Source organism: Amblyomma mixtum, chromosome 9, assembly GCF_055824585.1.
Source record: "Amblyomma mixtum isolate Tamu chromosome 9, ASM5582458v1, whole genome shotgun sequence".
In the NCBI taxonomy this organism is placed as follows: Eukaryota; Metazoa; Arthropoda; class Arachnida; order Ixodida; family Ixodidae; genus Amblyomma; species Amblyomma mixtum.
Window position 1 is genome coordinate 85,966,499 of NC_143020.1, and position 111,541 is coordinate 86,078,039.

A 111,541-nucleotide genomic window follows, 5' to 3' on the forward strand; every position below is an offset into this window, starting at 1 on the left:
TGTGGTCCGTGAACCGGACCCCGCACTGTGAGCAGGCGTAGGGTCTCTGCCCCGTGTGTGTGTCAGCAGGTGAGTGTAGAGGCTGCCCCTCTGGGTGAACCCCTTTCCACAGTGGGGACACAGGTGCGATTTAGCCCCGCCATCCACAAAGTGCTGCTCCTTGCGGTGACGCGACAGAGTGTACTTTCGGTTGAAGCGCTGTCCGCAGTCCGTGCACTCGTGGGGCCTCTCCCCAGAGTGGACCAGCAGGTGTTGGGTGAGACTCCACCGCACTGTGAAGCCCTTCCCGCACTCCGGGCACACGAAGGGCCGCTCACCAGTGTGGATACGCACGTGGGTGGTGACGTTGCATCTGGGTGAGTAACAACGGAAGATAATTCCAGTGATGCACTTAAGTCTGCTTAGGTGCAGCAGTGGGAAAGCATTTCTCTTACTGCTGGCGATTATATTGCTGCGCAGCAGTTTCTTTATGCCTTTGCCGTTTCTAAGTCTTGTTTTTACTCTGACTGCGGTTTAACCACATCCGAAGGTGTGGGTGCCGTTGCTAGAGAATCTAGTAAACGCACAGAAGTACTAATTAAATAATTATATCAGCAATTAAGCAATTCACAAATTCGATTGAATTACTGACAAATGTGCAAATTTCCTTATTGGATTAATGAATTAATCCGGTTGATTGTCATCAAATTAATTGATCAGTATTGTGACTTGATATAATTTAATTGTTTATTTTGTCAATTCAGTAAATAAATAATTCATCAATTCGGTTAATTACTAATTACTTGCGGAATAATTCAATAGACGAACTAACTAATTCGGCCAGATAATTAGTCATTAACTTAATCATTTGGTGACTTCATTCATGCTAATTACATAATTATTCAATAAACTATTCTGTTAATTACCCCTATAATGGATGATTGACAGTTCGCGCAGACACGCTCTGCCGAGACGCTCTGAGAACAAGCCCTGTACACGCCACTGATGAAACAAGAAATGTTTTCGGATTAAAAGAGAGAAGCCGACACAGTAAGCATGCAAGCCTCACTGACGCCGCAGATGATAAAAACTAAGATGCCCACAGCATGAGTATAGCGTGAGTGTTACCATCCGTGGCCGCGGATCCAGTTCTGCCTTTTCCACACGGTTGTTCCGCGCATGCGCACCTCTTCTCCACCAGCTACACTGTTCAAAAACCAGCCACAAGCTTTTACAGCATATGCTCAGTTCATGGTAGTCACGGTCGCTTGCGATAGATGACGACAGTTCTCAAGCATACTCTTGCCACTTAGCAGGCTCTGTTGGCGCCTCTGAGCTGGATTCACCCTTTTTCATCGCTTGTGTTCAACCAGTAGCAGTGAAATTTTTGCCACTCCCCAGAGGGCGCCAACACATGTATTAAAGGTTGAGGAGGATGCAGTATGTTTTTTTTTTTCCTTCAATGGCACTGCATCCTGTTGTAACTCTTGTCAAACCATGCTTTTGCCCCCACCCCTTCCCGCCGTGCTTTAATCTAAGTAATGGAGAACACTCTTTTGTTGCAAAGCCGTGGGTGTATGTATACATATTAGCAGCACCCAAACGTGGTGAGGAGTCAAATTTCATCTCACTTGTGATCACTGGAGTAGTTGCAGTGGGGACATTGGTGCCTTCCCTGTGGCCTCTGCGGGCGCTTGCGCCGCCTGTGTTTCTCCAAGTGGTCTTGCGCGGAAAACAAGTCACCGCATGTGTCACAGGAGAAGGCCGATTGTGTTTTGGGTTCGGGGTTTCCATCTTCTGAGGGCAGAAAGAACAATTTACACAGAGCTCGTGAGCGACCAAATGCATGAGGTTCCAGCATCAATCTCACCTATGCACGTGTACAGCCGTACACAGAAGAGTTACTATCGCTTTGCTTTCATTGCCTTGTGCAATTGCTTGTGCGGAGTACCATAAACGCACCTCTGTACTGGCAAGGACAACTGCATGAATGCCGGTCGTTCTTATCAGCTACTACCATATCTGGTGCTTGCTTCAATTAAGGTTCGATTTTTCCGAAGGTGACAAAGGAGTGGAGGAAATAAGCGTTTATGCCAGTGCCGGCGCTGAAAAGAGGCGAGGGTTGGCGGCGACCACACCGTAAACCTGGTGGGCCATATTAAATGTTTGCAGAGCGCTGCTGAGAGACCCTGAAGAGGAGGACGTTATTAGATAATGTAGGCCTTGCTAGGCGCTGTCCTTGCCAGGCGATATATACCAAGTGTTTCAGGAAAGCACGGCACTAATTTTTAAAAAATAGGCTTTCGAAGTAACAGTATGGCTTCTGCGGCATAGTAATACCATGTGTTAATGGACACCGGAAAACTGGTGAATTGCTTTAACTAGAAAGCTGATGAACTATATTGTAATAGTTAATTTTCTATTCCCATGGTCTTCTCTGCCACGCCTCGCTTGGCTCTGCGAAAGCAGCAAGCAGCGGTGAGCGCCGCTAATGCTCGAGCGTACTCTAAAGAAGGGACATGACGGAAGCCAACAGTGGCTGAGCTGGAGCCAGTAGGCAGGCCCGTGCAATTTCCTTTTCATCCTTCTCTCAGTCACAACAACAACAACAGATACCAAATACAAGGAGCATAACGAATTTTTTTTTATTTGTCTTCTTTATAATGGAATATCAGTTGAGTAATTATTTTAAAGATAATTCATCTACAAACAAGAAGAAAGACTGTCACCAATGGAATCCCAACCCACGGCCTCCGAATTTCGCGTCCGGTGCTCTGCCAACTTAGTTATCTGGGATCAAAAACTACCGCTGGAACAGGCCGCCGCGGTGGTTCAATGGTTATGGTGCTAGGCTGCTGACCGTAAAGATGAGGGTTCGATACCAGCCGCGGCGGTCGCATTTCATCATCATCAGCAGCAGCCTGACTATATGCGTTGCAGAAGAACTTGCTTTCGGGCTAGTTGGTTCATGATTGTAGTTCAGAATGGCGCAAAAGACACACACACAGGAAAAAAGGGGGTGACACAAAAGCGCCTACTACGAACTGAATTTATTTCAGAAACACCCTCTTTTATAAGGCAAGACATATCAACCACGAACCGGAAGCAATTGTTTCGAAATATGAATTCAAACCATGAATATGTGTTTTTTCTGCTTCCGGTTCGTGGTTGATATGTCTTGCCTTATAACAGAGGGTGTTTCTGAAATAAATTCAGTTGGTAGTAGGCGCTCTTTGTGTCATCCCCTTTTTTCCTGTGTGTGTGTCTTTTGCGCCATTCTGAACTACAGCCTGACTATGCCCACTGCAGGGCAAAGGCCTCTCCCATGTCTCTCGAATTAACCCTGTCCTTTGCCCGTATCCCCGCAAACTTCTTAATCTCATCCACCCACCTGACTACCTGCTGCCCCCTGGCACACTTGCCTTCTCTTGGAATCCACTCCATTAACCTTAAGGACCAGTAGTTATCTTGCCTTCGCATAACATGACTAAGACTATTTCCTCCTCTTGATTTCGACTAGGATGTCATTAACCCGCGTTTGTTCCCTCACCCACTCTTCCCGCTTCCGGTCTCTCAACGTTATACCTATCATTTCTCTTTCCATAGCTCGCTGCATTGTTCTCAACTTAAGCTAAACCCTTTTCGTTAGTCTCTACGTTTCTGCCCCGTAGGTGAGTACCAGTAGATGAGTACTGGTCGCATTTCGATGGAGGCGAAATGATAGAGGCTCGTGTACTATGTGATGTCAGTGCACATTAAAGGACCCCTGGTGGTCGAAATTATCCCTAGCGCCCCACTACTGTGTTCGTCATAGCCTCAGTCACTTTATGACGTTAAAGCCCGTAAACTAAACCTAAAATTTGAAACGGTGGTCAAAATTTAAATCTCAGCATCTTCGCGCCTTTCCCTCTTCTCTCGTCACTTTTTGCACTTTAAAAGGCCGGCGCTCCCCGCGCGGGAATTCCGCAGGGTGCAGAGCTTCCTGTCTGCCGAATGGCCGTGGCCACGGTAGCTGCCTGACGTCTGAAAGAATCTGGCCAAACGCCGCCTCTGAACAGAATTAGGCAGACGCATATGCAACGGAGGAGGGCGGGAGCATGGAAAGGTAGCCGGAAAGGACTCGTCAACTTTTGCGCGCTATTGTGGGTTCTCTGCCACCACCCACGTGCCACCTAATTACGGTGGCATGTTTTCTTCTTTACAATGATGCGGAAGACATTACCACGCATGAATCACCGTGCAATACTCACGTACGAGTAATATTCTTACTTGATCAACACCACAGAAAAAAAATAAATAAATTTAAAAAATCCCCTGTGCTCCTTGGTTTCTGTGGCTGTTGGCTTCTCTCATATTTATAACGAGCCCCTCATTCCCCTTTCCTTGTCTGCTTAATTGCTTAGCGAGGGACTCGGTTCGGCAGCCTTGACGCCATAGGAAGCATAAGAGGGTTCTCACGCAGCTTCCACCCTCGCCGTTCGATGGCGTTCTACGTCACACCAGCGTTAACTCAGGACGTTCCACGTCCGCCGCTTACGAACGTGGGTGGCGCTGATGAACACTCTCAAGGTTAGGTTATTTGTAAACATAAATACCCCCGAAAGCAGAAGGTTTGACAGCCGTCGCCGTAGCTCAGAGGTAGAGCACCGGACGCGTAATTCGGAGGTCGTGGGTTCGGATCCCACCGGCGGCATATGGTTGTTTTTTCTTCTGCTTTTCTAATCAATTAGCTTTAAGCGACAACATATTCAGTAATATTCTTACTTGATCAACACCACAGAAAAAATCAATTAATTTAAAAAATCCCCTGTGCCCCTTGGTTTCTGTCGCTGTTGGCTTCTCTCATATTTATAACGAGCCCCTCATTCCCCTTCCCTTGTTTGCTTAACTACGACCGCTAAATAATTTGTAATCGTAATTTTTTGCCATAGCTGTTTCGGTTTCAGCTGCCGAACGATGGCTGTGACGTCAAAGAGGGGATTTATGTCACGTGAGGCATGGCAAAACATCAATATACTCGCTGTTTCGTTGTTTTTATTCATCACAGTGCGGAAGGCAGTTTTTTGCAAGAGCCAGAATGACAACGAATGGGGAAAGAGAGATTATATTACAGTTTCTTGATGCCTCACGTGACATAAAACCTCTCTTGGACGTCATAGTCCTCATTCGGCTATTGAAACTGAAACAGCACAAGAAAGAAATTCGATCATGAATTATTATTTTGTCGTCGTAGGAGAATACCATGAGGTAATACGTGTAATAATGCCTTGCGCATCACTGCAAACAAGAAAACACGCACCCAAAAGTCAGGTGTCTGTACTACTTTAAGACATGTTAGGTGTTTATGGTAGTTTATGTACTCTCCCCAGAAAGTGTTTCAGAGCTTCTTTAATTATCAATTTCGCCACTAATTTAGGCATTGCGTAATTGAGACAGGCACATGCCGAAAATATAATCATACCGAGAATTTCCGAATTCCAAGTGTAGCGACTTGTACTGTCTCAAATGGGACCGTATCGCTTGAATATCCACACAACTTTTGTAAAACAGTGTGCGCAAGAGTAGTCAACTCGTACAAAGGTGAACATTCAGTCAAGAGACCATTGAAAGACGGCATGGCTTTCCCCTGTCCAGTGGGCATGTACTATCAGCGTCAAATGAAATGCGAACAAAACACCTGAAACGCGCGCACAAAAAATCAAGCATATTAGAGGCTGGAGGTGAAATACAGGCGTGGGCTATTAACATTTCAGAAGAGCGGTCTTTTTGGTTTCGATGGGAAAATCAACTGCTCATGTATTTTGCCTCCCTAGTATAATATCTGCGAGTTGTGCTGTTCGCGTTTCAATTGGCTTGTTCGCGTTTCAATTGACGCTGATAGTACATGTATTTGTTTGTGTGTGTACGTGTGGTCTACGGGTGTGTGCCAATTACTGATGCGATTTTAGACAGTAGTCTTGCGCAAACCGCTGGGTTTCTCCGTAACGAAATTTCCTGAATGGTCGAAAGGGTCGTCCTGGCGTCTTCAGGAGCACCAAATGTGAAAATCTAAGGAATGTTTAGTTAGTACCTTCCGCTGGATTAACACATAGGGTTGTACTAACTAGACCCATTCTTCCAACTTAATTCACTCACTAATCCCCACTAATCTGCAATAATCTACCCACGAATCCACCTTAATTCATTTTATGCCTACATGAAAAATTTTGGAGCTCTTAATATATTGAGGTGGGCCAACTTTCAAATGCTATCACCTTTTCTTTTTTAAAAAAAAATGGGGGTAAGAAAGCTCGAAGTTTACTTTAGACTATCATTATAGCTCGCGGTGGCTGAATTTCGATGGAGGCGGAATTCTAGAGGCCCGTGTACTGTGCGATGTCAGTGCATGTTAAAGAACCCCAGGTGGTCGAAATTTCCGGAGCCCTCCACTTCGGCGTCTCTCATAGCCTTAGTCGCTTTGGGACGTTAAACCCCATAAACCAAACCATTATAGCTGACGTGTCGCTATAATGCTAGGTGCCTATATAGTTAGGTAGGTAGTCTAAATTAATCCAGAGCCCTCCACTACAGCGTCCCCCATAGCCCACATATGTAGCATTGAAATGTTAAACCTAACATGACGTACACACCATAATGTATTTATTGTCACTTGCATACGGAAAGAAGCAGCTCGCACTCACATCGAGTCTCGACCGTCCGGTCTGAAAAGCTGTTTCCTCAATTACAACAAAATATTGGTTCGACATATTTTCCAACGTCTCACAGAGACGCGCACTTTCTCTTCAGCATATGAAGCAAGAAAGCGGCGTTAAAAAAAATGAGCGAATTATCAGAGCACTTCACAGTATATGCAGTTCTTTGCATACTCATGGGAGTTGGACTTTGTTGGAGGTTTAGCTAGAGTCGGTTTCGGTTTCATAAACTGAGGAAGCGATGGTTTTAGTTCTGCAAAATTACACGTAAGAGTCGTGTGTGTTTTCGGCATTTATTTTTTTTCTATCACCTAGATTTTATGCTAGCAATCAGCGATGTCTAATTTCGTGCACCACTGGATGTGCCGTTGATCCTGGCCCAAAAAAAAACTTTCATTCAAACTTTCGAACTGCAAATTGAGGACCCTCCTTTTAAGCACAATTGTGTTTGAAAACTGCGTCATTCTGGTAGTCATGAAATGCATTAATCGCGGAAAACTGCTGAAGCAAGACGTATTTCAAACAAGCAGCTCACAAGGAAGGCAGTGAAAAGAAGTTCACTCACCGAGCTTCAACTGGTAGTTCTCTTTGATGTTCGCGTACCACGTTTTCGTGTATTCCGAAAGGCGCTTCCTTTCCCCGTCCGTGAAGTGGTGACGAATTTCCGCAAAGCCTTCTTCGCTCGCCATCTCAATCAATGCACCAGACTCCATCAAATGACGCTCAAAAAGGCTTCCGTCTGCTCGAGCGCTTAGCTCTTTATGCAAGAATACAGTTTGGACACGCAGAATCAGTTTAGATTTGCTATCACAAAACTAGTAATTTCTTTCTAAAGGTTTTGTGATAAATAGAGCGTACACTCGTCCTGTATTATGAACACGAGATTGCAAATGATCACAAAGTTATAGTGCAGGTCCGAATACTCATCTGATCGTACATTGTGAGACAATAACTGCGTAATTTTCTTTCATCGAATACAATTTTCATTTTGTTGCGGAAGCAACCCCGAACCCCCAGAGCTCCCCACTGCACATGCGCGAGAAGCGAGTGTCAGACAGTTACTGCTTACTTTCCTTTCCTCAAATACAATTTTCATTTTCTTCATTACGCCCCTTTCTTCTTTCACTCCCACTTCCTCCCTTCCTCTAAAACGGATGAGGGGTGTCCACCAAAATATGTGAGACAGTACTTTCCTTTCCTCAAATATAATTATCATTTTCTCTACAAACTGATGTCGGGTGTCCACCAAAATATGTGAGACAGTTACTGCCTTATCCTCAAATACAATTTTCATCTTCTTCATTACGCCTTCTTTCGCTCCCACTTCCTCCCTCTGTGTACTTTCCTTTCCTCAAATATAATTTTCATTTTCTTCATTAAGCCCCTCTTCCTTCTTTCACTCCCACTTCCTCCCTTCCTCTACAAATGGATGCCGGGTGTCCACCAAAATATGTGAGAGTTACTGAGTTACTGCGTACTTTCCTTTCCTCAAATACAATTTTCATTTTCTTCACTACGCCCATCTTTCTCTCTTCTCTTTCACTGCCACTTCGTGTTTTAGTGCTGCCAGGGAGTCCACAGAACGCCATCACCCGCTCAACGCGATATATTGCCCTTTGAACGCAACCCTATTTGAGGAAAGGAAATTGCGCAGTATTTCTCTGTCATCTGGGCGGACACCTGAACCGCACTGTACCAGAAGGGTGCACTTGTTTCATTACAGGTTTGCATGCTTTTATAAGCGAACAATATCCAAAGATGACACCTACTTTTCTAATCTTCTTACACTTACACCTCGCCAATCTTTTAATGACATTAGAAGCTGTGGCTTGTATACAACCCCACAAATCACAACAAACTATGGTTTCATGATGCTCGGGTCTATCTAGACCCGAAGACTAGGATTTAATGAAGTGCTACCACTGTGGAAGTCGAGGTGGTGACAAGGTCGGCAGCCTTCGGGCTACGGCGGGCCGTGTATCTGTTTTTTTCAGCCAGCGTCCGCTCTGGCGGACCCGGTTGTTGCGACGCGCGTCTGTACTCTCTCTTTTTCTCTTTCCTCTTATCTTTCAACTCTCTTCTATCTGCACGTGGCAGCAGTGGTGGCTCGGCGTGAGCCAGTCGGCAGGCCCGTGTACTTTCCTTTTGATTCTTCTCTCAGTCGCAACCAACCAACCCGAGACTGGCACCGCACTGGTGCAAAAAGTCAATACCTAGGATTATGACGTGCATAGAACGATAGAGCACCATGAATTCAGTTCGGAACATGTGGCCAGCGGTCACAGCTACGAAACAGACGCCAGTCGGAACCCTCCCCCTACTCCACGGAATATCCAAGCACTATCCCAAGCGAACATTATTTTATGAGCGAGACAGTTCTTGAAAACTAAACTCATCACCGACACTGTGGCACCAGTGTCCACTAAGGCCACGATGCAAACATCGTCCCCTAACACTTCCAATGCGGTTCTTTAGCATAACAATTGGCAGAGGAATCGACATCGGTCGCACACGCTAGTGAAGGAACCACGTTGGGGAGAAGGTGTGAGTGGAATCAGGCTTCGGTCAGAGGCAGGGGAGTCGTTACGCGTAACGGTGCGTAACTGGATGGGTGCTAAGATGTCAAGAAAAGGTCACGAACAGGCGCATTGGAGCTCGGGCGGGGTTCGACCACTGGCGCTGGTAGCGGGAAATCTGTCCCCGGCGACGGCAAAATTTGGAGATGTGACCGACCAGACAGCATTGGTAAAAAACTGGTGGGTCGCGAGGGCACTCTGAATACTCCTCGTAGCCAATGTTCGATCGATGAGGCCATCGAACTCTTGCTGCTGCTGGTGGCGATGAGGACGAGCTGGCGCACTGGGATACAAACGCGTGATCCGGGTACTGTCATCGTGATCGATGCGAGTTTCACAGGGAGAGGAGTGACTGGACGAACCCAAAGAGAAGGAGCGATGGGCTGCAGCAGCCTGCAGAGAACAGCTCTAGTGCGGAACTTCACCGGCGCCCAAGATCTTGATGCCGGGAGAGTTCGTCACGGACAATTTGATGAATGACTTCAGGAATATTCACAAATTCACAAGATCATAGAAATTCATGCTAGCAACGGTGGTGACGTCAGGCAGGCGACCGAACTTCGGAGTAATTCGACGTTTTAAGAGTTTCAACGTTGCGGCATGCTTGATGATGCCTGTGGGAGAGTCTAAGGTTTCTTTACTAATCAGAAAACTGTAGAAGTCCTCCGCAATGCACTTTCGGAGATGGCCCATGCGATCTTTTTTAAATATACATGGATTAACCACTTTGCAGAGCTTCAATACTTCGTCTGTTTCTATGCATGTCGTGCAAGTTTAACCACGGATTTGAACTCTCCGAAGCAAAGACTGCTCAGCACATTTCCTCTTGGGAGCGGTATCCCTGAAGCAGTTGCGGATCTTTTCCATGAAGCGGTCCCAACTCATTAAGGATGCTTCATATGGTTTTCAAACCATGTTAACACGATACTATACAGAAAGAAAACAGCATTGGCCAGCTTAACGGTGGTATCCCAGCAGTTGTACTTGCTCACCCTCTGGTAACTGGTGAACCATTCCACTTTTTCGCCAGCATTTCCGGAAAATTTCCGCGGCTGTCGGCAGTGCTGGAAAGCGGGAGCTGCTGCTCTCGACTGATGGGTGCTGGCTTCCTGGGTCATTGGCATGGGCAACGGGGCAGTCCGACAAGTATGCGGCTCCAGTGCTGTCAAGGCGCATCCGTGGTGACCGACCCAGCACCTCCACCGCACTGTTACAAGTTCTATTTACAAAGGCAGGTCGACCCGAGCCTCATGCATCAGTGAGAAGATACCGAACTTCTTTTGCATGCGCACTTCGTCGTTGTTTCAGAGTCCATAGCTAGCGCGTGACAATATGGGAGCTTCAGTATGGTTTTATGGAAAAGTGGTGACTAGTATAATTGCTAACAAACCTTTTCTCTTCATTTTTGTGACCCTAACTACATCTACAGCACCACAAAGGTCTTTCCTGCTCACCTTGAACTCGCTCAGTGCTTTGTCAGCCACAGCCACCTCATCCCTACAAGGTTCCGCAAATATCTGCTAACCCGACCCATTGCCATCCACTGCTATGTTTGGATTCTTTCGTAATGACCCTTTTGTACTATCACCCAGTACCTTGTAGAAACTTCTGGAAAAAACACTACTTGTTTCTGTAATAATCTTTTGGGCTGTCATCCATAAGTTTTTAAAATTTAACAAGCTTTCAGTTTTGGCTCCCTTATGAAGGTTTATGGGGTTTAACGTTCCAAAGTGACTAAGGCTATGAGAGACGCCGTAGTGGAGGGCTCCGGAAATTTCGACCACCTGGGGTTCTCTAATGTGCACTGACATCGCACAGTACACAGGCCTCTAGAATTTCTCCTCCAAAGAAATTCAACCGCCGCAGCCGGGATCGAACCCGCGTCTTTCGGGTCAGCAGCCGAGCGCCATAACCACTGAGCCACCACGGCGGCCCTTACGAAGAGTCATCAGGTCATCAAATGCAAAACAATTTGGGACATGCAAATATTGAAAATTTAGGATACAAATTGAACACAAGTGCAAAGAAAAAATGCCTTTGAATATCACACCGAATATCACATATCTGTTCACTCTAAAAAAAATATTTCAGATCAGTGGGCAACCTTTATTATTTTCAGAACAGTGTATGGACTTTGGAACGCAAGTAAAAAAAAGTTATAAAGACACAGCACCAAGCAAAAAAACATGATGTGCACAGAAGTGTGTACTTGTTGATTGGGCAGGATAAACAGTATGCAACCTGAAATGTGGTCATGCAAAATGATGATGATGATGAATTTTTATGGCACAAGGGCATCTGTGGCCAAAGAGCCCCATGGCACAAAGTTCCCTCTTCTGCTCAAGGTGGGCTCAAAGATGCATTTAATCACCACTTAACCCTACAGAAGCTGAGCGCCAGGCAGAGGAAAGCTGGTACCCGTTTTATCCCGAGTGGGTACTTGGCAGCACTGAAGATCGCACGCTGCACCTGCCGCATGCGAGGCGGATGCTCAAACGACTAGGCCACCGCTGCGGTTGGTGATGCAAAACGAGTGACAAACTGAATTCCATGAACTGACACATAACTGGCCACTAATTAGTAGCATGACGGGTAGTAAAATCTTCATAACTCTAAATTCAAGTGGCCAGAAGAAATGGCCAATTCATCTGAAAACCGACACATGAAATGCCATCCCACCCTCAAAGAAATAAAAATAAAAACTACCAAAAATGCAGCGACAGCTTACGAGGAGACTCCCCTGCCGAAGCAACAAACAGCCCAACAAGCACAAGACCACCCCATGTGCGCCTAGAAAGGATGGAATGTCCCAGTCCCAGTACGACGTTTCTCAAACGTTTCCAGACCATAGAGGCAAGACATAGAAACACAAGCAAAAAGGCAGTGCTCGCACTAAAGGTCTAGAAACGTTTTTTCTGCAGTTTTAAGCAGCAACAAAAGCGAGTTAATGGATTTTGGTCCCAGAAAGGTAACTGGTCATAACGTTTTGGGACCAATGATTTTCAACAAGAAACAAAAATCGACTGCTCGCGTTCTTTTCTCTCTCCCTCGCGCCACAAGCTGCGGCGAGAGGAGGTTTTGCTCTTGCACGCGTCGTTTTGAGAGATGAAACGGCAGTTTCATTCGAACAGCCGAAGGAAGCAGTTAGCCCCGCGTCTCTCTCGGCGCATGCGTTTCTTGCACGTGGGCCGTCGGCTCCATGCTGCAGGCAGGTGGCGGCGGTCTCCATTTTCATCGCGCCGCCGTAAGCGGCGGTCACCAACTTTCCCGTCTTCTAGCGTTTCCCCTGCTGCCGTCCAACTGCAACATTGTGTGGTGGCCCCTCCAGGCATCTCCGGCTATCGGCGCCTGCGCCGCTGTCTAGCAGAAGTGCAGTAATGGCCGGCCTCCCGTCGCTCGCCCGGCTTCCTCGCTGGACGGAAGCCATTTTGCGCGCTGTTTTTCGCGCTGCCTCAGCCGTTCGAGCACAAGCCCCAGCGAGGGGCTGTTCTTGCTCTTATCACTACGGCAACTGGGCTGTCGTGGACTTCGTAGCTACGGATTCACGGCAGTTTTCCCGCGCATCTCGGCGTGCCCATACCATTCCTTTTGGAACTGATGCAGCGGCGGCGCATCGCAAGTCCTTTGCGCAGCTTCACGGCCCTACTGATGCCGCTGTTCGAGGCGGCGGAGTTCGTGTCAATAGGCGACTCCTCATACGCACCTGCATTCCTCAGCGCCTCCGACGACTGCAGCGCGTTGGTGGTGGAAGCGTGGCTCTCAACTACGGTCATAGGCGGGAAGGACCTTCGGAGACCCACCACTCTCTCTCTGCGAGTGCCCATGGATTAGCCTGCTCTACCTACTTTGCCACCGCCCAGCCATCCTGTCGCAGCGGTGTAGTTTGTGCAGTGTTCGCGTGGCTATACTGACTCTCCCGCACCGGATTAATCGTGCCTTGATCTCGACTCTCACGCCGGACTGTGCCGCATGCGCGGTCTACCGCACCATGGATGCAGCGCGCCACTGCACCAGCCTCGAGACGTCCCCCCTCCCGCCTAGCTTCAAGCAGTCTTATCCCCACACTTAGTCACAAGAAAATAAAACTCCCAGGATCGTTACGAGGGTGTAACGCGTATGTTTGAGCGTTCGCTGTGCTATGAGAAGGCGCAGGACAGAAGGCTGCGTTTAATTCATGGTTTCAGCTGTTGCAGCCTCCTATTTCATCCCTGGGTTTCCGTAGGCAAAGTTGTCAAGGTATGTTGGTTTATTTTATTTATTTATTTAAACATACTGCAGGGCCTTTTCGCACTTTTTTTATTTTCGTCTGGTAGAACTATTTTTTTTCTGTTTTGATAACATGTCGCTGAAGCTTGTTCCGAGAGAGGGGGGTTTCAACTTGAAGAAAATCCTTGACCTGAAACTGCGTGTCTGCAGCGTACGCTCATCTCGCCTTTTGTTTTGTCATCCAAGTTGCTCTTTACGTACGTTTGCTTTTGCGTGTGCATATCTGCTTTTGTAGCCCTTAGAATACTTGTTTAAGGTGCATCAACTTCCAGCCCATGTTCTGTTTTACTTTCTTCAGTTTGCAGATTTCTCAGAGCTAGAGAAAAAGTGGCCATCATAGCACTACGGCATGGCGCCGTAGTGCTATGTACAAATTGTGTATTAAAAGGTGCCTACGTTTGCGTCTGCTGTTTGTATTCATTCAAATTTGCGCCGTTGACCGGAAGTTTTGTTCAGCACGGACTTTCAATTCGTCTGTATTGTTTTTCTTTGACTTGCATTTTGATTGTGGTGGTGTATAGTGCTTTCGCCGGTATGGACAATTGGCTACAAGTCCGTGCTAAGAGTACGGCTAGTAAACTGAAATGACTTCTGTGTAGTGCTGCTATTTGTTCTTATATATGGGCAAGATGGGGTGACTTTTTGAATTCATATTTCCTTTGTGTGTAAAATGCTAGGACATTTCACAGTGCGAAACGGCCGAGCCAGCACGCATTCACACAAGTAGACAGGTGAATTACATCACCTGTAAAGTAAGTATGCACCTGAAATTTGGCAGATATGTGCGCTTGGATGCCTGCAGGCTGCATGAAAAAGGAGGAATAATTTTATTGAACCAGAGCCGAGAAATCGAGCATTAACCTTTTGGGGCTTTCCATGGGACGCACAACTTTTTGGACATCGCTAGTTGTGGGGACGTTTTTTGGATGTGTTCGGGAAAAATGAGCACCTCCTGGGGAGATTCCAAATGTCCCGATGGGTTATTTTTGGGAGATTTTGAGGAGGTTTTGTGTTTGTTGGGAGGATGTGACGAGCAGGTTCGGCGTGTCCGAAGAAATAAGTGGACGTAAACGAGGGGAACACAAGTTTGCATCGAAAATGGAGAGACTGCTTACACGCACACACAGATATATATATATATATATGCCAGCTGACGTCGCCACAGGTTAGCAGTTAAGCTCAGAAACTGAATCTACATGTCTAGTCTATTTCTTAGCCTAGCAACAAGGACCCTCCTTGCATCGTCGGCACTACTTCTGCTATAAGCATACCAGAGGTGCACTGACTACACTGTATTATGCAATAGGCGGGATTTCTGCACTATCACATGCACTGCCGGTGACACCCCGACACACCCTCCCGCCACACCCCCACCCCTTTCTTTTCGTCGGGAACCCCCTGCAAAAGTCAACAAGTAGGCTTTCCCGCATACCTTAGCTCAGCAAGAGATAGCGGAGCTCACGTTAGAAGAGGTGCAATGGCGATGAGAAGAATGCTGTGGCTGTGGGCATTAAGCATCTATCACAATATGGATAAAACAAAAACTGTGATTGGGATTCGCGCTGTGATTGTTTGAAACAGGTGGCCAGCCATCTTATTCTCATCAGGTGTAATATGTGAAAAGGTACAGCAACAGAACTGCACAGAAGGTCCAAGCCTTGCAGCCTCCAAATATGACCAGCCTCATCATCATCATCATCAGCCTAACTACGCCCACTGCAGGACAAAGGCCTCTTCCATGTCTCTCCAAATGACCCTGTCCTTCGCCAGCCACGGCCGCCATATTCTCGCAAATTTCTTAATCTCATCTGCCCACTTAATTTTCTGCCGCCCCCTGCTACGTTTGCCTTCTCTTGGAATCTACTCCGTTACCCTTAAGGACCAGCGGTTATCTTGCCTTCGCATTACATGCCCTGCCCAAGCCCACTTCTTTCTCTTGATTTCAACTAGGATGTCATTAACACGCGTTTGTTCTCTCACCCACTCCACCCGCTTCTGATCTCTTAACGTTACACCTATCATCATGCGAAGGCAATGACTTTGTACTGTTTTCCTAACATTTATTGCTTGTCTAATTTTTTGATTGATTGCACCTGCTCAGATATCGTGCTTTTTCCACACCTGTAATAAAATAACAAAACAACTATCCTTCCTGTGACTGTCAGTATTGCCACGATCAATCAACAAAAAGCCTTCCAGTCCATATGAGCAGTTCCATGATTCACTATAACAATGCAGCTCTGAACTGCACAGGAGTGCACTAGACAGAGCAATGCCACCTTCTGCACGTGCAACCGAGCAACAAACTCTGACGCACGACTGTACCTCGTCACACTGCCGTCACGTTAACATACAACAATGCACATCCACTCCAAAACTGTGCCCGCACTCATGGTCTTATCCGCTTGTTAACTTCACACCAATGGTCAAACCTGTCCCACAACATAGTGTTGCACACCTGCTGGCGAAACTAGGGTGCCAGCACAGTGTGCTATTACACCGCAGTATATTTCACATGCAACTACCATGGTGGTTCAAGGCTGAAAGGAAGATCCCTCTCCTGTGGTTCAGCTGAGTAAAGGATGCGGTGGTATACATGTGAGCACTCACTTAACGTCAGCTATCGTGATCAAGCATCTCAAAGTTGTGATGTGTAGGCTGAAAAAAGTCCCTCGTGCATTCTGCAGAGTCATGTGCATGTATATTTAAAACAAATGGGATCCCTGTAAGCGAGAACCATGACCTAACGACACTGCTTAGCAGCCCTTTTTCTTATCATAAATCCTGAGGCAGAACTCAAAAGCATCTCATTTGCTTTTTACGCATTCAATGAGAGGGCATTGTGTGTAGAGAGTTGGCTTTGAAACTATCTTGGTGTAGTTTATGGGGGTGTAAAGTCCCAAAGGGACTCGGGCTATGAGGGATGGCGTAGTGGCTCCAAAATTTTGATCACCGGGGGTTCTTCAACGTGCACTCACAATGACACTGATCAAGCACGGGCGGGATCAAATTGTTGTGCAGCCTTTCACTCTACAAAATGTATTCAACATTTTTTGATGGAAACTTTAATAAGATACTAACGGCCACCAAGAAAATTCACACAATGAACCCAAATTACGAGCTTTACAATACAATGTTTATCATAGGCACTAATCACAGTATTTTTTGTTTCAGCAGCCATGACCCTTGCAGCGTGTTATGAACACCTCATGTAAATTGACGCTTTTTTCAAGAAACCCCAAAGCAACATAGAAATTAGTAGAATGTGAAATGGTCACAAACAGTTTCTATTTTGACAGACAAAATAGACTAAAGATGGTGTGGAAATAATGCTCTACAAATATTACGCTATTTACATTCAGCAGAGACAGTGCTCTGAGAAATGGTGATGCAGATGTTAGTGAATTCTTTTGTTGGCTTTCATTCCAAGGAACAAAGAACTCTTAAAACCTGCAAAATAACACGACACATCATTTTGATGTTGGGCCTCTATTTGTCACTATTCATTCCTACCACTAACACTGCTGGAATAAACACGAAGATTTACACAAGAACAAGTTTTCCTTTATTGGCATACAAACTTTACAGGTTCAGTGATATTAATAAGTGAATTTATAATTAGGGTCAAAAATTAACCCACTCAGACTGCACGAATGAAATGAGTTGTGCAACCTTTCACACCCCCAAATCTTTTTATTGAGGCAGGGTGACAACTAGTGCCAGTGAATAATACTGGGTACAATGTTTTTAAAAATCTCACTCTAACGAGATGTGATGCCACTCATGTGTGACCGTGATTTTATTTCCGTTCATGTGAGTTTCCCAGCATAGCATGCTCCCTCTCCGTCTTCAGGTATGACTCAGAGCACGTGTGTGTGTCTAGCCTAAAGGCACAAAAACTGTCATTTCCTGACAAGTTTGTCAAAATGAACAAAGCATACAAATGTAATGATGCAGGCTAGCTACCAGCACCATTCATAGGGTGGTCAGCTGGAATCTTGTTACCTTGTACACAAATTGGTAGTTAGCAAAACACTTATACCAAGGACATCAAGGACCACTGCTATTTTTTGTGAATAGCCTTCTTGTGGTAGCTCAAATTCCTCCTATCACTGAATTTCTTTTGACACAAGTCACATTGGAAGGGCTTTATGCCCTTATGGGATCTAATATGCCTTGCAAGATCTTTACGAGCCGCAAAAGTCATGGGGCACAGCTGGCACTCAAACGGCTTTTCACCCGTGTGGGTACGGATGTGTCCCACCAGGTGACCCGTCTGTGCAAAGCTCCTGCCACAGTGGTCACAACGGAAGGGACGTTCGCCTGTGTGAGTGCGCTGGTGTCTCTGCAGATTCGCCCTATGTGCAAAGCTGCTACCACAATGGTCACAGTGATATGGGCGGTCACCTGTGTGAGTGCGCTCGTGTACCTTTAGGCTGGAAATCATTGCAAAGTTCTTTCCACAGTCGTTACAATGGTATGGGCGTTCGCCTGTATGGACTCTGAGATGTTGCACCAGATTGTATCTCTTTTTGAATCTCTTGCTGCAGTGGGTGCATTTGTAAACCTTATTTCCTGTGGGATTACCCCGGCGGTTCCCCATGCCAGGAGTAGATTCCATGCTGTGGCTCACAGGGTTCCTTTCACTGGTTGACTCTTGCACAGGAGGTGCGCCATGGTCGCTCTGTGCGACAACTGAACCTGTGTTGCACAAGCAGAGTACTTTATAAAAAAATGCAAGAACCAACAATTCACAGTTCACTTGGAGTTACGAAGAAACGTTGAACGTAGCGGACACACTCATCAAAAGCTGTTGATGTCTACCAAAAGTTTAATTCAACTGATCAGCCTTAGAGTTAACTCAGGGCTGAAACAAGATGTCTCTACAGTCAATTCTGCACACAGGCAAACAGAAAACATTTAGGCTGCAGGAAATGTTATCACTACTAAAAAAAAATACGGCAGCCATTGTAATCCATCCAAAGTTGCTGCATTTGACCCTTGCGCTTACATAAACTGGCATCGTGACCGACACTGCCCGAAGCCCACCCAAGTGGGTCTAACCCTTTCCAGTCATTTGCGGCACAGCGCCCGACAGTGGAAAATTGCACGTCCGGTCAGTTCAGGGCATGGCTTGACACACAGCTTTGCCAGCTATTTCCGTACGAAAAGTTTCGCACCACTTGGTTGGAATTATTGTAGCCCACAAATTAACTATTTGGCTTTTCTTCCATGGATAGCTCCCCACACTGATGCAAAATTATTTCATTGATGACATGGTTTTAAACGCAATAAATGGCACCAAAAAATAACGACATGACTTCCATTCCAGCAGGCGAATGTTATTGACAGTTGTCAAATGAGTTTGTAGAAAAGAAGGTGGCTTTAGTGACAAAGAAAACTATGTGCACCCTGCTTCAAGGATTGTGAGCTGCATGCAGTGAGAGAATGGCAAAAGGAGGCAGATGGGAGATGGTGCTTTTTTTTAAGATTGGCGAGGGGAAGCCTGGCCTCCACCTGCGAGGTACCACACTCTAAACAAGTACGGGTGAGACCCGACCAAAGCTGAACAAAAATGCTTTAAATATGTGTCTATAACCAAATCTAGGTGAGGCAGTCACTTTCTTTGCAGTGGGCTAGAAGGACCAAAAGAATGCTGACCAGTGTAGTAGTCACTGGAAAAAATACACTAGGCCGGAAAGGGTCAATAGCTAAACAAGTAACTGTCAGCTAAGCTTAGCCCAATGGCATTTTTTTTCTTTTATTTGGTCTGTGTAGGTAGGCCAAGGCTAGAGGCCAAAAGCCTAAGGAAGCCTTGGTCCCCTGTGCAATTTTTTGCATCAATGAACAGAACTCACAGCAGTGACAGTTCAGTGATTACAGTTAACATATCACAGAAAAATACTTTCCACAAAATCGAAGGCCAATATCACCATCATTCACCACAGTTACGCAAACTGAACCTTCCATATCCTACAAACTGCTCTTTGAGAAACAACCTTCAGGAGAGCATATATGAAGAAAAAGTGCAGATTCTAACCTGGTGAGTCATGTCCAGAAGGTACAGCATGTTTGTGGTCCCTGGAGCGCAATCCTGCATGTGAAAACCAGATAACATCCATTAAGACACTAAGCTCATGTGGTGTTATGTGCATGACACGGTGAATATGGAACACAATGGCACAGAAAAACTTTTCCAGGTTGTGTAGGTCGAGCTGGAAAAGAAGTGTGTTGAAAAGCAAACATTTGTTTTAGTTCTGCATGAAGATAACTACTATACTTATGCTCACGAAAAACTGACAATTGCCAACAAATTTATAGGCCTACTGGAAATGGGCCAACAACCATTGCATTGAAGAATGAACTTGCACCATTTCTGGCTTCATGGGAAGGACAGTAAAAGTCTCCCTACGCAGGCTTAAGAATTAACGAGTGTCATTCATGCTTAATGACAAAACCATTGATACAGCCATCATTTTTTTCATTAAACCTTTATGGAAGTTCTACTGTGCACAGTAAAAAAACTTTTGATGGATGACTACTAGTAAAAACGCCCTGGCTACAGCTGCCCACAAATGCTGCGAATATGTCCAACATGATGGTCCGCCTCCAGCGTCTCCAAGAGTGCAATTAACCGAGTAGAAGCACATCTTAAATTGTACACTACTCTGTCTTATGTGCAGTTAGAGCCATACCATATTTACATGTTTGGCAACCGAACCTCCAATTTTGGGACAAGAAACCAGGGCGTTTTGAAAAAAAGGAAGAAACTATCGTGACTGAGTTTCACAATGCGCTGCTCTGAAAAAGGTTTAAGGTGACCAGCTTTTCTAACACCATGGATGGCACTGAAAAAGTCCATCCCTGGGAACATGGTGATGAGGTGAGCTCACTGGACAGCAACGAGAGTGAGAGCTGATGACGACAGTGATGAATTTGTATGACGCAAGGGCAGCTTTGGTCAAAGAGCATTGTGGTATAAGGCACTTTCATCAATGCAAGGGGGTGGGTCTAATGCCCATTTCCAGGCATTCGACCCAGCAGAAGCCAGAAGGAAAGCTTGCGTATCGTATCACAGGTCGGTACCCAGTGGCACAGGGAATCCAACCCAGCACACCCCACATGCGAGATGCATGCTCCAATGACTAGGCCGCCATTGCAGGGAGAGTGAATGTGGCAAGAAATAGAGAATAAAAGTGCAGCCTGTCATCAGTTGTTGCATTATTCTGAGCAGAAATCACAGCTAGCACTACACTCATTTTATGGACATTGTGTGATGCAAGGGAACCAGTCAGGGAAAACTAAGAAACGAACACTGCGGATCAGTAAATCTGGTAAAACTGGGATTGCGTTGTGGAAAAGCGTATAGCATCACAAGAGCACAAAGCATAATGAAAACAGGTCAATTTTTTTAAATGGCTCCGCATTAAAATAAAACAACTTCCAGCTCAATAACAAATCAAAGCTCATACCACCATCATGGAATGAAATCCGTACATGATGAATTCCAGATGTGCAGATATACATTCAGTATTGTTAGAAAACTAAAACAAACATTGTCACAGTACACTCCATACAGCTAAACATAACTAGCTCTTGAAGAGGCCTCAAAATGAAATGGACAGTCTCAGAATTCAGGCTAAATGAACGCAGTAATGAATATAGTTTGGAAAGTCACTAATGCTAAGAGTACACAAAATCATAGTGCATTCTTCAGCAAAGCCAAAATGATGCCCATAAACCAGTAAACAGCGGCAAATACAATAGCATGTAAAAATCATCACAGAATACAGCACAAGTTTTGCACAGCTACAGTCTTCACACAGCCCCAACCAGGAGTGCAAAGCGGGAGTGAAAAGTGGTGGTGTTAACATTGAATTACGTAAGCAAGCATTCGTAGATTGGAGGTCACTCAGCACAAAAATCAGGATAAAGATTGATGCATCAGACACAGAGGCATGAAAGGCTAACAGTTCCAATACATGCAGTTTTCATCATTGATGTTTCTGCTTTGACTGAATGAAAAGCAGAAGAATATTGTATAAATGCAAAAATTAATTAATCCACATAACATAACGATTACACAAGTACTGGCATAATGTATTTCGTGCTTTCACACAATATCACACATGAAGTTTTTTACAATGACCATAGTCATTGCTTTAATCTCTGAATAAAAGGACCGGGTAGGATTCACCCCATTTTCCACCAAAAATAAAGGCATCACTTTCTGCCATTTGTATTTTTCATTGAGGATAATATTTTGGAACCAATGGGCCTCTTTTATTAAAGGTGCATAGCAGATGCTTTTTGTTTTAAATTCTCCGTGTCACAAAGTTGCTAAGTGCCATGCAATGTCCTACTGACACCAGTACACACTCTTACAAAAATATGCAACATCTCTTCATTATTATAACTGGCCTAACCCATATTCCAATCTAATTCATTGTCCTCTAGAATGCCCCAAGGCCATTCAACCTCTGAGTGACCAAATAATGTGATTCTACTACTGCTACTAATTGCCCATCACGAGAGTACACACGCTGCAGGCTTCACCTCATTGCTGTATTTGGTCAGGTGTTCTGTTAGTACCATGGCTGAAATGGGAATCCTATTGAGAGCTTAATTTATACTGTTCAACCACTGCACGTCAGTGAGTTCTGCTACATGACCTTTGAGCTAAGAAGAAGAAAGAACTTGGTGCCTATTTTCATTCCTGTTATTCTCTCCCTGTCTCTCCATCCAAGCCTAATGTCATTCCTGGGGAAAGAATTATATTATTTTCAAAATGAGTTCACTAAAAAAATTTGTTTTCGGGATGGTCCCCATTTTCATAATTATTTAAATCACTAATTCGAGCAAAATCATCAAAAACACTTCCACCTCGCTTTGTACATAGACACAGTGCACTGAGATCATTTCACATGCAATGAGCATCATGCAATGGAGCCACGAAAGGTTGACAGTCATGGTATTGAAGGTTTCTTCCTCTGGAATCTTGTACACATTTGCTTATCGATAATGGCCTGCAAAGTAACGGAGAACAAATGAGCGTCACTACAAAACAAACACAAATGCCGCAAGCAGTGGGGCCAGTCTGCTTTTGTGCAAATGGCAAAGCACAAAGAAGTAACAATGCACAAAATCCACATCTGACTAAATATTCTGTCGTTTTTCTTCTTCTGCAAGCAAAAAATGAGAAAGGATATGGATAGGGAAAAAGAAGTGCAATGGCAATGTACTGTAAACTGCAAGTACACATTTTTAAAACTGATATTTTCTACCAGCTAAAATGCAATTCCATTTGTGATATTTTTAGCACAGCTGGTCTGGATAGTTTCCTTAGCACAGCCAGATGGATTCTCATGCACCTAACTTTGCACATGCGAATAAGTGAAGGTAAGGTTCGGCATATGTTCGTAGCAGTAGGTTGCATTCAAAGGTTCTTCCTCGAGCATGTACTCTGTGTCCTCTTAATACTCCCCTTCACGCCTGCAATTTGAAACAGAGCATAGTAGCATAAGGAGAAGTCTCCACGGCCACAACAGCATTGTTTATATGCTTTGTGTATTGAATACGTATAATGCACTCCTAGATCAGCAGACTGACTTATAAGGAGACTCACTAAAGCTCATATTCAGATAATTATTTTATCTGAGTAGTGAACAAGTTGGATCTAGACTGAAATTTAGATCGTAACCAAAGTCGTGAGCAAATCCGACCTCAGGCTCATATTATGTGCTCTGTTTTTGCAACAACGTTCCAAGCTTAAGGTCTTCTTGTCTTTTTTGTTACCAACAGCGGAGAAGAGGAATTATTCACTGCCGCTATTAAGGATGTTTGAGGGTGAGGCAGACTGGCAATGTGTGTGGGCGACCGAAGAAGAGGATTTCACGGAAGCAAGGAAGATGGTATTTTGTCCCATCTCCATTGCTAATTTACATGGGTGCAGTAATGAGCCAATAGCTTTGTTCCAGTCCCACCATGCTGCTGAGAGTGCATACTACTACAATGATTTGCAATCAGCACAACATTTGTGACATGTAGATAAGCTGTCTACTTTTGGCATAAACTTTACCCTAAAAGCGTCAGACCAAGAACATGCATTCGTGAGCTTTAATTCAGACCTCTATATGCAAACATATGCGCGGCCGAAAAGTTTGACCGGATTACCAAGCAGGCAGCCGATAAGAAGCTCCAAAACTGGTCATGCTTTCTGGCCACATATGAAGCTGCAGGGACGTGAGAGGATAATGCACTGCATCCAACATTGAGGTTTTTTTACAAGGCATTAACCAACTGCCAGCTTACAATGCGGTCCTATGCCTTGCCACAGAAAAATTTTGACTTCTGACACTACACAACTACATTTGTGGCTGTTGAATAATTGTGGCTGTCGTGACAAGTGGCAACACAGTACATAGGTCAGGAAGAGATCTCCTCCACTGGCCCTTTGAAAGTATGATTAAACATAGAGATATGACTACACTGATGCATTACAGCCACCCAGTACAAGTTCATTAAAGTATTTCCAATTCAGCAGATGAGAAATCCGTGCACAACCAACCAAAGATTTGCTCAACTAAAAAAGAATGTTTCACTTGCAATTTCAAACTGAATAGCCATCTGCAATGCACAAGTGACTCCTGGCTTACTTGCACTTTGCAATTTCAATCTGCACTTTTTTCACCCAACACTTCCTAGCAAAAATATTATGCCAAATAACAGACAAAAAAGCAGATACAAAATAAATAAAACAATGAGTAGAAGTAGAAGCATTACGACAACTAAGAAACGCAGAACATTGTGTGAACGTGGAGGAGCTAGTGCGTAACTTGCAAGGAACTCTTACAAAAGCACAGAATGGCTAATGTGCCATCAGACTCCAAAAAGATGTAGAACGAAAAAATTGAGCAACACGTCATAGAAATCGAAGGAATATAGCGTAGCATACAAGAAAAAAGCCTTGAATGGAAAAATAATAAACAGAAACGGATCCAACGCTCACAAATAGGAATGGCCAGTAGACAAATAAAACAATGAACCACTTTAACTTAGTAGGCGAGGTGGCACTCGCCACAGGCCTGATACAAAGGGGATGCCAACAGTTATTTATGTATGTATCTAAGAGAGATCTCTTGGTACACAGTACAAAGACATGTCCCACAATACATATTTTACAGGACAGCAGCATCAAGCTACGGTTCAGAATTGACTGGCTGCATTTCTTCCACTGGAATGTTCTTCCCCTGGCTACTGGTGCTCCTCCAATGGCTACAAAACTGAGAGCAAACAAAGAAGGCCCAGCAGACACACAAAAAAACGACACCAGCATTGTTGAATATGGCTATGGAATGTAATCCTGCTTTTTAAAATATACCATTTAGTGGAACTGAAGGGTATCATGCATTTCTCATTCCTGTGAAGCAGCTATATTAGGATGCGGAAAAAGAATTTTATACTTGCATGCCAACGGGACTACTTCAGTATAAAAAAAAAGACTGGTGATATGCCATGAAGCTGTTTGTACCAGTTTTCGGCGTAAACTGATGGTTACATGTACCGCCATCACGATATGGTTCACCAGCTTCCACAAGTCACCATAACACACCACGAAATTAAAAAATTCCACAAGACATTACAGAAGTCGCAGGAATATAGAGTAGAATACAAAAACAGCCTTGAATGAGAAAAAATAAAAAGAGAACAGGTTTCAAAGCTTACAAATAACAGGATTCAAAGCTTACAAATAGGAAGGGCCAGTAGAAAAATTCACCACTTTAACTGACGAGGCGAGGTGGAACTCGCCACCGGCCTGATGTAGAAAGGATGCTAACAGTTATCTATTTATCTAGGGGAGATCCCTTGGTGCGTGACATAAAGACACGTCCCGCAATACATATTTTCAGCGCCGTAAATCCACTCACATTTAAGCGGGTACACTTCTCTACAGCACCCCCCCAGTCTAAGCTAGTCCAAGCTGTGGGTATAGCCTGAAGTACCGACATAGCTGTCGCCGCCAGCGGAAACCTAGCTGACCGGAGGGAATACAGAGCAGCGAATTGGGTAGTCGACGAGAAAAGACTCCAAAGGATCCTCTAGCGAAAGGCTCTTACTGTCCTGCTACAAACCCTGCGTAGTACCCCCTGCACATGGTTAAATGTGGTACACTATGCCACATTGTTTACTGGTGGATGTCTTCCACTTCAGTAGAATGGTATCTTGGCCTTCGCTCCTGACCTATGAAAACTTGACCAATTGAAGACACTGTATTTGTGGACAACCTTTGCGTTGCCAATGCAGATGTGGTTCTTGGGGCTGCTAGTTCCCCTCTTGGAAACTGGAGAGTGTTCGGCTTTTATAAAGTTACTAGTGCTGCTCGAAGGGGGCTCACTCTTTATCTAAAAGGGATACGATTCCATTTTTATTACTGCTCTATCAAAATCTCCTCGCAATGTAAGTGAAGCTGGGTCTATATAAACGCGCTCATAGTGCGTTTTTATGCAAGGATTCTAAGCATCCAAGTGCACTTATGACTGGAATAGGTTACGCATATGTGCTAAATCTGTTATCAAGGCGGAAAGCTGGGCTAGTTGGTTTGACATAGTTAATTAAAAGACTAGCGCATAAAACTAGGACAAAGGCAGAGAAGGAGACAGGACGAGCGCTATTAGCGCTCGTCCTGTCTCCTTCTCTGTTTTTGTCCTAGTTTTATGCGCTAGTCTTTTAATTAACTAAATCTGTTGTTTTAAGAAATTTTTCTCTTATAGTGTTTCCTCACGAGCCACTGAAAAGGATGACATGCAGCACTCTTTTTACAACCCTGTTTTTCCAGTTGTGCCCAGCTTGAGTAGGTACTTATCACTGGTACGAACCCAATGTTACTCTTCTTGCTTTCTCCAACTTTTTCAGCTGCTACATAGATGTCTGTTTACTGCTTGTTGCCTTTTTCTTTTTTTTTCAAAGAGCGAATTATCATCACAAGAAGCAAATGGGACTGCACGGACACGAACGAACGAGCACCAGGCTGGGCCAGACATTAGAAACCGTTGAGAATGGCGGGCCACGGCCGGGTTTGGAGTAGGGAGCGAAGTAACGGCGAGTAGGGCCAGACCCAGTCTTGATACCTGTCTGCGCAGACCTCTAGCACCAAGTATAATGTTATGTTTTGTAGCTTTCCTCGAATCTAAAGCTTGCACTGTGCCATTCAAGTATCACAATACAGCAGTTACGCTATTTCAGCAGCATTTAACCAGCATCGCTTTCTCACTCCACAACCGCAGCCTCCATGCTCATTTATTTTTTACTCAGAGAAGGCATGGGCCCGAGATGTTGGAAGGAACATTCCCATTTTTCTAATCGGTCAAGCAGTTTTAAGAGACTGAAAGTGATGGCGGTAGACTTTTCTCAGGGTTATACACATTTCCCTTTTTTTGAATAAAGATGGCCAGCTGATATGACATAGCTTTATATATGATACCATGGGGAGAATCCCATCTACCTGCGCCTGTCTCGTGTACTGTTAAAATGTTTGCAGGTCAGAAGAGAAAAACCCCGAAGAATGCCAGAAAAGCAGAGGCTTAAAGTAAATGTAAAAGCAATCACACGTAGTCATGGTATGTTTTTTCATTGTTGGCAAATTGTAACTGATTAACTTTGCCAAGCCAAATATTTTTCCCCGACTGATTTAAAGAGCGGGTACTAGAAGAGAGAGGTTGATGAACATGAACAGCAAGACTGCCTTCGTCACTCCCGATGGCCTGTATGAATTTAAGTTGTTGCTTTCGGTCTCTGTTCGACGTCGCCGACCTTTCAGTGAATTTCAGCGACGTTCCAGGACTGTTTCTTGACTCAGCCATTCTGCGGAAGGGAAGAGGCCTCCTCGCTCCCACTACTTCCCCGCATTGCATGTAGCACCGCTCGCATCATTCAATGCTGCCCGAGTGGTCACGGGAAGGATCTCAGGGGAGGACACTCGCAAGTGGAGGCCCCTCCCCACTACACGAAGTGGGGGTCAGGACTCCCCTGTCCCCCCGCGATTTACACCACTGCACACTTTACAGGAAAGGAGCATAAAGCTATGGGTCGGCATAGACTGGCAGAAGTTCTGCTAAAATATTCTTCCCCTGGCTACTGGTGCTCCTCCAATGCCTCCGAAACCAAGAACACAAAAAAAAGGCACAAAAGACACACAAAAATACGACACCAGCATTGTTCAGTATGGCTATGGGATATAGTCTTGCTTTTCAATGTAGACCATTTAGTGCAACTGAAGGGTAGCATGCATTTTTCATTCCTGCGAAGCGGCGATATTAGGATGCAAAAAAAACACTTTTACACTTGCATGCCATGCGAGCGCTAAGATGGAGACAACTTCCATATACAAAAAAAAAGAGGAAGCTGTTTGCGTCAGTTTTCGGCGTAAACTGCTGGCTACAGGTACCACCCTCGGGACATTGTTCACCAGCTTTCACAAGTCACCATAACGAACCTTGAATGGTTTTCACACATAATGCCACAGAATTCATAAAATTTATGGCTTTGGTTTATGGGGGGTTTATCATCCCAAAACGACTCGAGCTATGAGGGACGCCGTAGTGAAGGGCTCCGGAAATTTCGACCACCTGGGGTTCTTTAACATGAACTGACATCACACTGCCTCTAGAATTTCACCTCCATCGAAATTCGACCGCCGCGGCTGGGATCGAACCCGCGTCTGTTGGGTGAGCAGCCGAGCGCCATAACCACTCAGCCACCGCGGTTGCTGAATATGAGCCTGATTGAGTCTACTCATAACTCAGTCCACTGATTTAGGACTGCATTACACGTATTCAGTACACTAAACATATAAGCAATGCTTTTGAGGCACGGCAAAGCAATGGATTGCAAAAGAATTAATTGTTGCATTTGCTATGCGATTACGAACACTGAAGAACGGTGACATCCCAGAAGAAATGCGGACGGCGCGACCTCCACGAACGTGCTCTTTGCGGAAGCCTCCTACAAGAGAAATAAGGAGTGGAAAGGTCACTGGCGATCAATTCAGTGAGATGGTCATGGCTGAAGATACACACCTAATTAATTTACATAAATTAACGCAAATTACATCTTTGCAGCCTACGCCTACTTGCCCGCAGATGCAAGAGTTGAAGTAGCAGGCCGCCTCAGTGGCGCAGCGGTTATGGCGCTCGGCTGCTGACCCGAATGACGCGGGTTCGATCCCAGCCGCTGTAGCCAAATTTCGACGGAGGCGAAATTTTACAGGCCCGTGTACTGTGCGGTGTCAGAGCACGCTTAAAGCACCCCAGGCGGTCAAAATTTCCGGAGCCCTTCACTACAGCGTCCCTCATAGCCTGAGTCGCTTTGGGAAGTCAAACCCCCTTAAACAAGAAACCAAACCAGGTAGAAAGGAATAACTCTGGCAGGTTTCACAGAAGAAATTTGTCTGTTATTGTGGTTATACACTTCTGCGGCTTTCATGTTACTGGTAAAGGCGTTAACGAACCCGACTCTTTGATGACTCCGCGGTGACATTTGGGCACATGCGCAGGGAGACTGAGCACGACTTCACTAGCGCACGCTGCAAAAGTCACGTTCATCGCGTCCCACGAAGTCATCCTTGCTCTGTATGCGCATAGATTTCCTCCTGCAACGCACCTTTTTACCGAAAAGCGCTAGACTGAAAAATAACTGACTGTTGCATTTGCTATGCGATTACGAACACAACAGAACATAGATATCCGAGAAGAAATGGGAACAGCGCTATCTCCACAAACGTGCCGTCTTTGCTAATGCCTGCTGCAAGAGAAATAAGGCAGGGTAACTTCACTGGCGACCGAGTCAGTGAGATGGTCACGGCCAAAAACACACCCCTTATGAATTTTCATAAATTAACGACAAATACAGCTTTGCACCCTATTGGATCTATTTGCCCACTGATGCAAGTGTTGAAGTGGCAGGTTTAAAGGAATAACTCCAGCAGATTTCACTGAAGCAGATTTGTCTGGTATTGCGGTTGCACACTTCTATAGCTTTCATGCTACTGGAAAAAGCGTCAACAAGCCCGAATCTCTTTCGTGACTGTGTGATGACATTTGGGCACGCACGCAGAAACACGGACCATGTCTTCACACGCGCACGCTACAAAAGTGAAGTTCACCGGGTCGAATAATGTTATCCTTGCTTTGTATGCGCATAGATTTCTTCTTCTTTTTCTTCATCCTCTTAAAAATGGTGCATACCCACGTAGGGGGATTGGCCAAGGTGTAGTGACATAAACAAGGAAATTTCCATTGGCGATTACGACAAAACATCTGAGCCAAGCGTGAATTTTGAAAAATGTATCGATGAAAAACGACAGAAGAATATTTAAAGTTAAATAAAGAACAATTTGGTGAAAAAAAAATAAAAACTCCAAGAATTTTAAAAGAGTTAGCGAATCAGCCTACCAGTTGCAGATATGTAATCATGGAGAATCCCATAAATTGAACCCAATGCAAATCCTTCGGCCCTCGCACCTAGCAACAATGGCAGAGATAACGGGAGCTCTAACCTGGAGAGAGGGGCCTCCAGGTAAATCTTTCTCTGAAGCGCAAACTTTGTGACAGTAGAGAAGGAAATGGTCCACAGATTCAACTTCCCCACATGAGTAAGATAGGTTTGATGGCAACCATCCACATCTGCATAGGTATAAATTTAAACTGGGAATCCTGCACCACAACCGCGTCACTGATACCTCACAATGCCTGGTTTTACACGAACGGACGTTGCAATTATACACTAAGTGCTGATAATCAGTGGTATTTAGTACGGGATCGCGTAACCTGGCTGATATGTGTTGGAACTGCTGAAGCATGGGAATCGCCAGCAGACTGAAATTCGGGACGGAATGTGTCACTGATCCGTCAAGAGCTGACCTTGCTAAGTAATCAGCCACCTCGTTTGAATGAATGCCTGCACGGCCAGGAACCCAGACAAAACAGACTCCTTTAAAGTGGGCAGGACAAAAAATCGCAGGAAACGGCTCAAAAAATCTTTTTGTGAAGTTTCAAGGGAGACTAAAACTGACAAACAATCAGCCAGGATGATAACGTCGGATACATGACATGTAATTTTGTGCAGGGCCATTCCAAGAGCAGAAAATTTTGCAAAAAATATAGGAATATATTCTGGGATGCGAACAGAATAGCTCCATCCCAAATCCTGTAAAAATAAAGTACCATATGAAGGGGGTATTCCGCGATGTGATCAGATAGAATACCGTTTAAAATGTTTGCGGGCATGTGTTTCGCACCAGATAGGAAGATGTCGTCAAAATAGAATTCCACTGCGGCTGGCGTGTCGTCAACCCACTGCAAAAAACTGAGATCACCACCAATCAGAGTTAAAAGATTCTGCGTTAAGGTAATTTGTGTCATTTCATAACATGGCCAATGATGACAAAAGAATAACGCCGGCTGAGACACAAAAATAGGAGTACTGACATCACTCATCGGGTCCAACGACCTGAGGAAAGTCCACACCGCGAGTAGCTGAAAGCGGGAAATTAGATCAGGGATGCTGGCTACGAGATAAAGCAGGGTGTTTGAAACTGATTTTGGGAGACCAAGGCAGAGATGTAGAGCTCGTCTTTCGAGTAAGATTAAGGGTTACATCTCGTAGTTTGCGCTACCAGAGAACAGAATGCAACCAAGTTCAAGTATAGGTCTTACATAGGCTTTGTATAGTAACAACAATGTGTCGCGGCACATCCTCAACTTTTTATTGGCAATTTGTCTCAGCTGGCCTAGAGCGCATTCTCCTTTAAACATGTTGTTCTTTATATCAAGGCTCCAATCTAATGCTGGGTGATAACTAACACCTAGATATTTAACGGATTCCTCTTGTGGAATCTGGTTAGAGCGATGGAATAATGAAATGTGCAAAGGCGTGTCTGGAGGAAATACCAGTACGCCACATTTGTTAACTTTCAGGGATGAATTATTATGGTGCAACCAAACTCCAACAGCATCAAAATATCCCTGCAGAATCTGGTAAAGGGAATGGATATCCCTGTCTGAAGCGAAAAAAAACTGTTATATAAGGACGAATGGGGATGTCACTGACCAAAATATTAAAAAAACAGCAGTGATAGCACCGAACCTTGCGGCACTCCTCTTGATTGATAATAAGTATTAGAACATAGGGTTCCCTCTGTGCAGTAAAAGTATCTGTCCTTCATAAATTCAGATATCCACGCAAAGATGTAGGTTGGAGGATGTAACCGCGCAAGTCTGTTAAGTAAAATAGTATGTTCTACACTATCATAGGCCTTTTCTACATCAAAAGTCACCAAACCTGAAACTTCCCTTCTACATATCGAGAGCCAGATTCTACTCTCTAGATCCACATGCACAGAATATATAGAGCATCCGTGGCAAAAGTGTATCTGGGTTTGACAAGACGCCTTAGCGCATGTTTGTGTAAATGTATAAATTGACTGTCTGCGTGTGAATAAAATTCAGTTTTAAGTTCAGCGCCCTCAGTCTGTTTCACCTTGCCCTCTGTCTGTGTTCTTAAGCGCTGGTTTTTAACGAAGGACATTTCGACATCTGTTGTGCAGATGTCGGGGCGACATGCACTGCTAGGAACAGAGATGTTAGGTGGGACCTGGGAAGCATCAGCAGCTGATGTAGAGCAGCTAGCACTAGCTGCACAAGCTGAAACAGATGCAGACGTAGCTGCCAGAACGGATGTTGATGGTGACAACGATTGAACCACAATGAACTGAGCCGACGCCTCACAAAATGTGTTTAGCATTCGCTCAGCCACACTGTTAAGGGCTTTTTCTACAGTGGTGACAGTGGAGGCAGCCAAGTTGGATTGAATGTCCCCAAAAGAAGCGCGCTTACAACTAGCGTATGAATCTTTTTTCCTGTTAAAAATTTTAGACTGTAAGCATCAGCTCTGGAGCACCGCTTTTCTTTGTTGATGTCAAACAAGCTACGCTCTTCACTGCGTTTTGCACAATCGGCATCATCTGCTGGGTGGTTATGGCTGCAGAGGCAGCAGTGAGGCTGCTCTAAGGTGCAGTTATCAGTAGCATGATCTTCTCCAACGAAACGGCAGCAGGTCTCTGACTTGCATGCTTTACCGCAATGCCCGAACCACCAACAGTTGGTGCTTTGCAGAGGGCGCGGTTGCAGAGTGTCCACACGGTACACAATCGGCCAGATTTTTAGTTCATCAGTGCAGGAAGAGCCAGCAAAAGTTTTTATCAGACTCAGTAGGCACACGCGAGCCATTGACATCTCTACTGCATCGACAGACTGAAAGGACCCCAGCTCCTGCATCCTGAAATTCTTCCAGTATTTCCTGCGGGGATGATGCTGGGTCGACACCGCGTACAACACCCTTGACACATGCAAGCTGTTCGGGAATGAATGCTTTCACCGGGAATGACCTGAAAATTTTGCACTGGAGCAAGTCTGCTACACAAGCGTTGTCTGGGGACTTGCAGATAATGCCTCGGCGGCCAAACGTACGCACTCAGAGATCTGCAGATAGTGGGCTGTAAATGATCTTAGCTCCCGTTGAATTAGTTTGGGGTTTCATTTCGATCGCACCCTCACCGATTGGGGCGTGAGCCACAGGAATTGCATCAATGCCATTTTTTTTGGAAGGACTCAAGCGGCAGGTGTAGGTTGCGCAAACACGAGACGAACGACAAAGAAAAGACACAGAGACACACACAAGCGCTTGTGTGTGTCTCAGTGTCTTTTCTTTGTGGTTCGTCCCGAGGAGGAGGAGGAGGAAGAACATTTATTTCCACCGAATATGGCGTGGCAGCCGCCTCCGGGTCCGCACACAGGCGTCCGGGGAGGCAGTCTGTCGCACCGCGGCCAGAGGACATCCGATCCCGTCTAGGAGAAGAGGTCTTCAGCCTCGGCCGCCAGGCGGACGGCGAAGTGCTGAGTTTTTTCGACGGAGCTTTTCAGCATGGACTCCTATTCTTCGCTAGTTTTAATCGCGTGGTGCCCTGGGGCACGAACGAATCTCCAAATTATGTGATCTAATGTTGCCACGTGGCCGCAAAATTTCCAAATTTCGGTTCGTCCCGAGTTTGCGCAACCTACACCTTCACAATAACATGTACCAACTAGGCCCAACCGAAGTTTTATTGGCACCGATCTGGCTAGCGTAACTTAAAGATGGTTGGATGGATGGATGGATGATAATGGCTTTACCCTTTGTATCGGGCGGTAGCTTTCGCCACCTAGCCTATACTTCCCCCAATGTTGATTTATTTTTCCTTTCCCTTTCTTTCCCTTTCGCTCTTACAATGCCTAATCTGTCTATCCTTTTCCCCTCGAAATTCACCCCTCCCTTGATTTCCGCCACCAATCCTCCAACCTCCCCTTCGTCAATGTCACGCTTTTCCCATCCACTCGCCCGTCCTCCCCAGTAAATCCCAGCGCTATCTCTATGGCCGTTGCTGCCCCCTCTGGGAGGGCTGGGTGGAGTTCTGCGCACCTCAGAACCAAGTGCTCTATGGTCTCCGTTTCCATTTTACAAGCAGAGCACAAAATATCCACTTCTTCAAATTTGGACCTATACGTTTTTGTTCTCAGAGTCCCTGTCCTAGCCTCAAAAAGCAGTGAACTGCCCCGCGAATTATCAAATAATTGCTCTTTTTTGATGTCCTGTTTTCGTGTCCTATATATGCCTAGCGCCGATTTTTCCTGCATTCTTTCTTTCCGTCTCCTTTACCTCCGCTTTCACGTTAGTATTTTGTTGCGTCCCATCCCTCACCCATAAATACTTCATTCTTAGCTTTCGGGTTCTATTAGTCCATTTTGTGTTAATACTTTTCATGTACAGATACTTGTACACCTTTTTTGCCCACCTTGTTTCCTCCATTTGAGTTAGTCTCTGATCATATTTCAGTTTGCTGATGGCCTCCCGAACCTCGAACGACGCCCAACCCATATCTCCCTGGACTCCCTCATTCGGAGTGTTCCCATGGGCTCCCAAGGCTAGCCTTCCTACACTTCTTTGTCTGACCTCTAGCCCTGACTGTACTTCTGATTTCATGCACAGGACTGCATTTCCAAATGTGAGGCCCGGTACCACGATTCCCTTCCATACTCCTCTAACCACCTCATACCTATTATAGTTCTGTAGTGCTCTATGCTTCATAATGTCTGAATTCCTTTTTCCTTTATTCTTCAGAATCCTCTCATGCTCTTCCAGATATTTTTTCCCTTCACTTAGCCATACACCTAGATACTTATAAGTTCTCACATGGTCTATCATAGTGTCTTGTATTTCTAGTGGGTCTCCCTTCTCATCATTATAGACCATTATCCCTGACTTCTCTCTACTGAACTGGAGTCCTAGCTTGTTGCCCTCCTCACCACAGATTTTAGCTAGTTCCTGCAGCCTATCTCGCTTGTCTGCTAGTAGAACAATATCATCCGCATACATTAGTCCAGCCAGCACTTGGTTTACCTTCTGACCATCCTGCATATAACTCACGTCAACTCCTACCCCACTCTCTTCCAACCTCTTTTCCATTTGGCTCACATATACCATGAAAAGTAGAGGTGATAGTGGGCAGCCCTGCCTTAGCCCTCTCATAATTTTAGCTGGTTTTGTAGTTTCTCCCTCCCAGGTTACTACGACCTCATTGTCTGAATATACACGTTGTAGATATTCAACCAGATTTCTATCGGCACCATATCCCTTCAATTGGTCCCAAAGCTTTTCCTGATTCACATTGTCATATACCCCCTTAATGTCTAAAAATGCCATCCATAGAGGCCTCCGACTTGCCTCAGCTATCTCTATACACTGTGTTATGACAAATAGATTGTCCTCCAACCGTCTGTCCTTTCGGAAACCGTTCTGCAACTCTCCCAAGATCTCCTCACGCCCTGCCCATACTTCCATTCTCATTTTCACCATCTGCATTGCTAGCCTGTAAATAACTGATGTGACCGTAATTGGTCGGTAGGATTTAATGTTGTCCCTGCTTCCCTTGCCTTTGTATATTAGTCTCATCCTGCTCACTTTCCAGTCTTTTGGAACGTCTCCTCCCTCTACTACTTTTTCAATGATCTGTCGTAATTTCAGTTTGCTTTTTTTGCCTAGTATGGTAATTAATCTCATAGGTATGCCGTCTGGTCCTGTCGCTGTTCCGATGGGAACCTTGCCTACTATTCTGTCCCAGTCCCCTGCTGTTCTCTCCCTAGGCTCTTCCTCCCCTGCCCCATTGCTGTCCCTGCTATCCCCTAGACCATCCGCCACAAGCTCTGCAAATGCTGCTTCGATTGTTTGTCTGATAAGTTCTTGTGCTTCCTCTCCCTCTACCCTTTCTCCATCCTGTGTGGTCAGAGTGTGTTGGATGCCCTCTGTTCTCTTCCCTTGTAGCCTTATGTGCTCCCAAAACCTCTTTGCAGCATTCCTATCTTTCTTATTTACCTCCATCATCCACTGGACTCCTGCCTTTCCTATTTTGGCTTGGACCAATGTCACTGCCTCCCTTTTGCTCTCAAGGTATTCATTCCATTTTGCATCCACTTCGTCTGGCGGGGCCCCCCTTTTCTTTGCACCTCTGTGTTCCCTGGATGCCTCCTGTCGTCGCGCTATGGCTGGCTTCACTTCCCTGTCCCACCAGCTTTTTGGCATGTGTCTTCCCCTTCTTCCCTTTTTTCTTTGGGCCTTCTCTAACTCCCCTTGGAAAACCCCCACGAGGGCATCATATGTCCACTCCCTATCCGGTTGCCTGGACACTATGTCTTCAATGTGTCCAGACACTTCCTGCAGTTGTGCATCAGTAAGATTATGTTTGCTTTCCCTCCCTTGAGTTCCTACCGCTAGTATTGCGCTACCAAATGTAATTTTGATTTTTCTGTGGTCGCTTCCCAGGCTTTTCATACCTTCTTCATCAATTTTCATGTCCCCTAACCTGTCATATAGTTTGTGTGACATTAGGCAGTAGTCAATAGTTGAGTGCGAATTATTTCTTACCCATGTTACTTTCCCGTCGCATTTTATTTCCGTATTAACCATTACTAGATCATGGGCATCGCAGAATTCTCCTAACATCTTCCCCGTTGTATCTGTAGCTCCGTCAAAGTATTCCAAGTGAGCGTTCATATCTCCCAAGATGATTATTTCCTGATACGAGCCTAAGTCCCTGATGTCTTTAGACATACATTCGAAATGCCCTTTATTCTCCTCACTTGACTCACTACCTGTTTTAAGGTGTACAAACCCTATTATTGTTCTTAGACTCCCCACTATGCCCTGGAGCCATACATGCTCTCTGCAGTTCTCTCCTACTCTTTCCCAATCTTGCCCATTTACTAATGCCCCTAGGCCTCCACCTTTACGGTCTTTCTCTTTTCTGTTACACCCTATCCAAGTGTAACCTGCAATGTGTGGCGGTTCTTCCATGTCTCTCAGGTGAGTTTCCGCAACCCCATATGCCCCAATGTTTTCAGATTTTAGTTGTTCTTCGATTTCATCCCATTTAATTCGACTTCTTCCCCCTTGCATGTTAATGAACCCAACACTGAGAGGTTGCTTCCTTTTCGTTCGCCGTGCCCTTGTCCTGCCCCCCCTCCCTAAACATTTGCTGCCTACTCCGTGGTCTGCAGGGGTTTCCTGCGTGCCTGTAAAAAAGCAAGTGCCCTACGGCCTATCCTCTTCCCAACCTGCCATCCCGCTGGTTCGGCATAATGGATGCCATCCGGGCAGAATGGGAGAAAGTTCCAGTCTCCATAAATCACCCGGTTTACATCCATCACGTCGCACCTGAAGGTCTTTCCCAGCTCTCTGATTGCTGCGTTGGCCCTCATAACCTGGTCTGCAATGTACGGGCCCCGTCCCCTGATCTCCGGGACTGTGCACAGAACAATGTGCACTGCCTCGGAGGTCGCCCTAAGTTTCTCTACCCCTGCCTGTATTTGCCTTCCCAGGTACTTCCCCTTCTCCTGCAATACGTCGTTAACCCCTGCGTGGAGAACCACAACGTTCTCACCTGCCATATTCTCCCACAGTTTAGCTTTGGCCCGCTCTGCCACCTCTCTAAAGCGCCCACCCGAAATGCTCTCAACCTGCACCTGCTCACTGTAATTGACTGTTTTAAGTAGTGCTCGCTTTACCCTGTGTACGTTTGAGCTACCCACTACCCAAACCTTCCTACCACTGCCTGGCTTTGCTCGGTCTACACCTTGCTCCTTTTGCTTATCTGGTCTTGGAGCCTGGGACCCCTCCACAGTACTTCTGTTCTCTGCCTTCTCCGGCTGCTTGCCTCTCTTCGGCGTGCTCCACACTGACTAGTCTGCCCCCCAGTCTGTTATGTCGGCTGGCTGTCCTGCCTTCCTCTGCTCTGCCTCCAACCTTTCTGACTCTCTCGTTCTCAGCTCCTCAACCTGCCTTTCCAATTGTGCTCTTTTCTCTCTTTCCTCACCCAATTCTCGCTCGAGGGACTCTACCCTGCTGCTCCATTCCCTCTCGACTCTAGTCTCGGATTCCGCACGCCTCTCCCTTTCCTCCCTTAATTCCAGGCTTATCTTCTCCAATTCGCTCGCCAGTTGTTTTTGCAACTTCGCGACTGTTCCACACAAGTTGCACACAAAGCTTGTCCCCTCCGCCTCCGTCACACTTTCGAACCGCGTTTCGTCCATGTAGCACCATCCATCTTTTGCATGACTCGCATTGGACGAGGTCTTCTCCTTCCTCCTTGGCTTTTTTTGCCGGACGCCCCATGTTAGCCCTGAACGAAGGGTCCTGCCCCGCCAATGTATGCTGTCTACATGCCCCAGATCAAAACACACGCAAAAAAAGAAGCTACATCAGTCAGAACAGTAACCTGCACATCCAAGTCCAGATCACACACACAAAAAAGACAAAAAGGCAGAAAAGATCGAAAAGATCGAAAAACTTCTTACATAAAGGCCTAGCACATGGTTCACGCTAACCCTACATGTGCCCAACGCTAACTTCAACTCCCAGAAACCTACTTCCTATTCTGCTTCCCTAGTCCTGCCACCTGTTTAAATCTGCCGCCGCTTTCTAGTCCATAATCAACCCAAACAAAACAAAACAAAACATAGATGGTACTTAGCTACGAATGGATCGATGCTGCGACGAACGATGATGAGTTCAGTACCAATGTTGCCAGACTGCGTGCGTCCGAAAGTGCAGACGAGTTTGACGACCACAGTGACTAACCTCCACAGCGTTGAAAGGATTAACCCTTAATTCAGACGCGCCCGCTGCGATCGAGCTGTCAATTCGTGACAAAAGGACACTGAAAAAAATCAAATAAACATCTATGATTCCCTCTGTCGTCTCCGCGCATTCTGAGCTCCCAAGGCGGTCGGAAGCGTTCTAGAATTATGCAACGCCAGCCGGACACGGCCATGAGTCGGGCGCGCCCATTACGTTGCGAACAACACGGTATCTCAAAGTGGACGGGGGGGAGCGAGCGCGCCGGACGGGGTATCTGAAAGCGAACGGAGAGCGCGCGCCCATTACGTAGCCTCCAACACGGTATATGAGGAGGGAGGAGGAGAGGAGGAAGTTGGGGGGGGGGACGCCGCGCGGTCGCTGAGAGCAACACTGTGGTCGTCAAACTCGTCTGCACTTTCGGACGCACGCAGTCTGGCAACATTGGTACTGACATGGAGGAAGGAAAGAACTGTACTGAAAGGGTACTGAACATAGAGTTTCTTACTATTACCTAGAGGGAAAGCTGGCAGCCCGTCTATGGGAGTTTGCATGGAGAGTGCACGTGACCACCTCAACCACCATGGGCGCTCAAAGCATCATGGGGCGGTGAGCTACTTGTTGCGGAACTGCAACTTTTGGCCAAAAAATAATCAAGAAATAAAGCTGTTTGATAACTACAAACGTCCTAACATTCATTATCTTGTCTAATGATTGCAACAAACGAGCAGAAAAAGATTTAAGTGCAAAGTTTGCCCAAAATAAGAGACGACTCGCTCTCCTATTGGCCAAGTAAAGAACACTATAAAAACCAATATTTCGTAATTAACAGGCGAACTTTTAAAAGTAAATATGTTTCCAAAAAAGATGTTGTTGCTTAAATACTATAAGAGGTTTTTTAATGGCATTTCGGAGTAAAACCTTTTATTGGCGTCGTGTGTCGTCGCGTTTTCACTACTATGGCTTTTGCACACTGCGTTCGCGCGAAAATCGTCTGCGCACACACGGACAGCGTTTTTGGAATGAAACATCTTAGTAATGACACTCCGTGTTCCTGAAAAACTACAACTGTTCTGCAACAAGTAGCTCCCCGCCCCATGATGCTTTGGGCGTCCATGGTGGTTGAAGTGCAGCGCCGCCAGCTTTCCCTCTAGGTAATAGTAAGAAACTCTATAATACTCATGGAGGAAGGAAAAAAAGAGGAGAGGCCGTCACGTGACATTTTGTGAAGCCGGAAACAAGCTCGGCGCCATCTTACTCCGGCGGGCTTCTGTTTACATTTCGCCGCCGCGCCAATTGCGCGCGCGTTTCAAAGCCAACGAAGGAGCGTGCTACCGCATGGGCGCAGGCCCCCGCGCGAGTGGCGCTTGGCTGCTTGCCGGTTTAGGGTGCCCTATGCTGGTGTTCGTCAGCGGAAAAGTTAATAAAGCGGAAATACCCGTGTCAGACAGGCGGCTACTTCCACTTACTGTTTCGTACTGCGTCGTATTCGTGCCGTCTCCAACTGCTCGGCCCTGGTCACAAACGCCATAAGACCTTCCTCCCCCCCTGGCAACGCCTGTCCCCGGGAATCTGAAGGCTGCATTCGACGAAACTAGTATGCTTGCTTGTTTAGCTCAGCGCTAGAAATTTGCCTTCACCGGGAGAGGTGAAGGTCAATACGCTCCACTGTACGCTCCACTTTTCTCTACTTGGTGAAATACTAGCTTGTAATGTCACTGCATAGTAGCACACTTTACTTGTGATCGACAATACAGGCAATGAAAGTCGATCTGTTGTACGTAATGAATGCATCAAATTATTTTTCTTCAACATAACCACAGGCCCTTTTGCTGGGCTAGTTGGTGTGACATTATGTTCAGGAAAGTAAAAAACAGCATAAATTTTACACAAATCACAAGAAAGATGGACAGGACGGGCGCTGTCCGTCTTTCTGTGTGGTTTGTGTAAAATTTAGCGCTGTTTTTACTTTCCTGAACGCAATACCAACCACAAGCATATCAATGAAATTCAGCGCACATGCGGATCCTCATTTCACCACGTACTTTTTACGACAAATAACACTATCACAGGACATGGGCACAATAAACACATGTGAGAAAAGGCCTCCAAATTCAGTTAGAGCTTCGCCTTTTTCGCACTTCTTGACCATGACATCAGCTAGAAAAGCAATTGCAAACCTGCTACAGGAAAGCGGTCTAAACATAGCGCGTGACCAAAAGCACAGAATTGGCCACGATATTGATACATGCATTCGAAGAGACAGAAGTAGTGCATGCACTAGAAGAGAAAGAAGTTAGTTGGCTCTCGCTCGCGCGCTCGGACCACTGAGGGACCGCCGCAGTTTTTCGTGCTCCGGTGTTCGATTTCGCGTTGCACGCTACAATATGAACGAATACACTTGAGCCCGGCACGTCCCAGAGGCAAATAGCTCGCTAGACGCTTCAATCGTTACACGCTTCAAACGGGCATGTAACAAAGTTTCTGTATACTAAGAGCAAAGCGAGCGCAGCTGCTTCCTTTACAATATCGCTCTCCGCCCATGTCATGGCCCCCGCCGCTCAAACAAGCGCAATCGTTGAAAAACGAAAATGACAGTTATACCGACGTCAGTGACAATCGCTGGAGCGTTGCAAGAACACGCATAGGTAGCAACGAGGTTTCACTGCCGATGTAAACGGGAGCGCGAATGGCACACACACACTGCACGTACAGGGCGCGAAACGTCCGCACAATGCGCCGACGACCGCTCTAGCGCACGCCGTATTGAATCACTGGTGAACGAACAGCGCGAATGCAGCGGCGGTCTCCCGACTGCTCCGAGCAGTGACGCAGTAGACGAAATGCCCGTGCGATCGTGGTCGCCGAGCACGTTGAAATCAATGCACGCAACAACGAGAGTTTTGCAGCGAATTCCACCTGAGATATGAGTGAACAGCGCCAACGTCAGCCTGTGAGCACGATCAAAAACAAACTCGAGCAGTTGAGGAAAGCACGCCTACGCCGCACCTCAAATGCTACGCCGCGGCCGTCTGCTATCGCCCGGTTTGTAAACAGCAACTACGACGCCGTTGCTAAGCTGCCGGAGTAAGATGGCCTCCCAATCGAGAAAAAGCCACGTGATTTCCTCCACACTTTTCTCCCAGGGTGCTGTGTGGAAAGCATGGTGGAAAGGGCCTCTCCTCTTTTTTTCCTTCCTCCATGATGGTACTGAACTGGCGGCCATCTTTAAGTTACGCTAGCCGGATCGGTGCCGTTTTATAGACGCGGCAGGCTTTGGGCTGGCAAGCTGGCAAACCAAGCTGCCAACCCTCCACCTGGGGAGGTCAGACATCTCTCAACGAAACGCCACCTCAGGTTCATATAAACTGAGTCTTAAACCGATGCCTGGGCCAAAACCCCCCAACGCAGAACGGCCTCACCAATGATCAACAAGCCGGAACCACCAGGAGAAGCACAGAAACAGCAGAATCCCGCAAGGATACGTCAGCACACTCCGGCCGTCTTATTCTTCTTACAGACCGACAACACACAAATTCGAATATGTAAAGCAACAGCTAGAGGAACCTGGAGGAACTGTCACAACCGGCAACCAAGTAGGTCTTGCCGGCAACACACGAAAACTAGGGCCCCTAGAAAAGAAGTGTGTGCGATTATTGATGGCACCCGCGATGCTGCTTGCGCCATCATACATCTTCTGTCATGGTTGGCGTGGGCATGTTTGAATATAATTATATAAAAAACATCATCAAGACCATAAAGACAACCTCAATTAAGTATTATTGACGAAGCGAAATTTGATCTCTGCTCAAAGCATAGTTGATTAAAAACTGGCTGTCAGTTGGGACAAAGGAGGTTATACCTTTCATCGTGATTGAAAGCAAAACCGAATTTAGACACTGTTGGTTTCGATATCGCACCTGATGGGCGCAATGCTTGAATTTTTCATCTGAATTTTATATCCGCGGCTTAACTTGTACGTGCGACGGTTTACTGAGCGCCACTGCGAACGGCGCGAATAGAAATCATATGTGGAGATACTTCTCCACTGCACTATAGTTGTTTGAAAACGGGCTGTCGGTTGTGACCTTCCAGCGTGATCGAAAGCAAAAACTGTTGGTTTCGATATCGCACCCGCTGCAGCACAATGCTTGAATTTTGTATCCGAATTTTATATCCGGCTTAATTTGCACGTGCGATGGTTTGCTCGTCACCGCTGACAACTGTCCGAATAGAAACCATATGCGGCGATTCCTCTCCACTGTATTCAAACTACACTCCGCCGACGCGTTGAATGCGCAGCACTAGAACGCGTCCAGTTCGATGCCGCCACGCACAACGCATGTCACGCCTATTGCCTGTTACGAGGACCGGATCATGTGTAGAGTTTTGAAATACAGCTCATGTCCGTGCTTATTTTCAGAAAATGCGATAAGGTGTCGCTATGCAGTGAGATCCTTTGAAGGGACACTTCGTTATATTGCGATTGTATATTGTTATATTGCGAATGGATTTTAGCGCATTCGTTGCGGAGTAGAGGAGGTATTACCCTGGTATGCGAGCTCCATGTTCCCTTTTCCGCAACATACAGAGACTTCCATATTTATCTGCCGGATTTTGATAAAAAATATCCCTGGGAGAAAATTTCAAAAGCAGATATATATCGGGTACGTGTTTGTCTTCGCGTTGAGTTTTATGGCGCGTATGCGAATACGACTACCGTGCGCTTACCAAAGGATAGAATTTGTTTGCTTCTGAGAAATCTCATAGTTTCATAAGCTTGCTTTTTTTTTTAATATATACAAACGAGACATTTCCACGAGCGCACTTTCTCCAATGACCAAACAAGGGTGAAAACACCGGCAGGCATTCAGAATAAAACAGCTGAAAATATTTTTTCCTCACTTTGTCCAGTTTTGTGCATGAACATAAAATACTCGATTTATGGTGACCACTTCTCCACACAACTCGCATGCTGACGACTCCTCTTTTTGCAAGAATAAAACTGTGCAGTGTGTGCATCCGATAATATATATGCAAAGGCAACATAAAATGACTTTAATTAATGGCTTATAAGAGCTAAGCGTGCTCCTTGTCAGATATTCATGCCTTTTGTTCTGTTTAATAATTGACCTGATTTGAAACTTGGCGAGCATTGCTCTGAACATGTTGATTTATGATCGATTTTTACTGTAATCGAGGCATTTAAATTCTTCTATAGGAGGGCTATTGGCACTGCACCCATTTTTGCAGTGAGCGCCGGTTGATCTGATAGTATGTTCCTCGAGGCTTCACATTTAATGCGATTCGATACTTTTTTACACAGTCTTCTTAATTGATTAACTTTCATAACAAATTTCAACAGCTTTCAACCTGAAAACTTAAACAATAAGCAAATTATTTCAACTTTTATTTCTTTATAATGCTCAAGTAATCATATGACCCAAGTCCCGCATTGCAGTTCTAATCACTGCTCTCTCTCTCTCTGCTTGATCAAAATGCCATACTCTTCAGTGAAAATGGAGAGGGTCTTAATTTACCTTAGCATGCACTTACTTGAAGGATCTTTAAACCTATTTTTTATATGTATATCCTTATAAGTGACTTCAATGAATGGTTTTAGTAGTGACCATGACCTCACTTCTGCTATAATAAGTTTTACTAGGTGTATCTTAAGATTTACTTCAATATTTCATTTCAGCATTTTTACTTATTTGTTTCTTACTACCCCAAAGGCCCTTGAATGGGTAATACGTGCGGGAGAGGGTTACAGAGCATAACGTTGCTTCAGTTGATGACTTGAATAGTGATCAACTGGTCAGTATGGAGCATGACATGGTCAGGAAAGTTGTTCATCTTTCGCAGTGCGTACAAAAAAATGAAGACAGATGTGCAGATGAGCAGGCAGTCAGAGGAAAGGTGGCCTTTTCATGGTTCGTGCGGCTGGAGGTGCACTAGGGTGGAATGAAAACATGGCAACAGACTCGTACAGAACATGATAATAGAATTGGTGATATAGACATAGTCTGGCGATGTGACATCGGTTAGCTAAATCTGTGAGATGAGCATAGCATTTTAGCTTGGCGACACTTTCATGATACTAATAAGCAGAGAAAATGAGCCTAGCGGTGTGATATTGTATCACTTCTAGAGTATATAGATCATTTTCATTAGGATCCTAAATAGCCCATGCATACTCCAGTTTGGGCCATACAAATGTTACATAGGCTAATGATTTCAACGATGGTGGTTGAATGCTTATTGAGTATAGAGCTTATAGAGTACCATTCATAGGGAATATTCACTCTTGATTTCTTTGTGCCGAGCCTGTGCAGCCCATTGATCCACTTTCTCATTGCCACTGATTCCGATGTCACTCGGAACACAGCAAAAATTTCTTGTGTCCGTCTATTGCAGCTCTTGTTACGTTGTATATGATGTTTCCGACTAGCAGTGAAACTGCATTCGCATAGTGAAGTGAGGCGAGTATGCTCAGAGAATCAGTGGAAATGATGCTGTTCTCAATGTTATCATTTACTATTTTTCCTACAGCCACAGAGACAGCGTAACACTGCAGAAAAGATGGATGCATTCTCAGATAGCCGTACTGTTCTTTCCCAATTGTTTTGTACAATGGCACTTCCAACACATAGTCTGCTGATTTTTAACAATTAGCACAAGATGCTTCGTATTCCTCATATTTTTTGTTTCCTAAATATTCTTGTATACTATGCTCATTCACAGTTTATTTTTTTCTAAAAATGTGCTAATGTGTGGTAATATGAAGTATGTACAAGATAATTGGTCCGTGTTCTTTAAGAACCAATTTAAACCTGGATTTTCTGTAACTGATGACAAACTGCGCAATGGTCATCAAAGCTCCCATGGACGTCCCATGAACTTCCAAAACGTCCACAAGACATCCAAGGAAGTTTATTGCCCACTGTGTGCTACCGCTCGCATATACAATTGCAAGAAAGGCTGTCCGAGCAGCCATAAGAATGGGCTGCTCCCCACTGCCAGTCGGTGAAGCAACTGAAGGCTTGGCTCGGTAGGCAGACAAGTTGAGCAGGTCCTCAAAGAGAACGTTTAATTTTCTTGCACAAATGAAGAGAAGTGTGGATTTTGAAAAAAAATTTTATAAATGAAGTCACGATTATAAACTCTACAAGGACCACATACTTTTGCATGCTGATGCCAAGCGTTCATTTAATTTTATGTACAATAAGTCCTTCTGAAGTTACACAACATTTTATGTAACATTTTGCCGTGTGTTTTATAGAAACTTTGCTGAGAGGAACTTGATAGAACGCAAGCCATTGGTTTCTCTTGACATCAAGCTATACAATAAGGGTGCAGTTATCGTCCTGCCTGTCATAGAAGTTGAGTCACAGGATTTTGAAGTTCACCCTTCAGAAACAGGAATACATATTTCTCTTCCCCTTTATGAATTAAGTGGCAAATTAAAAACTTTGTAACTCAGCTCCTACAATAGGCAGGATAATGATTTTACCCTTATTGCAGATCTTGATGTCAAGAGAAGCAAATAGCATGCATTCTAGCAAGTTTTCTACAGAAAAATTTCTTCAAAGCTCTTGGCAAAAAAGTTACGCATAGTGTACAAGAACATTTTACATAAAATTAAATTACATATTTGTAATCAGCATACAAAAATACATCTTTCATGAAGATTCCATAATTATGACTTTATTAGCAGAAATTTTTTTCAAAGACCACCTCCCCCTTAAGCCAAAGGAAGAGCCATCGTTCCTCTAACTATCTATGTTTATCTGGCTCACTAAATATGTTTATCTAACTAACTGTGTTTATCTGGCTCACATATGCAGAAACTGTACGTGCAGCCAACAGGAGTTTCTTCTTAATTCTAGAAATATACAGGCAATTACCAGTGTTTAGTTAAATCTCAAAGAACATAAACCAAAGTTTGCTACTTAGTGAGCAATATTTGCTCATGATTAGGTGAGTAGCTCACATACAGGAACTTTTAATCCAGCATATAACTACACGTCTCTGCAGACGCCGACGTCAGTAGCATAGGCGATAAATAGAAGTTTGTTATAACGTACCGGTTACCATGGCTCTTATGCATAACAGAGATTCATCAAAGACACATTATAAGAGTGAACGTTATTCATTGCAATGATCGCTGTTCTACTAGAAAAACTCAGCACTGCTCTGAAGTTTGCGTTCTTGCTTTAATTACCAGTAACACACATTCGGAAAATGGGATGGCACAGTGGAGGAACACAATTGCTAGCAGTAAACATGTGAAAAACTCTCGACAGTGTACTAAACTCATGCAGTCATCTTTAACTTAGTTTGCAAGATAGCTAAATTTAGCAGACTACAGGGTACTTTTCTCATTTTCTAAAGCTACATTATTCAGAGCCAGTTATAGATGTGCTACGAATGTACTCTATGATAAAGGGAAGTCTTAGTAGGCTAGGAGTGTATAAGAAGGTTCCTTTCCTTACCTCATGCTTGGAGATGTATACCACAATCCAAGGCTTGCAAACGGCTGTATTTTGAGTAGTCTGCCAGGTTTTTGTCAAACAAAAACTTTGGTCAAGAAATTAAAATGTATGTCTAAATACGAGTCAGGCATGATCACATATTAAAGTATACAATTCCAGCAACTTGCGCTAAATGCATGAAGCTATGTTTAACAGAGCAGCCTGATAGGTGATACTCATGTGATTTCAGAGGAGAGTATAACTGCTGCCGAGTACATCTGAATTTAAGGCTTGCCTAGTATGGGAGTCTATAATGAGAACATAGTTCTTGTGAATCCCCCCCCCATACTAAACTTCACAACTACGCTGCTTGTGCGCTTGGTTCTGTGTTTATACTAGGAATCCGGAAACAGATGCTCCGAATACAGTTTGCATCCCATTGGCTGTGGTGAAGAATTGCTTGAAGGAAAGTGGAGCTTGTTTTTAGCTCAGTTTCAAACTGTTGCTACTGATGTGCATTTTTGGAGACTGGCTTGAGCTACTTACAGAACATATCATCATCACCATCAACCTGACTATGCGCACTGCAGGGCAAAGGCCTCTCCCATGTCTCTCCAATTAACCCTGTCCTTTGCAAGCTGCAGCCACAATATCCACACAAACTTTCTAACCTCATTAGCCCACCTTACTTTCTGTCGCCCCCAGCATCGCTTGCCTTCGTTTGGATTCCACTCTGTTGCCCTTAAGGACCAGCGGTTATATTGGCTACGCATTATGTGCCCTTCCCAAGCTCATTTCATCCTCTTGCTTTCAACAAGAATGTCATTAACCCGCATTGGTTCCCTCACACACAGCACCTGCTTCTGGTCTCTTAATGTTACACCTATCATTTTTCTTTCCATAGTTCATTGCGTTGTCCATAACTTAAGCTGAACCCTTTTTGTTAGCCTCCAAGTTCCTGCCCCATAGGTGAGTACTGGTACGTCAGGCTAATGATGATGATGTTGCACTGTGTACGAAGAGCAGTAATATTGTCACGTGCTACCTATGGACTCTGAAGGAACAATGAAGAAGTGCGCAAGCAAAAGAGGAGGTCCATGTAAGAAGATGACAGCATGAAGAATAAAGACAGAGGTTTCAGCACCGGTGGCGGAAGGTAGAGCAGCAGTTTCGCAGTAAAGGGTGAGGAGATCGACACACATGATGGCCGATCGGTTATCGTTGGAAGAGCGGGGAAACAGGCCTAGCAGGTCGAGACCCACTTGTTCGAGGATGCAAGTGTCCCAGCGGAGAAGTTGTCAGAATGTTAAACCGCTGACGCTGCACACACACCTGGCTATGTAACACTGAAGCGTGCGACGCAATTTTGGCCAATAAAAACATTCTTTGACATGGTTAAGGGTCCTGGCAATCCCCAAGTGCCCAGCCATGACGTCATTGTGCGTTGTGTGTAGAACATAGGAATACAGAGTAGCCGGATGACGACGAGAAAGTGCGCAGTTTTAGATGAGTAATTCATTCAATAGAGTAAACAGTCGTGAATGCAGAAAGGGCTGGCGTCGGGTCACGGGCTTCGGCAAAAAGCGGCATCAAGCACTCATCCTTGTATTGTTCGGTCTTGAAAGTGGCAAGATCCGAAAACTCTGGGGAAATGGCGGCAAGATAGTGGTCAAAGTTTTCATCATCGAAAATAGTAGACGCGAGCAGCAGCGTGCATCGGTGTGTTGGCGGCCACTTTCGTAGGACACTCTGAAGTGGAACTCTATAAGGTGTAATGCCCACCAGGGGTCACGCATATTCACATGCCAGCACAGAGAATGATGGTCTGTGATCACTGAAAAAGCATGTCCACAAAAAAGTACGAATGAAATAATTGTACGTCAAAAACAACAATGAGACGCTCTTGCTCAGTCACAGTGTATTTATGTCCAGACTTGCTGAGTGTGCAACTGTCATAAGAGATGTGTTGATTGCCCTCATGACATTGGATGACCGCGGCACCCATGCCGATGCTGTTGGCGTCACTGCGGAGTTTAGTGGGTGCTTCTCGGGCAGGAATGACGCAATATTGGCTGGGAGTTAAGGAGAAGCTTGAGCTGGCGAAACACAGAGTTGCATTTGGGAGTCCACTGGAAAGGAATGTCTTTCTGCAAAAGACTTGTAAGTGGGTGGGCCCAGTTAGAAAACTTGGGAACGAAGCGCCCCAAATATCCCTGAATTCCTAAAAAAGTACTAAGAAGTCCTAAGAAACTCCTGAGCTCTTTCACAGAATTGGGCTCTTTGGCACTGCTTACAGCTTCAATCTTCTGCGGGTTGGGCCTGACACCATCCTTGCCAACCATATGAGCAATAAGCGTAGATAGAGGAAGAGGCTATTGGATTTTGGCGTTCACCGAAGTGACACTTCTTAGAGCTCAGCACGAGGCCCGCTCTCTCTATGCAGTCCAGGACAACTGCAAAGCAGCTGTTATGTTCGGAGAAGGTCCTTCCAAAAATAACATCATCATCTAGATCACACATACAAACTTGTCACTTCAGGCCGCATGAAAGCGTACCTATGAATCATTCAAAAGTGGCAGGAGCATTCAAAGGCTGATTGGCATCACATTAAATTCATACAACTCATCAGGCGTCACGAACACTGTCTTCCCTTTGTCTTTCGACTGCATCGGGATCTGCCAGTATCTGGAAACTAAGTCAGCAGAGGGAAAGTGGGAGGCTGAGTGGAGGCAGTCGATGGCATCATCAACACGTGGGAGTGGGTAAACATCCTTCTTTGTGACACTGTTGAGGCGGCAATAGTCGAAACAAAATCGCTGTGTGCCATCTTTTCTGACAAGGATCACTGGAGTGGCCCAGAGGCTTGAAGATTTCTGAATAATGCCCTGGTGCAACACGTCACGGACTTCATGGATTATTTGACGATCTGAAGGCAAGACGTGGTATGGCTTCGGTCTAATGGGTTGTGCAGATCCAGTATTTATCATGTGATGGGTATGGGAAGCTGGAATCGTCGGTGGTTGGTTGCAAGCGAAGTCAAACACATCTGCATGCTTCAAAAGAATGGCCACCAATATCCTACGGTCGCCGATGGGTAGGGATTTGTTGATCATGGCATGGAACTGAGATTAGGTCAGGTCGCGGTGTCTACTTGGACGGGAAACGTTGTCAGTGAGCGAGGCAACTTGCACAGAAAGCCGTTCTTCAGAGCTGGCGAGTATTAAACCGCATGGCAATACGGCAGGTTCATTGGAATGATTGACAGTACAAAGAGTGGCTTGGCCCGTGAAAATATTGAAATTTTGGAACACGAATTGAACACAAGTGCACAGAGAAAATGTCTTTGAATATCGCACCGAATATCGCGTATCTGTTCACTCTAAAAATATTTTCACAAGAAGATTAACGGGCAGCGTTTATTATTTTCAGAACATTCTATCGATTTTTTAAATCCAAGTAAAGAAAGTTATACAGACACAGCACCAAGGAAAAAAAAAACATGATGTGCACAGAAGTGTGCACTTGTTGATTATGCAGGATAAACAGCATACAACCTGAAATGTGGTCATGCAAAATGATGATGATGAATTTTTATGATGCAAGGGCATCTGTGGCCAAAGAGCTCCCTGGCACAAAGTTTTTTCTTTTAGTCAAAGTGGGCTCAAAGACACATTTAATAAGCACTTAACCCTACTGAAGCTGAGCACCAGGAAGGTTAAAGCTTGTACCCATTGTATCCCCAGAGTGCACCCGGCGGCACTAAGGACCAAACCCCGCACCACCCACATGTGAGGCAGAAGCTCAAACGACTGGGCCACCGCTGCGGTTGGTTATGCAAAACGAGTGACAAACTGAGTTCCATGAACTGACACATAAGTTGCCACTAATTAATAGCATGACGGGTAGTAAAATCTTCATAACTTGTATTTCAAGCGACCATAAGAAATACCCGATTTATTTGAAGGTTGACACATGGAATGCCAGCCCCACCCTCAAAATAATAAAAATAAAAACTACCAAAAATGCGGTGACAGCTTATGAGGAGGCTCCGTTGCCCAAACAACAAACAGCATGTGACGAGCAGCTTCGGCGTGCCAGAAGAAAAAAGTGGACGTAAACGAGAGGAACACAAGTTTGCATCACAGCTTTTCTAGCATGAGCTCCGCTATCTCTTGATAAACTGAGGTATGCAGGAAAGCCCACTTCCCTGATGAAGGGGTGGGGTTGAATTGAGGTGTCACCGGCAATGCAAGTAATAGTGCAAAAATCCCGCCTATTGCATGCTGCATTATAGACCATGCATCTCTTATGTGCCTATAGCAAAAGTAGTGCCGACAATTTTAGGTGAATCTTTGTTCTTTGTTGCTAGGCTAAGGAATAGTGTAGACATGTAGGTTATGTTTCTGAGCTTAACTGCTAACCTGTGGCAACGTCAACTGGCTTGTCAAGTCTGATATCTTTTTGAAAACACTACGACTGCTAATATATATATATATATATATGTATATAGTCATAGTGTTTTCGATGCGAACTTGTGTTCCTCTCGTTTGTCCACTATATATATATATATATATAGATATATATATATATATATATATATATATATATATATATATATATATATATATATATATATATCAGAGTTGACAAGCCAGTTGATGTTGCCATAGGCTAGCAGTTAAGCTCAGGAACTTAATCTACATGTCTACACTATTCCTTAGCCTAGCAACAAAGAACAAAGATTCTCCGAAAACTGTTGGCACTACTTCTGCTATAGGCACATAAGAAGTGCATGGTCTATAATGCAGCATGCAATAGGCGGGATTTTTGCACTATCACTTGCACTGCCGGTAACCCCTCGATTCCACCCCACCCCTCCGTCGGGGAAGTGGGCATCCCTCATACCTTACTTTATCAAGAGATAGCGGAGCTCATGCTAGAAGATCTGTGACGGGGACGAGACAACTGATATGGGTGCGGGCGTTATGCATATATCACATTATGGATGAAAAAAAAAACTTCAGGCTTTCATGCTGTGATTGATCGAAAGGGGCATTTGGCCATCTTATTCTCGTCACATGTGGGAAGGTACAGTAACAGAACTGCACAGGAGGAGGTCCAAGCCTCTCAGCATCAAAATGCGACCAGCCCACATGATAAATAATGCGAAAGAAATGATTTTGTACTGTTTTTCTAACATTTATTGCTTGACTGATTTTTTGATTGATACCGATGTGCACTAATCGATTTCAAACAATGGACCCAAATTGCGAGCTTTACAATACGATCGTTATCGTCGGCACTAATCATAGTATTTACCAGCCACGACCCTTGTAGCGTGTTATCATGAACACCTTATGTAAATCAAGAAGGATTTTTCAAATAACACCAACACAACATGGAAGCTAGCAGAATGTGAAATGGTCACGGACAGTTGCTATTCTGACAGACAAAATAGATTAAACATGGCGTGGAAACAATGCTCCACAAATATTATGCCATTTATATTAAGCAGAGACAGTGCTCTGAGAAATGGTGAAGCAGATTTTAGTGAAATCATTTGTTAGTTCTTGCTCCAAACAACAGAGAACTCTTCAAACTAATGCAAGACACATCATTTTGAGGCTGAACGTCTACTTGTCCTCACTCATTCCTGTCATTAACACAGCGCCCATGTCTGTGTTTTGCTCCTCGTGTTTCGTCCCGTTCCTTGCGCTGTTTTATTTATTGCTGCTGGAATAAACACAAAGGTTTACACAAGAACAAGTTTTCCTTTATTGTCATACTAATATTTATAGGTTCAGTGATATTAATAAGTGAATTTCTAATTAGTGTCACAAAAATTATCCCACTCAGACTGCACGAATAAAATGAATTATTGTGCAACCTTTCACTCCCCCAAATCTCTTTATTGAGGCAGGGTGACAACTAGCGCCAGAGAATAACACTGAGTACAATGTTTTCGAAAGTCTCGGTCCAACAAGAAGTGATGCTACTCATGTGTGACAGTGATTTGATTTCCGTTCATGCAAGTTTACAAGCGTAGCAGGCTCCCTCTCCATCTTCAGGAATGACTCAGAGAGAGTGTGCGCAGTCTAAAGGCATAAAAACTGTCCTTTCCAGACAAGTTTGTCGAAATGAACAAAGCTTAAAATGTAATTATTGATGTAGGTTAGCTACCGGCACCTCTCATAGGGTAGTCAGCTAGAATCATCTTAGCTTGTAGACAAATTGGGAATTAGTCAAACATTTACACCAGGGGCATCACGGACCACTGCTAGTTTTTGTGAACAGCCTTCTTGTGGTAGCTCAAATTCCTCCTCTCGCTGAATTTCTTTTGACACAAGTCACATTGAAAGGGCTTTATGCCCTTATGGGATCTGACATGACAAACAAGGCTTGAACGTGCCGCAAAAGCCATGGGGCACAGCTGGCACTGATAGGGCTTTTCACCCGTATGGGTGCGGATGTGAGTCACCAGGCTCATGCTGCGTGCAAAGCTGCTACCACAGTGGTCGCAACGATAAGGTCGCTCGCCTGTGTGAGTGCGTTGGTGTGCCTCCAGATGGCCCTTTTGTATAAAACTGTTACCACAGTGGTCACAGTGGTATGGGCGGTCGCCTGTGTGAATGCGCTGGTGTTTCTCTAGGGTTAACTTTCTTGCAAAGCTATCTCCACAGACGTTACAATGGTATGGGCGGTCGCCTGTGTGAATGTGTTGGTGTTGCTCTAGGGTGAACTTTTGTGCAAAGCTATCTCCACAGTCGTTACAATGGTATGGGCGGTCGCCTGTATGGACTCTGAGATGCCGCACTAGATGGCATCTGTTTTTGAATCCCTTGCTGCAGTGGGTGCATTTGTGCAGCTTATTTCTTGCAGCTTTACTCCGCTGGTTCCCCATGCCAGAAGGAGTAGATTCCATGCAGCGGCTCACAGGGTGCCTTCCACTGGTCGAATCTTCCACAGCAGGTGCACCATGGCCGCTCTGTGTGACGACTGAACCTGTGTTGCACAGGCGGAGAACTTTAAAAAACTGCAAGAACAAACAATCCACAGTTCATTTGGAACTAGGAATAAATGTTGAACGCAGTGGTCACACTCATCAAAAGCTGTGGATGTCTGTCAACAATTTCATTCAACAGGTCAGCCTTAGAACTCGGGCCTCAAACAACACGTCTCTATAGTCATTTCTGCACGCGGGCAAAAAAACATTTAGGCTGCAAGAAATGTTGCCACTGCCAAAAAAATTGGGCATGTTTTGCAATCCATCCAAAGGAGGAGGAGGAGGTAGAAGAGGAAAGGCAGGGAGGTTAACCGGAATAATAATCGGTTTGCTACCTAAGTTGCTGCATTGGACCCTAGTGCTTACATTACTGGCATCATGGCGAACACTGTCCAAAGTCCCCACAGGTGGGCTTAATGGCTAAACAAGTGGCAGTCAGCTATGCTTAGCCCAATGCATGATGCCATTTTCTTCCTTTTATTTCCTCCTTAGTGTCTAATAGGAGAAAACGGCTAAAGGCTATAAGCCAGATGAGCCCTTGGTCTCCTGTACAATTTCTTTGCATCAATGAACAGAACTCACAGCGGAGACAGTTCGGTGAGTATAGTTCACTTATCACAGAACAACTTTACAGAATATTGAACGCCCATATCACCATCATTCACCACAGTCCGGTAAACTAAAGCTTCCGTATCCTACAAACTGCTCTTTGAGAGACAACCTTCAAGAAAGCATATAAGGAGAAAAACTGCCGATTCTAACCTGGTGAGCTATGTCCAGAAGGTACAGCATGTTTGTGGTCCCTGGAGCGCAAGCCTGCATGTGAAAACCAGATTACATCCACTAAGACACTTAGCTCATGTGGTGTTATGTGCATGACATGGCGAAAGTGTAATAAAATCTCATAAAACATCTTTTCCCGGTTGTGTAAATTCAGTAGGGCTAGCTTGAAAAGTAGTGAGTTAAAAAAGAAATATTCCGCACTTTAAATTCTTCATGGAGATGACTACTGTACTTATGCTCACAAAAAACTGACGACTGCGTACAAATTCATATACCTAATGGAATGGAGCCAACAGCCATTTCATCGACAAATGAACATGCACAATTTCTCGCTTCAAGGGAAGGACAGCACAAGTCTGCCTACACAGGCTTAAGAACTAACGAGTGTCATTCATGCTTAATGAACCAAAATATTTATACAGCCGTCATTTGTTTATTAAGCCTTCTATGCTTGTTGTACTGCACACAGGGAAAAAACTTTCAAAGCATAACTACTGAAGAAAACACCCAGATTACAGCTGCCCACGAATGTGGCTATATGCCTAACGTGATGTTCCACCTCCACAGTCTCCAAGAGTGCAATTAATCGAGTAGAAGAAAATCTGAAATTGTACACTATTCTGTCCTAAATGCAATTAGAGCATACCATATTAACTCGTGTAGTACCCTCACCTCCAATTTTGGGACAAGAAACCAGGAGGGGGGAAGAAAGAAACTATTGTGACCGAGTTTTTCAATGCACTGCTCTGAAAAAGGTTTCAGGTGACCAGCTTTTCTAACACCATGGACGGCACGGAAGCCCATTTCTGTGAACATGATGATGAGGTGAGCTCTTGGAACTATTAAGAGCTGATGATGACAGTGATGAATTTTTTAAGCAAGGGCAACAACATTGGTCAAAGAGCATCGTGGTATAAGGCACTTTCGCCAACACCGAGGGGGAGGGGGAGGATCTAAGACTCATTTCCAGGCATTCACCCAAGCAGAAGCCAGAAAGAAAGCTTGCGTATCGTATCACAGGTGGGTACCCAGTGGCACAGGGAATCCAATCCTACATGCGAAATGCACGTTCCAGTGGCTAGGCCATCGTGGCAGGGAGAGTGAATGTGGCGAGAAACAGCGAATAAATGTGCAACTTGTCATCAGATGTTGCAATATTCTTAGCAAAAATCATAGCAGCGCTGCACTCGTTTTACGAACATTTCGTGATACAAGGGAACCAGTCAGGCGAAACTAAAAAACGAACACTGTGGGTTAGTAAATCTGGTAAAACTGGCACTGCACTGTGTAACAGTGTAAAAAGACAGCTTAAAAACACTTAGCTTAAGAAGACATAGGTCAGTTTTTTTTAAATTGCTTCGCATCATAATAAAACAATTTCCAGTTCAAAAACGAATCAAAGACCATAACACCACCATGAAATGAAATCCGTACACGATGAATTCCAGATGTGCAGATATACATTCAGTATTGTTAGAAAACTAAAAAAACATTGTCAAAGTACAGTCCATACAGCCAAATGTAACCTGCTTTTAAAAAGGCCTCAAAACAATATTGAAGATCTCAGAAAGCAGGCAAAATGAACACAGCAATGAATATAGTTTGGAAAGTCGCTAATGCTAAGAGTACATTAATCACAGTGTACTCTTCAGCAAAGCCAAAAGGATGCCCATAAACCAGTAAAAAGTGGCAAATATAATAGGATATAAAATTCACCACACAATACAGCACAGGTTTTGCACAGCTACACTCATCACAAAGCCCCAACCAGGAGACAAAGCAGAAGTGCGAAGTGGTAGAGTTACATCGAATTACATAAGCAAACATCCGCAGATTCGAGGTCATACACACAAGATTAAGGATAACGGTTGAAGTGTAAAACACAGATGCACAAAAGGTGAATAATTTCAATGGACACAATTATCACCCTTTATGTTTCTTCCTTTACTGAAAAATGAAAGAATATTATATAGATGAAAAAAAAAACGCCCCATGGTAATTCAGCCTCTCAGTGACCAAATAATGTGATTCTACTAATACTAATTGCCCAGCACAAGAGTACACATGTTGCAGGCTTTACTCAATTGCTCTACGTGGTCAGGTGTCCTGTTAGTACCGTAACTGATATGGGAATCCAACTGAGAGCTTAATTTAAGCTGTTCAACCATTGCATGCCAGTGAGTGCTGTTACACGACCCTTGAGCAAAGAAGAACTTGGTGACTTTTTTTAATCGCGCAACTCTCTCGCACCCTCTCCATTCCAAGCCTGATGTCATTCGTGTGGAAAGAATTTTACTGTTTACAAAATGAGTTCACTAAAAAAAATTTGTTTCGAGGGCAGTTCTCATTTTCCTTATTATTTACATCTTTGTAATTCAAGAAAAATCATTGAAAACACTGCCATCTAACTCTGTACAGTTTTTGTCAAAAGTAACCAGGCTGCACGTTTTTGCTTCTCGGTTGTATATTAAAGCTATTATGCCAGCCCTCAAGCTCTAAATCTCTGTATGGTAAGAAGAACCCCTATTCTCACCTTCAAAGAACTTTTTGATATTCAGGGAATCCACGAGGGCCCTGTTATACGAGTGAGAATCAAACCATGCAGCCTGGTTAATTTTGACAAAGACTGTACATAGACACAATGCACTGAGATCATTGCAAATGCAATTTTATAGCTTATGAGCATCAAGCAATGGAGTCATGGAAGGCTGGCAGGCGTGGTATTGAGGGTTTCTTGCTCTGGAACCTTGCACACATTGGCTTATCGATAATGGCCTGCAAAGTAATGGAGAACAAATGAGAGTCACTACAAAACAAACACTAATGCCACAAGCAATGCGGCCTGTGTGCTTTTGAGCAAATGGCAAAGCACAAAGAACTAAGAATGCACAATATCCACGTCTGACTACATGCTCTGCCATCTTCTTTGTTCTGCGGGCACAAAATGTGAAAGGATATGGACAGGGAATAAGAAGAGCAATGGCAATGTACTGTAAACTGAAAGTACAAATTTTTGAAACTGATGTTTTCTACCAGCTTAAATACGATGCCACTTGCCATATTTTTAGCACAGCTGGTCTGGATAGTTCTCTTAGCACAGACAGATGGATTCTCAAGCACCTAATTTTGCACACGCATACAAATGAAGGTAAAGTTCTGCATATGTAGCTGTAGGTTACACTCAAAGGTGCTTCATCAGGCATGTACTCTGTGTCGTCCAAATACTGCTCCTCATGCCTGCAATTCGAAACATTGTGCAGCAAATTAAGGAGAAGTCTCCAAAGCTAAAACAACATTGTTCATATGCTTTGTGTATCGAATACGTATAATGCAGTCCTAGATCAACGGAGTGAGTCATGAGTAGACCAACTCAGGCTCATATTGAGAGCTTGAGAATTATTTGAGTGGTGAGCAAGTTAGATCCGGACTCAAATTCAGATCGTGACACGAGTCCTGAGCGAGTCCGGATTAGTCTCATATTATGATCTGTGTTTTCGCAACAACGGTGCCCGCTTTGATTTTTTTGCCTCCTTGTTTAATAACAGTGGAGAGCAGGAATGATTAACTGCCGCTACCAAGGACACCTGAGGGCGAGGCTGGCTGGCGACGTCTGCGGCTGACCGAAGAAGGGTATTCCGCCCAAGCAAGGAAGATAGTATTTCATTCCATCCCCATTGCCAGTTTCACATGGGTGCAGTAATGAGCCGGTAGCTTTATTCAAGTCCCTCCATGCTGCTGAGAGTTCATATTAGTACAAATATTTGCAATCAGCACAACATTTGTGACACGCAGATAAGCTGTTCACTTTTGATATAAACTTAACCCAAACAGCGTCAGATCAAGAACATATGTCCATGAGCCTTAATTCGGACCACTATATGCAAACATATGCGCGGTCGAAAAGTACGACCAGATTACTGAGCAGTCAGGAGATAAGATGAGAAACTGGTCATGGTATCTGGCCACATATGTGGCCACATTTTCACTCCTGATGCCACATGACTTCGTTTGTGGCTGTTGAGTAATGGTCGCTGTCGTGACATGTGGCAACACTCTACGTAGGTGCGGATGAGATGTCCTCCACTGACCTCTTGAAGGCAGGATTAAGCATAAAAATATGGTAACATTCATAAGTTACAACCAACCAGAAAAAGAATGTTTCAGTTGCAATTTCAAGCTGAATAGCCAACCACAATGCAGATATGATTGTTATGTAATCTTTTTTTTTATGTAATCTCTTCACCTGAAACTGCCTAGCAAAAATATTATGCCAAAAAACAGACAGAAAAGCAGATATGAAATAAATAAAATGATGGCTAGAAGTAGAGGCATTATCACAACTAAGAAAGGCAGGACAATTTATGAGCCTGGAAAAACTAGTGCATAACTTGCAAGGAACTCTTACAGAAACACACAATGGCAAATGTGCCATCAGACTCCAAGAAACATCAGAATGAAAGAATTGCACGACACATCACAGAAATCGAAGAAATACAGCACAGAATAAAATAATAGGCTTCAATGGGAAAAAAATAAATGTATCAAGATTAATTAAAGCTTAGGAAAAGGAAAAGCAAGTAAAAAAACAATGAACCACTTTAAGTTTCTAGGCGACGTGACACGATCGCCACAGGCCTGATACAAAGGGGATGCCAACAGTTATCTATTTATCTAGGGGACATCTCTTCGTGCGTGGTACAACGACACGTCCTTGAATACATATTTTACAGGATAGGAGCATCAAACTATGGATTGGCATAGGCTGGCAGCAGTTCCGCTGGAATCTTCTTCTCCTGGCTACGGGTGGTCCGCCAATATCTGAAAAACTGAGAACATACAAGAAAGGCCCGGCAGACACACAAAAGAACGACACCCGCATTGTTCAATACTGCTATGGGATGTAGTCCTGCTTTTTAATGTAGACCATTTAGTGGAACTGAAGTGTGCCATGCATTTTTCATTCCTGTGAAGCGGCTATATTAGGATGCGGAAAAGGGATTTTATACTTGCAGGCCAAGGGGGCTACTTCGGTATACAAAAAAAAAAAAAGACTGGTGATATGCCATGAAGCTGTTCGTACCAGTTTCGGCGTAAACGGCTGGTTACAGGTACCGCCACCGGGATATGGTTCACCAGCCTCCACAAGTCACCATAACGCACCATGAACGGTTTTCACACATAACGCCACAGAATTCATAAATCATCACCCTTTTTACCGCAAAGCTTTAGACAGCAAGATAACAAATTGTTGCATTTGCTATGCGATTAGGAACACTGAAGAACGCAGACATCCGAGAAGGAATGCGAACGGCGCGATCTCCACGAACGTGCTGTCTTTGCTACAGCCTGCTACAAGAAAAATAAGGCGTGGAAAGCTCACTGGCGGCCGAGTCAGTGAGAAGGCCACGGCTGAAGACACTCACCTAACTCCGGCAGCTTTCATTGAAGTAGATTTGTCTGTTATTGCGGTTATACACTTCCGCAGCTTTCATGTTACTGGTAAAGGCGTTAATAAGCCCGAATTTTTCGTGATTGCGCGATGACATTTGGCACGCGCGCACAGACGGACCACGTCTTCATAAGCGCACGCTGCAAAAACTGACGTTCACCGGGTCGCACGGAGTTATCCTTTCTCTGTCTGTAGGCCCACAGATTTCCTTCTGCAAAGCTTCTTCTTCTCACGGACTGACAACACACAAAATCGGACACGCAAAGCAACAGATTAGGGAGCTGGATTAGGGAGATTAGGGAGCAACACAGATTAGGGAGCAGATTAGGGAGCAACACACGAATTGTGTGCGATAATTGATGCCGCCCGCAATGAAGCTTGCGCCATCGTACGTGTTTCCTGCATGGTTTTTTTTTATTCGAGTTTTTTGCAATTACGCATAATGAAAAGGAAAAGAAAATTATAAAAGGATGTAAACAAGCCTCGCTTAAAAAGCGGCAAAAATTCGCAATGGCGGGGCACGTCTAAAATAATTAAAAAAAACAATTTAGGAACATGTAAACAACTAGAATTAAATAATAACAACGACGCAGAAAAGTTTGATGTGTGCACAAGATATAATTGATTGAACATTGGCTGTCAGTTGTGGTGTTCAAGCGTGGCTACACTGTAAGCGTGACCGAAAGCAAAACCGAGTTTCGACACTCTTGGTTTCGATATCGCATATTTAGCGCAATGCTTGAATTTTACATCCAAATTTTGTGTCCGTGGCTCAATTTGTATACGCAATGGTTTGCTAGTCGCCACTGCGTACTGCGCGAAAAGGAACCATAAGTGGCGATACTTCTCCACTGTATTGAAGCTACGCTCCAACGACTCGTTGAGGCCGGTTTTTTATTTGCTGAATGCGCTGTACATCCAGCTCGATGCCGCCACGCGCAACGCATGTCACGCGTACCCTGAACTCTTTGCATGCCAGGGCCTTTGTTGCAAGGACCTGATCATGCGTAGTTTTAAAATACAGCTCCTGTATAGGCTTGTTTTCAGAAAACGCGATCAGGTGACGCTGCAAGATCCTTGTGTGCTTCGTTGCGATTGCAGGTGCTAACGTTTTCCTTCGGCAGTTGTAACATAGAGAAACAAACATACGTAAGTATGTTTCTCTATGGTTGTAATGGATATCGGTGCATTCGTCGTGGAGTAGAGGAGGTATTACCCTGGCCTGCGAGCTCCCTGTTCTCTTCCCCCAACATCCAGGCACTTCAGTTTTTATCTGGAATTTCCCTAACTTTGTGCAGCTTTGGGCATGAATATAAAATATGATTTATGGTGACCACTTCTCCGCACTACTCGCATGTTGATGTCTCTTCTTTTGAAAGAATAAAACAGTGTGGTGTGTGTGCGTCCCATATGCAAAGACAACATAAAATGACTTCAATCAATGACTGCTTGTCAGGCATTCATGTCATTTCATCAGCGTATATACAGAACGAGTGCAATACCGAGAATTCTGTTCTGCTCAACAAGTGACCTGATTTGAAACTTTGCGAGCATTGTTCTGAACATGCTGATTTATTTATCATTGATTTGTACTGTAATCTAGGCATTTAAATTCTTCCATAATGGGCTATTGGCACTTTCTGCATCCTTTTTGCAGTGAGCACAGGTTCATCTAGCTGATAGTATTTTCCTCCAGGCTTCACATTTAATTGGATTCAGTACATGTTTTGTTAGGAGAAGGTAAGTGACGCCACCCAAGTAAAATACAGGAAAAACACGACGTTTCGGGACCGGCTCGGCCCCTTCTTCACGGTGTGACTACGGGCGAGCGCAGCTTGGCTTTTTAAGCCCCTGCGTGGAGGACCTCCGGGTCAATGGCCGCAGCCCATGGACGTAGGATGAGGGTAGAGTCCCCAGGGAACGATTAACATTCTCTCGTGTTTGCTGAATGTGCCACGACTCGAGTAGAAGCCTCCTGCGTGGGTTAGCTTTCATTTCCAATACAATGGTGCTGTCGAAGTCAATTGGGTGGTCACACCCTTCACAGTGTTCGGCCACGGCGCTGGTCCTCCACGCAGGGGCTTCAAAAGCCAAGCTGCGCTCGCCCGTAGTCACACTGTGAAGAAGGGGCCGAGCCGGTCCCAAAACGTTGTGTTTTTCCTGTATTTTACTTGGTTGGCGTCACTTACCTTCTCCTAACATTAAATTTCCCAACCAGACAGACTTCTGTCGAATGTTTTCTTTTGAGTACATGTTTTACACAGTTTTCTTGAATGATTAACTTTCATAACAAACTTTCATAACAAACTTTCATAACAGCTTTCAACCTGAAAACTTGATATGTTCATTCGCTGATTATTTTTCTCAAAATGTGCTAATGTGCGGTAATGTGAAGTATGTAAAAGATCGCATTATGGTCTTCGTTCTTTAAGAAGCAATTTAAAACATCGGCACTAGGCTGGATTTTTATTACTGATGAAAAAATGGTGCCACACACACGTACAGTTTCCAGAAAGGCTGTCTGAGCAGCCAAAGCAATGGTCTGTGCCCTACTGCTAGATGGATAAGCAAGCGATTGCTTGGCTCTGTAGGTGGGCAAGTTGTGTGGTTCCACGAAGATGCCATTTTGTTTTCTTGTTAAAATAAAGCCAAAGGAAGAACCATCACTCCTCCAACTAAAAGATGACAAAAATCCTAACGGTAACATTAAAAACAGACGCGGAACTCACGCAGGTACCAAGTGAGAATTTCGGTTGCTTCTTCCTCTGACAGATGAAGCATCCTGTCGGATCAGAAGCTTGGCTCACATCTGTGAAAACAGTATTGAGATCAAAAAGAGTCCAAAGACCATAATTTCTGATCTTGTGAACAATGTTTGCTTATGATTAGATTAGCAGCTTGCATACAGGAATTTTTCAATCCAGCATATAGAAGTCTCTGCAGACGTCAACGTCAGCTGCATATGTCTTAAATATGAGTGTGTTGCAATGCACCAGTTATCTTGGCTCCGATGCATTGCAGTAATTTGTTAAAGGCATGTAGCACATAGCGATGCTGTAAATCGGAGGCGCTAAGATGGGCATTCCCAGCAGGTGAAAGAAAAAAATTACATTGAACAGCGTGCACTCGGTGCGCAAAGACGGCACGAGCTATTCGGTTCGAGAAGCCTGCCATGCTGGACCTCTTGTTCTGGTGCTCCATTGCAACCCTGTAAATTCTCTACAGACACATTCCAAGCAAGCGTCATTCATTGCATTGACCACCGTTTTATTACAAAAACTCAGTGGTGCTGCGCAGTATTCGTTCTTTTTTTATTTTACAATAGGATACATTCGGAAGATCGCACGATACAATGGAAGAGCACAATTATCAGCCGTAAACACCTAAGAAACAGCCAACGGCACTACGCATTCACCTTTGAATTACCTTCCGAGGTAGCTAAATCTAGCTGACTACTGGGCACTTATCTCATTTTGGTCAGCTACAATATTCAGACCAAGCTACAGTTGTGCTAGGAATATGCTCCATGATAAAGGGAAGTCTTCATGGGCTAGAAGTCTATTTTCCTTACCTCATACCTGGAAATGCATACCACTCATTTCAAGGCTTGCAAGCATTGACTGTATTTCGAGTTGTCTGCCAAGTTTTTGTCAAGCAAATACTTTGGTCAAGAAATTAAAATTTATGTATGAATACGAGTCAGGCATTAGTACAGCTTAAAGTACACAATTTTAGCAACCGGCGCTAGATGCTTGAAGCTGTGTTTAACTGAGTAGACTGACCAGTGATACTCATGCGATTTCAGAGGACAGTATAACTGCTGCCAAGTGCATTTGAATTAAACATGTTCCTAGTGCCGGTGTCTAATCAGCACTTAGTTCTTGTGAATCACCCAATATTGATCTTCACAACTACGCTGCTTGTGTGCTCAGTTCAGGGTATATACTAAGAATCCGGAAACAAATGCCCGGAATGAGCTGTTTAGATCCCATTGGCTGCGGTGCAGAATTCCTTGAAGGAAACCTCTAATTCAGTTTTAAAGTGTTGTTATTTAGTTACTTATGTGCATTCCTAGGAGGCTTGTTTGAGCTACTTACAGTATATATCATCATCTTTCATTCATCTTGAAATTTGATCCAAGGTATTACACACGTTTCCTCACCTTAACCATCTGAGTACGCACTCCTTCTCGTGCATTCAGCGTTCAGTCGTTTCAAAGCACAAATTTTTCTGTGTATCTATTTTTTTCTCACATCTGTTGAATGGTTTTATTATTTTCAAAACAATGCATAGACTTTGGAACCCAAGTAAACAAAGTTATATTGAAACAGCACCAAGCAAAAAAAAAACGATTTTCACAGAAGTGTGTACTTCTTGACTAGTCAGCATAACAGTATACAACCTTGATGTGGTCATCCAAATGATGATGATGATTGTTAATTTTTATGGCAAGAGGGCATCTGTGGCCAAAGAGCACCATGGCAAAAGTTTTTTCTTCTACTCAAGGTGAGATCAAAGACCTATTTCCCAAGAATTTCACCCTAAAGAAGCCGGGCACCAGGCAGGGGAAAGCTCCGTTGTATGACGAGTGGGTACCCGGCGGCACTGTAGACCACACCACCCGAATGGGAGGCAGATGCTCAAACGACAAGGCCACCACTGCGGTTGGTCATGCAAAACGAGTGACAAATAGAAATCCATGAACTGGCACATAAGTGGCCACTATTAATAGCGTGAAGGGTAGTAAGACCTTAATAACGCGTATTTCAAGGGACCAGAAGAAATGCATGAATTATCCGAAGGCCGACGCATCAACTGCCACCCGCCCCCCTAAAAAACATAAAAACTGTCAAAAATGCAGGGAGAGCTTACGACGAAGCTCCATTACCCAAACAGCCAACAGCACAGGACGAGCAGCTTCGGTGCAGGAAGAACAAACTCGACGTAAACGAGGGGACCACTTGTTTGCATTGGAACGGTGAGACTAAGGAGCAAAAGTGGCATTAGCGTACGGCTTTTCGCATTTTTTAAAAAAATCAATAAAGTCTAACTTTTAACACCCTGTATATATACGTATATATATATATATGACCCATGACAACCCAATAAACACAGGCACTCAATAAGCATTGGTGTGCCAGAAGAACAAAGAGGATGGAACTGAAGGGAACACACGTTGGCGTCAAAATGGTGAGACTGCTTATAAAAAAAAAAAGATATGACACAAAACAACCCAATGGGCACTGAAACTCCATTGGACGTTCCATGGAGATCCACAGAACATCTGAGGGAGTTTCGATGACCACTGGAAGCCAGTTGACGTTCAGTTGGCATTGCCATATGGGCTAGATGTTAAGCTCAGAAACTGAATCTAGATGTCTAGGCCATTTCTTGGCCTAGCAACAAGGACCCCTCTATCGTTGGCACTACTACTGCTATAGGCACATAAGAGGACTTATAATAAAAAAATGACTATATTTCCTGTGTCTGTCAGCATTGCCACGATCAACCAACGGAAAGCCTTCCAGTCCATGTCAGCAGTTCCACGATTCACTGCAACAATAACGTTCTGAACTGCACAGAAGTGCACTAGACAGAACAAAGCCAGTGTCTGCCCATGGAGCCGAGCAATGAACTGTGACGCATGACTGCAGCTCGTCACACTGCCGTCATGTTAACATACAACAAAGCACATCCACTACAAAACTCTCATATCTCGACTCATATCTCATCTGCTTGTTAACTTCGCACCAATGGTGAAACCTGTCCCACAACATAATGTTTCACACCTGCTGGCGAAACCAGGGTGCCAGCACAGTGTGCACTATTACACCGCAGTATATTTCTCATGCAACTACCATGATGGTTCAAGGCTGACAGGAAGATCCCTCTCCTGCGGTTCAGCTGTGTAAGGGATGTGGTGGTATGCATGTGAGCACTCACTTATCGTCACCTATGGTGATGAAGCATTTCAAAATTGTGATGTGTACGCTGAAAAAAAATGGCTCATGCATTGTGCAGAGTCAGAAGCGATGCCTCTTTTGTGCATGCAATTTTAAAACAACAAATGGAGTCCCTGTAAGTGAGAACCATGAACTTAATGACCCTGCTTATGAGGCCTTTCTCTTGTCAAAAAATCATGAGCCAGCATAAATCACAAGCACCTGATTTGCTTTTTGTGCAATCAAAGTGAGGGCGCTGTACATACAGAGTGTGCTTTGCAACTAGTTTAGTTTAGTTTATGGGGGTTTAACGTCCCAAAGCGACTTAGGCTATGAGGGACGGCGTATTAAAGGACTCCGGAACAGTACGCGGGCCTCTAGAATTTTATTTCCATCAAAAATTGACCGCCATGGCCGAGACGAAAGCGTCTTTTGGGTCAGAAGCCGAGCGCCATAACCACTGAGCCACCGCGTCTTTTGGGTCAGCAGCTGAGCACCATAACCACTGAGCCACCGCAGCAGCGGCTTTGTAACTTCGACATGCTTTGTAAGCAATTTTGAATAAACAAGATAAACATTCTCTGAGTACACAGCTGAACTTGAATATGCCAGAACTACAGATATTGAAAAACATTAAAATATTTTGAATATAAAAAGCTTATTTCAATCCCAAATCAGAATCATCCTTTTATTGGCGGAAATATTTTTCTCAACACCAAATTTAAAGCTGTCCTACAATGTAGAATACTAAGCAGATTCACAACCTGTTACGTGTGAGAAATCTTTAGACATTTGACATAGCTAGACTTTAAAATAGCATTTCTCATCACGTGCAGTGGTTTCCTTAATGATAACGAACAGAAATGATTTCTTTTTATTGCAGTATGGCAATGTATTCGGTGGGGTTGGATTTCAAGACTAGTGTCCAGAGAAGACTCTCTGATATTTCTGAACATATACAATGAATAAAAGTGAACTACCACACGTTGTTGTGCCACTTGTAATGCAATACCATCAGAGAATAGCCTTCTTCTGGGTAATAGCACTGACAGCTAAAGAAAGTGTGGACAGATATTCTTTGCTGAATATAAGGCACAAGATGTCTGTATAGATGCTCGAAGTATAATGGTCAAAAAAAGGGAACAGCAGCTTTTTGAAGATGCTGTTCCCATTTTTTTTTACCATTATACTTCGAGCATCCACAAACATCATTGTGCCTTGCATCCGGAAAAAAAAAGGGGGGGAGGGGAACAGCAGCTTTTTGAACAGCCCGCTGCGGTGGCTTAGTGGTTAGGGCGCTCGGCTATTGAGCCAGAGTACCCAGGTTCGAACCCAACCGGGGCGGCCATGTTTCGATGGAGGTGGAACGAAAAAGGCACTCATGTGCTGTGGGATGTCAGTGCACGTTAAAGATCCCCAGGTGGTCGAAATTACTCCGTAGACCTCCACTACAGCACCTCTTTCTCTTTTTCTTCTTTCACTACCACCTCCCTCCCTTCCCTTAGGGCGTGGTTCCGATGTCCACCAACATATAGTTCTGGTGTCCAACATCATATGTGAGATAATTACTGCGCCATGTTCTTTCCTCAAAAACCAATTTTAATTTTCTTTTGAAGAATTGCACTGCAATTGAATTTTAATGCACAATATGTCAAGCGAGTTTACAAACAGCCAGAATGCATTCCACATTTTGTAACAGCATCTGTAATAAAATACTCATGTGCACTAAGCAATTTCACACAACTGACCCTAATTACGAGCTTACGATACCCTACAGCATTACAGTGTTTTTCGTAGGCACTAATCACAGTATTTTTTGTTTCAGCAGCCATGACCCTAGCAGTGTATTATCAAGAACATTTCATGTAAGTAAAGAAGGCTTTTTCAAGTCACGTCAACACAACAAAGAAGCTAGCACAATGTGAAGTGGTCACAAGAAGCCACTGATGACGCAGACACAATGATCCTCAAATACGCCATTTATAGTTAGTGCCAACAGTCCTCTGAGAAATGGTAAAGCAGATGTTAGTGAACTTTTTTCTTAGTTCTCATTCCAAACAACAGAGAACTCCTCAAACCACCAAACTAATGCAAGACAAATAATTTTGGGGCTGAACAAATACTTGTCCGTACTCATTCCTGCCACAAACAAACACTGCTAGAATAAACAAAGATTCACACAAGAACAAGTTTTCCTCTATTTTCATAGAAACATTTCTAGGTTCAGAGATATAAATGAGTGAATTTATATTGATTGTCACAAAAATTAGCCCACTCAGGCTTAAAGATAAAAGGAATTGTTTTGTGCACTTTTACTCCCCCAAATTTTTTTGCTCAGGGAGGGTGACAACTAGCGCTAGTGAAGAATATTGTTACGTGGCCCGAAGTCTATGTCGGCACAAGGACGACCGGAGCACAGGGTCCAGATCAGAGCTAGCCCCGAGCGGCAAGCGCGCACACGCCGGGCACTTCCTCTGCGTCGTCTTCACGGAGATTATCCGTTGCATGGCCCCCCGGTCGGAAAGGCACCGTCTCGGTGCTCATCAGGGCAGTGAGGGGGACTGCAAGACGTAGGGCTTGAGGCGAGAGACGTGCACAACATCGGTCTGATGCTGAGAGGACGTGGCACCGGGGAAGGCCGGAGCGATCTCGTAGGTGACTGCGGTGACTTGGCGCAGGACACGGTACGGGCCGATGTAGCGGGACAGAAGTTTTTCAGAGAGCCCCACGCGGCGAGATGGCGACCAAAGCAAGACGAGGGAGCCAGGGGTGAAGGAGACCACACGGTGACGGCGGTTGTAGAATTCCTGCTGAGAGGTCTGGGAAGCGAGGAGCCGGGAGCGTGCGAGTTGGCGAGCGTGGTCAGCGCGGGCAATGGCGTCGTGGGCGTATGCAGACGGCGGAGCAGTAGAAGTGGGAAGCAGCGTGTCCAGAGGCAGCAGGGGCTCGCGGCCATACAAAAGATAAAAAGGGGAGTAACCGGCAGTGTCATGGCGGGAGGAGTTGTAGGCGAAGGTCACATAGGGGAGAGCGGTATCCCAGTCGCGATGGTCCGGAGAAACGTACATAGCCAGCATATCGGTGAGAGTGCGATTGAAGCGTTCTGTGAGGCCGTTCGTCTGCGGGTGGTAGGCGGTGGTGAGCTTATGTTTCGTAGAGCACGATCGAAGAATGTCAGCGACAACTCTGGACAGAAAGCATCGGCCTCGGTCGGTCAGAAGTTGACGGGGAGCTCCATGATGTAGGATAAGGTCGGTCAAAAGAAAGTCGGCAACATCAGTAGCCGTACTGGTGGGCAGTGCGCGTGTGATCGCGTAACGGGTAGCGTAGTCTGTGGCAACAGCTATCCATTTGTTGCCCGAGGCGGATTCCGGAAATGGTCCCAAAAGGTCTAAGCCGACGCGATGGAAAGGTTCGGGTGGGACGTCAATGGGCTGAAGCAGACCGGCTGACAGAGTGGTGGGGCGTTTCCGGCGCTGGCACTCATCGCAGGCAGCAACATAGCGGCGTACACAGCGGTAGAGGCGCGGCCAAAAGAATCGACGACGCACGCGGTCGTAAGTACGGGAGACACCCAAGTGACCAGCAGTGGGAAGATCATGCAGCTCTTGAAGGACAGCAGTGCGAAGGTGCTCGGGGACAACGAGAAGGAGGTCTGGGCCATCCTGGCTAAGGCTCCTGCGGTATAAAACTCCATCACGGAGCACAAAGCGGCGCATCGGAGGGTCGAATGGGGCGGTGTTGAGGCGGTCGATAATGGAGCGCAGCTCGGCATCGCGGCGCTGTTCTTCGGCCATGTTAGCGAGGACAGAGAGGGAGCACAGAGCATCCACGCTGTCAGTGCCAAGATTGTCACACGGGCCAACGGGGTAACGGGAAAGGCAGTCGGCATCGGCGTGCAAGCGGCCAGACTTGTAGAGTACACAGTAATGGTACTGCTGCAGGCTCAGTGCCCAACGACCAAGCCGTCCTGTAGGGTCTTTCAAGGAAGAGAGCCAGCACAACGCATGGTGGTCAGTGACAACTGTAAAGGGGCGGCCGTATAAATATGGGCGAAATTTCCCAACAGCCCAGACAAGAGCTAAGCACTCGCGTTCGGTAATTGAGTAATTCCGCTCCGGGGCAGAGAGGAGACGGCTGGCGTACGCGATCACACGGTGCTCTCCGGATTGTCTCTGTGAGAGGATAGCGCCGATGCCGTAGCCACTGGCGTCGGTGCGAACTTCAGTGGGAGCGGTCACATCGAAGTGGGCGAGAACTGGCGCGGTAGTAAGCTTCGATATCAGGTTGGAAAACGCTTGCGCCTGGTCGGGTCCCCAGATGAAGGTGGTGTCTTTCTTCAGAAGGTTAGTTAGGGGGCGGGCGATGTCGGCGAAGCCTTGAACGAATCGACGAAAGTAGGAGCAGAGCCCCAAGAAGCTTCGGACGTCGTTAGAAGAACGTGGCTGGGGAAAGTCTTTGACGGCTCGGATCTTCTCAGGGTCAGGGTGGACCCCCGTATTGTCGACGACATGACCCAAGATGGTGAGCTGGCGGCGCGCGAAACGGCACTTAGACGAGTTGAGCTGCAGGCCGGCATGACGAAAGAGGGAAAGGATCTGGGAAAGGTCAGTGATATGAGCGGAAAACGTGGGCGAAAAGACAATGACGTCATCGAGGTAGCACAGGCAGGTGGACCACTTAAAGCCGTGCAAAAGGGCATCCATCATGCGCTCGAATGTGGCTGGCGCGTTGCATAATCCGAAAGGCATAACTTTGAATTGGTAAAGCCCATCAGGTGTCACAAAGGCGGTCTTTTCACGGTCCTGGTCGTCTACAGCAATTTGCCAGTAGCCGGAGCGAAGATCAATGGAGGAGAAAAGTTTGGCACCATGAAGGCAGTCAAGGGCGTCATCGATACGCGGCAAGGGGTACACGTCCTTTTTGGTGATCTTATTCAAGTGCCGATAATCAATGCAAAAACGCCAGGAGCCATCCTTTTTCTTCACAAGTACGACGGGTGAGGCCCAGGGACTGTGCGAGGGTTCGATAATGTTTTTCGCGAGCATTTTAGTAACTTCCGCATTGATAACTTGACGCTCGGCGTGAGAGACTCGATAGGGGCGGCGGCGGATGGGAGGGGCATCGCCGGTTTCAATGCGGTGCCTGACGGCGAGAGTTTGGCCCAGCGTCGTGTTGTTGACATCAAAAATATCCGAAAAAGATTCGAGAAGGGCACGAAGCTGGGCAGTTTGGTCGGGACTGAGGTCGGTGGCCATCATGGTCGTGAAGGCGTCGGGCGACTGAGGAGACTGCCGGCGCGGGGTGGCAGTGTCGTGAACAGGGGTGTTGGCCAACTGAGCGACGTGGCAAGGAGCGAGAGGAGATAGGGTAGCCACGCAGATGCCGGACGGGAGCACTTGAGAAGAGACGCCGAAGTTGAGGAAAGGCAGAGAAAGGGCGTTAGCTTGGATGGTGGCGATGGTATGAGGTAGGGCAACGTTACGGGTCAGCAGGAGGTCAAGGTTGGGCGTAACGAGATAGTCGCCATCAGGAACAGGGCGAGATGGGGTCAGTGGAACGAAAGAGGCGGTTCGGGATGACAGGCGAGCATAATCGGTACTGTACAGTCGCAGGGATATATCGACGGGTTCTGAATCCAGCAGTGGAAGTTCGAGGTGTAGGACGCCATCTGAGCAGTCAATGAGGGCGGAATGGTCAGTCAGAAAATCCAAGCCAAGAATGAGGTCATGGGCACAGGTGGTCAGCACGGTGAATTGAACCGGTATACTGTGGCCGCCAATGGTAACGCGCGCGGTACACGTACCGTCGACAGCAGGCGTGCCACCATCCGCGACACGCACACGGGACATTGCAGGCGTGAGGACTTTGCGTAGGCGACGGCGGAGGGCAGCACTCATCACTGATATTTGAGCACCGGTGTCTATCAGGGCGCGCACAGGAACACGGTCGATAAAGACGTCCAGGAGATTTGGTCGAGAGGTCGAGAGAGGATTTGTGGTCCGGGTCGTTGATGCAGCGTCACCTCCGGGAGCTGCATCATTTAGTTTTCCAAATGGGAGCGTCTGGTTGAAGGCGACTGTGGGGAGCGAGAGCGGCGGCCCTGCGGCGACGGAGAGCGGGAGAATCGGCGTGGAGGGGGAACGGCTGCTTCAGATGGTTCGGACGGGGCTCGGGGCGAGAAGGTGCGGGTCGAGGTAGAACTGTAGAAGGAGGGGCAGACGTTGCGGGCTGGTGAAGACCATGGACTGCGGCAATGTCGGGCGATGTGGCCAATGCGAGAACACCGGAAGCAGATGGGGCGGTCGTCTGCCGTACGCCACTCATTTGGATTGCGATAACGCTGCGGAGAATAATAGGTGCGACGATAAACAGAGAGAGGTGGCCGGGGGGTGTCCGGGCTTCTGATGGTGCACACAGCCGGAGGAAGGTTCAGGTTAGCGAGTTCCTGACGCACGACGGCCTGAATCAGCGACACGGTGGGTAGAGAGTTATCAGGTGCGGTCGGACGGGGCAGAACAGGCGCAAGGGCTTCCAGTTCGCGGCGAACGATGCGGGTCACAGTGCCGGTAACGGGGTCATCATCGGAAGAGGCACGGGACGGTAATCGGTGTTCCTCACAGGAAGAAGTAGCGGCAGTATTAGGGAGCCGAGAGAATTGCTGTGGAATTCGGCGGCTTTTAACCTGTTCGAAATGACGGCATTCTTTTATGATTGCGTCCACGGTGGTGCAGTCTTTACAAACCAGTAAGTTAAAAGCATCATCCGCAATCCCTTTCAGAATATGGCTCACTTTGTCGGACTCGGTCATGGCGGCGTCGACCTTGTGGCAAAGCGCCAAGACATCTTGGATATATGCCACATAGCTTTCTGTTGACGACTGGGCGCGCGACGCGAGCTGCTTCTTCGCGGAGAGCTTCCGGTCATCGGGTCTGTCAAACAAAGTACGGAGCTTTTCTTTAAAAGTGTCCCAGCTCGTCAGTTCTTCTTCGTGGGTTTCGTACCAGACCCGGGCCGTGCCACTAAGATAGAAGATCGCATTCGCTAGCATCACGGTGGGATCCCACCGGTTATAGGTGCTCACTCGCTCATATAGGCTGAGCCAGTCGTCGACATCGGTGCCGTCGTTCCCAGAAAAGGTACCAGGGTCACGGGGAGGAGCCATGACCACGAAGGGAGCAGAGGGAGCAGAGGGGGTGGTTCGTGACTCGCCGGGTGGAGCCATGATGGTAGTAGCCCCGGCCTGACGACCGCTTCGGAGCTGCGTGGCGTGGAGATCGTTTACCCGGCACGTCCACCAAAGATGTTACGTGGCCCGAAGTCTATGTCGGCACAAGGACGACCGGAGCACAGGGTCCAGATCAGAGCTAGCCCCGAGCGGCAAGCGCGCACACGCCGGGCACTTCCTCTGCGTCGTCTTCACGGAGATTATCCGTTGCAATATTGGGCACAATGTTTTTGAAAGTCACTCTCCAACAAGAAGTGATGCCATCCACGTATGAACACAATTTTATTTCTATTCACGCAAGTTTACGAGCATAGCAGGCTCACGCTCCTTGTTCAGGAAAGACTGAGTGACTGTCTGTATGTTGCCTAAGGGAACAAATGTTGTTTTCTCAAAGCTCCGTTAAAGTGAACAAAACATGCAAATGGAGTTAAATATGCAGATTAGCTACCAACACCTTTCACAAGGTACTAAGGTAGAATCTCGTTAGCTTGCATACAAAATGGTAGCGAGCAAAACATATTGACTAAGAGCATCACGAACCACTGCTATTCTTTGTGAATCACTTTTTTGTGGCGGTTCAAATTATGGCTCTTAGTGAATCTCTTTTCGCACAAGTCACATTGGTAGGGCTTTTCACCCTTATGGGATCTAACATGACTCACAAGGTTTGAACGTACCGCAAAAGTCATGGGGCACAGCTGGCACTGATACGGCTTTTCACCTGTGTGGGTACGGATGTGTCTCACCAGGTTACTCCTCTGTATAAAGCTGCTACCACAGTGGTCACAACGGTAAGGATGTTCACCAGTGTGAGTGCGCTGGTGTCTCTTTAGGGTGATCAGATGTGCAAAGCTGTCACCACAATGGTCACAACAGTAAGGACGTTCCCCAGTGTGAATGCGCTGGTGTTGCTCCAGGGTGAACTTATGCGCAAAGCTCTTTCCGCAGTCATTACAATGGTAAGGGCGATCGCCGGTGTGGACTCGGAGATGCACCACCAGATGGCATCTCTTTTTGAATTTCTTGTTGCACTGGGTGCATTTGTGCATCTTATTTTCTGTGGGATTACCCCGGTGGTTACCCCTGCCAGAAGGAGTAGATTCCGTGCAGTGGCCCACAGGGTGCCTCTTACTGGTTGGGTCTTGCACAGGAGGGCCGCCATGTCCGGTCTCCGTGAACACTGAACCTGCATTTTAAGACAAAGTACTTTGTACAAAACGCAAGAACCTAAAATCCACAGTTCAGTACGAGTTAGGGACAAAAAAATTAATACAGAAGACACACTCATCAACAGGACCGAAACAAGATGTCCCTATAGTGAATTGACCATTTGCGGAAAAGCGAGCGCCGCCTGTCGTGCAAAGAGGGAAGCTCTACCGGAACTTTTGGTTGGAAAGTTGTTCCCGAGCAGACAAGTTCAGCAGTTCTCGTGCGCTTGTTGTGTTATTTTAGTGTTGTTTATTTGCCGGAAACGTGCGTTTGCTAACGAAAGAGGATGACAGAGGAGGAGAACCTCCCATTTGCGTTTTTAGAAACTATGTGGAGCAAAGATTTTTCATGTGGTAGCCTGAAATGTGTGGCAAAACCTTTACTCCACCACCTCAGCTGTTGGCTAGGCTCATCGCAGCTGGTCCTTCAAGGAGGAAGGTTACGTCAGAAACTTGATGATGAATCTTCAAGCAACTAACGATGAACTAGATTTCGTGAGAGTGGCGCGTGCGTGGTCGGTGAATACCGGTGTTTATGTGACAACGGCATGGTTCGTCGTTAGTAACGGCCTTCCTTGTCGTTGGTTTCTCGTCATTGGTACGCTTTCTTGATAGGGCAGGAGTTTCTGCGAACTTCATACAGCACATTTTGCTGCTGAGCACACTTAACTGATTAGTAACTGACCCGTTGTACTATCTCAATAATGGCTCGTGCTGATATGGCACAGCATTGCTTTGCGTGCTGGCGGACTGCAGGAACGTTAGAATGAACGGATATACGCGAGGTTGCGCTCTGCCGTGCTCCCGCTGTTCAGATAGAACGGCTTGACATTGTTGCATTTATGGTGAGTGTTCATACTAGTATATATTATTCGGTTTCCACCGAATACGCACGTGCGTCGATGGCAAAACTCTTCTAGAACGACAGAGCTGCGTGCACCTGGCAGCAAGCGCGAAATACAGCAGGAACATTCATTTCGAAACAAGCTAGGCGAGAACCTGAGCTTTGTGCTTCCTTGGTGAATGAAGTAATTCGTGCAGCCGTAGGCCAAGCAATGAGTTGGCATTTTCATTCACGCTGCAAAAGCGAGGCAAGGAGCTCACATCATTCGCCGCACTACAGCGAGGGAATGCACGGCCGGCTCATGTTTTTCAACCAAAATCAAATCGCCTATAGAGGGCGCTGGCTGTGTCCTCACTGCTCATGCGCAGAAACTTTTCCGCAAATGGTCAATTCCGCACGCAGTTAAAAGAACATGTAGCCTGCAAGAAATATGATCAATGCCAGTCACCGCCATTGGCCCTTGCACTGGCATTACTGGAACAACGTATGGAGCTTTTAATAAGGAGTGATAATATGTTCCCTCGCTTAACCACGGCTGACACAGTACAAAACCGCCAGATCCCATACCACGATCGCGTACGCTACTCATCGCAAGCATAACACGGCAGGCCTTACTCTGAGGGAACAAAGAAACGACACTGTGGCTGAAATAAACAGGCATTTAATGCTACAGCAACAATGACAGCTAGCAAGATATGCTAAGGAATCAAGGACGTCCAACTGAGCAGCACAGTTACAAGCAAAACATTTGCTAATGCCAGGGCAAGGGAAAAACTCCGAAACAAGAATGGACGAGCTGGTGGGAGAACGTTCCCACCACAAGGCCTCCCTGCACTGGTGGAGAGTGGAGCGCCGCGCCAAAGCGACCGTACGCGACAAATTGCCTAGCCCAAGAGAGTGCTCTCCCACGCGCACACAGCAGTCACACAACCTTTGGCACTCATGTCGCTGCGACGCAGGCACCCTCTCTTGTTAGTTAAGGTACTAACTAGGGAGGGTCACCAGCCGTGGGAAGGTACATGGCAGGAACGCAAACCACAAGGGAATGTGGGGCAAAATGCCCACACACAACTGACACCGTCCTAACTCCACCCATGTGGGCTTAGTCACTACACGAATGGCAGTGAGCTATGCTTAGTACACAGGACAACGCCATTTTTTTCCCTTTATTTGCTGCTCAGGCAATGTCCAAGAGAGGGCCAAGGCTAAAGGCTAATAGCCTGAGGAGGCATCAAACCCTGTACAAGTTTTTGCATCACGGAACAGAACTCACAAGGGTGATTGTTCGAACAAAAGTTCATATTTCAAAGAAAAGAACTTTTTAGACATCGAAGGCAAATATCATCACTCAGCAGAGTTCTGTAAACTGCAGCTACCGTATCCTTCATGCTGCTTTTTGAGAGACCGCCTACAGGAAAGCATACATAGAGAAAAACTGGAGATTCTAACCTGAAGACTTCTGCGATGAAGGTCCCCCATGTTTGCGGTCCCTGGAGTGCAAGCCTGCATGTCAAAACCATATTACATCCATTAAGACACTAGATTACACGTGCAACAGCTCATGTGGTGTTATGTGCATGACACGGTGAAAATCGAATACAATCCCATAAAACAGCTTTTCCAGGTTGTGCAAATTCAGTATGGCAAGCCTGAAAAGTAGCGAGTTCCAAAGGAAATATTCCTGACCTTTAATTCTCCATGGAGATGACTACTGTACTTATGCTCACAAAGCACTGACAACCGCCTACAAATTCATAAACCTATTGAAATCGAGCCAACAGCCATTGCATTGAAGAATGAACTTGCACAATTTCTCGCTTCAAAGGAAGGACAGTACAAATCTGCCTACACAGGCTTAAGAACTAACGATTGTCATTCATGTTTAATGAACCAAAATATTGATACAGCCGTCATTTGTTTATTAAGCCTTCTATGGTCGTTGTACTGCACACAGGAAAAAAACTTTCAAAGCATAACTACTGGTGAAAGCACTCAGGTTACAGCTGCCGATGAATGTTGCCAATATGCCCAACATGATGTTCTGCCAAAACCGTCTACAAGAGTGCAACTAATCGAGTAGAAGCACATCTGAAACTGCACACTATTGTGCTACGAGTAGTTAAAGCACACCATATTTACTCGTGTAGTACCCGCATCTCCAATATTGGGACAAGAAACAAGGAGGTTTTTGGAAAAAGGAAGAAGCTATTGTGACCGAGTTTCACAATACGCTGCTCTGAAAAAGGTTTAAGGTGACCAACTTTTCTAACACCATGGATGGCATGGAAGAAGTCTTTCCCTGCAAACATGATGATGAGGCGAGCTCATCAGAACCAATGAGGAAGAGCTGGTGATGACAATGATGAATTTTTATGATGCAAGAGCTGCTTTGGTCAAAGAGCATAGTGGTATAAGGCGCTTTCATCAACGCAAGGGGGTGGTCCAACACCCATTTCCAGGCATTCCATCCAGCAAAAGCCAGGGAGAAAGGTTGCGTAACGTACCACTGGTGGGTAGCCAGTGGCACAGGGAATCCAGCCCTGCACAACCTACATGCGAGATGCCCACTACAATGACTAGGCCACTATTGCAGGGAGAGTGAATGCAGCAAGAAATAGCGAGTAAAGGTGTGACTTGTCATCAGTTGTTGCATTACTTTGAGCAGAAATCACAGCAACACTACGCTCGTTTTACAGACATTCTTTTGATGCAAAGGAACCAGTCAGGCAAAACTAAAAAAGCAACACAGCAGCTCAGTAAACCTGGTAAAACTGGCGCTGCATCGTGCAATCGTGTATAGCAAAAGAGCACACAGCTTAACAAAAACAGAGGCCAATTTTTTTAAATGGCTTCACATTATAATAAAACAATTTCCAGGTCAATAACAAATCAAAGCTCATACCACCATCATGAAATGAAATTCGTACATAATGAATTCCAGATGTGCAGATATACACTGGGTATTGTTAGAAAACTAAAACAAACTTTGTAACAGTACACTCCACATAACTTAATATAACCTGCTCTTAAAAAGCCCTCAAAACGAAATGGAAGATGTCAAAATGCATGCCAAATGAACACAGCAATGAATATAGTTTCGACAGAGTCAATAATGCTTTGTGCAATAACAAAATGAGGTCAGTCACTGATGAGCAAACAAGGAATCATAGTGTACTCTTCAGCAAAGCCAAAAGGAAACCCAAAAACCAGTAAACAGCATGAAATACAATTGATAATAAAATTCACCACACAATACAGGACAGGTTTATCAGAGCTACAGTCTTCACACAGCGCCAACCAGGAGACAAAGGAAGAGTGTGAAGTGCTGGAGTTACATCGAATTACGTAAGCAAGCATTCGCAGATTCGAGGTCATACAGCACAAGATTCAGATTAAATGTGATGTGTCAAACACAGAGGCATGAAACGCCAAGAGTTCCAACGCATGCAATTTTCATCCTTGATGTTTCTGCTTTGATTGAAAAATGAAAGAATATTGCATGAATGAAAAAAAATCAATACATCCACATAAAAGAAAGTTCACACAAGTACCACCATAAATGCATTTCGTGCTTTCATGCCATGTCACACGACATTTTTCACAGTGCCTATCACCTCAGATGAGATTTGGCTTTGATCTCTGATTAATAGGACAGGGCCTCATTCACCACATTATACACCAAAAATAATGGCATCATTTTCTGCCATTTTGTATTTTTGATTGAGCATAATAGTTTAGAACCAATGGTCCTCCTTTATTAAAGGTGCGCACCAGATGCTTACTTTATTTTTTTTTTCAGTTCTCCGTGTCACAAAGCTACTTGACGAAGTGACATGCGATGTCTTACTGACACCTTGTTTACTGACCCATTGTTTTCTGGAATGCCCCACGGCCATTCGGCATCTGAGTGACCAAATAATGTGATTCTACTGCTACTACTAATTGCCCACCACGAGAGTACACACGTTGCAGGATTCGGTTTGGTTTATGGGGTTTAACGTCCCAAAGCGACTCAGGCTATGAGAGACGCCGTACTGGAGGGCTCCGGAAATTTCGACCACCTGGGGTTCTTTAACGTGCACTGACATCGCATAGTACACGGGCCTCTAGAATTTCGCCTCCATCGAAATTCGACCGCCGTGGCCGGGATCGAACCCGCATCTTTCGTGACAGCAGCCGAGCAACATAACCACTGATCCACCGCGGCGGCGGCAAAAAAAAAGAGGTGCCGTTGTGGAGGGCTCAGGAATAATTTCGACCACCTGGGGATCTTCAACGCGCTCTGAAATTGCACAGCACACAGGCGCTTTTTTGCATTTCGCCTCTAGCAAGACGTGGCCGCCGTGCGGCTGGGTTTAAACCCGGGTACTCGGCTCAGTGCCGAGCAAGCGCACCACTGATCCAGGACTTAAATTCTGCTATTCAAATGTGCCCCATGAGGGAAGTAGTAAACGTTCATCATGTAATCAATTTCAATAACTTTTATTAATACCCTCTCGGGGCACTAAACCACCAATGTTTCTATTTCCTAGTCGCTGCCGGAGCACCCAGCTCAACAGTAGGAAGCTAACTCAGCCTGCTTTTCTTTTATGCGTTACCATTAAAAAAGGGCTACGAACAAAAAAAAACCGTCTGTCGGCTTCTGTACGGCGTCATTGAAAGAGGAGACCAGTGCAGCCCCGCAGATTGTCGATCGGCTCATGTGCCTATTCCGCGGCGTTCGGCCACAGACGGACACGTGTCGCGCGCTCCAAGAATCGCATATTGTCAAACTAAAACTACTGCGTCACTGCTGCATGAATCCCATTGATCACAATTCATTCTTTTAAATTTGGTGGAATTACAATGAAACATGGGATATATTCCATTAGTGTAGCAGGGGGGGGCCAGTGGAGGAAAAGGGAGAGGGGCATACATGCGCATCAGCCCAGGGCCCCCATTTTTCTTAATTCGGCCCTGGCGACGACGAATCGGTGGTGAAGCAAGATTCCCGGCCAAAGCCATCTTTGCCAGAGCCGGCGAGAGGCTCGGTATACTGCAGTTCATACATCGTCGCCTAGCTGGAGAGCATTTAGGAAACATATGGGCCACGTTACGGTGCACCGCAACTAGTATGGGAAATAGAAACGCCGTCCCGTTAAGACCAACGAGGTTTTAGCACTTGGACGCTAAACCATGGCCGGACTAGAGGGGTGACGCGCGCTCTTCCTTACGGCCTGCGCGCCCGGCGAGGGAACAATAGGGTGGATTCTTGACGGCTCGTTGCTCCGCTCGCCGCGTGGGGCGCTGCGACCCAACCCTACCTCTTCTCAGTAGACGCCTTGCCTCCGGCCGGAAAGAACGGACGGACAGGGTTCATCGCACGTGTTTTGCAAATACCGCAAACGTTTACCGGACACCAGTGCACGTATTCGCTGCTGCCACGTTCTACCAAGTAAGTATAGTGGTTTTGGGACTTATTTTGTTTGATTTTCTCGACCCATTGCTGATTGTGTCGTTAAATTTTTCAGGGTGTTTCGTGTTAAGTTGGTGCACGTGGGCTGATCGGCATCCACATGGTGTACTGCTGCGTGCCATTCTGCCGTTCGCGCTCTGGGAAATGCCCAGGCGTGTCATTTCATCAGTTTTCAAGTGACGGAGAGTTGTGCGCCAAATGGCAAAGAAACATTGCAAGGAAGGATTTTACGATCAACGATAAGTCGCCGTCTACGGTCGTGTGTAGCCAGCATTTTCTATCGACCGACTACACTCCAGAGTGCCGCATCAAGAAACTTTTGCCTGGTGCTGTCCCCACCGTTTTCGAAGGCTATCCGACCTACCTGGCGCCTCCCGCGAAAAAGCCCCGCAAAGAACCTACTGCTCGGGATGTTCCTGCGCCCAAACAAACCAAACGGAAAGCTGAGCAGCTTGAATCGCTGCCTGTGGAATGCAATCTGCCGGACTGCCTCACCGAACGCACTCAAAGCATCAGTACGCAAACCACAACCAACGATGGCCAGCGAGCAAGCCGGTACATTTCTATGATTTCAAAGCTTCGCTCTCAAATTTCATATCACCGTTCCAAGAGCCAGAAGTTGGTGGAAAAACTCGCGATGGAAGAACGACGCACTGCATTCTATCGCAAAAGCAAACATCATGCTTCGGTCAGAAGAATCGTGGCGGACTCCCAGAATGGAGAAAAAAAGGCGGTATTCCTGCTGCACCAAATAGAGCGATACGGAAAGCAACATCAGACGTATCCTGAAGAAGTTATTCGAGAATGCATCATACGGCGATTTCTCTCACCGAAGGGCTACGATCATGCTCGAAAGTCAAGGCTGCTGAATTTGCCAGCAAAATGCACCCTCAAGAAATACATGGGCCCAAGTCCGACCACATCCGGAATGAGTGCTGCTATGCGAGCAAGACTTGTTCATGAGGCGTCACTTCTGAGCAGCAGGCAGCATATGGCATCATTAATCATTGATGAAGCCAGCATAAAGCCAAAGTGCATCTATGATCGCAAAGGAGATGCCGTGTTCGGTCTTAAGGACAGACCCGACTGTAGCACGTCGAGCACGCAGGGAATTTTAGCGAACAGGGTACTGTGCTTTGTTCTGTGTGGCACCAACAGCCAATATAAAATACCCTGCTCTTATTACTTTACGAAGCAGCTGAGTGGAAAAGACCTTTACCAATGGACGAAGGAAGTGATTGTCGCGGTCGAGTCGTGCGGATTTGTCGTAGTTCGCATTGTGACCGATAACTACTCGGCGAACACCACAATGTTTAAGCACATGGGTAATGGCTGTTTGCGTACGGTTGTGACACATCCGCATGACCCCGAGCGGGTCATCTTCCTTAGCTTTGACCCATGTCACGTCATAAAAAATATCCGCAGTCAGTTCCTCGAAAGGCAGCTCATGGATGGCTGTGATGTTATTACTGGTACATACGTTCAGAAGCTTTAAGAGTATCAGAAGCTGATGACTGTGAAACTCGCTCGGATCCTAACACGGAAACATGTGTATCCTTCGAACCTGGAGAAGCAAAACGTGCTGCATGCTATTCAAGTGTTCTCACCGCAGGTTTGTGCGGCGCTACAGCATCTGCAGGAGAATAGCCGTGGAGATAGGGTCCTGAGTGATTTTAAAGAAGCAAGTGCCACCATTAGTTTTATCAAAACGATAAAGGAATGGTTTGATATACATGATACTTCCTATGCAGGAAGTGGCTATACAAGGCGCCGATCTGTAATACGTACGATCATCGTCTGCTGTGGCTAGAAAACGAGTTCAGTGTATACATAAGGAATGTGCAGTCATGTTCAATCGCTTCAGGCAACGGCGCACTCACAGAAGAGACATTTCAAGCCTTGCTTTTCACAACGCAGTCCACTGTGGAAACGGCACGCTTCTTGCTGCAAAAAGGCGTCAGTTATGTGCTGACGAAGAAATTAAATAGTGATCCAATTGAGGCACTTTTTGGAAGAATCCGACAAATGTGCGGCAGCAACGATCAACTGGATGCCAGGGCCGTTACGGCTGCCCTTGATCGGATTGTGAAGGCCAAGTCATTAAGCCCAAACGAAACCGAGACGCCTGGTACTGATGCTGAACAAGTGGCTGCCACACTCTCTGAAAAGTTTCACGATGAGTTGGAAGACCTAAGCAAATGTCAAGCCTCTACACCAAGGTCGGTGACTTACTCGGGCTTGTCATACGTTGGCGGCTACATTGCTAAGTTAATAACAGATTTTGGTTGCGGATCCTGTGAAATGCTAGTTACAACGTGCAAAAAAGATGATCCTCTGTATGCACTGTTGCAAGGCCAAGACAGGAGCGGGCTATGCTACCCAAAGCCAGAGTTTCTTGCACTCTTAAACAATGTAGTGAATTTTTTTGCGCGCGCGGCAAACGACTTGCCAAGAACGAATACGCTTGAAGTTCTTCAACTACTCGTCGAGCCTCAGCTCGAACGCGCGTCAGTACTAAGCTGCCCAGAGTGTGTTGACGACAGCCACGCAAAGCGATCAGCGACTTTAATTGCCGAAAAATTCATGCGAATACTGCTCATCAACAACGCAAAAAAAATCACCGACGCACAAGACAAGCCCTCCAAATATGTGCACAAGCCGTCCAGGAAGCTCATCAGACTATGACCTTGACACATATGAACTCAGGATCTCTGGAAAAAAAATATCCCACTACGAACTGCTTGTTTACGCAGTAATGCCTCTTCTGAGTGATTATATTTAATCGAAATTTGTACCAGACTTTGCTGAAATCAATGTTTGAAATACAGCAGACATTGCTCAATAAAGAGTATACCGAAGAGTAATTCGCATCATTTGCTTTGAAGTGCTTCTTCCAAATTTTCATAATTTAATGCTTTTCGGCCGTATGAATTCCGGGACAAGGGGCGAGAGAATCGCCCATTATCAGGAGGCCCATGATAAAGGGAATGTAAGCTAGTGCAAAGAGATATCACCTGTGTTGCGGTCTCCACAAACGCGGGGGCTGTCTGGTTCAGTCAGCCGAACTGGGCGCGCGCGCGCGCATCGAGGCACCCTATACTCCGTTTCATACATCAGGTGCAACGCTGTCAAAGCTAGCGCTCTTTTTTGCGCAGCCTGCATCCGTGACAGAAAATAGTGCGTTGCTTGTGGTGAGCGAAAAATAAATGCATTGCCGACAGGCTTCGAGGGTAATACATTTGTCATCAGCGTCACAAAAAACGATGATATTGCGAGCGAATCGGTCGAGATCTGTGATTTTGTATTTTGCGTGTGTAGTCTTTTTCCATTTCACGTTTTCGCGGTCCCCGCTGGCCGCCGTGTTTACTCTTTGTCTGCCTTCCTTTTACTTTTGAGAAAATGGCGTCCAGCTCAGCGGCGTGACGACAATTTGGACCAATCTGAAACGCGGACAAATACGCCTTGCTCGTCGGTAAATTGGTTTTTGAGGAAAGGAAATGTATCTGTCATATCTCGGTGGACACCTAAACCTCGCCGTAACGGGAAGGGAGGAACATAGAGCGACGCGTTAGACCGCACGGCCACAAAACAGCGCGGAGGGATACACCTTTGTTTTTTTCTGCGGACTACTTCCGTAGCCTTCACCGCGTTGCACATGTATGAAACTGAGTATAGGGAGGGTTGGCTAACAGCGCCACGAACTGGCGGCGGTGAAAGGTGAGAACTAGCCCCGAAGCGCAGGCCGTAAGAAAGAGCGCGCGCGTCAGCCCTCTAGCCCGGCCATGGCTAAACCAGCGAAAAAATCGCGCCTGTGCTGCCCATGGAGACCGCACCGTTTTTTCGAGCCCATGCGCCGATTCAGTGAGGCAAATTTCACGTTACAGGGAATTACACCCACAAGAACCCAACACCTACCCGCATATCACCGACGTCCCTCATGCTAGCCCATGCATGAGGACTCCTCACCTAGGATGGATGCGTAACTATTCGCTCACCGCCGACGTCTAACCGTAGCTTTCACCACCTCATTGCTCACTCCTTTTGTTTCCACGAGCCAGAGTCGAATTCGAACGAAAGAGCGCACCAGAAACCAGAATGCCTACACTTCGACAGCCATTACCACTGCAAATTCCACACCATTCGGGACTTTACCAGACCACTGGCAGTCCTCCAAACGCAAAGCACAGCAACTAGACAAGTCTATAGAAATAGATCTTTAATTATTACACTTTTATTTCGCGAAGGTAGATCCGATCTTTACCAGGTTCACCTTTGCCCGGCTGGAGTCCAGGGGGAGGGTGCACCTGCGAAGAACGCACGCACAGCGAACCCACCCAGGCCAACTCGAAGACAGTTTTATCTAATCACTGCAACAAAGTTGGAACTCGCAATGACTAGCGAAGCTGCCATTTAATTTAGTTCCGAACCCATTTCCCAGTGTAGCAATACGTATCGCGACGAGCAAATTGTGTACAATGTTCGGTGTAACAGCACAACTTTCACTCACCCATTATCAAACCACACACATACTTCCAATCGCCCATCCTCGCAAACAGTTTTCTTTGAACACTTGTCGCCCCGTATCAATGTCGAGAAAGAAAAACTAGACACCAGAACCAAACCAGCAATTTACTTCATTTCGGTACACAGATACAAAGCATCGCTACAGTGACAACGCAAAGCGAAACCCCTAAGGCCCTGACAAGTTACGTCAAAGGGAGGGAAAAGAGCGGGACGGGGCTAAGAAGTGACTTACCATCCAGAGCTGACATTCCATTGCCGGTAGAAGCTTGCAGCAAGTCGGAACGAAAAACCGCAATGGCACGAGACGCGAAAAAAAGCGCGTGATGACTGCAGGCTGGATGTCATCCTCGCAGTGGCCAGGCAGGACGAGGTGGTATGAAGATCTTCCGAAGGTCCAAAAAATCCCCAATCCACTTGGAAACTCGCACCGCGAAAGCGCCGAAGATAAAAATGACACAAGAAACGGGACAAATGACTGGGCGTCTTCTGAGAACCCTCCGGGGTACTTCATTTCGGTACACAGATACAAAGCATCGCTACAGTGACAACGCAAAGCGAAACCCCTAAGGCCCTGACAAGTTACGTCAAAGGGAGGGAAAAGAGCGGGACGGGGCTAAGAAGTGACTTACCATCCAGAGCTGACATTCCATTGCCGGTAGAAGCTTGCAGCAAGTCGGAACGAAAAACCGCAATGGCACGAGACGCGAAAAAAAGCGCGTGATGACTGCAGGCTGGATGTCATCCTCGCAGTGGCCAGGCAGGACGAGGTGGTATGAAGATCTTCCGAAGGTCCAAAAAATCCCCAATCCACTTGGAAACTCGCACCGCGAAAGCGCCGAAGATAAAAATGACACAAGAAACGGGACAAATGACTGGGCGTCTTCTGAGAACCCTCCGGGGTCGAGGCAGCGAGGGAAGATGATTTTACTTGGTCGATTGTACAAAGCAGGGCGATACAGAGAATACAGCACAGCTCTTACATAACCCTGACAAGTTAACCATTAACGCATTGAACGGTGGCCTCAAGGTGGAGACCAAATCTCCATGTAACAAGCCTGAATGGCAGAACCAGAGACCAGCGTTGGAATAGAGCCCGATACAACCGTAGCACCCGCACTAACCCGGCGTTGCAGCCGAAGCTGAACCCCGAGCACGACGGGGGCTAGGGCTGTCGTGGGGCAAGAGAAGGGGATAGAAGAGAGGACGGGGTAACGTACCATGAGACGGCGTTGACTGCTGCTGCTTGTCCGGATGATAATTGGACGGGCCGGCGATGGCAGGAACACCAGAAGTGTCCGTGTACATCACCATGGCGCCAGATGCGCCGTCCCCGGACGACGCAGCGGCAGGAGGGGCGGTAACGACAGGCGCTATCGCCTGCTCGACATAGGGCATTAAACTAGAAGGCGACGGCTTGATATCCACTGAAAACAGAACAGCAAAGGTGGCTTAGGCTTCATGACTGAACACACACGTATTACAACATACCTTGACTCGAGATGTCTGAAGGCAATGAGGCTTGAACAGGAACAAGTGCTGAGTTGTCTGCTGATGTGGACCCTGTGTGATGTGACTCGTTCCCTAGTGCTTGCGATGATGAGGCGACGTCCGCGAACAGAGGTTCCTCCTACGAAAGGGCAAGCAACCATAAGCACTAGAAATAAAAACACGGAACTTTACGGAGTCCACCGCACAGACTCTTAAAAGGAGCACAACAGCAAGGGAGCACCTACGTTCTCCGTCGACATAGACTGTTCCATAAGGTTCGAAGGCTCCACCTCAAAGTCTGCATCGTCGCCCTCCCCCACGTCGTCACCAACAGAGTCCTGGGTATGCTGCGAGGTGGTCATAGAGTTTGTGGCCTTGGCGCTGGAACCGAGAAGTGCGTCTGAAGGCACGGCCGTAGAAGACACCGCCACAGTGGAAGAAGTCCGACTCGAAGGAGACTCGGCCGGAAGGGCGGGCACGCGGTCGCTAGACAAACTACCGTCCTCAATAATTTCGGGACTCTCCGGCCCCTTGATGCGCGTTGCCGGCGGCGCATCTTCGGAGTCGCTGGATGACCGCCGCCGCGGTCGGCCTCTTTTACGTTTACTACTTAGCGGCGGAGATTCGGCACGAGGAGTGCCCACAGGTTTAGCGTCCGCACCGTCTACACTCACGAGCGCGCCTTGCTTGTTCTCACCGGTGACTTCAGCAAGACCTTTCACCTTCAACGTTTCCGCGGTCTTGAGTAACGCGGTCAGCTGGTCTTGCGATACGTTGACCTCGCCGCGGTACATGAACTCGACAATAGCTTTCACGTCCATGTAGCGCATGTCCTTCATTATCACAATGGGGTGCTGGCTGGGGTTCTCGACGAACAGCGTTTGAAAGAAAGGGCTGCAAGCGGACAGGACAATCCTGTGAGCTTTCAGAGATAAACCCTCGCACGCTAGGGTCACATCCACCAACGCTTCGTTTGATAACAGCTGCTCGAACACGGCCAGCATGTTCGACTGGTGGTACTTCCACTTTAGGCAGAACTGTTGAGACCCCATCTCGGCTCGTGGTCGTCGCCGCGGCTGCAAAAAAAAAAAAAGTCACTGCAAATTCGCGAACGCATTGGAAGTAAACAGAATCCAACATGTTGAAAAAATGGCTGCATAAGTGCGCGCTTGCTTGCTTTCTTTCAGTTTCGTATTTCGCCCATCATTGAAACTTCTAAAACAAAGCAGCGCTCGCGGTCGCGCCCGAGGCGCCTGCCGCCAAATGCGCCTGCGTCTAGGCAGCCAAGAACGATTATTAGCGGCTCTGTTATTCCGGAACACGCGTCTGTACAGGCGCGCGCGCACGCGCACACACATTTTGCTCCGGACGCAGCAAGGCTGTAGCAGCATTGGAAACATTGGACTGACAATTTTGTAAACAAGACTGACGTAAACAAGTTCAAACGCGCTGCGTAGAAGCGGACGACTTTTCACCACTCCCTCCGCCTTTCCTCTCGGGCCCGCGGTTAGGAAAAAGAAAAGTAAAAAAAAAAACAAATGCGAGCGAAAGGACTTTACGTAATTGCAGTGTGTGGAGTGTCATTTACAGGCTGGGACGGAGCGGTGGGACCGTGGCCCCCGCGATAGAGCAAAGAGCAGCGGCGCGCCGCCGGAGCCGATCACGGAGGCCACGGAGAAACAAAGTTGATATTGGTTTTTCTCGTCAGATGGCTCAAGCGTATCACATCACGAAAAAGTGCTCGTTCACAAAGCTGTGTTTAGTCGCGAACAGTGTATTCGTTCTGACTCGGAAAATCAGGCCGTCGAGCATGGATGGGGGAGAAAAAAACGCAGCACGCGACTACGCGCGGCAAGAGCGAACGCTTATTTTCGTCGCTAGACGGCACAAGCGACCCACGTCGCGGTAGATCTGTGGAAACAATTGAACACCTCATAATCAAATGATGGTATCCATCCGGATGTCGATGCAGGCACAGTCACTCTTTCTGAGGCCCTAGGGTTTAAAGACAACAATGGTCATGTAAATAAATCTGCAGTGGAAGTCAGCAAAAAGCGATTGGAGGATTGGTGGCTGAAAAGCAGAGATGTGGCATAAGGTTAGAATTGTAGGAAGCCGTAGGCAAAGGTGATGGAGAATCTTAATGAAAATTGCCAACACAGTAAACAAAAAAAAATAATAAAGAAAGAAAAGCTGAGCATGGTGGCAATTTCCACCACCCCGTTTCAAAGGGGACGCTCCTATCCATCCATCCATCCGCGCGTGTACAAACCTCCGGTCGGCGAACACGACGTCGTGCGTATACAATCACTCAAAAGAGTACCACAACGCAACCTGAGACCTGTCCTACACAGCCTATGTAGCTACTGAAGTCGTTAACAAAGAAAAAAAACCAAACGAGCACTGCTTGAACATTAAGAAATCAGCCACATGCCAATAAGTGACAACTCAAAATCTCGTCGTTAACAAAGAAAAATGGCAATTTCCTCACTGGCGTCCCAGAACCCTCCTCGCAGCGCCGCCTCTCCTCCTCCGCTCTTTTCTCCCTTCTCCTCTTTTTTTCTTTCACGGCTGTTGGGCTCTTCGGTCTATTCCTCCGGCGAGTCTGCCTCCGCGCACCGCCGCCGCGAATCTGCGCTTCTTCTGAACCGCGGCCAGGTCAGCGCGCCTCTCAATGTGCTGACGCATGAACACGTAGGTGGTGGTGGAAACGTTTATTGCCAATGATGTAAATCGTAGGGGGCGCCTGGTTTGCATGATTACGAGAATTGGTCTGGGTATCGGGCATGCAGCAGTATTGGGTATTGAGCAGTCCGGGTTTGTAGTTGTCGCCAATGTGCAGCCTGCGCTATGGTGAGGAACGGAGCGGGGGGTGCGTATTCCCTTCTTTTGTCTCGGTAATACGAGAGAATATCACGGAAGGAGACCAGGTAGTGCGCGGGCCGCGGGCGAACGGACCGTGTGAATCGCCCTTTAACGCCATTTTAAGTACATGCGCAGTCGCCTTCTTTGCGCGAGGAACGTGCCGGCCACACAAATGGCTCGAAGGGCAACGCGAAAATCGCGAGCCGGCCGCCCTAGAAGCTCGCCAGGAGCAGAACATCTGTGAAAGACAATACGAGCAGAATCGCTTTATTAATGCGAAAGCCTTTAATGCCTCATACTGTCGTGAGCAGGGAATGCACTACCTGGTCTCCTTCCGTGATATTCTCTCGTATTACCGAGACAAAAGAAGGGAATACGCACCCCCCGCTCCGTCCCTCACCATAGCGCAGGCTGCACATTGGCGACAACTACAAACCCGGACTGCTCAATACCCAATACTGCTGCATGCCCGATACCCAGACCAATGCTCGTAATCATGCAAACTTTTGCGGCAAACCAGGCGCCCCCTACGATTTACATCATTGGCAATAAACGTTTCCACCACCACCTACGTGTTCATGCGTCAGCACATTGAGAGGCGCGCTGACCAGGTCCAGAAGACGCGCAGATTCGCGGCGGCGGTGCGCGGAGGCACTCTCGCCGGAGGAATAGACCGAAGAGCGCAACAGCCGTGAAAGAAAAAAAGAGGAGAAGGGAGAAAAGAGCGGAGGAGGAGAGGCGGCGCTGCGAGGAGGGTTCTGGGACGCCAGTGAGGAAATTGCCAGAAAAATATCCGACTAGCACTGAACATTCAGAGGTCAGCCACAAGCCAATATTTGTCAGAATTCCTAAATCTCCCTCGTATTAACGTATTACACCAGTCCTAAGTTAACGGCCCTCTCCAATGTAAGTACTGTCACACAGTAGTATACATACCTATACAGGACTAGTCATTCACGTTGCAGCGGCTCACCGCAGGCACGGCCGTCCTACTCGCGTCCTCGCTCGTCTCTCACTGACGGCCGCAACGAACATCGTCCCGCACTGACGAAAACGAAGCCACGGGGTCTCCCACTGTGCGGCCAAGCGCCAATAGAAAGCCGCCGTTCGTTTCCCGCGCTTTGTCAACCAATGGCAGCGCACAACGTCGACGCAGGCGCCGGGCGCTGAGATGGGGAGGGAGGAGGAACGGATGAGCGAGAAGCAAGGGAAAATGGCCGACGAGGCAGCCGTTGGTCGAATTTTCAAACATGGCGGACGCGGCATGACAAAAAAAAAAAGCGAGCAATATTTAGATAAAGTGACAAGCTAAATTAGCCATCTGTGGATGACTGAATCCCAGACGTTACGGCAATGTCATGTACGAGGCATCTTATTAATCAACAGAGGGCGGAGGGCACCGTTCGTTGGTATTAGTGGAAGTGGCCCAAAATAGAGGCGATTTCCGTTGGCGGTAGTCCGGCAGGCAGGGAGAAGACGAGGCGCCATGTTGGAAATTCGTTCATTATCCAGTGCACTCAACAGGGCCGTTGGGAAGGCTGATTCTCGCATTTTATCGCTTTTAATACGTTTTATATGGTTACTTCAAACTGTTGGTGCTCTCTTCTGATACTCCGAATGACATAAACATGAATGACATGAATTTTGACCAATTTCTTTTTGTTCGTATTAACAGCGCGGAATTTTGCTCGAATAAGCACAAATGCGTTCTCACAACCTCGCTTCTCTGCTTTGAGCAGCACAAGCAATTAAATAGCTCTCTGCTGTGCAATTAATTCTTGCCACAAAATTATCTGGTTATTTTGTCGTCCAAACAAACGACCGATTACACAAGCGCTTTCGTTGAAATTACTGCCTTGAGCAGGTTTTACAATGCGCGTTCTCAGAAAAAGCTGCTTACCAGCACGAAATTTCGAGTGGACGCATGACCCGTGCCAGTTCGCAGACAGCCGCAGATGTATGCATGTTGTTTATTTTATCATTCTGAGAAATTTTCCTGTGATACAAATGTTTGCTTTGTAATGACTTCGGTGTATGCATAATGGTCGTAGTACGCTAACTCAGACACATATTTGCTCGAGACGTGTATTTTTTTTATTTTTTCACGTTACTGCAAGCTTTTTGGTTAGCGGGCCGCAATATGCCTTCTGAGGGGATTCTAGCACGTTTTGTTTTTTCACAGATGCAGAAAGCGTTACGACAGCAGATAACAACGGCAGGAGTCAAGGAGGATTTGTGCTGAATTAACCCCCGATTCTAACGCAACTCCTTCGCGCTAACTAAAAATTGGTTCTGTGGCTCTTTGTTCTGTCGCAGAATGTGCATCTCTTTATTTTTGTAGGATTCTTCTGTTGCAGTGGTTTTTACGCTTCCAGTCGACGTTTTTACAGCTGGGAGAAAACACGGAATGGAGCAAGGCGTCAACGTTTCTATCTCGCCGGAGCAGTTTAGAAGAGCAAGGTTCCGGGCTAGTTGGTAATGCTTTTAAAGAAAGAACAGCGCGAAGGTACACGGACATACGAAGAAATATGACACACACACGAGCACTCGTGTGTGTGTCGTTTTTTCGTATGTACGTGTTTCTTCGCGCTGTTCTTTCTTTAAACGGAGCAGTTTGTGTCCCGTTTCCCGGCCTACCGGCTCATTCATCGTATCATGTTGTGTGGATGACGACAGACGCTGTTGTTGTTGTGACTGAGAGAAGGATGAAAAGGAAATTGCACGGGCCTGCTACTGGCTCGAGCCAAGCCACCACCGCTGTCACATGCAGATAGAGGAGAGTTAAAAGATCAGAGGAAGGAGAGGAAAGGAAAGACGCGCGTCGCAGCAACAACTGCGTCCGCCGGAGCGGACGCTGCTAAAAAAACAGATAAGCGGCCGAAGCCGCGCTCGCCGAAGCGAGAACAACACACGCAGCTGCAATGAGTGCCTTTGTATTCTGCGATATGCGTGATAGTGCGTTCTGTACTTTTAAATCCGTAAAAGTCGGTCGCATGGTTCGCTTATAAAAAAAATAACATCAGGGCACTGAGTCACAAGCGCAGTATTTTATTTCGTGCACAGGTTCACACGGATTTGCATAAACTGGCATGAATAGCAAGCCGACAAATTCGCATGCCGCTAATGAAGATTTGCGCGAGTGTCATGCCTAGCCAAGCACTAACAAATGTAAATGAATGTGCTTAAACTGTTAGCTGCAATTTTTGCAACGACAGTTGGAACTGTTAGGCCGCCGCGGTGGCTCAGTGGCTGGTGCTCGGCTGCTGGCCCGGAAGACGCGGGTTCGATCCCGGCCGCGGCGGCTGAATTTCTTTAGAGGAGAAATTCTAGGCCCATGTACTGTGCGATGTCAGTGCACGTTAAAGAACCCCAGGTGGTCGAAATTTCCGGAGCCCTCCACTACGGCGTCTCTCATAGCCTTAGTCGCTTTGGGACGTTAAACCCCATAAACCAAACCAGTTGGAACTGTTGCAATATAACTGCTCAGTTTTTATATATATTGTCAACACTGCATAAGCATGCCGCTAATGAAGATTTCCACGAGTGTCATGCCTAGCCAAGCACTAACAAATGTAAATGCATAACTCTTAGCTGCAATGTTTGCAATGACAGTTTGAACTGCTCAGTTTTAATATATATTGTCAACACTGCATAATTTGCATCACAGACACATTTGTAACACTGTCATATAAAAAGCATAAAACATATCCTCTGTAAAGCTGACCGTCAGCCAGCATACACAACTATAAAAACACAAAGCCTGCAGAAAGTGTACACAAAGGTGCATTTTTTGTTAGCAGTTTTGCACCAACTGCACACTTTGCTCTGTGTGACATTTCAGCCAGCACATGCAGTGTATCCCTGAATTGCACAGAACTGAAGGTTTGATGTACTGGAATTATCATGTGAGTTTCAAAATCTCTCTTAAAGTCCATGTTGTAAACCACCTGTATGATCACAAAGTGCCAATTATCAAAATTTGTAAATGATGTGGTGCCTCTTAAAAATATGCATAGTGCTCTTGAAAAGTAGCAAAGGCTACAGTAATGACTGCACAACCAAGCAAGTGCATCCAAGTGCATCCAAGCAAGTGCACGCTGCCAGATTAGCTATTGGCTAATCGCACTGGCAACTTCCGGGCGACGAGCGAAATTTTCTGTGAGTGCAGATCCGAGCGACACGACAAGCGACACGGCATTCCGCTACAGCAAGAGGCAGTGCATAACACTCTGCAGCAAAGATGTATGCATTCTGAGATAGCCGTACCTCTCTTTCCCAGTTGTTTTGTACTACGGCACTTCCAAAGTAGCATGCTGATTTTGAACCATTGGTATAAAATGCTGAGTGTTCATCATATTTTTCATTTCCTAAATATTCTTGTAATATATGTTCATTCTCTGTTTATTTTTTCTAAAAATGTTTTAATGTGTGGTAATGTCAAGTATGTAGAAGACAGCATTATGGCCTGTGTTCTTTAAAAAGAAACTCTGAATATCGGCACTAATCTGGATTTTCTGTGAGTGATTAAAATCTGGTGCCTCCTGCAAGCACAGTTTAACCCAGAAAGGCTGTCCGAGCAGCCAAAGCAATGGGTTGCGCCCCACTGCCAGTTGGAAAAGCAAGCGATTTGTTGGCTCGGTAGGTGGACAAGTTGTGCAGTTTTTCAAAGATGCCATTTAGTTTTCTTGCTAAAATTAAAGCCAAAGAGCCATCACTCCTCCAACTAAAAAATGACAAAAATGCTACAGCAACTTTCAAAACAGACGCACAACTTGAACCAGCCACCAAGTAAGAATTTCGGTTGCCTCTTCGTCTGGCAGGTGAGGCAGCCTCTCTGATCAGATGCTTGGCTCGCATCTGCAAAAACTACTCGCAGCCAACAAGAGTTTCTCCTTAATTACAGAAACTGCAGGCAAGCAGCAATGAATGGTTATTTCTCAACGAACATAGACCATAATTTTCTACCTCGCAAGCGATGTTTGCTCATGATCTTGCATACAGAAATTTTTCAATCCAGCATACAGAAGTCTGTAGATGCCAACATCAGCTGCATATGTGATAAATAGGAGTTTGTTACAATTTACCAGTTATTTTGGCTCTGATGCATTGCAGTAATGCATCAAAGAAACATTCCAAGTAAATGTTATTCATGGTATTGATCATCATTCTATAAGAAAAACTCAGCATTGCTGTGCAGTTTTTGTCCTCTTTTTAATTTACAATAGGATATGTTTGGAAGATCACACGGCACTGTGCAGGAACACAATTACCAGCAGTAAACACACAAAAAACTGCCAACGGTCTAATAAACTTACGCATTCATCTTTGACTTAGCTTGCGAGATAGCTAAATCTAGCAGACTGCCAGGCACTTTTGCAGACTGCTAGGCAAAAGAGGGATGAGTGAAACACTGTACCTAAGGTAAGGCACGCTAATTGGCACGTGGCACTTGAGAGAAAGAGGAGAGGGAAGAAAAGGGAGTGCAGTGGTATTTATGAGAGGTGGAGAATACGACGGCGGAACTGAATATGAGGCAGAAGAAGAAAAAAATGAAGTGAATGTATAAAAGGAGGGGTGGTGACGTCGACAGGAGGAGGAACTTCATAGGTTCAGACGTAAGCACAAGGCCGTCAGCTGCTGCAAGAGGTGTTCGATCCTGAGCCTACTGACCAGGAATGGTCCTCACCGGCTGATGCCCAGTCCCGTGGATCATGATGCTGACCCAGTCTTTGTAACACGGGCCCTGTGTCAATGCCTCAGGAACAATGACCCAGCCAACACCTGGTGTTTCCTCCCAGACCTCGTCACCGGTACAAGGACGCTCCAGCGCCAACATCTAGCTAAGGTGACGTGGCCGCACCGACTCCCTTCACCTGATCCTCTTCAACACTACTCTCTTGAAACAGCGGCATCTCTTGAAACAAGGTACCACCTGGGTTTTTGTCTGTACTCCGTCTCCGAGATAGCACGCTAACCACCCGCATTTGGTAGCAAGCCTGTATGAGTGTGACTTTGTGGTTTACGCATGACGACCATCAGTGTGGTAGGACTGCGGTGTTTTCTGTAGCATTATCTTAGTGTAGGTGTAGTGCGCTTTTTGTTTGTTTTTCAGTCAAGTATAAAGCATGGAGTCTTGAGTTTAACTTTCGAAGACTTTTTTCTGCGTTGTAGGCCTGCACGCACATAGAGCACTTACCATTCAACATCGCAGGCACATTTTTGTACGACAGCGTACTCGGTGGCACTGGCGATCGAACCCCGCACCACCCACATGCGAGGTGGATGCTCAAAGGACTACGCCACCACTGCGGTTAGTCATGAGTGACAAAATGAGTGACAAACTGAAATCCATTAAGTGACACATAAGTGGCCACTAAATAATAGCATGAAGGGTAGTAAACTCCTCATAATTCGAATTTCAAGGGACCAAAAGAAATGCCTGAGTTATCTGCATGTCGAAGCATGAAATGCCATCCCCGCCCTCAAAAAAATAAACAAACACTGCCAATAATGCCGTGACAGGTTAAGAGGAGGCTCCATTGCCCAAACAACAAACATGTAATGAGCGAGCAGCTTCAGCGTGCCGGAAGAAAAAAGTGGACTTAAACGAGAGGAACACAAGTTTGCTTCGGAATGGTAACACTACTTATATATGTATAAAAAAAAGATATGGCCCTTGACAAGCCAGTTGCAACGCTGCCACAGGCTAGCAGTTAAGCTCAGAAACAGAATCTACATGTCTAGGTGATTTCTTGGGCTAGCAGCAATGACCCTTCTATCGTCGGCATTACTTATTTCAATGTAGGCACATCAGATGTGCATGGACTACAATGCGCAATGCAATAGGTGGAATTTTTACACTATCACTTGCACTGCCAGTGACACCTCCTCTCCCCCCCGCCCCCCCCCCCCCTCCTGTCCAATTGGAACCCCATGCGAAAGTCAGCAAGTGAGCTTTCCCACATATTAATTTACAAAGAGATTGCGGAGCTCATGCTAGAAAAGCTGTGAAGGCGACGAGACGAGTGCTGTGGGTGTGGGCGTTAAGCATGCATCACATTATGGATAAAACAAAAAGTGCAGGCTTATGCGCTGTTATTGTTCGAAAGGGGTGGTCGGCCATCTTATTCTCGTCACACGCGATACGTGAGAAGGTACACCAACAGAACTGTGCAGGAGGTCCAAGCCTCCTAGTGTCAAAATGTGACCAGCCCACATGAAAAATAACTCTTAAGACAATAACTTTGTACTGTTTTCTTAACATTTATTGCTTTAGTGATTTCTTGATAGATTGTATCTGCTCAGATAGTGTACTTTTTTCCACACCTGTAGCATAAAAACAACGACTATATTTCCAGTGTCTGCCAGCATTGCCACGATCAACCAACACAAAGCCTTCCAGTCCATGTGAGCAGATCCATGATTCACTGCAACAACACAGCTCTGGACTGCACAGAAGTACACTAGACAGAGCAATGCCAGCTTCTGCACGTGCAGCCGAACAACGAACTCTGACGCACGAGTGCACCTCGTCACACTGCTGTCACGTTAACATACAACAATGCACATCCAGTCCAAAACTGTGCCCACACTCTCGTCTCATCTGCTTGTCGACTTCAGACCAACGGTAAAACATGTCCCACAACATGGTGTTGCACACCGGGTAACGAAACTAAGGTGCCAGCATTGTGCACCATTACACCGCAGTACATTTCACATCCAACTACCGTGGTGGTTCAAGGCTAGCAGCGAGATCCCTTTCCTGTGGTTCTGCTGTGTAAAGGATGCGGTGGTATGCATGTGAGCACTCACTCAGCATCACCTATCGTGACGAAGCATCTCAATGTTGTGGTGTGTAGGCTGAAAAATAGCCACTGGTTCATTCTGCAGAGTCAGAAGCGATTCCTCACTTGTCCACGCAATTTTAAAACAACAAATGGGATCCCTGTAAGTGAGAACCATCACCTTAATGACGCTCCTCACGAGCCCTTTCGGATGTCATGAAATCGTGAGCCAGCACAACTCAAAAGCACCCGATTTGCTTTTTATGCAATCAAGGAGAGGGCAGTGTGTGTACAGAGTTGGCTTTGTAGCTAGTTTAGATTAGCTTATGAGGGTTTAATGGCCCCAAAAGACTCGGGCTATGAGGGACGGCGTATTAAAGGGATCCGGAAATTTTGACTACCTGGTGTTTCATAACATGTACTGACATTACAGGGGCCTCTAGAATTTCGCCTGCATTGAAAATTGACTGCAGCAGCCGGCATAAATTGCAGTGCGACCTTTCACTACACAGAATGTACATTTTGTAATGGAAACTTCAATAAGATACTAATGGGCACTAAGAAATTTCACACAATCGACCCAAATTACGAACTTTAAAATACACTATAAGATTAAAATGTTTTTCATAGGCACTAATCACAGTATTTTTTGTTCCAGCAGCCATGAACCTTGCAGCATGTTATCATGAACACCTCATGTAAATCGATAAGGCTTTTTCAAGTAACACCAACACAACATAGAAGGTAGCAGAATGTGAAATGGTCACAAACAGTTGCTATTCTGACAGACGAAATATATTAAAAATCACTTGGAAACAATGTTCCATAAATATTATGCCATTTCTATTCAGTGGAGACAGTGCTCTGAGAAATGATGATGCAGGTGTTAGTGAACTCTTTTATTGGCTTTCGTTCCAAGGAACAAAGAACTCTTAAAAAATATCACAAGACATCGTTTTGATGTTGGACTCCTATTTGTCACTATTCAATCCCGCCACTAACACTGCTGGAATAAACACAAAGATTTACACAAGAAAAAGTTCTCCTTTATTGCCAGACGAACTTTACAGGTTCAGTGATATTAATAAGTGAATTTATAATTAGGGTCACAAAAATTATCTCACTAAGACTGCACTAATAAAATGAATTGTTGTGCGACCTTTCACTCCCCCAAATCTTTTTATTGAGGCAGGGTGACAACTAGCGCCAGTGAATAATACTGAATACAATGTTTTTGACAGTCTCAGCCCAACAAGAAGTGATGGCATTCATGTGTGATCGTGATTTTACTTCCATTCACGCGAGTTTATAAGCATAGCAGGCTTCCTAACTGTCTTAAGGAATGACTCAGAGCGGGTGTGTAGTCTAATAACACAAAAAATGTCATTTTCTAACAAGTTTGTCAAAATGAACAAAGCTTAAAAATGATGAGGGATAGCTACCAGCACCTTTCATGTGGTAGTCAGCTAGAATATTGTTAGCTTGTACACAAACTGGCAGTTAGCAAAACATTTGTACCAGGGCAATCACGGACCATTGCTATTTTTGTGAATAGTGTTCTTGTGGAGGTTCAAATTATGGCTCTGAGTGAATCTTTTTTGGCACAAGTCACATTGGAAGGGCTTTATGCCCTTATGGGATCTAATATGCCTTGCAAGGTCTGAACGTACCGGAAAAGCCATGGGGCACAGCTGGCACTGAAACGGCTTTTCACCCGTGTGGGTACGGACGTGTGCCACCAGGCTGTTTCTCTGTGCAAAGCTGCTACCACAGTGGTCACAATGGTATGGGCGGTCACCTGTGTGAGTGCGCTCGTGTACCTTTAAGGTGAAATTCAGTGCAAAGCTCTTTCCACAGTTGTTACAGTGGTATGGGCGGTCACCTGTATGGACTCGTAGATGCCGCACTAGATGGTCTCTTCTTTTGAATCCCTTGCTGCAGTGGGTGCATTTGTGCAGCTTATTTCCTGTGGGATTACCCCGGCGGTTACCCATACTAGGAGTAGATTCCATGCAGTGGCTCACAGGGTGCCTTTCACTGGTTGAATCTTCCACAGCAGGTGCGCCATGGTCGCTCTGTGTCACGACTGAACCTGTGTTACACAGGCAGAGAAATTTAAAAAAACAGCGAGAACCAACAATCCACAGTTCACTTGGAGTTAGGAAGAAATGCTGAATGCAGGAGACACACTCATCAAAAGCTGTTGATGTCTATCAAAAGTTTTATTCAACAGATCAGCCTTAAAGAGTTAACTCAGACCTGAAACAAGATGTCTCTACAGTCAATTCTGCACGCAGGCAAAAAAAAAAACATTTAAACTGCAAGAAATGTCGTCACTGCTAAAAACAAAATATGGGAGCCATTGGAATCCATCCAAAGTTGCTGCATTTGACCCTTGCGCTTACATAAGCTGGCATCATGACAGACACCGCCCAAAGACCACCTAAGTAGGCCTAACCCTTTGTGATCATCTGCCGCACTGTGCCCGACAGCTTAAAATTGCACGTCCGGTCAGTTCAGGCCATGGCTTGACACAGTTTTGCCTGCTATTTCCGTATGAAAAATTTTGCACCATTTGATTATAATTATTGTAGCCCGCAGATTAACTATTTGGCCTTCCTTCTGAGGATAGCTCCCCACACTGATGCAAAATTATTTCATTGATGACATGGATTTAAAGGCAACAAATGGCTCCAAAAAATCACGGCATGACTTCAATTCCAGTAGGCGAATGTTACTGAAAGTTGTCAAATGACTTCATAGAAAAGAAGGTGGCTTTCGTGACAAAGAAAACTATGTGCACCCTGCGACAAGGATTGCGAGCTGCATGCAGTGTGAGAATGGTAAAAGGAGGCAGACGGGAGACGGCGGTTTTTTTTTTGTAAGGTTTCGGAGAGGAAGCCTGGCCTCCACCTGCGAGGTACTACACTCTAAACAAGCACGGGTGAAACCCTACCAAAGCTGAACAAAAATGGTTTAAATATGTGCCTATAACCAAATCTTGATGTGGCAGTCACTTTCTTTGCTATGGGCCAGAAAGACCATAATGCTGACCGGTGTAGTATTCACTGGAAAAAATACACTCGACTGGAAAGGGTCAATAGCTAGACAAGTAGCTCTAAGCTTACCTTAGCCCAATGGCATTTTTTTTTTATTTGGTCTGTGTAGGTAGGTCAAGGCTAGAGGCCTAAGGAAGCCTTGTACAATTTCTTGCATCAATGAACAGAACCCATATAGGTCCTAGTTTGGTGAGTATAGTTCACATATCACAGAAAACAAATTTACAGAATATCGAAGACACATATCACCATTCTTCACCACAGTTCAGTAAACTAAAGCTTCCGTACCCTAGAAACTGTTCTTTGAAAGACAACCTTCAGGAAAGCATATATGGATAAAAAGTGTAGATTCTAACCTGGTGAGTGATGTCCAGAAGGTACAGCATGTTTGTGGTCCCCGGAGCACAAGCCTGCATGTGAAGACCACATTACATTCACTAAGACACTAAGTTCATGTGTTAAGTGCACGACACGGTAAACATGGAATACAATCTTGCAGAACAGCTTTTCCAGGTTGTGTAGGCCGAGCTGGAAAAGAAGCGTGTTCAAAAGCAAACATTCGTTTTAGTTCTGAATGAAGATAAATACTATACTTATGCTCACGAAAAACAGACAATTGCCTACAAATTTATACGCCTATTGGAAACGAGCCGACAACCATTGCATTGAAGAATGAACTTGCACCATTTCTGGCTTCATGCGACAGACAGTAAAAGTCTGCCTACACAGGCTTAAGAATTAATGAGCGTCATTCACTGTTAATGACAAAAAACATTGGTACAGCCATCATTTTTTTATTAAAACTTTATGGCAGTTCTACTGTGCACAGTAAAAGAACTTTCGGTGGATGATTACTGGTAAAAACACCCTGGCTACAGCTGCCCACAAATGCTGCGAATATGCCCAACATGCTGGTCCGCCTCCAGCGTCTCAAGAGCGCAATTAATGGAGTAGAAGCACATATAAAACTGCACACTACTCTGTCTTAAGTGCAGTGCGAGCATACCATATTTACATGTTTGACACCCGAATCTCCAATTTTAACAAGAAACCAGGGCGTTTTGAAAAAAGGAAGAAACTATTGTGACTTTCACAATGCGCTGCTCTGAAAGAGGTTTACGGTGACCAGCTTTTCTAACACCATGGATGGCACTGAAGTCCATCCCTGGGAACATGGTGATGAGGTGAGCTCACTGGACAGCAACGAGAGTGAGAGCTGATGACGACAGTGATGAATTTGTATGACGCAAGGGCAGCTTTGGTCAAAGAGCATTGTGGTATAAGGCACTTTCGTCAATGCAAGGGGGTGGGTCTAATGCCCATTTCCAGGCATTCGACCCAGCAGAAGCCAGAAGGAAAGCTTGCGTATCATATCACAGGTCGGTACCCAGTGGCACAGGGAATCCAACCCTGCACACCCCACATGCGAGATGCATGCTCCAATGACTAGGCCACCATTGCAGGGAGAGTGAATGTGGCAAGAAATAGAGAATAAAAGTGCAGCCTGTCATCAGTTGTTGCATTATTCTAAGCAGAAATTACAGCTAGTGCTACACTCGTTTTACGGACATTTTGAGATGCAAGGAAACCAGGCAGGCAAAACTAACACTGCGGGTCAGTAAATCTGGTAAAACTAACACTGCATTGTACAATAGTGTAAGCATCACAAGCGCACACAACATAACAAAAACAGAGGCCAATTTTTTTAAATTGCTTCGCATTATAATAAAACAATTTCCAGCTCAAAGACAAATCAAAGCTCGTTCAAAAACCATGACATCAAATCCATATATGATGAATTCCAGATGTGCAGATATACATTCAGTATTGTTAGAAAACTAAAACAAACATTGTCACAGTATACTCCATACTGATAAATGTAACCTGCTCTTATAAAGGCCTCAAAATGAAATGGAAGATGTCAGAATGTACGCTAAATGAACACAGCGATGATTATAGTTTAGAAAGTCACTAATGCTAAGAGTACACTAATCACAGTGTACTCTTCAGCAAAGCCAAAACAATGCCCATAAACCAGTAAACAGTGAATACAATAGAATGTAAAATTCATCACACAATACAGCACAGGTTTTGCAAAGCTACAGTCTTCACAATGCCCCAACCAGTAGTGCAAAGTGGTGGAGTTATATCGAATTACGTAAGCAAGCATTCGCAGATTCGAGTTCATACAGCACAAAAATCAGTATGAAGATTGGTGTGTCAGACACAGAGGCACAAAAGGCTAACAGTTCCAATATATGCAGTTTTCATCACTGATGTTCCTGCTTCGATTGAGAACGAAAGATTATTGTAGAAATCAAAAATTAATTTGTCCACATAACAGAACGATCACACAAGTACTGGCATAACTGCATTTCGTGCTTTCATGCGATGTCACACACGAAGTTTTTCACAATGATCATCACCTCAGAAACGACTTTACTTTGATATCTGAATAACAGGATGGGATAGGATTCACCTCATTTCTCACCAAAAAGACCGGCATTATTTTCTGCCATTTGTATTTTTGATCGAGCATAATATTTTGGAATCAATGGTCCTGCAAAGGTGCACCCCAAATGCTTATATTTTTTCAAATTCTCCATGTCACAAAGTTCCTTGACAAAATGACATGCGATGTCCTGCTGACACCCGTACAGACTTTCCTACAAAAATATATGTCTCCTGAATGTTTTAACTGCCCTAACATATATTCCAATCCAACTCATTGTCCTCTAGAATGCCTCAAGGCCATTCAGCCTCTGAGTGGCGAAATAACATGATTCTACTACTGCTACTAATTGCCCACCACAAGAGTACACATGTTGCAGGCTTCACCACATAGCTCTATGTGGTCAGGTGTTCTGTTAGTACCACGGTCTGTGATGCAAAGGTACCAGTCAGGCAAAACTAAAAAACTAACACTGCGGGTCAGTAAATCTGGTAAAACTGGCACTGCATTGTGCAATAGTGTATAGCAAAAGAGCACACAGCTTAACAAAAACATAGGCCAACTTTTTAAATGGCTTCGCATTATAATAAAACAATTTCCAGCTCAATAACAAATCAAAGCTCATACCACCATCATGAAATGAAATCTGTACATAATAAATTCCAGATGTGCAGGTATACACTGAGTATTGTTAGAAAACTAAAACAAACATTGTCAAAGTACAGTCCATACAGCCAAATGTAACCTGCTCTTAAAGGTGCACTGAAGAGGATTCCGAACTCGTCTTTTTGCCGCGGGAACTCGATCTACACGTTCCTAGCATTCTTAGAAACTGCGACTTATTGCCCTGTGTGGCCGATTTCCCTAATTAAATCGAATAAACGTCCGGCTCCCGCCTTTTTTTTTTTAATTCTCCCCCATACGGTGGGGGGAGTCGACCAACGCGTGGAGTGCCTTTCACCCAGTCCCGTGGCGGCTTGCCGCTCTGCCATTGGCGCAGTAATATGTAGTAGTCCGTAGTAGCAAATAGTCCGCGCGTATTTTTATTTCTGCGGGCTTATTTTGCGGCTATATTATCTGCGAATGAAACTTCACTCATGGAAACCTAAAAAACAAAATAAAGCGAAAGCAAAGCCTCCACGGAGCTGGCTGAAAGGCACTTCACGCGTTGGTCGACTCCGCCCACCGTACGGAGAGAATTAAAAAAATAAAGGAGGGAGCCGGACGTTAATTCGATTTAATTAGGGAAATCGGCCACACAGGGCAAAAAGTCGCAGTTTCTAAGAATGCTAGGAACGTGTAGATCGAGTTCCCGCGGCAAAAAGACGAGTTCAGAATCATCTTCAGTACACCTTTAAAAAGGCCTCAAAATGAAATGGAAGATGTCAAAATGCATGCCAAATGAACACAGCAATGAATACAGTTTTGACAGAGTCAATAATGCTTTGTGCAATGACAAAATGAGGTCAGTCACTTATGACAAACCACAAGGAATCGTAGTGTGCTCTTCAGCAAAGCCAAAAGGACGCCAATAAACCAGTAAACAGTGGCAAACACAATAGGGTATAAAATTCACCACACGATACAGCACAGGTTTAACAGAGCTACAGTCTTCACACAGCGCCAACCAGGAGACAAAGGAAGAGTGTGAAGTGCTGGAGTCACATTGAATTACGTAAGCAAGCACTCGTAGATTCGAGGTCATACAGCACAAGATTCAGGATAATTGTGGTGTGTCAAACACAGAGGCACGAAACGCCAAAAGTTCCAATGCGTGCAATTTTCATCTTTGATGTTTCCGCTTTGATTGAAAAATGAAAGAATATTGCATAAATGAAAAAATTCCGAAATGACCGAATCCGAATGAGAAAAGTTCCGAAACAAGAAGGAACGAGCTGGTGGGAGAATGTTTCCATCACAAGGCCTCCCTTCACTAGTGAAGAGTGGATCGCCGTGTGGAAACGAACATTCGCGACAAATTGCCTAGCCCAAGAGAGAGTGCTCTCCTGTGTGTGCGCAGCAACCATGCAATCTGTGGTGCTCATGTCGGTGCGACGCAGGCACGCTCTCTAGTTAGTTAAGGTAACTAACTAGGGAAGGTCACATGGCGCTCCCCTCCTTGAGACCGGCCGCGGGAGGGTGCACCACAGGAACGCAAACCACAGGGGAAGACGAGGGGCAACGTCCAGACACACGATAGACACTGTCCAAAATCCACCCAGGTGCGCTTAATAGCTATATGAATGGCAATTAGTGACACTTAGCACATAGGACAACACCATTTCTTTTGCTTTATTTGCCTCTCAGACAGTGTTGAAGAGAGGGCCAAGGCTAAAGGCTAACAGCCGCAGGAGGCGTCATATGCTGTGAAGTTTTAACATCATCGCACAGAACTCACAGCGGTGACAGTTCGGTAAAAAGTTGTTATTTCAATGAGCACAACTTTCCAGGCTATCGAAGGCCAATATTGTCACTCAGCAGAGTTCTGCAGACTGAAGCTTCCGTATCATTCACGCTGATTGTCAAAAGACAACCTTCATGAAAGCATATATGGAGAAGAACTGTAGACACCAACCTGATGAGTTCTGTCCAGAAGGTACACCATGCTTGTGATCCCCAGAGCTCAAGCCTGCATGTGAAAACCAGATAACATTCACTAAGACAAAAGATTACATGTGCAACAGCTCATGTGGTGTCATGTGGATGACACAATGAATACTGAATACACTCTCGTAAAACAGCTTTACCAGGTTGTGCAAATTCAGTAGGACGAGACTGAGAAGAAGCGAGTACGAAAGCAACATCATTGACTTTTAATTCTGTATGCAGATTACTATACCTACGCCCACGAAAAATAGACAATTGCCTATAAATTTACAGACCTATTAGAACCTAGCCAACAGCCATTGCATTGACAAACCTGCATATTTTCTGGTTTCATGGGAAGGTCAGTTCAAGTCTGCCAACAGAGGCTAAAAAACTAATGAGTCTGAGTCATGCTTAATGACACAAAACATTGATAGAGCCATTATTTTTCTATTAAACCTTTTACAGCCATTGCACTGCACACAGGAAAAAAGATTCAGAGAATGGCTACTGGTAAAAACGCCCAGTTAACAGCTGCCCACGAATGTTGCCAATATGCCCAGCATGATGTACTGCCTCCGCCATCTCCAAGAATGCAATCAATCGAGTAGAAGCAAACATAAAACTGCACACTACTCAGTCTTAAGTGCAGTTAGAGCATATCACATTTACTTTTGCAACACCCGCATCCCCAATTTTGGGACAAGAAACCAGGGGGGAAAAAAGGAAGAAACTACCGTGACCAAAATTCTCAATGCACTGCTCTAAAAGAAGTTTAAAGGGTCACTGAGGAGAAATTGAAGCTGGTTTGTATCGACAGAATACCAGGTCCTGAATACAAAAACGCCACTCATACTGACAACAAAGCTCTTGTAACGTAGAAAAGAGCAAGAACCAAAATACAGGTATCGCCGCCACAGGCCAAACTCGCAAGTACAAGCGCGATGAGGTCATAGGACAAAACAGTGTTGCTAGAACGAATGGTTCTAGCAACACCAGGAACCGAGGAGCCATGAATCACTGAGGCGCATCCAATGCATACGCAAATCTCCTTGACGTCGCCAGATGGCGCCACGTGCCCGGCAGCTACACGCGCTCCTGAAGCATCGGGACAAATCAGCGCCTGTTTTCTGGCGGTAGGCGGGCTCCCGGTATTCCGCTAGCGGTAACAAGGTACACGGTATGCTAAAGGTGTCCATTTGCGAGAAGTTCGTTGACGACTTCGAGAACAAGATCCATCGTAACGCTGGCAAAACGCCAGTGCAAACGTAATCGAAGCAACTGTAGCGACGGCCGCAATAGCCGATAGATGCCTTCAACGTGCGGCCAGCGGTAGCTTTCTTTTCGGCTGCTGCTGGGCCGCACTGCTGGCCCCCAGAAATCACGGAGTCTGCGTTACGTCATGCGCACGTCATGTTTCACGTCTCTTAGTCCTGTGTCGTCATAGGAGAATCCCAAGTTTGAATCAGAGCGGCGGGAAAAACTTTTTCAACTTCGAATCCAAATTTCTTAGAAATAAATGCATCTTTCGCTGCCGGCCAAGTGGCAACAAAGCCATGACATGCCGAACTATCGGATTTTACTATAAAAAAATATTAATAGTGCTCTCCTCAGTGTCCCTTAAGGTGACCAGCTTTTCTAACACGATGGATGGCACAGAAAAAGTCCATCCCTGGGACCACGGAGATGAGATCATCGAACAGCAACGAGTGTGAGAGTTGATGATGACAACAATGAAATGTATCACAGCAGACTATACTCATTTTAAAATTAAGGACATTATGTGATGCAAGGGAACCAGTCGGGCAAAACTCAAAACCGGACACTATGGATCAGTAGGGTAAAACTTGTCTTGCGCTAAGCTTTACTGCATAGCATCACTAGAGCACACAGCTTAAAAGAAAAAGCATAGGGCAATTTTTCTAAATGGCTTCAGATAATAAAAAACAATTTCCAGCTCAAAGACAAATCAAAGCCCACACCACCAACATTAAATGAAATCCATACACAAACTCCAGATGTGCAGATCAACATTCAGTATTGTTAGAAAACTAAAACAAACATTGTTGCAATATACACCATACAGATAAAAATAACCTGCTCTTAAAAAGGCCCCAAGATAAAATGGAAGATGTCAGAATGCATGCTAAATGAACACAGCAATGAATATAGTTTCGACAGAGTCAATAATGTTTTGTGCAATGACAAAATGAGGTCAGTCACTTATGACAAACCACAAGGAATCATAGTGTACTCTTCAGCAAAGCCAAAAGGACGCCAATAAATCAGTAAACAATGGCAAACACAATAGGGTATAAAATTCACCACACAATACAGGACAGGTTTAACAGAGCTACAGTCTTCACACAGCGCCAACCAGGAGTGCAAAGGAAGAGTGTGAAGTGCTGGAGTTACATCGAATTACGTAAGCAAGCATTCGCAGATTCGAGGTCATACAGCACAAGACTCAGGATAAAGATTGGTGTGTCAAACACAGAGGCACGAAACGCCAAGAGTTCCAATGCGTGCAATTTTCATCCTTGATGTTTCACCTTTGATTGAAAAATGAGAGAATATTGCATAAATGAAAAAAATTAAGGTGCACACCAGATGCTTACTTTTATAATTTATTTTTTTCAGTTCTCCGTGTCACAAAGTTACTTGACGAAGGGCATGCAATTTCCTACTGACACCAGCACAGACTTTCCTACAAAAATATGCAACATCTCTTGAATGTTGCAACTGCCCTAAAACATGCGCCTATCTGACTCACTCTCTTCTAGAATGCCCCAAGGCTATTCAGCTGCTGAGTGAACAAAAAATGTGATTCTACTATAGTACTACTAATTGCCCACGTTGCTGGCCACACTTGATTCCTCTATGTGGTCAGGTGTTCTGTTTGTGCCGTGACTGAAATGCGAATCCCGCTGAGAGCTTAATTTAAAGTGTTCAACCATTGCACGCCAGTGGGTCCTGCTACACGGCTCTTGAGCTAAGAAGAATGTGGTGCCATTTTTATTCCTGTTATTCCCTCCTTCCCTTTCCATCCTAGCCTGATGTCATTTCTGTGGAAAGAATATTATTGTTTACGAAATGAGTTCACTAAAAAAAATTTGTAATGAGGGCGGTCCACATTTTCCTTAATATTTAGATCCCTGTAATTCAAGCAATACATTAAAAACGCTTCCATCTAATTTTGTAGATAGACACAGTGCAACGAGATCACTGCACATGCAATTTTCTAGCTTATGAGCATCAAGCAGTGCAGTCATGGAAAGTTGTCGGGCGTGGTTTTGAAGGTTTCTTCCTCTGGAACCTTTAACACATCGGCTTATCGATAATGGCCTGCAAAATAATAAAGAACAAATGAGAGTCACTACAAAACAAACACAAATGCCACAAGCAACACGGCCGGTGTGCTTTTGAGCAAATGGCAATGCACACAGAAGCGAGCAGGCTCAGCAGATCATAATATGAGCGGGCAGGCTCATATTATAATCTGTTTTTGCAACAACGGTGCACGCTTAGATTTTTTTTGCCTCCTTTCATACTACAACGATGATTTGCAATCAGTAAATCATTCCTGACATGTAGAGTACGGTCCATTGTTAAAGGGAACATGCGATCGCATGGACTCCGTGCTTCACGAAGCCCTGCTGCCTAGATGCGGCGAGAACAGGCGGCATGAAGCGCATGCGCGGAGAGACCAGCCGCCATGCTTACTGTGCATACATCTTGTGCCGACAACTCCCACAAATTCTCGGCGGCAGCGCTCCGCGAAGCGCTGAGGCCACGTGATCACATGTTCCCTCTAACAGTGGACCGTACTCTACACAAGCTGTCTAGTTTTGACAATAAAGGCAAAATAACACTCATCTGCATTAGGCTTAAAAATGCGGCCCATGCAACTTGAAAAATGGCATTGAAAACATCAGGATACAAACCTAACCTAAAGAGCGTCAGAGCGAGAAGGTGCATTCATGAGCCTTAATTTGGATCTCTATAGCCAAACATACGCGTGCCCGAAAAGTATGACCAGGTTACCAAGGAGGCAGCCGATAAGAAGCTCACAAACTGGTCATGCTTTCTGGCCACATATGAGGATGCAAGGGTCAGGGTAAAATACAGCACGTCCAACAATGAGGTTTTTACCAAGGCATCGACAGACTGCCAGCTTACAATGCAACCCTATGCCTTTCCACAGAAAAATTCTGAATTGTGACGCCGCATGACTACATTTGTGGCTGTGGCCTAATTGTGGCTGTCATGACATGTGGCAACACAGTACCTAGGTGCGGATGAGATGTCCTCCACTGACTCTTTGAAGGTATGATTAAGCATAAAAATATGGCAATATTCATGCATTACAACCAGCCAATACAAATTCAATAAAGTATTTTCAATTCGGAACATGAGAAATGCGTGCACAACCAACCAAAGATTTGCTCAACCAGAAAAAGAATGCTTCAGTTGCCATTTCAAGATGAACATCCAACCGTAATGCAGAAATGACTCCTGCCTTACTTTTATGCAATTGTTTCACCGACACTTCCTAGCAAAAATATTATACCAAACAACAGACAAAAAAGCAGATATGAAATAAATAAAATAATGATGGCTAGAAGAAGAGGCATTATCACAGCTAAGAAATGAAGGACAATTTGTGAACCTGGAGGAGCTAGTGCGCAACTTGCAAGGAACTCTTACAAAAACACACAATGGCTAATGTGCCATCAGACTCCGAGAAACATCAGAACGAAAAAATTATGCAACACGTCATAGAAATCGAAGTAATATAGCGTGGAATACAAAAAATAGCAATGGAAAAAAAATAAACAGAACTGGATCCAAAGCTTAAAAATAGGAAGGGGCAGTAGAAAAATAAAATAATGAACCACTTCAACTGCATAGGCGAGGTGGCACTCGCCACAGGCCTGATACAAAGGGGATGCGGATAGTTATCTATTTATCTAGGCGACATCTCTTGGTGCATGGTATAAACACACATCCCGCAATACATATTTTACAGGATAGGAGCATCAAGCTATGGGTCAGCATAGACTGGCTGCAGTTCTTCCTCTGGAATGTTCTTCCCCTGGCTACAGGTGCTCCTTCACTGGCTGCAAAATCGAGAACACACAAAAAAGGCACAGCACACACACACAAAAAATACACTGGCAGTGTTCAATATGGTTATGGGACGTAGTCCTGCTTTTTAAAATAGACCATTTAGTGGACCTGAAGGGTATAATGCATTTTTCATTCCTGTGAAGCGGCTATATTAGGATGCGGAAAAAGAATTTTATACTTGCATGCCAAGGGGACTACTTCCGTAAACAAAAAAAAAAAAACTGGTGACATGCCTTGAAGCTGTTTGCACCAGTTTTTCGCATAAACTGCCGGTTACAGGTACCGCTATCGAGATATGGTTAACCAGCTTACACAAGTCACCGTAACGCACCATGAACGGTTTTCACTCATAACGGCACAGAATTCATAAATCATCACCCTTTTACCGCAAAGCTCTATACTGCAAAAGAACTAATTGTTGCATTTGCTATGCGATTACAAACACAAGAGAACGTAGGTATCCGAGAAGAAATGCAAACGGCGCAATCTCCACGAACGTGCTGTCTTTGCTAAAACCTGCTACAAGAGAAATAAGG

The 111,541-nt window shown here is 45.6% G+C and overlaps 2 protein-coding genes across 4 annotated transcripts in view; both read right to left on the reverse strand.

The window, feature by feature from the left end:
* LOC149329976 (uncharacterized) overlaps nucleotides 1–7,422 on the reverse strand; it is an 8,368-nt gene extending 946 nt beyond the window's left edge. The window contains exons 1-3 of the mRNA XM_089559700.1: nucleotides 7,237–7,422; nucleotides 1,611–1,776; nucleotides 1–352 (exon numbers count right to left, since the gene is read on the reverse strand). The exon at nucleotides 1–352 is cut by the window's left edge and continues 946 nt beyond it. Of these exons, the coding sequence (XP_089415826.1) occupies nucleotides 1–352; nucleotides 1,611–1,776; nucleotides 7,237–7,384 (666 nt within the window). The 5' untranslated portion in view covers nucleotides 7,385–7,422. The remainder of the gene's footprint in view (nucleotides 353–1,610; nucleotides 1,777–7,236) is intronic.
* Nucleotides 7,423–17,074: 9,652 nt separating this feature from the next.
* LOC149329977 (uncharacterized) lies at nucleotides 17,075–90,998 on the reverse strand. 3 transcript variants are annotated; one of them, XM_089560696.1, is made up of 6 exons: nucleotides 90,931–90,998; nucleotides 87,375–88,205; nucleotides 87,130–87,268; nucleotides 86,859–87,065; nucleotides 19,554–19,607; nucleotides 17,075–18,214 (listed from the first exon to the last, which is right to left on the reverse strand). In XM_089560696.1, the coding sequence occupies exons 2-6, from the start codon at nucleotides 88,179–88,181 to the stop codon at nucleotides 17,577–17,579; spliced, it is 1,845 nt and encodes a 614-aa protein (XP_089416822.1). In that variant the 5' UTR covers nucleotides 88,182–88,205; nucleotides 90,931–90,998; the 3' UTR covers nucleotides 17,075–17,576. The 3 variants fall into 3 exon arrangements, with proteins under 3 accessions (XP_089416822.1, XP_089416820.1, XP_089416821.1); XM_089560694.1 differs by lacking the exons at nucleotides 17,075–18,214; nucleotides 19,554–19,607 and adding exons at nucleotides 52,843–54,207; nucleotides 54,971–55,024; XM_089560695.1 differs by lacking the exons at nucleotides 17,075–18,214; nucleotides 19,554–19,607 and adding exons at nucleotides 74,099–74,796; nucleotides 77,112–77,165.
* Between the last annotated feature and the right edge of the window lie 20,543 nt (nucleotides 90,999–111,541).

Excerpts from the sequence above, each read along its gene's own strand:
- LOC149329977 (XM_089560694.1), bottom strand. The coding sequence starts at position 88,181 with ATGGGGTCTCAACAGTTCTGCCTAAAGTGGAAGTACCACCAGTCGAAC. Across the intron at positions 87,066-87,129 it reads TTCAGACATCTCGAGTCAAG|TGGATATCAAGCCGTCGCCT; the intron begins GTATGTTGTAAT and ends TTCTGTTTTCAG. Across the intron at positions 55,025-86,858 it reads GCAGTCAACGCCGTCTCATG|GCTTGCGCTCCAGGGACCAC; the intron begins GTACGTTACCCC and ends TTTCACATGCAG.